Consider the following 142,803-nt stretch of genomic DNA (forward strand, 5'->3'; position numbering starts at 1 on the left):
CACAAAGTTGAGGTGGGAAGTGGGGAGCAGACTGTGTCCACAAGCGAGAGACCAGTGCAGGAGCCAGGGGTCAAGAATGGCCACGTGCGCAGTGGTTGAGAATCCGCCTGCCAATGCAGGGGACACGGGTTTGAGCCCTGGTCCGGGAAGATCCCACATGCCACGGAGCAACTAAGCCCGTGCGCCACAACTACTGAGCCTGCGCTCTAGAGCCCGTGAGCCACAACTGCTGAGCCCACGTGCCACAACTACTGAAGCCCGCGCACCTAGAGCCCATGCTCCACAGCAAGAGAAGTCATCGCAAGGAGAAGCCCGCGCACTGCAACGAAGAGTAGCCCCCGCTCGCCACAACTAGAGAAAGCCCACACGCAGCAACGAAGACCCAACATGGGCGAAAAAAAAAAAAAAAAAAAAGAATGGCCACGTGTGGTGAAGGTGAAGGCCGAGGCCTGTGGGAGCCTGGTGGGTGCCCTGGCCGATGGTGAGCTCAGCTGTCCTCATCCCCTGCCCCTTTAGTTGGTGGGACTGCCCCAAACAGTGGGCAGGCCCAGTGGGGCTGGACAAACAGGCTGTACAGGTAGTCCCCAAGAACGAGCTGCTGGGGCACGTCTGGCTGGAATGAGAAACTGCCTCGGTAGGCAATGCAGTCTGATTATGATGCACAAAAGGTAAAGTATATTAACTCCTCATTGCATTGCAAAGTGTTTTGTACGCCAAAAAACAAGACCAACAAAAAACGTGCAAATTCAGGTCCTGGGGAAACCGTGATAAAGGAGGTCCTTGGTGAGAGAAGGTTTATAACCTGCAGACCAGTTGGGGAGCATTAACATTCTGGGGGAGCCAGGGGTGCGTACAGAGGGCCAGGAGGTGTTCCCACAGAGGGACTCCCAGCTATCGTCCTTTCCCCGCTCCCTGCTGGGCAGGTTCCGTGGGGGACCTGGATTCTAGTCCTGATTCGATTTGCTGTGTGGCTTTGACCAAGTCTCTGCATCACTCTAGGCCTGAGAAGGGACCCTGCCCTGCTTCACCCTGGCAGCCCCCTTCCTGCAGGTGACCGGAAGCTCCTGCAGACTAAAGGGCACGTCCAGCCCACCAGGCTTAGGGCCACACACACATATAGTTGTGCAGGTGTGCACACGCAATGCACAGACATGCACACATGGTGGATTTTCTAGCCCCAAGCAGCCCTGGGCACAGCCCCAGTATCAGAATAAAATGCACCTCATCTGACCCCCACTAGGACTCTTTATTCCCAGAAAAAGAGGACTCCGTGAGGCCAGTCCACTTCGCAGCTGTGTGACCTTGGATTGAGCAGCTGACTTTTCTGAGCCTCACTTCTCTCCTCCATAAAATGGAGATTCCGGGTCGCCACCCCAGTACAGCCCACGGGCAGGAACACAGGCATCCTCCTTGCCCTCTTCCTGGACCATCTGCTTCTCCATTTCAGGTGCTCTCCCAGGGCTGGGCTGTGGGGGGGCGTGGGGGGTGGTGGGGAGTGCAAGGATGTTCCCAGCTTGGGTTTCACTTCCTTTCTGCTCTTGAGGTTGCCAGCTCCCCAGGGGGCAACCGGTGTGCTAGCAAGGAGGTGGTCCAGGGCCTTCCATGTCTGCTGACCTGGCCAGCAGGGATTTTTCCACTCCTGTGGCTCCTGCAGCGAGAGAAGAACCCTGGGACCCCATGTTGCCACTTCTGTTACGAGGATTTGTAGCCTCACGTTTTTTCCCCAGAGGGAGGATTGTGGAATTTGGGGGTTGAGGGAGCAGAACAGTAGAGTGGGAGGAAGTCTCAGGGTCACTTAATCCATCTCCTTGGTTCATAATTGGGGAAACTGAGGCCCAGGCAGGAAAGGGCTTGTCTCAAGTCAAACAGTAAATCAGTGGTGGTGTGGGCCAGAAGCTGTGTCTGCTGACTCCCCGCCAGGGCTTGGGGCCACACAGCCTCTGCCGGACAAATAAGGCCTCCGCCCTGGCCTCGCTGAGCTCTCAGGGTGGGCTGAGGGCTGCCTCTTCCTGGGCAGGGAGGCCCCTCCCCTCCCTGGGCCACTGTTTCCCTGTCTGTGATACCTCAGTGGCCCAGCCTGGACTGTGGGGGGAAGAGGGGTGCAGGCTGCCCTAGGGCAGGGGCAGGGAGAGGCCACAAGAGTCCTGAGCCAGAGGCAAAGGGAGAAGATGGGGCCATGTGAGGCTGCTTCCCTAGCCTGGTCCTGCTGCCCAGGGCGGGCAGAAGAGAACCCTGCCAGCTCGCTGCCTTGGACCTGCTCTAAAACATAGTAGGTGGCAGTGGGGACCAGGACAGCCCCTAGCCCAGGCTCTGGGTGCCTGTGGCCTCCTCGTCTCCACCTCCTTCCTGTTCTGCTCTGCTTCTGGCCCCAGTGGCTGGCCCTTTCTGGGCTCCCGAGGCCAGGTTGGCCCAAGGATGGATCAAACCACCCTCAAATCCCTAACAGGGGTGTGGAGGTGGGTGTTACATGTGGTCACTCCTCTGAAGAGCCAGTGTAGGTCAGAGGTGATGCTGTTCTAGGATGGGGTCCAGAGCAGAGTGGTCGTGCCCTGGGAGGATGGCCAGAGGGGCCAGGACTTTGTATATCTGACCAACGGTGGACTGAATTGTGTCTCCCTCAACTTCAGCGGTTGAAGTCCTAACCCCTAAGACCTCAGCATGTGACTGTATCTGGAGATAGGGTCTTTAAAGAGGTAATTAAGGTAAAGTGAGGTCACTAGGATGGGCCCTAATCCAGTATGACTGTGTAAGAGGAGGAGATGGGGACACAGATACACACAGAGGGAAGACCATGTGAAGACACAGGGAGAAAACGGCCGTCTGCACACCAAGGAGAGAGGCCTCAGGACAAACAGCCTGCTGGCACCGTAACCTCCATGCCCCAGAATTACGAGATAATACACTTCTGTTGTCTAAGCCCTCGGTCTGTGGAACCCCACTATGGCAGCCCTAGCACACTCATACACTGGCCAAGGACTTTTGTGGTGTTTTTTCTGATGCAAGAGGTCGGCAGGGGTAGTTGGGAGGTGTCAATACTAGGTTTGCACAAACATTTGGATGGTTTGAGGAGACAGCGGGACTGAGACATCACTTTGGAGTCTGATCATTTTTTTTTTTTCTTTTTTTTTGCGGTACGCGGGCCTCTCACTGTTGTGGCCTCTCCCGTTGCGGAGCACAGGCTCTGGACACGCAGGCTCAGCAGCCATGGCTCACGGGCCCAGCCGCTCCGCGGCACGTGGGATCCTCCCGGACCGGGGCACGAACCCGTGTCCCTTGCATCGGCAGGCGGACTCTCAACCACTGCACCACCAGGGAAGCCCCTGATCATTCTTCTTAAAGTGAAATCTCCTCTTCCTCTTCCACTCCTGTCCTGAATAATTGTTTTAAAGCCATTAGATGGGACCAGGCAAGGCAGGCAGCTGCCTTGAGGCGGGGCTGGGCTGCAGTGGCCCCGAGTTGGGTGTTGGAGCCTGCACTGGGTGAGGAAAAGTCTGAGCAGGGGCTCTGGTGGTCCATGCAGGGATGTCGGGACCCAAACAAGGTGAGGACACCTACAGGGCTGGGGCAGCGGGGGCAGTGGGAGACTGGCTACTGATAGGACTGAGCAAGTAAGTCTGTACACAAAGGGCAGCAGGAACCAGGCTTCTCACTGTTATCGAAGGAAGTCATAGGGAACGGGGAAAACTAGAAGGAATCTGTGATTTTGGGTTGTGATTGGAGTTGTTGGTGTAAACTTGTGCTTTTCTGCCTATACAGGTAGAACTAGACATACACAGGGGTCTGAACTCGGCGTCCGCTGAGCAGGCCCACAGGAACGAGTGCGCCCCCGGCTTCGCAGGAGGCACTCAGAGCTCCCCTTTGCCAGCCCTCGGGGCTTGTCAACTCGGTGGTGCTGGCCCCACTGGCCCTGCTACATGCGGCGCTGCTGCCATCTCGTGGTCGCTGTGGGACACTGTCCTGAGCCGGGGTCACCCCTGGAGAAGGGGTTAGGGGGGCTTCCCAAAGCTCCCCACCGCGTGTCAGCAGAGCCCGACCCAGGACCAGCGGGCAGATCCCGCCTCTCTCCCATTGCCGGGATCAAGACACTACGGCCCCACTCAGGGGCAGCAGCTCAGACCCAGGAGAGGGGCACAAGGGCCCTGTTGTTGGAACTGCGGTCTGGGAGGCAGCGAGCACCCTTGAGAGCTGGGAGAGCAACACCGGAGGCTGAGCTGGGGTCTCTGAAATTACCCAGGAGTTGGCGGGGCAGCGCCCCTGGCTGGGGGTCAGATGCAGAGGCCGTTCTGGATGGAGGGGGTACCATCCATGGCAACAGGTTTGGAACATTGCCTTGACAAATGTTGTGGTACTGGTCCTCTCAGTTAACCCTCATAACAACCCTATGAAGGAGCAACTGCTATTAGCGTATTTACAAGTGAGAACGTTGAGGCACAGAGAGGTTAAGTAATTTGCCTAAGGTCACACAGCTCAGAAGGGTAGCATCATGATTTGCTGTTGTAGGACAACTGGACAGGCGGGATGTTGACACTGGGATTGGGGGGTGGGGTCAGCGTCCAGGCTCAGGGGTGGGTCTGGGTGGGGGCGGTCAGGGAAGCCAAGACGGTGCAAAGGGGGTGGAGGCCCTGCTAAGGGGCTTCTAGGCAGCTCTGGTCAGAGCTTCCTCCGGGCTCCAGAGACTGCCTCCCAGTTGGCCCCTCCCTACCCACCTGCCTGCCTCCACTCAGCCTCCTTACACCCCTGGCCAGGTGCCATTTCCGAGGCAGAGGGCCCTGCAGGAGCCACTGGCGCCTGGTTAATCCTGATGCGGGGGCCGCAGCCCAAGGCTCCCGCCTGCAGCTGGTCCTCTTTTACGTGGGGCCGCATGACTTCCCGCTGCTGTGATTGGCCCAAGACCTGTGGCCTCAGACACTGCCTGGTGCCAGGAAACCCAGCCTGGTCAGCACCGGTGGCTCCTGCCGGGGCTCCCTCGCCCAGCCCAGCCCAGCCCAGCCCATCCCCAGACGCCTTCTCTCCGGAGGGGTCCTCAAGATGGAGCCGTCCAGAGCTGCACCCTCCAGGGAAGCCTGGACACCTTCACGGCAGGGCTCTTTGGGCAGGCCTCAGCTCACTAGCCTTGGTTCCTGGTCAGAGGCCCTCTCTGGCCTCCTAGCCCCCGTCACTTGGCATTAGTCTCCCTTTCCTTCATTTCAGAGCAGGTGGCACGTTTGCAGCTTACACCTGTCTATATTGCCCCCTTCCCTCCACGTGACCCATTCACCGGGCCCATTTACCTCTGTATTCTCAGCACCTAGAACCATGCCTGGCGTGCAGCCGGCGCTCCTACCCACACGCAGCAAAGAACAGGTTACTTGCCGACTTTAGCCATTCACAGGCCACGAGCCCCTGGAGCGACCCACTGAGGGTTCCCTGGCTCGCCGTCGCTCACCTGGAGGAGGGGCAAGCAGAGGGGAGAGGCAACGGTGCCGAGAGGAACAGGTCCCGCTCTTCCCTTACTTAGGGTGTGACTGGTCCTGGCATCCCCCGGCCTCAGTTTCCCACTTGTAAGCAGTGGTCAAAAACATCAACCCCGCAGGGATGTTGTGAGGCATGGAAAGGCCCAGGCCAGGTAGGGGCCACAGCAGGTATATGGTGGGGATGGAGGGGAGGACCTGGGAGAGCTGGGGGGCTGCAGGGAAAGGGGAGAGGCCCCCAGTCTCCCAGGGGTTCAGGTCAGGTCCCAGGAGAGATGGCTGGAATGGCCGTGCGAGCAGGTGGGACACCTGTCTGAGCTCAGTGGCACAGTGTGCATGTGTGAGCACAAGCGGCAGCCGTCCAGCCTAGCCAGCGGTGGGGGTGGGTAACCCACCGAGTATCCCCCCAGTCCTCTCGTCTGACCGTCAGGTGCTGCCGGCCTCCTGATACAGGTGCACACTGTGAAAAAGATGGTCACCAAACCCAGGTGCTTTAGGGACCTTCACAGGCTATGTGGAGTCAAGCAGACTTCGGCTACCGGCTCCAGACACCAGTGGTCTGGTGTGTGGTTGCTGGCCGTTGGCCAGAAGCGGCCAGGGAAGGGGCCTCTGGAAGTGACCTGCTGTCATGAGTGCTGACGGGAGGAGGCGGCCGGGCCGGCAAGATAAAGCAGTTTGGGGAGTCGGGCCGAGGTCCCCAGCACCCGGCCACCTCTGCGTGACCTAAAGCAGAAGACGGTGGGGGTGCTGGTGGCCGTGTGACGGCACGGTACACCAAGTTGGGCTTCTTCCCAATTTTGAGTCCCAGCAGCCTGGGCAGGGCTGGCAAGGCTCCACCACCTCGGCACAGGCGTCACTGCTGAGTAACTAGGCAAAGCTGGACCATGTCCAGGAGATGCTTAATACCTCGTGAAAACCACAGCCTTCCCGTTACCTGGGTGAACACAGCGAATTTACGCAGGACGTAGGCGGTAACCTTGAGTTTGGACCAGCTGAGCTCGGTATGACTGACAGGTGAGGGCCCAGGGCGCCTCCATCTCCTGAAAAGCTGTCCGACCAGGCCGATGGCTGGCTACCCAGGGGACAGTGATATGGCTGCTCCCCTTGGGCAGGGGTGGTGGGGAGAGGAAAAAAAGGTGGTTTAGGTTGGGGAAATGGGTCAGATGTCACGTTCAGCCGCCTTTCCTCCAGGCTGGCTCCTCTGCAAAGCTCTGAATCTCAGCCTAGATGATAAGGCCCCTCCTCCCTGCTTAGGGGATGGACAAGCCTGCCTTCCCCTGTACCCGCCTCCCAGCTGCTTCCCTTGCCCCAGCTCCACCTGGAGGGCTGGCTGAGCCTGGTCTCCTGCGTGCACGGCTCCAGGCCATGCCTCAGAACGCACGTGCACCCCGCCCACTGCTGATGGGAGCTGGGGGCTGCTCAGAGACCCGGGTGAGCCCCACTCCAGCTGCCCAGGCCCCCGGGACCCAGGCATTCAGACTTCTGCTGTCCTTCATGGGCTGACCTTTCAGGCAGATCAACTGTTCCAGCCCCCTTCCCTCCCACCACCGAGTGCTGGGCCAGGGGGCACCAATGTGCCTCAAGCAGTGACTCGCGGGGAGCCTGGTGTGAAGATCCCAGACCAGAAAAGGTGGTACCCTGAGACCTGGGGCGGCTGAACTGCCACGGAGATAAGAACTGACACCTGCGCCTGAGCTGTGTGCCCAGGCATCCACACTGAGCCTCAATGTTGTCATCTGAAAAATGGGGACGACGCACTGATGTGTGAGGAGGTGCCCAGCACCTCATAAACAGCTGCACCTGGGGCGGCTCACATGACCCACTGAGTCGCAGACCCAGTCTCTGTAAAACAAGATGCAACTCTGCTCCGCCCAGGGTTGTGGAGACGATTCCACGAGCCCACGCATAGCCTGGAACAGCGCCTGGCACCTAGGCCTCAGACGGGATGGCCGTATTGTCCCTGCAGGCTCACTGCCCCACCATGCCCACACCTGCTCCGTCTCTGTGACCACAGTGCTACTGCTGCTGGGCAGGAGCTGGCCTGAGCGGGGACGGCAGTGTGAGGTGCTGAGGATGCAGACGCGTCGCTCGTGGAGAGCAATGGGGCCACTTGGCAGGCAATGCGTGGCTGGAGCCTGTGCTGGTGTGAGCCGTGGCTGGGTGCCCAGGCCTGCTCCTGCACCCACCTCGCCTGCAGATGCCCATTCCACGGGCGGCCCCCAGCCCAGCCCAGCCCAAAGGAGTCCCTGCCTCTGGTGAGGCCAAGAAGTCACCTCCTCCTGGAGACCGAACACTGCTGGCAGGATACTTGTCTACTTTTAATTGGGGATACAAAAGGCACCTCTCCCAGTACAAGAGGATCAACCAACAGGTGCGGGGGCCCAGGGCCTGGTGGAGCCCTGCGTGGGAGGAACAGAGGAAGGATGGAGGGCAAGGAAGTGGAGGTCGTGGGGCCCACAGGTGCCGCAGGCATCCCTGGAAGCCTCCCCTGGTGGCCTGGGCCTGGTGAGGTCTCCCCCAACCACGTGCAGCTTCATATCTGGACAGTGTGCGCTCAGCAGAGGGCCACACACCCTGCCCTCAACAGCTGGCCAAAGCCTTCGGGCTCCAAAGCAGGGCCTGGGGAATGGACCTGAGGCTGCGACAGAAACTTCTGCTGTCTCCAGCCCATGGCCAGGCCTCGACTGTCAGTGTGGGCTCGGAAGAGGGCTCCTCTGGGCATGGGTCCAGGGAGCGGCAAGGGGACTCACGCTGGGGCAACCAAGCAGCCGGCCTTGTCTGTTCCGGGGCCTCTGGGTCCTCAGCAAACTCGCAGTGGTCAGTTGGGGTGGGAGGGGAGGCAGGGGTGTCCAGGGTTCCGAAGTGCAACTGACCTGCTCCCCCAATTCATCTGGCTGCCCCCCATACCCCCAGGCAGCACGGCCCCAACCTCAAGGGGGAGAGAAGGGCATACAGCCACCCCCAAAGCAGCCGTTAACACTGAAGGAGAGACAGGTTCCCGCCGCGGGGTGTGGGAGCAGTGGGGGCTCGGGCTGCAGGGTGCCAGACCCCACACTCATAAGGCAAACAGCATGTCGTCATCTTTCTCCTGGGTCTTCTTTCGAGGGGCACTGCCAGGCGGGGGACCCGGGGTCCCCTCAGCTGAGGGGCTGGAGAGGTTGGGCAAACGGTCGGCCACTTTGGCTCGTTCTTCCAGGAACTTGTCAAATTCTGGAGGAACGAGAGGGAGGCTGCAGGTGGGCTCGGAGGCTGGAGCGGGGCAGGGGTGGGCAGGGCCAAGGGCTACTACCTTCACTGGTGACGCCCTTGGGCTCCTCCGCGTGGTTCCCCTGAGAAAGCAGAAGGTGAGGTTAGCTGCGGGCACTGTGGAGCGGGCTGGGGCTCAGGCTGCTGACTCTGAGGGGTCCAGACCTTGGCTCCAGCCCTGCCTGAGCCACAGGCCTTGGCCCGAGCCACTGGACTTCTCTGAGCCTTGCTTTTCCGCTTGGTGACACTCACAGGGCTGTCGGGAAGCTATAACAGAGGACTACTCGCAGAGGGCCAGGTGCAGGGTAGGGTGCCCGGTAGGCCTCTGACAATCGCTAGTCCCTTCTTCGCAGTGTCTAGAGGGGTGGGCAGACTCGCCCAGTGGTGGAAAGGCTGACACCCAAGCCTGAGGCCACGCATGCTCACGCTGGGGGCTGGGGAGCGGATAAGCCTTCACCCACCAGATGAAACGGATGGACCTTCTCCTGACCTTGGGCAGAAACATGGTCTTGGCCACTTGCAGAAGGTGGCCTCTGGGCCTGGAAGTGCCCAGGCACTTGGTCCTTGGTGCCAAGAATTGAGGGGAGTGGCGGCAGATGCTGGGGAAGGGGCCCGGACGGGGGGCCAGGGCTGACTGCCCCCTGCCGCTCACAGGGGGCAGTGGGGCTCTGGAGACTGCCGCCCCCCACCGCGGGCGTGGCACCCCTCGCCGCTGTCTATCAGCCTCCCGACCTGCACGAGGGGGCTGCCGAGCTCAGTGCTCCCATGGTCCCGGCTGCCCTCGGCCCAGCTGTCCTGCCCACAGTGGGACCTCGATCGGCAGCAGGCTCGGGGAAGGTTAGGCCCCAGAGGCTGCGAGGGGTGCGGGGCCGGGCCCTCCTCCAAAGGGACCAGCCGGGGGAGCGGCAGGGGAGGGGACACTAGCCGCGCTAACGCCCTCTCCTCACCAGTCGCTCATCCTGACCCCACCCCCTGTCACCTCCTCATGAGACAACGGGAGCCCCGGGGCAGGTGGGCAAGGAGGGGGCCAAGGAGGGGGCCGGACTTACCACGTCCGTGGACAGCCACTGCTCGATGTCCTCCATGAGGCAGGCCTGGGTGACGGGGATCTGGAGGGAAGGCCAGGGGGTGAGGCAGGAGGGCAGCGCGCCTCGCCGGTCTGGGGCCCACCGGCCGCGGCCTGGGGCAGTCGCCCACCCCTGGGACTCCTCCCTCATGCGGTGGGGCCAGTCGGACCTGCCCTGCGTCCCCGTCCCCGGCAGTCCCTCCAGGATGGCTCCTGCCCAGCTGTCTGGGACCCCGAGTTCTGCCCGCTGTGCCAGGCTGTGGGCAAGGGGGAGGCGGGGCCAGCAGGCTGAGCAGGGGATGGGGAAGGGCTCCTGACAGCTGGAGCAGGGCCACGAGGAGAGAACGGACCCCCAGCTCCTACAGGCCAAGGGTGCGGGCTTGGTGCGCAGGCCCAGGGCCGGGACCAAGCACAGGTGCTCAGGGGCATCTGACACAAGAATATTCACAGCCCAGGGAGTGGCCAGCCAGCAAGGCTGGGGCACGGGGCACGACTGCAGGCTGTCCCCCTACACCTCCACAGACTCAGCGTTTGGGGTGGAAGGGGGCAGAGGTGGGCCGGGACAGAGGGAGGGGCTGAGACCACCAGACGAGGCCGGGCCGGTGGATCCCGAGGGGCTGCGGCTATGCACAGGGACATGGCACTGTGGCTCCACCACACAGGCTCCTGCACAGGGGCGGGGGGCTGAGCACTGGACTGGGGCAGGGCTGGGGCCTGGGGGCTTCCCACGCGAAATCCGTCTACAGCGGGAGAATCCAGCTGGAGGTTAGGGTCACAGACTCTGGGATCGGAGAGCCCAGAGGCTGGCCGGACCCCTGCGACTCGGCGCAGGTTACTCAGCTCCTCTGACCCTCACTTCACTCATCGTTAGAGAGGATGACAGTACCTACCGTCCAGGTCCAGATCGCTGTGAGGATTAAACGAGACGAGGGAGCTAAAGAGCTTAGCACAGCGCCCGGCACAGTGTAGGTGCTCGGGGAGATGCGCTTACCACTTAGCTACTTTGGGAAACAGAGGGAGAGCGAGTCTTTCTCCAACCAAAGACAGGTCGGTCCCCAAGCCCCGTCCTCAGCACCGAGGGCGCCAGGCGGCAGCAGGAGCACCCAGAGAAGAGGCAGGAGCTGACTTCCCAGCAGCAGCAGCAGCAGTGACTTCTCTGGGCTGCCCACCTCAGCTCCCTCTGCAGGCACTCGGCCCAAGCCCAGGAGAGCCCCGGTCGCCTCCTGGCTGCCACAGGGGCTGCCTGGGCCCTGCTTCCAAGGCAGCACCGAGGGGGCCGTGGAAGCGAGAGCAGAGGGAGCGGGACAGTGCTGGGCGGGCGCCGCAGGCCCTTGGCTGCCCACCCTGCTCTCCTCTTGTTCTGACGGACAGTACCGCCTGGGTGGGCCCCCTGCGAGTGTGCCCAGCCCCTGCTCTCCGGGCCTGGTCTCACCATCCAGTCACTGAGGTTCTTCTCACTGCCGCCTCCCATCTGGGTGGGAGAGGGTCACGCTGAGGGCGGCGGGGAGGCCAGGGCCGGGGCCACCGGTGCGCTGGGGCCTCCTCCAGCAGGGGCCTGCTACCGCCTCAGGAGCCTCTGTGCGCGTGCGCGTGCGTGCGTGCGCGCGCGCCCATGCTTGTGCTGGGCTGGTGGGCGGTAAAAGGGGACAGGAAGCAGCAGAGGGCGTCTCCCTGTGGGGACTCTGGAGTCCTGGACGTGCAGGGCAAAGCTTCTCCCCTACTTTTCACCCCAAGGGTCCCTGGGGGTGGGGAGCTGAGCAATCCTGGGATGGTGGAGTAGGCAGCCATTAGCCCCCCACTGGTTCTCAGGGGATTCTGATGGGCATCCAGGGTTAGGAACATTGCTCCACCTGGTCCCCTCATGTTTACTGACAGGCAAAGAGGAGATCCCTAGGGCCCCAGAGCAGACTGACGGTGGAGGAAGCCTCGGGTCCTGGTTCCCAGCCCATCACCCTGTGACTGCCTTCCCTGCCTGAACAGACCCAGCCCGGGGCCTGTCACATGCCATCCAGCATCCCCACCTCCCAGGACTTATTAACCCCGGGGGGCAGCCACTGGCTGCCCCCAGAGTTGGCACTTGATTCCATTCTGTACATTGCTGCCTGGGATCATGTTCTGACAACCGACAGGGAGAAAGCCTTACCCCCCAAGCCAGACGTAAGCACCTCGGAGATGTTTATGACCTGGTTTTAAGGAAGTCATACCCTGATTTGGTGGAAGTCACTTAAATCTCTCAAGTCATCAGAGATGAACGAGCAGAACTTAACCAGTGCCTGCTTTTCTGCAGGCAGTGGTGTGTGTGTGTTTCTGCCCCATGGCCGTCTGCCGGGTGGGGCAACAGTCAGGAGACCTGCATCTAAGTGCTCCTCACGCCCTTGCGTTGCCGTGTGCCCCTGGGCAAGTGACACCCGTCCTGGGCTGTTTGGTCAGCCTCCGCCCATGGGAGGTCAGGTGGCGTGGGAGGGAAGGGCTTCCCCCTGATTCATATGGAGTCCTGGAGCCAGAATGATGGCCCCTGGGAAAGGAAGGCTGAGCAGCAGGGGAGCACCTCTGCTCTTTAGAGCTCCGCAGGCCATCTGGGGTTCTCGTTACCAGCACTGGCTTCCAAGCTGGACAGACCAACAGCTGTGAGATCATGGGCAAATGACCTCAATTCTAAGCCGTGGTGTTCTCCTCCGTGAGTGGGAAAAACCACACTGCAGTGATGTGAAGGTTAAAAGCTTCATTGCGTGCCAGGCACTGTGCTAAGGGTGTGACATCTGTGGTCTCACTTAACCCCCCTCTGTAATTAACCCCTCATGTGTGAAAGGGGATACCTTTAGGGTTTGTGTGATGACTCACTCAGTAAGCTGGGGACGCAGAGTGCTTAGCACAGGGCACAGGCTCAACAAATGACTGCTTACAAAGAAAAATGGTGGGAGGCTCTGAGACTGGGGCGTGAACGCGCTCTGCACGGCAGCAGGTCCACAAGGCACACAGGAGGCATCTGAGTCCTCGCCGGTCCCACCTCCACAGTGTTCCAGGTCTTGCCCTGTCTGACTTGGGAATGACTCCCGGGATGCTGGGGATGCCTCTGGGGAGTCGCTGGGGATCCCTCCTGCACCCCCTGCCCCGCGCCCCACTCCAGAAGACTGGGCTGCTTCCACGGCCTCCTGACCGCTCTCCCAGCTTCCAGGCTGGGTCCTTCTAAAACGGAAGCCAGATAAACGTTCCCCTCTGCTCAAGACTGCTCAGGGCTCCCACCTCACGTGGCATAAACCCAGTCCTCCCAGTTGCCCCTCGGGCTCCGAGCACCCAGTCCCACCTCGGCCTCTGAGGCCCTACGCTGTCACCAACCCTCTCCTCTGCCACGCTGTTCACTGCCCCTGCATCTCCAGCTCCCAGGTCCTGCACTTTCTAACCACCTCCCAAGGAGCTACTCGGCCCACTTACCGGGACAGAAATTCTCTCTTCCCTAAAGGCATCCAGAAACAAATTCAAAGGTGTGAGAACTGTACTTGGAGCTCTTGCGAGGGGGAGGGGTCGCCCACAGAGCCTGCTCAGTGTTGGCATGTGGCTGTCACTCCACAGAGCCCAGAAGTTAAATGGAACAAAAATGGCACCCTTGGATGCCTCCCTGTGGTCTTAGGGTCTGTTCTCCCGTCCACCTCTGTCCACACTCCTGCAGGTAACAGGTCTCTGGAGGGGCAGTGAGGCCGAATACTGACTCAGCTCCCATCTGCCCTCTCAGGCTGCCTATTATAAACCACCGTGGGCATCGCTGGGCAAGCATCCCCTGGCCCTCCTTCTGGACAGGCCCCAGGGGGGCGGCAGGGCCCCTCTGCTTACCGCTCCGGTGCTCTGCTGCCGGGCATCCAGGGCTCCAGCCAGGCCATCTGTTGCTTGAGGGGCTTCGTATTTTACCCTGAAACACAGAGGCCACCATGGCCATTACGTGCCGCCCTTGCCTTACCAGGCATGCCAGCTGACGTGAGGGCAGAGGCGGCTGAGTGGGGATGAGCTGGACTCACAACCCGTGTGGACTTGGGACGTGCCTGGGCAGGGGCGGCTCAGACCCCAGGAAGGGCGCCAACTCTGCAGGCCTGCCTGAGGATGGTAGGAAGGGTCTCATTTCCTGCCTTTGGGAACCGGGATCAGACGTGTGACCCGCATGACAAGCAGAGCAAGGCTGGAGAGGGGAGGGAAGGTGTTGGGGGCCAAAGACCAAGACCACCAACCTCCTGTGACCAGATCTGGATGAGAAATAGCGTCACTGACCCCACAGCCATAGAGAATTTGCATCTAGACCCTTTTCCGAGCTGCTCCCATTCCATAATTGTAGAAATCATGGTTCTGTGCAAGGCTGCATTTGAATGGGGGAATCCCATTCTGCAGCTGGAAACAAACGTGCAGACGGCGGGTGAGGAGGATTCTGAATGTCCTGTGGGGGAGGCCGGCCGGCGGGTACTGGGAGGACATCAGAGCTGACACCACAGCTTCCGGGCGGAGGAGGACGGGGAAGGAGGTGTCTGCGGCGTCTGAGGTGAGGTTCCAGGGGGAGCGAGAGAATAAACCAGGAGTGGGAGGAAAACTTGTGCTAACGAGGGGGCTGGGTGTCTCTCTGACTGCTACAGAGGGGACATCCAGGGGAGGCTTCGGGGACTCAGCCCTGGCACTGGGAAAGAGCAGGTATCCTCGCCCTGAGCTGCTGGCGGAGAGGAGGTGAGACCGCGTCAGTCACTGAGGCACAGATGAGGGCACGGAATTCCAGCCTCAACGGGAAAGCCGCTACGGATAGAGATGAGGGCTCTTCTTCCAGGTGGGGCGGGTGGGGGAGCATCTCACGCTCTGCTGGAGCCAGGGCTGGTCCAGCTCGAGGCTTCAGGAGCCAAGACCATAGCACATGTGACTCTCGTAGCGCCAACCTGCCCTCCTGGGGACTGGGTAGACTGGCACTTAAACAGGCCTCTCGAGTAAAAGCCCCGAATTCTCAGGCAGCCTCTCTGAAGAGCGGCCGTCCGCTCCTCCCACAGGACCTGGAGGCAGCCAGGAGACTGTGCTCATCAGTGAGCTCACCCCCCGCCCCACGACTGGCACCCATGCAAGTGGGCTGCGGCCAAGCCAAAGGCTGGGCGGCGGGCGGGGCACCCAGCCCTTCTGGAGGGCAGCTTAGCACCCCTGGCTAATTGGGGCAACAAGAGCTGGCGAGGAGGAGGAGATGCCAAAGCCTGAGCAGCACATCCTGACCCGGGGAGGCCCGCTGACTCTGGGGTGGGAGTGGCCGTGCACCTAAGATGCAGTGGGTGCGCTGGGGGGAAAGGCAGGGATGAGGCATGTCCAGCCCCAGGAACGTACAGAAAACGACAATGCCCTTCATTCAAAAGAACCGTGTGTTCCTTCCTAATTACTCCCCACCACCTCGGCTTTTCTGTCTCTCTCCTGCTCTCATACGGCCCCCAAGGCCAAAGCCTGGCCATCCCTGGGGGCCGTGCCTCCAGTGGTGGGGCCCACACGACGCACACGGGACTGCCGGCCCTGTGCCCGGCGCAGGAGGGAGGAGGGCCACCCCTCAGGTGGTCTTGGTGAGGCTGGGGGGCAGGGGCTGGACCCGGGGCCACTTGGGGTGACACTTGTCAGTGCCTGAAGAAGACACAGCGGCACTGGGGAGCAAGTGAGCGTGGAAGACGTTGAGGAAGAGAGCACCCTTGGGCTTCCCTGGTGGCTCAGCGGTTAAGAATCCGCCTGCCAATCAGGGGACACGGGTTCGAGCCCTGGTCCGGGAAGATCCCACATGCCACAGAGCGACTAAGCCCGTGAGCCACAACTACTGAGCCTGAGTGCCACAACTACTGAAGCCCACGTGCCTAGAGCCCGTGCTCTGCAACAAGAGAAACCACCGCAATGAGAAGCCTGGGCACCGCAACAAAGAGTAGCCCCTGCTTGCCACTTAGCCTGCACACAGCAACAAAGACCCAACGTAGCCAAAAATAAAAATAAATAAATTTATTAAAAAAAAAAGAGAGCACCCTTGCTTCTGGCCAAACCTGGCTAAGGCGACCCTAACTCTGCTCACCCAGATGTCCCCATGGCTCTACTTGGCACCCTGAGTGGAAGAGCCTGGTCAGCTGGTGAGGCTGTGATTGTGCCAGCTGTGGTCGGCACAGGCCAGAGGGAGGCATGGGCCAGACACTCGGCGGGCAGAAGAGGTCTTGGAGGGTTCAAGAGCCCCAGGGTACAGGGCAAGGTGGGGAGTCCAAAGGCCAGCCAGGTGACCAGGGCTAGAAGACCCAGCTGATGCATCAGAGAGGGACGGCCAGGCAGGCTGGCAAAGCAAAGAGGAGGCTCGGGCACACTCCCATCCTGCAGGGCGCTTTCTGCTGGGGTGGAAACCCCTCCCCAGGGAGGGCCTGCAGGAGGACCCATGACCTGAGACGGTACGTGCTGCCCTCGCAGTACGTCTTCCTTGGCCCCAGCGTCTCACGTTCTCCCCTGTCTCTGACCCTTTGCACGTACTGTTCCATGGCCTGAAGTGGCCGCCTTGACCTCCCCACTGTGTGGTCCAGTCCTGAGTGCCCTCTGCAGAGCTGCACGCACCTCCTCCGAGTCCACAGTGCTGGGTACACCCCTCTAGGATGGCACCTGGCACTGCACAGCAGCGGTCCGCATGCATGTCACTCCCCCCGTGAGACTGCGGGCCCCAGAGGGCAAGCTCGGGGCGCGCTTTTCTCTGTTCTTCAGGACCCCGCTCCCCAGAGGAGTGACGGTGCAGCAGCAAACCTCAGCCAGGTTGGGGCTCTCAGGTAGCCTGCTCTTCAGGCTGCAAGTCCCACCAGACTCATTAGCCTGCAGCAACACAGCAGCCTCAGTGTGCCCCTAACTCCAAGGCGACTGTGAACCACACTGGTCCTGGAGCACCTGGGCTTGGGAGTATAGGCTCTGCCCCAGACTAGAGGTGCGGCTCACAGCGCAGGGCTGGATAGGCTAGTGGGCAGGGCTGCAAGCAGCCTGTCAGGTTCTACCGGGATTGGCCAGGGTGGAGAGGGGATCCCTGGGCCCTCTGGAGGCCCATCAACAGTACCCCAAGACACCAGAATGACCACTAGGGAGCTGGGGAGTCCGCTGGGAAGGTCCCTTAATCCAGAGCTTTCCTTGGCTGTACATCCTGGTTGCCCTGGGGTTATAACCAAAGGGCTGACAACAACCTCAAGCAAACTACTTCCAGCCTGTATGGAGCCGGTCCTGGGAAGCTGGTCCTGGTGGACACTCGGCCGTGTGCCTCGGCTGCTGAAAGCATCTCCCTGATGGAGATTGACAGTCCCAGGGAAGGACAGAAGCCCAGCTCCAGTGCAGAGCAGGCAGACTTGGGTGGGGTAGCAGGATTTCTCTGGCTGGCTACGGAACAGCAGAAATGACTGGACCAGCCCCCGAGGGCTTGGTACACAGCCTACAATGCAGCAGAGAGCCGGGTTGGGCTGCAGGCATTGTGTTCTGGAACCGGATGGCCCTGGGTTCCCAACCTAGTGCCTCCAAACGCTAGCTGCCTGACTTGGGCAAGTGACCCAGCCCCTCAGTGTCTCGGTTTCCTCATCTGAGCAGATCATGCAAGATCCTGGCACCTAGCTGGTCATCAACCTACGGGCATTCCTCCCCCCATCCATCCCTGCCTGTAGGGCACAGGGTTCCCCGGACCTCGCAGGATTGGCTCGGGGGAAAGAACTCTGCTATCCTGAGGGGGTGCAGGCAGGGGCTGGTGTGCCCACCAACAAACTGGGCTCAGGGACCTGGAGAGAGGCCCTCCCCTGATAGGGGACGACCCAGACTGCAGGGACCCAGGGCGGGGCCTGGCCACTCACTCTTTGCGTTGGTCAGCCAGCGAGCTGCCCCGTGTCAGCGCAAACATGTCAAACTCATCTTCCAGGCGGCCAGAGGTCTCCAGAGACTGCAGGCCAGCCCTCACGCTGCTGGAGCCCAGGTCTGTGGGGACATAAAGGCCACGTGAAGGGTCTGCCTGGCTGTCCTTGGACACTGAGCCGTGGCTGAGCTGCTCCCTGCCAGGCCCAGGTCGGTTCTGGAGAAGCAGCGTGGCCTGGAGTGGTGGCGGGGTCGGGGGACGGACGGACGGGGCAGGCCACCTGCTGGCTGAGGGACCAGGGGCAAGTCACTTCCTCTCTCTCAATTACTTCCAAAGGCTTGGCATGAAGCAGGCAGCCAATAACGCTAATCATAGTGACGAGAGTGGCGATGGCTAACGCTTACCAGGAGTGCACTCTGGGCCTGGCCCTGGTCTAAGCCCGCTCTGTGCAGAAGCTTATCCAGGCCTCACGATGACCTGTGAGCAGGGCCCATTCCTGCCCCTGTTACAGAGGAGGAAAAGGGCCCAGGATGTCCAAGTGACATGCCCAGGTTCACCAGATGATTCAGGCCAGGGAGAATTCAAGGTGTTAATGGGAAATCACACAACAGTGGGATTTCTGAGATCTGAGGGGGCTCAGGAGTTGTGGGACTGCAAGGGAGGGTCCCCTGTGTTTTGTCCTGGCCGCTCAGCCTTGCAGGAAGATTCAGCACTGGACCCTGGCGAGGAGGGGCCTGGGCCAAGATTCTGCTGTTGGCACTCCAGCTGCAACTGTGTAATGGGACGGCACCCTCAGAGCTGCAGGGGTGTCCGCAGTATGTAAGGTACCCTCAGCCCAGAAACCCGCACGCTGCACTTACTCATTCCCGCCAGCTGGGACGAGAGGCTGCTGGTGGCTGCAGGGTCAGGGCCCATGTCGATCAGGTCAGCGGCTGCCTCGGCCTCGCTTGGGGCCTGGGGGCAGGGGAGAGGCCACCATCATCCTCCCAACCTGACCGGCAGCCTCATTCCCTTCTGTCCTGAAGCACTGGCGCCTTCATTCTTTGCCTGAGGACCTGTCACCGGCAATAACCACCTCCACCCCCTCACCCCCACCCCCCACCCCCCACCCTGTCCCTGCAGCAGTGATTGGGAGTCAGGGAGTCTTTCTTCCTCCCCTTGGCCTATCTAGCTCAGCTGGAGGCCTGGGAGGCTCAGAAGACCCTGGGGCATCAGCTGGTGGCAGAATGTTATTTACCCTAATGGCACAGTGACATAAAAACTGAGAAGGGGCCCTCTTGGAGATTCTGGCTAAGAAGGCACATCCCACGCAGGATACCTGGGGAGGGAAATGGGCCCAGCCCTCCTTCTTCCCATTATCACGGAGAAGCAGCCTCTTACCTTGGCGGTCTGGCCTGTCCGGAAGCGTTCAAACCTATGAGACAGAAAAGACCTAAGTCAAGGAGAAGGACTGGGTGGCCCCTTAGCACAGCCAGGCCAGAGCTTTTCCCACTGCAGGTCTCAAAACCGACAGAGTGGGTCACAAACAGGGTGATGACACGGCCTGGTTCACCCTGGACGGATCCAGTTTATGCCTGCTGCCCCAGGGAAGTATTAGCAGGGCCCCTTTTTCACTTGGAAGTGTCCCAATTAGATTATCAATTATCTGGTCACCTTAGTCACCATTAGCATTAAATAAACAACAGGCATAGACTAAAGCAGAAAAGGAAATGGGGGTGCGTGCACACAGCAAAGGTAAGTACTGTTTTTTGGAACTTGTTCGGTAACATACATTTGCGTGTGCACATGTGTGTGTGTGTGTATGTCTCTAAAGCGGTGTAAGGAAGACACACCTCTTACACTGCTTTATGGAGCCACTTAAAACTGCCCTAGACAGGTCAAGGGGCTGGTGGGTAGACTGAGGACTTCTGGGATCTGTTCCTGACCTGGCCCTGGCCCTCACTGTGTGACCCTGGGTAAATCACCTCACTTCTGAACTTCAGTCTCCTGTCTGTTAATAAGCGGGTGACAGTGGAACCTGCCTCGCAGGTGTGAGGATCAAGTGAACCACCAAACAAATGTAAGGTCTGATGAATAGGTGTCAGAGGGGTCCCAGTCACCCTTAGATCGGGCCCTTGGGCCACCTCACGGCCCACACGGCAAATGGCAGGGGCTCTTAGTCCCACCAGGTCAGCGAGCAGGAGAGGCCGGGCAGCCGTGGCCTGCCAGGCCCCGCCCCCTCACCTGATTCAGAATCACTCAGCAAGTGTTTGCTGATGGATAGAAACACGAAATGAACCAGGGGCTGGAGGCGGCTGGCATAACTGGTACCCTGTGCCAGATAGCCCGACCACCGAGTGCTTTATAGGCATAACCGCACGGGCCCTCAGTTATCTACAAGGAATCATGAGCTCCGTTTTACAGATTCAGAGGCAGCATGGGGGACATCATTTCTGCAGGCCCAGCACTTCTCCCCGCCTTTGTAACAGCACCTAAGTGCTCCTCTGGGGAGCTGCTCCCCCCCTTTCCTGTGATCCCGGCGGGACTGTGGTCAAGGGGGCCTGTCCCCTCCCACATCTGCATCCCACAAGGACGCTGAGCCAATCAGAGTTTCTCTTGGGGAGCTGACTCTTGGACAGAATGGTACAAGGTGGGCAAGAGTTTGGAGCCCATGTATTCATGATGACACTCTGGGGTCATGGTCCAGGAGTTTCTGCCCCGGAGGCCCCTGAACTGCCCTGGCATTTGTCCTTCCTGCCCCACTGGGAGGCCTGACTTTTATTCTTCTTTGGATTCTGAAAGCTATCCATTCAATAAAGGCCGTTCTCCTAATGACTTCTTTTTCTGCTTAAGTTAGAAAGCTTAGGCTGTGATCCTGGATGCAGGGACGCAGGCGGCAGGAAAGGAGCTGTGGGGTGGAGGGCGGGCACTCCTGCTACGCTGGATGAAGACAGCTGAGGGCACGTGTGCTGGGCAGCTGACCTGGTGTTTGAGAGGGAGATGAGAAGTCGGAGGGTGTGAACAGGGGAGAAGGGAAGGAAGAAGGCGGGGCGGCTGGCCCGAGGCGGGGCAGACAGCGGGGCTACCGTTCGTGGCGCAGGAAGACGTTGTTGAGGTTGTCGTTGACGATCAGTAGCTCCTCGGTCAGCTGCTCGTTGGCGACGCGGGGGATGAGCTCCAGGACCCGCTGCTGCATGGCCCGGCACGTCCGGTTGAGCTCCTGCCGGGGGAGGAAGTGAGACAACCACAGCTGCTGGACCCGGAGCGAGGCCGTCTCTACCGGACGCCCGGCCCTGAGCGCACCTTGGAGGCGGAGAGGTTTCCAGACTGGACTTCAGGTTGCACAGAACGGCTTTTGGGGTTCTACGGACGAGCACTGGCGTCTCATTTCTAAGTGTTTAGCACACAGGAGACGACCAATGTGGGAGCCGTGTTGTGGGTTTAACCTGGCTGTGCGGCCCTCAGGATGAAGTTCCTGCCCTCACCTCCCCTTCGCGGAAAATCAAGACTGCGAGGTGGCTGGTGAAACACCTGCCACTTCTCTGGGTGCACTGAGGTTTTTTGTGACCAAAGCATAAAAAATAAACTGGATGATTCAACTATTATCCCGACTCTGAATGTTTGCCTCATTACTCTACTTTCTTTTTTTTTTCTTTTTTTTTTTTTTTGCGGTACGCGGGCCTCTCACTGTTGTGGCCTCTCCCGTTGCAGAGCACAGGCTCCAGACGCGCAGGCTCCGCGGCCATGGCTCACGGGCCCAGCCGCTCCGCGGCATGTGGGATCTTCCTGGACCAGGGCACGAACCCGCGTCCCCTGCATCGGCAGGTGGACTCTCAACCACTGTGCCACCAGGGAAGCCCTCTAATTTCTTTTTTAATGCTTTTTATTTTGGAATAATGTTAAATTTAAAGAAAAGTTGCCAAGATAAGACAGCACAGGGGTTCTTCACCCAGCCTCTCCTTAGTTTGGCACTTGTCAAAACTATGACATTAATGTGGGTACAATGCTGTTAACTAACTACAGACTTTATTCAGGTTTTACCAGTTTTTCCACTAACGTCCTTTTTTTCTCTGTTCCCACATTGCATTTAGTCACCACGTCACCAACTGACTTTTAATCAGTTAGCGTTATGTATTTAAACTTGTTTGGGAAAAAGAAAAAAAATTAGAAGCCGAAGCATTTACAGGCTTTTTATTTGTAGGACGGAGTGTTTCCGTCCTCAGGTGCCTGCCATCAGGTGGAGAGGGGCCCGGGTCACAGTCCTGAGGTCCCAACAGATGGTCGGGCACTGCTGACTGTGGCCACGCGCCAGCACGTTTCTCCTGGCATCATGAAGACCACTGATTTTGGTTCTTTTCAGACCCTGCTGCCCCTGCCTCCCCCCAGGTCAGACCCTCTCCCGGGATTTCCTCTCTCGCCTGAGCGTGGGGCAGGGCAGGCCCAGGGGACTTCCAACATCCTGCGGGCCTCCCCTCTCCTCCCCCCATGACCAAGCACACTGCAGCTTTGTCCCTACTTCCTTTCCTGCCCCTCTCAAGAGCAGAAGAGCAGCTGGTGGAGCCAGGGGCCTGGGTTCATACCCCGGCTCTGCTGCTGACCAGCCCTGTGACCCCGGGGGCGTCCCATGACCTCTCTTTGCCTCAGTTTGCTGACCTGGGATGTGAGGATAACAAGAGTACCTACCTCATGGCGGGGAGGGTGAGGATTAAGTGAGTGAATGTATATCACGTGTCCACATCAGAGCCTGGCACACAGGACATGCTCAGTGTGCATCAGCTGTCCCTGTGTCACCCCTGCCTGCCAGCCAGCCTTCTGAGTCCCCAGAATCACTCATACCGCAAGGCCTTGGCTTGGGACACCCAAAATTAACTGCGCTACAGCAATCCTGCCACTTCCCAACTCACTCAAGCTTCTGTCATTTATTCTTTTTATTAAAAAAAAATTTCTTTTTTGGTTTATTTATTTTTGGCTGTGTTGGGTCTTCGTTGCTGCACCGAGGGCTTTCTCTAGTTGTGGCAAGCGGGGCCTTCTCTTGTTGCGGAGCACGGGCTCTAAGCACGCGGGCTTCAGTAGTTGTGGCACTTGGGCTCTAGAGCACAGGCTCAGTAGTTGCGGCGCACAGGCCTAGCTGCTCTGCGGCATGTGGGATCTTCCTGGACCAGGGATTGAACCCATGTCCCCTTCACTGGCAGGCAGACTCCTATCCACTGCGCCACCAGGGAAGCCCTGTCATTTATTCTTCATATTCGTGTGTTCACTCAACTGTGAGACTCCGACTTCACTCCCCTCCACCCTGCCCCCTGCTCCCACCATAAGGTAAGGACCCCGGAGCAAGAACACTGTGTCCGCTTGGTCGGGCCCAGGGACAGTCTCGCCTTCCAGGAATGTGAGGCCCAGCAGGAACGACACAAAACGAGACGATCATACCAAGCCGTCTGTCCCCTCACAGGTTCAGGTGACTCCTGGGCCGCGGGGGTCCCTAGTTTTCTTGGCGTGTCTAGGACTGACCTCTGTGGGGAGGGTGCCTTTCCCCACAAACCCCCTCACTCGAGTGGGGCCCCAGCTGGGGGTGGCACCCTGGGGATATCACGTGACATACGGGAGCCCCAGCCTGCAGATCCCAGCCTGCTAAGTTTCATATTCTGAAAGGTGGACACCTCACCTTCCAGCTTTTCCTCAAGACCACTGATGGGGAGCTATTTGGAACCAGGCCACAGGGAGGGTGTTTTACGTGCAAAGCCTTATTTAGTACTTAGGTCAAACTTGTACCACAAAAGCAAAGTTACCGATGAGGAAACTGAGACAAGAGGGGCTATTCTGTTCAAACCACCAAGTGGTAGAGCCCCGAGTTCCAATCTGATGGAGCCCGAAGTCCCTGGCTTTATCATCTCCCATTGTGACCGAGGGGCTCAGAGTCCGCCACGGAAAGCACCGTGGCGGTGGCGGGGCCGGGAGGCTGAACCGGGCGGCTGCTGCTCACCTGTAGCAGCTCCAGGTCTGCCGGCTCCGCCTGGGTGGGCACGAGCTCCGTCAGCATCTCCGACATCACCCTCACGTTCCCACTCACCATCTCCAGCTCACTGCGCAGCTTCCCGATCTGGAACACACGGTCGGCCCCGCTGACAGAGGCCGGGGTCTGGAGCCTCTGCCACTCCTGGGACACAGCCTGGCACTACCAGCCCGACCTGCCGGCACCCTCTCAAGGCTCCCGGGCCACAGCCCTGCACCAAGAGGCCCATGGTAGGCTCGCCCTCCCCACCGCTGACCCCCTTATAGAGATGTTAGCAACTGTTACAGGGCGCCCAGTGCAGGGAGAGGCCAGGAGGAAAGAAGCTGAGGGCGGAGGCGGCCCTGAGTGTGGCTGGAGGGCTCTGGCATCTCCTGGGTGCTTGGCGCCTAACAAGGCCCTGGAGGGGGGCTCCCCTGAGGGGAGAGGAGGGAGGCCTCCCTCCTAGGAGGACCCGGTTCTGTCTTGCTCCTGGTCCGCTTTGGTGCCCCAGACTCTTCCGAGGATGAGACCCAGTGCCGCCCCCCACCCTGAGTGTGAAGCTCAGACTGAGCACTCGTTAAAGGGACGTGAGCAGGTTTTCAGCGATCAGAGGGGTCCCAGTCTTGGCTTGGGGAATAGCTGTAAATCGAGTCGCACAGCCTCTGCACTCAGGTGAGGTGGTGAAAGGCCCCTGCTGCGGCGTCTCATGTGGCGGGCTCTGCGGGGCGTTTCCTGTCCTCATGGACAACGTGGACACTGTGAAGGTCCAGGAAGGGACCAGTGTGGACGTTCCCAAACCTGATCTGGTTGATGAACCCTTTGATCATGGGTTACCTCACAGGTCTAGGACTGAGCAGCCTACACTTTGGGAAATGCTGCTGCATTCCCAGTTGGCTGACCCAGCTGATTTCAGAATCAGTGTCACCGTATAAATTCACGGCGCCTGCCTGTGAGGGCAGCTACCATTCTGATCACCTCTAAGGCCCAAGCACTATATTAATGTATGTTGCTACTTAACCTTGACCATAGTCTCATGAGGAAGGTATCACTGCCCAACCCTTACAGATGAAGAAGTGGGAGTGCAGACACAGGCCCACTACTACGGTTTGCCAGCAGCTTCCAGACCCGTAAAACGTTTGGTACATTTGGCCTGTTTAACAAACGCTCCTGGCAGAAGCAAGGGAAAAACAACTGATCACAAACCCAGCGTGTCCAGGTCAGATGGGACCTAATTACAAGGAGTCTGGGAGTTACATCAGTGCTGCCTGAAAGCCTTAACGTGTCCCAGGAGACGGAAGGGGACTCTGAAATTAAACAGACTACTCGGTCTTGTTTAGCAAGAACCTTCTTCCACTGGACATAATCAGAGTCTAGTCCACACAGGTGCCAGACTTCAGGCAAATTGGTTAAAATTATAACCAGGTTAGATCAGTTTTGGATCACAGGGTGATTTTACCACTTTTATGCACTTTTAATTATTGGGCCTGTTAGGAAAACTTTTCTAGTAATGTTATTTGTAACTCTGGGGGTTGATTTCATAACTTGCTATAAGTACAGAGGTTTCTCTTTAAATAGGTTTGGGTATGAAAGGCTGTTGTTAAGTTTATTTGTTTGTTAAGACCAAACGATACCGTAGAAGTTTGTAAAACACCTCAAAAGTGGGCACCCCCAGTGTGCAGGCCTCGAGCAACTCTGCTATCCACAACTAAAATGACCGCGCACCAAGGAATGCTGGTCACGGCTGTGGACGTTCCTTGTAGGGCAGCAGCTAAGGCCGCCACAAACTGCTCGAGGCCAATGCGCAGGGCACTGACCTCACTGGCAGGAGGGAGGGGCTGAGGGGCAGGCGGCCTGGTCTGAGGAAGGCAGTCCTGCAAAGCTACTCACGGGGCCCCAGAAAACGAGGCCCAGGCCCGGCCTCCAGGATCTTACACTATGCCTCAAACCTTCTTCTTGGGGCTTGGTGGGAAGCATCACGGTGCAAGGCAAGGGTTTAAATTTTTTTCTATACAGATGTTTTAGAACCGTTTTTAGCAAGAACCTCTGTCCAAATGAAATCTTACGTTGAGACCCCGAGCAAACCCCAGCAAGGAAGTGGAGCTGCTGCGGCCGAAGGGCTGCTTGCTGGGTGCTTCCTCTCCCTAGAGCTGCCCGCAGGGCTCCACGGAGGGCACAGTTTGGAGAAGGGCCCAGGTGCAGGACAGAGCCTGCCTGGAGTCAGATTTGCGCTTGAATCCCAGCTCTGTCTCTGCTGAACTATGTGGCTCTGGGCAAGTGAACTGATCTGAGTCTCATCTCCCAACAGGAAGGATGACACATGCCCTGTGGGGCTGCCCTGAGGACTGGGCAGAGTAATTTCCACACTGACAGGGGCCCGCCCTGACTTGTGGGGAGGGGGAGGCCCACGTCCTGACCTGTGTGGCTACGGCCCAGGCTTGTTTACCTGCTCAGCGGTTGGCGTTATGGGTGTGTCACTGGGGAGTAGGGCCAAGGTGGGCAGCGGGGTGGTGTGCTGACCGGAGTCTCCTTGATGACTGGCATCAGTGCCCACAGAAGAATTCTGTCCTGACGGTGTCTCTGAGTTGAACACGGTCTAGAAGGCAACAAGCTGAATCAGTGAGGCCGGCAGGTCAGGGCCACCGGGAAGCAGCACCCCCTCTGGGGGTGACTCCCGCCGCCCCTGCCCGCCACTCCTCACCCTCTGGGGCGTGTGGATGGGGGACAGCATGTCCAGGTCGGTCATGGGGAACTCCAGGCCCTTCCTCCGCAGGTCCTCGTAGACAGCGACCACACCTGTCAAGTCGGGCGAGCTGCGGAACGCGTCAGCCCAGGACTGAGAGGGGACAAGGGGACACGGCCGGTAACCACTGCTCACCGGCTCCCCTGCGAGCCTGCCTGCTGGCCCCCAGGGAGCAGAAATTCCCTCCTGGACTCTCTGGTCCTTTGGCGGCATCACCTGGACAGCCCGCCCCACAGCAAGGCCCTCAGCCAACAAGGCTCCCCCCGACCCCCGGCTCAGAGGTCCCGTCAGCAGAGGAGCAAGACGGACCCAAGAGAACAGACGAGAGAGTAGCACTGGCGGGGGCACCTTCCTCCCGGCCTGCCCGCGGCCGCCCGTGCTCACCTGGATGAGGGTGAGCACCTTGTCGTGCACGATGGTGGGCGGGTTGTTCTTGGGCAGGATGGTCCTCACCAGCACGCCCTCCACGAAGTCCTGGCTGGCCACCAGCACGTGGAAGCGGTGCCCGCAGTTCTTGACGCAGGTTTCCAAGACCTGGAGGCCGTGTGGTGCCCGTGAGCACCCAGCAGAGGAGCGGGAGCACCCGGGTCCCCGCCCTCACACCCCACCCATGTCCCAGTGGGGAGGCCCAGCAGAGGATGCAGCTCCCTGAAGTGAGACCCAGACATGGAGGAGCGGGGATGACACCAGATTTGGCAGCTGGTTGGCTGGGGTGGGGAGCGGGACTTGGGTGGGCAGAGGGCCAAGTGCTGGCTGAAGGCCCCTGGCTGAGTGGCTCTGGTGCCCACAGAACCCTGTCCCGAGGCCGTCTCTGAGCTGAGCACAGTCTAGAGGGGAGGTGGCTCTCCAGGTGTAAACCAGAGAACTTTCAATCAAATGGTGACTTCGCGGCCTGGGACAAAGGTGCCCAACTTCCGTCCCCACTCCTGTCCCCGCTCCTGTCTCTCTATTCCCGGGCAGGAGCTGCCTCTGATCTTCAGTTGAGCAGACGGATCCAGATGTAAGTGCTGCCATGGGGGAGGCGGAGACAGAGTAATCCCGTCCCCACTCCCCAGCCAAGCCCACCCTGACTGCCAGGCTGCCCACTCCTGCCTGCCCCGCCCTGCTGTGAGCAAGGACTGTCCTCAGCCTCTGGCATCTGCTTTATGTTCATTTTTCAGGGCCAATTAGGCCAAGTGTCAACTGGAACCCAACTTGGGTACTGCCCCCCAGAGGCCTGGGTGCACGAGCTTCTGTGTCACCGGCAGGTCCTCTGCCCACGCGTCCCACGACGGGCCCTTGAGGGATGTGAGCCTCAGTGTGTCTTCTCCCTGCACCGGTAGGTTAGAGAGAACTTTTCCAAATAGCCTCTCTTGCCACTCCTCGTTGGCCAGCGGTGTAGACAGAACAGTGCTTTGCCCACAGCCCTTGAAAGAGGAGCCCCAGGGTGGCTGGGAGTCCTGCTGGGCCCCCAGGGCACTGTGGTCCCGCCGTGGATGGAGGGACGGGGCACTCACCGTGAGAGCCAACATCACCTCGTGGAAGTTCTTATTCCCCACGATTCTCTTCTTCACTGCTCGGAAGGCATCTTTGGGGCTGGGCAGAAGGACAAGAGGAAGGATGGGCTGAGGCATGGAACCTCCTTATCCAACAGTGGAGGCTGCGCGCCTAACATCAGGAGGCACTGGAAGACGGAACGGCTCTTATGTACCCGTCTCCCTCGGCCCCGCCCTGTTTTGTGTGCCCAGGTTCTAATCACATCAGAATCTTCCTGTCCCACCAAAATCCTCAATAGATGACGACTGCTTGGCAGGGATTCTCAGTGTGCAGGCTCTGGACACCCTGCACTAGAATCCCTTAGTGGGGAGGTGTGAGTGCTTGTTAAACATGCGGAACCCCAGACCCGACCCTAGACCCCCTGAAGCAAGCTCTCAGGGAAGCTGCATGCCCACCGTGCCCCTGGGGCTTTATATGCAGTAGTGAAGGTTAAGCACCATAAGCTGCAGGCACAGAGGTCTTGGGCCCCATCCTGGCCAGCTCCTCTACCCACCCCTGTTTCCACCCAGGCCTTATCATGCACCAGATGTGCCCACACCAGGCTGGGTGCTGGGACGCACTGGTGAATAAGACCCCTCGGCCCTGCTTCAAGGATCACATGTTCCAGGGAGACCCACCTAAGGGAGGGAAGCAAGCAGGTCTCGAGGTAAGAGCGAGTGTGAGTGTGTGAGGGTGGGTGGGTGGGTGGGTGCCCAGGAGGTGGCGCCACAGCTGAGCGTGAAGGATGGGATGCAGCCAGCTGCGGGGCGAAGGGCACGCGGTTCGTGGAGGCAGGAGCCTGGACCAGGGCCCGGGCGGGCGGGCGGGCGGGGAGGAGATGTAAGGAGGCCGCTGAGCGTTGGGGGGACGTGGAGGAAGGGGCTGGGGAGGCTGCGCGGTCACGGTGGGGAAGGGGAGCCGGCGGCGGCCTGCTCTCCCCACCCCATCGGTAACTCCACTGACGCCCCCAGGCCTGCCGCCTGCATCCTTGCCGCTCAGCCCTGTACAGGGGAAACCCACGTTGCCTGGACTGTCCTGGCCTAGGAGTCTTCGTGGCCCCACCAACTTCCGCATCTACCGGGTAGAAGCCCAACTAAAATCTGCTTCGCCCATGGCGCCTTCCCAGTCCTCCATCTCCTGGGTGCATGGACCCCGGGACTGCCCGGCTAGAGAGGACGCCCCCTAGAGGCCAGGAGTGGCTTCCTCCTCTGACACTTTGCCTCCCCAGAGCCCAGCATGCTACAGGAGCTCAAGCAACACTTCTTAGGCAGGGGAGGGCCTGTCCTGCTGTCTGCTGGGCATCTGTCAGACTGTCAGTGCCAAATCCATCAAAGGCAAGTCGACAGAGTCGGGAACCCTGACATGACATGGGCCCCCCCACAGGAGTGAAGGCGGCAGGCAAGGCTTTCTGGAAGGGACCTGCGTGGGGGTGGCTGTAACGGAGATGACACGAGGGGTGAAGGGCCATGGCCCCTGATGGGGTGGGACCTGGCCCCTGAAGTGTGAGGGTGCTTTTCAACCCAATGCCCTGGGGCAGCCCCTCGCCCTCTGGGCTCCATCTCAGGGGAAGGTGGCTTCTATTCCTGGCTTGGCCACTCCCCTGTGGCCACGTCAGCTCTCTAAAGGGACTTGTTTCCACTCCTTACAGAGTGACCCAGAAGTTCTGGCCTGTGTGCCACTACTGTGGGCCTACCGTGTGTCTAGTACTCTGCCAGGAGCACAGCACAAAGCGGGTGGCACGGAGGCCACACACAACCCAAGGCGGGAGTGGACAAGAGACTAAAGCTTAGATGACAAGCTCCGTGAGGTCAAGGGTCACGTCTGCCTTGCTCACTGCTGGGTCCCCTGAGCCTCATGCAGAGCCTGGAACCCAGGAGGTGCTCAAATCAATAGCACCTGAACAAGTCTGACCCCAGTTCTGCCGCCATTTACAAGGGAGATGGGGACTTGCTTCTCCAAGGACAAAGCAGTGACTTTCAGCCCCGACATTCAAGAAGAGGCTCCGTGAGGTTTTCTGCCTCAGTCTTCTCTCTTGGTGGCCCTGCCGCCTGCCCACCACTCTCACCCCTGACACTTATGAGTCCAGATGCAGGAGGGCGTGTCCCCTCCCAGCGCCTCGGCAAGCCCATGGCACACGGCTGGGGAGCTGGAAGGTTCTGGTAGCCCCCGTGCAGTCCTAATTGGCCTTGACCATGTGCTGCAGACTCCCACAGCCTCCTCAGGCTCTGAGCTGGGTGCTCCCTCCACACACAAAGCGCCACGTGGTGAGAGGAACCCTCGTAGGGCAAATGGACCATCCCAGTGAAAAATGGGGAGAGAACTGAGACCTGCTCCAACGGCTGAGCCTGTTTTTCTGGAACAGAGGCTTCATCTGGCGCTTCCTGCTGGCTGTGGTCATCACACCCCTCGCAACCCTTCCCTGGTTTCTCCTGAGAAGGACAGTGACCCTGCATCCATCCCCTCTCTGCTCCCCTCAGGGCCTTGGGCAGATTGCTGGAAGGATCGAAGAGCTCTGTCTCTGAGACAAAGACCCAGAGAGGTAAAGTGATTTGCCCAAGGTCACACCGCTGGTCAGTGATGCCGGTCAGAGCCAAGGAGCCAGGACCACGGTGCTTGTCCCACACCACGTCTCTGGCTGGGCTGCCTGACCCCAAGCAGGATGCCGGGACCGGAGCACCAGAAATGCTCGGCCAAGGCTAACTTTGACCAGCCTCTCGGTTCCACTGCACATTTACTCCCCTCCCTGTGCCCGCAACCCTCCCTGCTGATCTCAGATCTTAAGGAAATGAGTCTGTTCTTGCTCACTGGGGAAGCTAGGAGTCCCTGCTGCACAGTGTAGCCCACGGCATGCAGATGGGGCTTCGGGCTTCCTCCTAATTCTAAGAGCCGCCAGCTGGCCTTGTCCTAGGAAGATGCTGTCCAGGTGACGTCCTAGGAAGGGCCAGTCGACTGCACTGCTGCTGCTGGGTGGGCCGCACACCCGATATCTCTGGGCTTCTCATCCATTTGATGAGAAAGTCAGACTAGATCGTGGTTCTGAAACGTTTAAGACGCGTTGTTGTGGCCACCCCGCCGGCGTCCCGCCTCTTCCCGGGGGTCCTCACCCTTCCTCGGTCTCATTGATGATGTCGCAGATCTCCATGTTGAGTGCCCAGTTCTCGCTCTGCAGGGAGCCATCTGTAGCTTTCTCTGAGGACAAGAAACCACAGGTCACACAGGTGTGTGGGGTTCCCAGATGGACATACTCAGCGGGAGTGGGGAGGACAATGGATGCTTTCTGGGCACCTGAGATGGGCCAGGCACCATATAAACGGTGTCACCTTCATTGCCCCATTTCGTCACTTAATTGTTATAGTAGCCACGCGAGGCTGGGGAGGAAGCCATGGCTGAGTCTACCAGATGGGTGAGCGGGACAGGGATTCAGGGGGCCTGGCCTCAGAGCGCTTGTTTTTGACATGACAATATAGAGACAGGGTTTTGTTTTAGATTTGTAAATAAATGTTCCCTATTGACCCTTTTATTATCTTTTGACTTGGAAACCATTCACAAGGTTCAAAACGTAAAAAGCGCCAAAGAGGCATGGAATGGAGAGTAAATCTACCGGCCTCCCCTGCCCCCAGCTCCCTCTTCCTGGAGGCCCCTAGTTTCCTCTCAAATCTCCCAGAGATATTCTTTACCTCCAAAGCCAAGGACACAGGGTTTTAAATCCCGACTCTGTTACCAATAGAAGGCCTGGCCGTGGTCTTCCTCTACAAGCTAACTTGTCTGTAGATGGGTAGAAGCGCCCCGGGGTGTCTGATGATGCAAACCAGGCATATGCATGGTACTTGGTGCAAAACAGGTACTCAGTGGGTGATGGGTCTTTTTTATTTTTTTTCAATTGAGGTGAAAGTCACACAACATAAAATTAACCATTTTAAAGTGAACAGTTCAGTGGCATTTAGTACATTCACAATGTTGTGCAACCATCCTGTCTATCTGGTTCTTGGGGTGAGGTCTCCAGGCCAGGAGTCACTACGAGATTGTCCAGGCCTGTCGAGGCCACAGTCGGTGGCCCTTTGCTGTAAGATCTGCTCAGTGCTGGGACCCGGCTGCCTTTCACGTGCTCTAGTGTGAGAGCAGGTGGGTGAACAGTGAACACAGGAACAGAACATACTATAGGACGCTCAAAAACGTTCTTTAAAATCGAAGTGCTGGGGCTTCCCTGGTGGCGCAGTGGTTAAGAACCTGTCTGCCAATTCAGGGGACACGGGTTCGAGCCCTGGTCCGGGAAGATCCCACATGCCGCAGAGCAACTAAGCATGTGCGCCACAACTATTGAGCCTGCACTCCACAGCTCACAAGCCACAACCCCTGAAGCCCGGGCGCCTTGTTTCTCTGCAACAAGAGAAGCCACCGCAATGAGAAGCCCGTGCACCGCAACGAAGAGTAGTCCCTGCTCACCGCAACTAGAGAAAGCCCGCGCACAGCAACAAGGACCCAACGCAGCCAAAAAAAAAAAAAACAAAAAATAAAAACTGAAGTGCTGTCCTTGCGTTCACATCACCCACTTTCCCTGCCCTCTCCATCTTCTAGATTCCATCCTCATGCAGACCTGACTTTAAAACGAGTTCCAATTGGACACAAGATGGCGTACTAGGAGGACGCAGAATCCGTGTCTCCTCACAACTAGGGCACTTACCAGGCACTGGTGGGGGACCACGGACACCGAAGAGGACGGGAGGAACCCCCAGCGACTGGCTTGCGGGATCTTGGTTCCCAGGCCGGAGGCTGGGCCCGAGCTCCTGTGGTGGGAGCTCCGAGTCCAAACTGCTGGACTAACAGAGAACCTCAGACCCCAGGGAACATCAATTGGAGTGAGGCCTCCCAGAGGCCCTCATCTCAGCACCAAGACATATAACTGCCTGCAAACTCCAGTGCTGGACGTCTCAGGCCAAACAACCAGTAAGACAGGAATACAGCACCACCCATCAAAAACAAAAAAAAAGAAATGACAAAAAAATTTTTACAGATGAAGGAGCAAGGTAAAAACCTACAAGACCAAATAAATGAAGATGAAATATGCAACCTACCTGAAAAAGAATTCACAATAATAAGATGATCCAAAATCTCGGAAACAGAATGGAGAAAATACAAGAAACGTTTAACAAGGATCTAGAAGAACTAAAGAGCAAACAAACAGTGATGAACGACACAATTACTGAAATTAAAAATACTCTAGAAGGAATCAATAACAGAATAACTGAGACAGAAGAACGGATAAGTGAGCTGGAAGGTAAAATGGTGGAAATAACTGCCAGGGAGCAGAATAAAGAAAAAAGAATGAAAAGAATTGAGGACAGTCTCAGAGACCTCTGGGACAAACATTAAATGCACCAACATTTGAATTATAGGGGTCCCAGAAGAAGAAGAGAAAAAGAAAGGGCCTGAGAAAATATTTGAAGAGATTATAGTCAAAAACTTCCCTAACATGGGAAAGGAAATAGTCAATCAAGTCCAGGAAGCACAGAGAGTACCACACAGGATAAACCCAAAGAGAAACACGCTGAGACACATATTAATCAAACTATCAAAAATTAAATACAAACAAAAAAATATTAAAAGCATCAAGGGAAAAACAACAAATAACATACAAGGGAATCCCCATAAGGTTAACAGCTGATCTTTCAGCAGAAACTCTGCAAGCCAGAAGGGAGTGGCAGGACATACTTAAAGCAATGAAAGGGAAAACTTACAACCAAGATTACTCTACCCAGCAAGGATCTCATTCAGATTCAACGGAGAAATTAAAACCTTTACAGACAAGCAAAAGCTAAGAGAATTCAGCACCACCAAACCAGCTCTACAACAAATGCTAAAGGAACTTCTCTAGGCAGGAAACACAAGAGAAGGAAAAGACCTACAAAAACAAACCCCAAACAATTAAGAAAATGGTAACAGGAACATACATATCGATAATTACCTTAAATGTAAATGGATTAAATGCTCCAACCAAAACACACAGACTGGCTGAACGGATACAAAAACAAGACCCATACCTATGCTGTCTACAAGAGACCCACTTCAGACCTAGGGACACCTACAGACTGAAAGTGAGGGGATGGAAAAAGATATTCCATGCAAATGGAAATCAAAAGAAAGCTGGAGTAGCAATTCTCATATCAGACAAAATAGACTTTAAAATAACGACTATTACAAGAGACAAAGAAGGACACTACATAATGATCAAGGGATCAATCCAAGAAGAAGATATAACAATTGTAAATATTTATGCACCTAACATAGGAGCACCTCAATACATAGGGTAAATGCTAACAGCCATAAAAGGGGAAGCTGATAGTAACACACTCATAGTAGGGGACTTTAACACCCCACTTTCACCAATGGACAGATCATCCAAAATGAAAATAAATAAGGAAATACAAGCTTTAAATGATACATTAAATAAGACGGACTTAACTGATATTTATAGGACTTTCCATGCAAAAAATACACTTTCTTCTCAAGTGCTCATGGAACATTCTCCAGGATAGATCATACCTTGGGTCACAAATCAAGCCTTGGTAAATTTAAAAAATTGAAATCATATCAAGTACCTTTTCTGACCACAACGCTATGAGACTAGATATCAATTACAGGAAAAAAATTGTAAAAAATACAAACACATGGAGGCTAAACAATATGCTACTAAGTAACCAATAGATTGCTGAAGAAATCAAAGAGGAAATAAAAAAATACCTAGAAACAGATGGCAATGAAAACATGACGACCCAAAACCTATGGGATGCAGCAAAATCAGTTCTAAGAGGACATTTATAGCACTGCAATTCTACCTCAAGAAACAAGAAACAACTCAAATAACCTAACCTTACACCTAGAGCAATTAGAGAAAGAAGAACAAAAAACCCCCAAAGTTAGCAGAAGGAAAGAAATCATAAAGATCAGAGCAGAAATAAATGAAAAAGAAATGAAGGAAACAATAGCAAAGATCAATAAAACTAAAAGCCGTTCTTTGAGAAAATAAACAAAATTGATCAACCATTGGCCAAACTCATCAAGAAAAAAAGGGAGAAGACTCACATCAACAGAATTAGAAATGAAAAAGGAGAAGTAACAACTGACCCTGCAGAAATACAAAGGATCATGAGAGATTACTACAAGCAACTCTATGCCAATAAAATGGACAACCTGGAAGAAATGGACAAATTCTTAGAAAAGCACAACCTTCCGAGACTGAACCAGGAAGAAATAGAAAATATAAATAGACCAATCACAAGCACTGAAATTGCAACTGTGATTAAAAATCTTCCAACAAACAAAAGCCCAGGACCAGATGGCTTCACAGGCGAATTTTATCAAACATTTAGAGAATACCTAACACCTATCCTTCTCAAACTCTTCCAAAATATAGCAGAGAAGGAACACTCCCAAACCATTCTACGAGGCCACCATCACCCTGATACCAAAACCAGACAAGGATGTCACAAAGAAAGAAAACTACAGGCCAATATCTCTGATGAACATAGATGCAAAAATCCTCAACAAAATACTAGCAAACAGAATCCAACAGCACATTAAAAGGATCGTACACCATGATCAAGTGGGGTTTATCCCAGGAATGCAAGGATTCTTCAATATATGCAAATCAATCAATGTGATAAACCATATTAACAAATTGAAGGAGAAAAACCATACAATAATCTCAATAGATGCAGAAAAAGCTTTTGACAAAATTCAACACCCATTTATGATAAAAACTCTCCAGAAAGTAGGCATAGAAGGAGCCTATCTCAACATAATAAAGGCCATATATGACAAATCCACAGCCAATAAATATCGTTCTCAATGGTGAAAAACTGAAAGTATTTCCTCTAAGATCAGGAACAAGACAAGGTTGCCCACTCTCACCACTATTATTCAACATAGTTTTGGAAGTTTTAGCCACGGCAGTCAGAGAAGAAAAAGAAATAAAAGGTATCCAAATCGGAAAAGAAGAAGTAAAACGGTCACTGTTTGCAGATGACATAATACTATACATAGAGAATCCTAAAGATGCTACCAGAAAACTACTAGAGCTAATCAACGAATTCGGTAGAGTAGCAGGATACAAAATTAATGCATAGAAATCTCTTGCATTCCTATACACTAATGATGAAAAATCTGAAAGAGAAATTAAGGAAACACTCCCATTTACCATTGCAACAAAAAGAATAAACTACCTAGGAATAAACCTACCTAAGGAGACAAAGGACCTGTATGCAGAAAACTATAAGACACTGATGAAAGAAACTAAAGATGATACAAACAGATGGAGAGATATACTATGTTCTTGGATTGGAAGAATCAACATTGTGAAAATGACTCTACTACCCAAAGCAATCTACAGATTCAATGCAATCCCTATCAAACTACCAATGGCATTTTTCACAGAACTAGAATAAAAAATTGCACAATTTGTATGGAAACACAAAAGACCCCGAATAGCCAAAACAATCTTGAGAAAGAAAAATGGAGCTGTAGGAAACAGGCTCCGGACTTAAGACTATAATACAAAGCAGTAATCAGTAATCAAGACAGTATGGTACTGGCACAAAAACAGAAAGATAGATCAATGGAAGAGGATAGAAAGCCCAGAGATAAACCCACGCACATATGGTCACCTTATCTTTGATGAAGGAGGCAAGAATATACAATGGAGAAGAGACAGCCTCTTCAATAAGTGGTGCTGGGAAAACTGGACAGCTACAAGTAAAAGAATGAAATTAGAACACTTCCTAACACCATACACAGAAATAAACTCAAAATGGATTAAAGACCTAAATGGAAGGCCAGACACTATAAAACTCTTAGAGGAAAACATAGGAAAAACACTCTATGACATAAATCACAGCAAGATCCTTTTTGACCCACCACCTAGAGGAATGGAAATAAAAACAAAAATAAACAAATGGGACCTAATGAAACTTAAAAGCTTTTGCACAGCAAAGGAAACCATAAAAAAGACGAAAAGACAACCCTCAGAATGGGAGAAAATATTTGCAAACGAAGCAACTGACAAAGGATTAACCTCCAAAACATACAAGCAGCTCATGCAGCTCAATATCAAAAAAACAAATAATCCAACCCAAAAATGCGCAGAAGACCTAAATAGACATTTCTCCAAAGAAGATATACAGATTGCCCACATACACATGAAAGAATGCTCAACATCACTAATCATTAGAGAAATGCAAATCAAAACTACAATGAGGTATCATCTCACACCAATCAGAATGGTCATCATCAAAATATCTACAAACAATAAATGCTGGCGAGGGTGCGGAGAAAAGGGAACCCTCTTGCACTGTCGGAGGGAATGTAAATTGATATAGCCACTATGGAGAACAGTATGGAGGTTCCTTAAAAAACTAAAAATAGAACTACCATATGACCAAACAATCCCACTACTGGGCATATACCCTGAGAAAACCATAATTCAAAGAGTCATGTACCACAGTGTTCACTGCAGCATTGTTTACAATAGCCAGGACATGGAAGCATCCTAAGTGCCCATCGACAGATGAATGGATAAAGAAGATGTGGCACATATATACAATGGAATATTACTCAGCCATAAAAAGAAAGGTAATTGAAATCTTGTAGTGAGGTGGATGGACCTAGAGTCTGTCATACAGAGTAAAGTAAGTCAGAAAGAGAAAAACAAATACCATATGCTAACACATATATATGGAATCTAAAAAAAAAAAATTGGTTCTGATGAACCTAGGGGCAGGACAGGAATAAAGACACAGACGTAGAGAATGGACTTGAGGACACGGGGAGGGGGGAAGGGTAAGCTGGGATGGAGTGAGAGAGTGGCATGGACATATATCCACTACCAAATGTAAAATAAATGGCTTGTGGGAAGCAGCCGCAGAGCACAGGGAGATCAGCTCGGTGCTTTGTAGACCACCTAGAGGGGTGGGATAGGGAGGGCGGGAGGGAGACGCAAGAGGGAGGGGATATGGGGATATACGTATGCATATAGCTGATTCACTTTGTTATACAGCAGAAACTAACACAACACTGTAAAGCAAGTATACTCCAAAAAAGATGTTAAAAAAAAAAAAAAAAAGAAAAAGACCAAGTTCCAGCAGAGTGTGCAGAGACAACTCCATGCTCTGCTTGTCTCAGGCAAGATCCTGCCCCGCACGTTACTCCTGTGGGTCTGTCAGGCCCACGCACGAGTTTTTAACCATCGGCTGGATCAGCGTTTAGGGCAGTAGCCAAGTTCCCCCATCACGGCTGTGTCTTTGGCTTCAGAGCCTGGCTCCAGGCTCAGAGCCCTCACACCCGCGGCCTCAGTGCACCCGTGGGCATAGCTCTGTGGGCTGTCTCCCAGGAGCCCCAATGGGCCGGGCACACGGAGCTCTATTCCACGCGATGGTGCAAGGGAGGCTCTCTCACCACCCTGCTCTCGGGTGAGACCCCTCACGCGTCCGCCGCACAGCTACTGATGTAGCAGGCCTGCTCTAGGCACTGGGGATGCAGTGTGGACAGCTGGACACGGTCCCTGCCCTGTGGTGCCCAGAGAAGCCGCACTCCGAGCCAGGCCCGTCAGGATAGGGGGCAGACTCTGTGTGACTGGGCAGGGCCCTCTTCCAGCTGGGCAGGCAGCCCCATCCTGTGGGCAGAGCCTGGGCTGGGCTGGCACAGTCAGCTCCCTAGAACGATGGCTTCCATGATCTTGGTTTTGAAATTGGCCTGACTTCAGTTCCACCCTGGGTCCCCCTTGGGTCCTGCGGGCTGGATGGATGGCAGGGTGGCCCAGGACACATGCCAGGCAGCTGAGGCATCCAGGTATGGACCCAGCAGCAGGGTGGGTTGCTTTGCTCCTGGGTTAGGGCTGCGACAGGGGATGAGAAAGGGTGCCCTTTAAATGGGTGAAAGATGGACTGGCTCATCCCACAACTATGTCCTGGGTGTGGCTTCTTTGGGCCACACTCCCACCCCTGGGACTCACACACATACTGAACCACATAAGAAGAACCAAAGAGAGCTGGACAAGTGCCTCCAGAGCGGGGGGCTGGGCCCTACTTTGGAGGGTCTGGGGGATGGTGGCTGATCAACCATGCAGAACTGCTCCTCCTTTGGAAGCCACGTCTCAGTGACCTCCTGGCCCGGGGGATTCGCCAACCTGACTCCCGACCGCCTCTAACGGGCCCCTGAGTCCTGCCAGTTCCACCCCCTGAGGCTCTCTCCATCCCAGCCTTCCCTTCCCGCCCTGCCCTCGGCCACTGCCCCAGCTGGGCCACCGCCCTGCCCTCGTCAGCCACGGCCTCGGCTCCTCCTGCCTCCTTGCCCCCATGCATCCTCCATGCTGACCCAGAGTGAACCTTCTGGAGCTTGAAAGTGACTGTGTCCCTCCCATGCCCCTTCAAAGGCTCCCTTGCCCCCAGCTGGGCCCTTCCACAACGGGAATATTTTAACTTCCCAAGGTAGATGCTAGGTAACACCAAGCATTTGTTAGCTGTTAGCTGTTTATGTAAAGAAGGTGATTCAACCCTCACACCTACAGGGTGTACACTATTGTCCTTGTCCAACTAATGAGGAACCTGAGGCCAAGAGAGGTCACACATGGTGGAAAGGGAGGATGGCTGCTGATGCCACTGCCCCCGCCTCCCATCAGGAGTCAGGGAGCTCTGCTTTTCCAGAAGGCTCCGCCTGGACCACTCAGGCCATCTGCCCCCTCCCCCACTAGCAGCCCTCTCAGTGGTTCCTCCATTGGATCCCCTATGACCTCTCCCAGTGACCGCTGAAAACGATGGGCACCTCCCTTCTCCTGCAGGAGAGAGGGCGGGGTTTCAGAAGGGATTATGATCATTTTGGAACGGCAAGTGGGCTGCTCAGGGGGCAGCTGGGACATTTATGAGTAAGAGGCAAGCCATCCCAAGGAACCAAGGTGGATGCATCAGGACCCCTGGAGCACGAGTCTGATGCTAACCTGAGCACAGGTGCCAAGTTCTTTAGTCCTGAGTGCCAGTCGTGGGCAGAGCTATTAACAGGATGGAGTTTTTTGGAGGGAGTGGGGGGAAAGGGGGAGCTTCAGTCAGTCTAAATAGGTAGGGGGGCGGGTGGAGAGGAAGAGGAGGAAGAGGCAAAAGAGAGACAAGAGCCATCTGAGCAATTCCAGAAGAGAGGTGTACCCAGACCCCTCCCCTCAGATCTGGGGAGAAGTCTAAGACTTCCTTAATAAACATGTCCAAGGGGCAGGCATGCTCCATTAAGGGCAGAACTTTAAACCCACAGGAATCTGGGGATATGTGTTTTATTTTTGGTTTTAACCACAAAAGTAACTCAGCTGGCTATTTTAAGAAGGGGGAATAAAAACACTGACAATAGTTACCAGTTCTAAGACAGCCCGCTGACCTGCCCAGCTCTGGGCTGTTGGCAGTAACCTACGGAGGCCCTGCCCTTGTCCCCAGCTCCTGAGGAAGCTGGGCCCTGCAAACCACCTGCTGTTGTCGGGGGCTGGCGGGCGGTGGATGGGGTCCGCCGGATGTCTTTGTGTCTGCTCTGTCCTCTCCACGTGGGGCTGGTGCCCGCACAGCCGGGCTGGGCGGTGGCACAGCTTTGGAGTGGGATGAGCCTGGCCCCACCTCTGAACTCGGAGACCACGGGCAAGGTTCCGAGCCTCGGAGTCTCAGTTTCCTCATCTGTGAAACCCGAAGAAGACTGACTGCCTCCCTCACAGGTGTTGGGACTCCTCAGTCAGACAATGTACGTATGGTGTCAGCTAAAGGGCAGCAACAGGTCGCTGCTAAGTCCCATGACTGTGACTTGGACCGAGAGCAGCAAAGAGTGGCCACCAGACACTCTCCAGCTCTGGGGCCCTGGTGTCAGCCCGCGCATCCTCGGGGGCACCCTGGGTATCTGGCGAGCCTGCCCTCTCGGCCATGGGGGAAGCCCTGCTTTGCAGGAAGCCATTTCTGCGGCGATCAGGGGACCCGTCATCAGCACTGTGGATGCGAGTCACACTGACCACCTCCTGCCAGGTCAGCCTGAGGGCAACAGCCTAGAGCCTTCTCCCCACCACCCTGCGTGTTCACTCACCGGGGTTCTAGCTGAGGGTTCCAGCTGCTCAATGCCTCCATCATCACGGCCACGGCCCTGGCTCAGGCACTGTCTCCCACCCAGACCTGGACCGTCACCTCCACACTCTCCTCTTCCAACATAAATCCAACCAGTGTTTTTCTCTGTCTAAGTGTCATCCATGGCCCCCCACTGCCTGAGGGTCAAAAACCGGACCTTTTCAGGGGCTGAGAGGGACAGCCGGGGCTGAGCTCAGCCCTGATCCACTGTGTTGTTCTCCCTCCCTTTGAGGGCCTTGTTCTTTCAGGCGTTGGGGCTTCTGCCTGGGATGCCCGGCTCCCCTTCAGGCCGGCACTGGTTCACAGGTGATGACGAGCCCACCCCGCACCGGCCCACCACACTGACTCGCTGGGCTGTCACCACACACCAAACACGGGGCTCTGCACTTCACAGCAGCTCCGCCGGCCGTCACCACAGCCCCTAAGGCAGAGGATGGGTACACTGAGGGGCACAGAGAGGCCAGTGGCTTGCCCATGTTCACACAGCTTGTACGTTGCAGGGCAGAGGTTTGAACCCAAAGAGGTCTGGTTCCCAAATCTGTACCCTTAACCACTAGGTTATGTGCCTCTCGAACATACTCAGCATGTGTCACGCAGGCCCCGGGAGCCATCAGAGAGCAAAACCAACCAGGTCCCGCCCTTGGGAAGCCTACAGTCTGGTGGGCGGCCACGAGTGACATTACAGAGGGCAAAAATGCCCTGACGGAAAAGAGCAGGCGCTGAGACAGTGGAGGGGCTGAGATTCAGGCATGCCGATGGGGACAGCTTTTAAGGCCCTACCCCAGTGTCGGCCCCACAGTGTCACCTCCAACAGGGCAAACGTGCCAGGCCTCATCCCGCACTGCGGCAGTAACACCGTGGACAACAGCGACCAAATGACCGGCCTTCGCTGCGTGTCAGCCTGTGCAGGACGCGGCGCGGACCTCTTGTCACTGCCCTACAGCCCCCACCACGTGTGGGCACAGCTGATGCCCACACCTGGCAGTGGAGTACGGGGATGCAGAGCCGGGCCCGGGGGCCTCTGGACCCGTGTGCTCTCCCTCTGCTCTGCCCCCGCCTGCCTCGGCTGGACCCTGAGCTCCGGGGACATCTCTGTGTCACCGGGGCCTACCCTCTGGTGAGAAGGAGGGCAGAGGGTCGGCCAACGTCTGCCAAGGAGTGGCCGAGCCTTCAGACCCCCTCGCCGCCCCAGTTCAGTGCTGAGCACCCGTCCCCACCCCGTCCCGGGGAACATTCCTCATGTTTCACTGACCCTAAGCTCCCTTGTCTACTCTTCTTTTTTTTTGGCCACACCACATGGCTTGCATGATCTTAGTTGCCTGACCAGGGATCGAACCGGGGCCCTGGCAGTGAAAGTGTGGAGTCCTAACCACTGGACCGCCAGGGAATTCCCCCCTTGTCCACTCTTGAGCCTCTCTGATATTGGGATGTTTCTTACAAACGATGACCTGTCAGAGCTCAGTTGGTAGATTTTTCTTTCTAGATTCAATCAAATATGGTTTGTAAATAGTAAGGAACTGTCTTAAAGGTCAAGGCCGATAGCAGCCCTAGTCCCACCTTGACTATGACCAGGTCTAGGGCAGGGCTCACCCACCAGGGGGATAGGGACAGAATGGGAGTTAGCTGACCGTGATCAAGCAAGCAGTGACACGGTGCGTCAGCTCTACCCAGAGCTCCCATGGGGGCCCTCTTTCGAGATCCTTCTCCCATGACTGGCACCCTTGCCAAGGTGCCCACAGCCGTTTTGTTTTTAGTCCACATTCATGGAATGTCATCTTTCCAGTGTAACGGCCACCTACTAACGTCACTCAAAGGAACCATGGTGAACCTCTGAGGAGATTTCCGTCTAGTTTTTACTGTTTTCAGGCTTTAAAAAACACATCTGTATCATTTTTTTTTTAAAGTGTGTAATGGTATTGTGATCATGGCTTGTTTGTTGGTTTCTAAATGGGAATCCTATTCCATACCCTTAAGAGACACGCTGAAATATTTATGAATGAAATGATATGCTGTTTGGAATCTGCTGTAAGTAGTACCCACCCCTTTGTTCGCCTCCGCTCACCCCCCCCCCACCAGCTGCCTCCATCCCTTGCCCAGTGCCCCTTTATCCCATCTGCCCCCCAGCTGCCTTCTAGATGCCCTCTTCCCGCCCATCTATTCTCCATCCTACGACACGCTCTGAGCAGCTACTGTTTGTCCAGCCCTGTGCCAGGTGCTAGAGAGGCAAAGAGGGAGAAGAGAATCCCTGCCCTTAGGGAGGCCCTACAGCGGTCAGGGAGAACAGCTGGACGGGCGTGTTCAGTGCAAAATGACAGGTGATGTGACTGAGGTCAGTCTGGGGCGCTGGGGGAGCCAGGAGCAGGGGGTCAGCACCTCAGGGGAACCGGGAAGGCTCCGGTGAGGAGGTGCCGACTGAGCTGAGCACAGAGCACAAGCTGCCAGGCTGGGGAAGGTGAGGAGGGACGTTCCTGGTAGAGGAAGAGCACGTGCTGAATGAATGAATCCGTGATGAAACGTCAGGGACGGCGGGAAGAAGAGCAGAGACTAGGGGCTTGAGGGTCAGTCTGAAGGACCTGAGGGAGGGAGAAAAGGCCGTGCTGAGACCGGGAAAGATCCAGGAGCCCAAGGGAGGCTGAGGGTCAGGAGGGAGCAAGGCAGCCGGAGGAGAAAGGCAATGATGCCAATGGCTTGGCAGACCAGTCCTCAAAGCCAGACAGAGGGAATCGGGCACAGACACCCCCTAGCCTGCCCCCCAGCCACTCCTTCCTCTTCCCCACCCAAAGCAGCAACCCCTCTCCCCTTTGCCAGAGCCCGGTCCAGGAGTGGGTGAGCTACCCAGTCCGGATCCCTGGGGAGTACAGGGTGTCGGCGGGGCCTTGTCGGGGAGGGGAGAGCCTTGTCCACCCCCCACCCCTCGGGTCTCCTCCTGTCCTCTCTTCTGGGAGCCAGCATGGGAGCACGGCGCCTGGAGCTTGGGCCGAGGAGGTGACACGCTCCGGACACAAAGCCAACGTATTCAGGACAGAGAAAGAAAGAGCCTGGGTGTTGCAATACATCGCGGATCTGTCAGACCAATCCTGGAACTGCCGACCTTCCAACTTCTGGCCAGGTAAGCCCAGTGCGTGGGGCCGGCTCGGCTGTGTCTCTCTGTCACAGCCGAGGTACCCCGAAGCCTGGTGGCAGGCTGCGGCGTGCAGACCGGCCTTCTCCCCGCTTCCTCCTCCCATCGTCTGGGCCTTCTGCCCGCTGCTCCCTGAGGGGCCTGCCCTGACCCCCAGAGGGCCTTCCCCTCCACGCTGGGCCAACGGCATTCTGCGCACACCACAACTACAAGCTCTGCTTAGTGTTACAGTAACCCTATAGCATTTACTTCTTTGTTTCTACGTCTCTCTCATTAGGCTGTGAGCTCAAGGATGGAGTTTACAGCTTGTGAGTCATTGAATTCTCTACACCACACAGGATGACCGGGCCTGTGAAAAACCTGCAGGATGTGTTTGATGAATGACTGAATGAAGGATGAGGCCATATTCACCACGACCATAAGCCCTTAGAGCACCTTAATTTAAATGAAGTACTCCCACTTTGGCCCTCATTGATCCCTTAGTAGCGGTTGTGCAGAAATCCTAATCTTTCTTCAGCTCAGCAGTCCTGTGAATATTTTTAAAAAGCACCATGTCCCTCCTTCATCTGACCTCCACGTTACCATCCTCAGTTCCTGTGACCACTCCATTGTGGAAGTGACTTCTAGAGCCTTCACCATTCCCACTGATCCCCCTGGGACACTGCCCAGCTGTGCTGTCCTCCTGGAAACAGTGTGGGAACCCATTCACCTACCCACGTGGGATATGGTATTTGTGTTAATTCACCCTGTGACTACACTGGATGTTTATCAACTCTACTGCATGGAACTGACTCCTGCAGAGCTTGTTGCTGTGAAAGACACTCTCCACTGGCCCACATTCTTGAGCTTTTCTAGTCTCCCTTGCAGCCAGAAGAGGCCCTGTGTTCTGGCCACGGAGATGTGAGTGGAATTTTCTTCCCAGTGGCTCCTGGGGAAGGTTTTCCTCTCCTGATAACAGAGGCAGCACCACAGGGTGCCTTCACCTGTGCTCTCTGTTACATGGGGGCTAGCAGGAGGAGGAAACCAATATGCTGAAGGTTGGGGTGGTGGGTGGAGAAATACAGAAAGAACCATTGGGAACAAACTCATCCTAGATGGACCCTGAACCCAGACGTTTTCACTCTAAAGGAGACCCGCCAGGTCCCTTTCCATTCTAAGGGGAAGCAATGAGGTGGGGAAGTTAGGAGAGTGGGATCTGGACACAGACAAATCCCAGTACAAGTCCTGACTGGAGCACTCACTAGCTGTGTGTCCCTGAGTGAATTCCTTAACCTCTCTGTGCCCTCGTTCCTCCCCTGCAAAATAGGGATAACGAAAGCACTCACCTTCCAGCGTTAGGTGAGGGGGAAATGAGAGAATGCACTTCACGTGCTTTGCATCCCACCTAGCACAACAGCCAACACCAAAACAAACATTACCAACGACAAAAATATCAGCCTAAAAGTCACTGTTTGAAAATTTCAAGCATGCCCATAAAATAGATTTTTAAATCACATACATGCAGAAGCCCTTCATTTTTCCCCAGCCAGCAAACTGTCCTGAAGCCTATTTTCCAAACGAATAGCTCTTTCCAGACCTAGCATGGAAAGTTCCATCAGTCTCCTAAGTTGCTGAGCCATCCTTCCTCAAAGCCCTGGCTGCCCCTCCCTTGCCATTTTGTAACCACAGGCCACAAAAGGAACTCTAAATACTTTACAGAGGCATAACTTTGGCAACCCACAATTTTAAAGCTGATATAACTAACTATAGTACCTAACTGAAGAAAATTTCAGTTAGATGAAGGACGGCTTTTAAAAAACTATCTAGGTAAGAAGGAGCAAGGCCATGAAAGTAGAGAGGCTTGAAGGGGCTGGTCAAGGTGTCTATGACATTCTTTTTTTGTTCCCCCAACTCACGAATGTAAAAGATGTTACTGACAAATGTGTGTATGTAGGTATGTATGTACCTATCAAGAGATTTAAGGAATTGCTTGTGCTATTGTGGAGGCCTGGCAAGTTCAAAATCTGCCGGGTAGACCAGCAGGCTGAAGACCCAGAGGACAGATTCAGCTTAAGTCCAAAGGTCGTCTGCTGGCAGAATTCCCCCTTCTTGGGAGGCCAGTCTTTCTTCTATTCAACGGACTGGATGAGGCACACACACACTACGGAGAGTAATCTGCTTTTCTCAAAGTCTGACTTAAATGTTAATTTCATCTAAAAAATACCTTCATATAAACATCTAGATTAACGTTTGGCTAAGTATCTGGGTACCATGGCCTGGCCAAGTTGATACATGAAGTTAACCACCCCAAGGGTTTATCCTGCATCAATACATCAAGTTCCACTGGAACAGGGGACACCTCTGTCCATCCTTCAATTCTCCTGGTCTCAGCCTGTGTGGCCTCGCTGGCTCCCTCCTTCCTTTCTCTACCTCCCCCTCAGGAGCAAAGCCCAGTTCCTCCCCATGGGTCTTGCACAGGTGCTTGGCTCTCTGTGGCATTTTTGGTGCTTTATCAATTGTCAAGTTTCCCACCTCCGTGGGGGAACAAGCCCCCCCGGAGGTTTTCTCACTTGCCTGCGGGATATTGGCTGGGAAGGGGAGGAGCTGGCACTTGAACCCAGATCTTCTGATGCAGGGTCTAAGCTCTGACCCTATTCAGACTGCTTACGTCCCAGGGGTCAAAACGTGCCACCTGGGAATATGCTAGGTGGGCTCATGGGCAAACGTAAAGACATTTTTAGAGTTACCTATTTACTTGAATGTCGAGTAGAAGGGAAAAAACACAAACTAGCTTATCAAAGTCATGATTTCAGGATATAATTACACAGGATAAGGTCAAATTTAAAAAGGTGGGTGAACAAAAGGAAAACACTCTGAAAATGAAACTAAAGGTGGTAGACGAAGGGCAGGAGTCTGGAGAGTGCTAGCCTAGACCGAGGCCTCCTTGGTGAGAAGGTAAAGAGTTAACTTGTCCTGAATCCTCCTGCTTCTCATGGGGCGATGGTCCCAGGCTAATTAGAAGATACTGAGGGTTTTTGTTTTTTTCTAAAACCAGAAGGACGGAACTCCAGGACTTTACTCTTATTTCTTTGAGCTCAGGGAGGGAACAAAACCTATTCACCAGTTCCATCTGTGGGGTCAGGCAAAGGCTTTAATTCCCAAGTGAGAACCGGCTCCACCCCACAGCCTGAAACCTGACCTGTCTGTGGCTGTGGCTGCCACCCAGCTTGCGACTGCTCATTCCCAGCGACACCAAGACCAGACAGAGGCTGTGCTGGAGCCAGGGCCCTGGGTGGGCACCTGGGCTCTGCCTCCAACTTAGACTACATCCCAGCCATGATGACAATACCGGGTAAAAAATCACAACAGCTAATAATTACGGACAATTACTGTCTGGCGGGCACCGGGCCAAATGCTTCACAACATGACAATACCACGATCTCCCAACACAGCAACGCAGCAATCCCAATTGATACGTGCTATTATTATCCTTATTTTTTAGTCAGGAAATTGGAGAACAGAGAGGTTAAGTAACTTGCTCCAGGTGACAAAGCAGGTGAAGGATAAACCAGGACTCAGACCACCTGGCCTGACTCAGGAGCACATCCTGGATGCCTTACTATGTACCATGCCGCGGACACAAAGCCCTTTCTAGACATTAGTCCCTGTTGTCCTTAAGACAGAAATTTTGGGTTCTAACCTGGCGCCAGCACTTATGGATCAAGGAGTTGGAGCTTCAAGATGCAAGGGCTCCCCACGGCACAGAGTGGGAAGCGGTAGAGATTCTGACTCAGGGGGTCCAGGGCTGGAGCATCCTCAAACATCTCTGACGGGGTGCTCTGGGACCCCAGTTTGAAGAACAAAGAACTTAACCATTCTGCCTCTGGCTAAGAGGTCAGCAAACTATAAACCCACGTGCCAAATGCAGTCTGCTTTTGCATGGCCCACAAGCTAAGGATGGTCTTTACATTTTTAAATGGTTGAAAAAAATCCAAAGAAGAATAGAATTTCATGGCACGTGAAAATTACATGAAACTCACATTTCAGTGTCCATAAATAAAGTTTGCTTGGAACACAGTCATGCCCTTTCATTGACTTATTGTCTGTCTGCTGTCGTGCTCTGATGGCAGAGTTGAGCAGTTTGCAGCAGAGGCCATGTGGACCATAAAATCCAAAATATTCACTATCTGGCCCTTTACAGAAAAAGTCTGCAAATCCTGGCCTAGTCTACCCTGCCAGCCATGCAGCATCCTCCTTACAGCCTCCCTCCCCTCCAACCTCTGCCTTCATACCTCCAGGGTTGGGGAGCTCACTCCCAAACAAGGCAGCCAGGCCCACTGTGAAAGGTGCTGGCACTGAGCTCCTCTGGTAACCGGACACTCTGCCCTCTAAGCCTGTGCAGTCGGTTCTGTCGCCCCCTCTGCAATGCCCATCCGTGTGCTTCTTTCCTCTAGCATCAGTCCTTCCCTGTCCTCATCGTCCCCTCAGCTGTTCAATTCTCTGGGAAACAGAGGGAGAATGGTGGCATCTCTGTGTTACAGGTAAGGGAGGCGGTGGAGAAGGAGTGTGACATAGTCAGCAGTGGAATTGCAGCTGGACCCAGGTCTCCCGCCGCCCAGCCTGGTGTCCCCTTGACAACCTTGCTTGAGTGTCCAGTTTGGTTTCCACTCATCACTCCCAAAATGGCAGCCCCGAGGGCCCGAGGTGTTCTCTTCCTGCTAATGCCTATGGTCTCTTACCTATGATGCCTTCTGGTGGCCCCCCTGGCTTGGCCTTCGTGGAACTAAGGGTGGCTCTCCCCGACCTTTCACCTCTCCCATCCATCCCAGGACTCAGTCTTCGGCTCTGGGCTCTCTGCCTGGTCCACCTTGCTCTCCCCACCCGCTACCAGGGGCTGGTCCCCAGGCACTGCCCGTGTTTATCATCTCTGCTGCTTGCAGCTTGCTCTCCCGAGTCACCTGCATCTCTAGTTCAAAGTGCCAGGGCTGAGCTGACAGCCTGAAGTGGAATATGGGGTTACTGGGTTGCCTTCTGACGTCTCTCTATAAGACACAGCCAGTAAGGGCTGTCCTCAGAGAATACCTGGGAAGGGTTTTTAAATCCTTGGAAGAAGAGGGCTGTGTCAACACCAGCTAGTACTCATCTGACGTCTCTCTATAAGACACAGCCAGTAAGGGCTGTCCTCAGAGAATACCTGGGAAGGGTTTTTAAATCCTTGGAAGAAGAGGGCTGTGTCAACACCAGCTAGTACTCATCTGACGTCTCTCTATAAGACACAGCCAGTAAGGGCTGTCCTCAGAGAATACCTGGGAAGGGTTTTTAAATCCTTGGAAGAAGAGGGCTGTGTCAACACCAGCTAGTACTCATCTGACGTCTCTCTATAAGACACAGCCAGTAAGGGCTGTCCTCAGAGAATACCTGGGAAGGGTTTTTAAATCCTTGGAAGAAGAGGGCTGTGTCAACACCAGCTAGTACTCAGCTATCTGTGATCCTTTCAGCCCCAGGTTGCTGCCCACGGGGAAACGGGAAGCTCTCCTGATAGATAAGGGTGTGTGGACAAAAAATGTCACCCGCCATTTCAGTAAACAAAGGCAGCTGTGGTCATCAAGCCGCTGGCCACTGCACACCCTCCCCTCACCAAAGGTGCACCTGAGTGGAATTCAGGATGGAGAAAAACAGGATATTGGCACTAGATACTGAAGATGCATGTCAAAGGACTGATTTCAATAAGCCCAGACTCTTCCATCTTCCCACACAGAGGAAAGCCCTAAAATCATTAACTTGAGATGTCTGTTTTTTGTGATTAAAATAATCTTTTGATGTTTGACTACTTTTTTTTTTCCCCCAGCAAAATCTCCTGTATATCTTGGCTCCTCCGTCACCTCTTTGGAACAGCCCCTCAGAGCTACCTGAGAGGCTGCCTCGCAGGCTGTGATCCTCAGTAAGGTCTCCAGATAAAACATAATTCTCAACTTTTAGGTTGTGCGTATTTTTCTTTAGTGGACAGGTGAGTGACCTGGAAACGTGCACAGGTCCAGGTGTGCGTTGCAATCAGAAAAGCTAGTCTGTGGGTCAAACAATAACTGGATGTTGGAGGGCTGGGATGCTGCATATTCCAAACAGGTGTTCATCAGCCAGAGGCAGTGTGGTGAGGGTACGAGAGAGGACCTGGGCTTTGCAGCCAGAGACTCTACTGAGCTGTGAAACCTTGGGAAGTGACACCTGCCTTCAGACTTACCTTTAGTGACATGGGAAAAAATAGCAAAACCCTGCAGGGTTGAAACTGAGTCCCCCTAAAACCGACTTCCTCTGCCGAGTTCCTGATTAAGCTCTCCATCCAAAACTACTCCCTTTCTTGTCCCACACCTGTTCCTCTCAAGATGGATGAATATCAAAGAAAAGGGGGCTTTGAAACTGAGCGGGACCCTGTGGGGTCCTTCTGGGCACAAAAGCTTTTCCGTGTCCCCTATTTCTTGTTTGTGGGAAAAAGGCTTCAGCCTCCTAAATCTCCCCGAGTGCCGAAGTGCAGATTCAAACAGTTACTAATTAGGGAAGGGAGGGAAGGCAGAAACAAAGGAAAGGCAGTCAAGAAACAATGGTGCAGCGATAAAGCAGAGTCCCAGCTCCTCCTCGAGGGATTTACTTAACAATCTGATACAAATCTCTGAGTTCTTCCTTAACAATCTGATACAAATCTCTGAGTTCTTCCGCTGGACCTGGGGGTCCCACCCAGGGGGAGGATGGTGACTTCGGGCCTGCACAAGCAGACCCCAGACTGGAGGGAACCAGAAGGCTGATGCCTGAGATTCCTGGAACACCATCATGTCACCTCCCCACCAACCAATCAGAGGAAAGTTACAAACCCTGCACTCCCCCCCACCCCGCAACCAGTTTTGCCTTTAAAAACTCCTCCCTGAAAACCATCAGGGAGTTTGGGTCTTTTGAGCACGAGCAGCCCATTCTCCTTGCTTGGCCCTTGCAATAAACCTTTCACTGCTCCAAACTGTTTGGTTTGTTTAGCCTCACTGTGCATTGGGCACACGCACTTGGGTTCGACAACAGGGTCGTGATACCAGCGTGGCACCTGGCATTTGCTCACGAACTGTTACTTTCCTTTTCTCCTTTCTTTCCTCCTACTATGTGCCAGGCACCATGCTAAGAGCCAAGGGTCTGGATCAGTAAGGTACAGCACCTGCCCTCAGGAAGTCCAGGCTAGCCGGGGAGACACATGCACAACTACTAACAGAATGGGACAGCGCTTTATTAGTGTGACGACGGTGAAAATAATAAAAATGATGATGATGTCTCCCCAGCACTGACAATGTGCCAGGCCCTCTCCACGGAGCAGCTCACTCCACTCTCACAACCGTCCTGAGAGGTGGATGCTGGTATAACCCCCATCCCCCCAGGAAAGAGCAGAGGCTCAGAGCCCAAAGGCAGACAGTGAGAGAGCCTGCAGAGCTAGGGCGATGGGAGGGCACAAAAGCAACGGCTGGATCTGAAGGCGTCACAGAAAGCCTCAGGGAGGAGGTGACGATGCCCGGGGCTTTGAAGGATGCACCGGGAGCAGGCAGAGGGAGCAGCAAGCACAAAGGGGTGTGGGTGGGTGGCTGGGGACTTTGTGAGTTGAGAGACACTCACCCCTGATTAACACCGTCAGGACCCACTGTGCTCAGGGCTGCCAACTGGACAGGGCTCTACTCTCAACAGAGAGATGGAGTTTGCAGGCTTGAGAAGAGATTATTTCACCCCTGCAGTTTACAGAAATGCAAGCAGCTAATACTAGGTCATTAGTAATAGTAATCACAGCCGGGTTTCCCTGGTGGCGCAGTGGTTGAGAGTCTGCCTGCCGATGCAGGAGACGCGGGTTCGTGCCCTGGTCCAGGAAGATCCCACATGCCGCTGAGCGGCTGGGCCCGTGAGCCATGGCCGCTGAGCCTGCGCGTCCGGAGCCTGTGCTCCGCAACGGGAGAGGCCACAGCAGTGAGAGGCCCGCGTACCACAAAAAAAAAAAAAAAAAAAAAAAAAATAGTAATCACAGCTGATCAGGGCTGTTGCCGTCTCTTTATCAAAAAAAGAAAAAAGAAAAGAAAAAAGGAATACTGAGGGTATTAACTCAAATGACAGACATTCTTCATTTAATCCTACTTTTAGAGCTTCTTCAGCTTTGGTTCAGATATCAGGGGCTCAGGGCAGTTCATCTCAGCTTTCCTATCGCTTCACTGGGGTCCTTGGGTGAGTCCTAGTCTCCACCTCCCCTCTCTGGGCCTCAGTCTCCTGTATAAAATGAAGGGGATGGGCTAGAACAGAGGGTTTTAATGTGTGGTTTCCAATCCAGTGGCCACCTCAGACCTATAGGGTCACAAACTCTGGGGATGGGGCCCAGCCTTCGATGCTTTAACAAGTCTTCCAAGGGATTCTGATGAGAGCCCTGGGTCACAAGAGCCCCAGGGTAAGGATCATTCCCGTAGTAAAACTTGCTCTGTGCTCTAAGGTATTAAGGGTTAGTAACTCTTTGGACTAAGTTATCTCTTGCCCAAGATAGGCAACCTTTCAGGGTAAGAAAAGAAACTGTTTTCTTTGACCATCTAAAGCTCAGAGTCCAGATGAGCTTTTCTAGAGAGGCTCAAGCACATGTGGCTGACTGGGAAGGCCAGAATTTTTGGGGGCGGGGGAGGGGTAGGAAGTCTCAAACTGGGCACGTGAGGAAAGCAGTGGTATCTGCAGCTAGAGAAATAAAGATGAGAGACAAGCTGCCTTCTCTTTTCAGCTCCAAAACAATGACTCACCTGTGCGCGTGTGCGTGTGCGCGCGCGTGTGTGCGTGTGTGTGCGTGTGTGTAGTAGGTGGGGCAGGGCGGTGGTCCTGAGAGGTGCAGCTTCCCCTCTCTTGTCCAGGAGCTTCCTGGTGTGTAAATTCTCTACTGACAGCCTCCTCTTGAAGACATTTCATTACAAAACCTCAGAAGAGCCACAAATGGCCATGGGGGCGATTTCAACAGAGCTGGGTCAACAGACTTAAGCGAGGTTTGGCTTCCAAGACAGTAAGAATGGAAAGAATATCTTGTCTAAAAGATCCAATTTTCCCAGTTTGAACTTAAGGCTAAAAACCATCAAAAAGTTGGAGAGAGTTTCACAGTACCGCCCTGGGCTTGTTCATGTAAGGAGGCACACCCAGACTGCCCTGGAGAGGTGTTAGCGGTTTGGGCCATGGCCTGTGGGTCCTCTCTGCATTTGTGGGCAGAAATGAGTGCCTATGAGACCAACTGTCCAGCCATTTTCAGGAATTCCGGACCCTCACTTGGCGGTGTCTCAGTAACAATAATAAATATTACCACTTTCTTTCTTTTCTTTTTTTTTTTTTTTTTTTGCAGTACGCGGGCCTCTCACTGTTGTGGCCCCTCCCGTTGAGGAGCACAGGCTCCGGACGCGCAGGCTCAGCGGCCATGGCTCACGGGCCCAGCCGCTCCGCTGCATGTGGGATCTTCCCGGACCGGGGCACGAACCAGTGTCCCCTGCATCGGCAGACGGACTCTCAACCACTGCGCCACCAGGGAAGCCCACCACTTTCTCTTATATAGCATCGGCCACGTGCCAGGCACTAAGTCCTTTACATTTATTAACGAGTTTAACCTACACAACAACCCCACGGAGGTAGGGATCATTATTATCCCCTAATCACAGGTGAGGAAGCCTCCCTACAGAGGCAACGTCACAGAACTAATAAGTCTCCCGTCAATAGGGGGCGAGAGATTCAGGAGACCTGGGCTCTGAGTGAGCCAGTGTCTCGGCCACAGGGCTTGGCCGTCCCTTCTACTGAGAAATGAGGGAGACCGAATCAGGTGGTTTCTAAGATCACTTCCAGCTCAGAGTCTGCGACTCCATGCGGTCCATTTGATGCCGGTTGGTGAGCGCGGCCAAGGCCGGCACGTCCTGAGGCTTTGGCCTGGCTTCCTCATGGAGCGGGTTCCTCAGCGTCTAGCCCCGGCCTGGGGGAGGCAGGGCTCCCTGTCCCCCTCCCCGCAAGACGCCCACCCAGCCGCCAAGCCTGGTCCTGGAGAATGGACTTCCAGCCCTTCTCAGGTATCCGTGTTCGCAGCGCCGAGTGAGCCAGGAATGAGACGGCAAGGGCCCAGGCGGCGCGACCTGCGCTGGGGAGGCGACGAGAGAAACATTCGAGGGGCCCATGGACTGCAAACCCACGCAGTCCCTTTAATCCCCCAAACTTTCTCCCTGGATTAGCGACCCTAGCAGCCGCACATTGGCTGAGTCGCAGCCGCCCGGACCCGCCTTCTCTCTTTATCTATTGGTTGCTGTAGGCATCCATCACAAGCCGAGGCTTCTTAGTGGGCCGCGGCTTTTGTCAATCAAAGCAGGCGGGAGGCTGGGCGGGGCCAGGTCAGGGAGAGACACTCCAGCCTCGTTCCTCTCCCTGCCTCCCTCAGGTGTGTAATTGGGGACCTGGAGGCACGCCTGGGGGCCGGTGCCGGGCGCGGAACCCTGCGCTGGGGCTGGGCCGGGCCCCGGGGACTTACCGATGCGCTGTCCCACCGGAGAGCTGAACGGGTTCCCCAGGAGAAAGTCCATCGCCACTGCTGCCGCTGCCGCTGCCGCTGCCACTGCCACTGCCACCAAGCCGGGGAATCAGCTGACAGCAACCACCAGCGCCGGACCCGTCACGTGACGCGCCGGACGGTCCTCGAGGAGGCGCGGCTGGGGCGGGGCGGAGGGAGTCTGGAGCCGGCCGCAGGCCCCGCCCCTGACGTGGAGGGTCGGCGCCTCGAGGCGGAGGGCAATGACCTCACTGCGGTTTACTCGGCGTCGGTGCACGTCACGCACGACTTCGGGCGGCTGCGGGCCTGGGGCGCTTGGGTCTAAGCCACGCCTTTCACGTCTTTTTAAGGATTTAGGGGCGTTGTGTTTGATCTCTACACACCCAGAAAACCCAGTCTCAGACCAGGGAAATGACTTGGGTAAGGTTACCCAGCAAGCTGAGACTCCAGCTCTCGCTCTTAGTTTTAGCCTCTAGGACCTCACTATGACTACACACCCACTGCTGGGTTTGACAGCCTCTCTGGCTTGTTGTCTCCCTGCCCAGAGAAGACTCTTCCTATTTGAAATCGAGGTCTCCCGGCTGCAAAATGTATCCTCTTTGCAGCCCGAATTCCCTTGCCTCAAAATAGGAGGGAAGGGCCGAGGGTTTTGCGACACCTTGACACTGAGACCCAACTCAGTGAATTGCAGCTAGGGACGGGCTAGAGCCCAGGGTGGCAGAAAGCACACAGATGTCACGAGTGGGTCCTGGGACCCATCTCAGCCATTCATTTACTGTGTGATTCAAACAGCGGGTTTCCATTTTCTCTGGATTCTGGAATTAGGTCAAGGACCTTTCTTTTTTTAGGTCACTGGCTCCTTTGAGAAAGTGTAGAAAGCAGCGGAGCCTTTCTGAAGAAAAAAGGCAGAGATACAATTTGACCTCAGGGAGTTTCTGGGGTCCCTGAGGTGCAGCAGTGGACCCGAAGCTAAGAATTAAGAATCTCAAAGGCTCTTCCCAGCTTTGTAATTCTAATATCTTCTTCAACCTTCTCGTGTGCTGTTTCAGCTATGTCATCTACTCATTAGATACCAATAGTAGATCTATTGGTTATTTTTTTTTTTTTTTGCTTCTAATGACATGCACTCCAAAAGATACAATAACCACTGCTTTGGTAGTTTGGGTTACTGCAGGATGCTTCAATATTTTGGGGGCATATCTGTGAATTTTAAATTTGAAAGGCTAGTAAACTGCAGAAATTTAGGACGATAGAAAACCTGAATTAGAACTTAATCACTTCCGTTAATCTGAGCAGTCATAGGGGCTGACATCTTTACCATACAACATAAAAGCTTTATGGAAGTCATGTACTTCTGTGCTTTGAAGTGTTTTAATAATGCCCATACCCCCAGTAGTCTAGGTGCTCTTTGAGGGCTGGGATGCTATGTCCCTTTCTCTCACTGTTGTCCAGCACAATGACTAACGCATGAAAATCTAAATCAATCTACCTTTCTGTAACGGTATTTGGACTATAAGGGGGGATGTACACTTTTAAGATGATCTTCATGTCAGGTACCTTCCATGTTTTTCTTCATTTAAACATATTGCTTGGTTGTATGGAATATATTTAGCATTATTTTCCATTGGATTCTTCCATTAACAGCCTTTAACATCCCCATGTTGGGTGGTGATTTAACCAGAAGTTCTTGCCTTCTTGCACCACTCTGGTTTAAAGTGATTATGGCAGATCTTGGCTTTCTGCCAAGAATAAAACAGCCATAAGTTTTATCCTTCATGGTAAGAAACCATATACCCCCAAACAGGGACTGAAATCATAGCTGTATGCAAACAGAAAGCTATTTAGCTATTATATTAGAAATGGAAGTGTGTGGATTTTGTCAATACAATAGATAGGAATGTAAATTGCAAACATTAAGTGTAGTACAGAACTAATTAAAACTATGTGTTCAAAGTGTTTCCTAACAGGAACAAACTCATTTAGTAAAAAGTCTGTTTTAATTTAATTTTTCCTTTTAAGTGTTTTAGCAATATCAATATCAAAATGCCAGACACAAGAGGGAGGAGATATGGGGATATATGTATATGTATAGCTGATTCCCTTTGTTATAAAGCAGAAACTAACACACCATTGTAAAGCAATTATACTCCGATAAAGATGTTAAAAATAAAAAAAATAAAAAAAATCAAATGCCTTCCTAAGGATAAAAATGTTTAAGTCCTTTAAAATTGACATATCGCATAAATGTAACATAATTATATCCTTTAAGTAATTTTAGACAAAAAAATCAAGATACTTTGCCTCCAAAGCTTAAAGACAACAGGATGACAAGAAAAGTGAGGTCTGCATAGTAAAATCCAGCTAGGACAAAAGGACATTTGAACAATGAAAAGGTCTGACAGTTTTCCTACAATCACATTTGCTCAGGACTGCAGATAATGGAGAAGGATTCTGATGAATTACCTACACAATTTAACTTTGAAAGTGGCCTGGGGTTGAAGAGAGCCTCAGCTTTGGGGTCAGCTGTACCAGTGTGTTTATTCTGGCTTTGCCATTTACGTAACTGTATAAACTCAGGAAGAGTACTTTTCTGCATCTGTCTCCTCATTTGTAAAGGGGGATAATATTCATAAGGCCTTGGGGAGGATTAAGTGCAATAAAATTGCCAATCACTCTAGTCATTCAGTAATATAGCGGTCTCTTTTTTGCTGCCTCTCCATAAGAAGTGAGCCTCGGGCTTCCCTGGTGGCGCAGTGGTTGAGAGTCTGCCTGCCGATGCAGGGGATACGGGTTCGTGCCCCGGTCTGGGAGGATCCCACATGCCGCGGAGCGGCTGGGCCCGTGAGCCATGGCCGCTGGGCCTGCGCATCCGGAGCCTGTGCTCCGCAACGGGAGAGGCCACAACAGTGAGAGGCCCGCATACCGTAAAAAGAAAAAAAAAAAAAAAAAAAAAGAAGTGAGCCTTTCAACCAACCAATCATAGTATTTTGCTATTTACAACTGTTAACAACCTTGTGTTTGAATTGAAATTTTTACTTTGAAACGTCTAATCTCATATATTGAATGTTCACAATACTACTAAACTTCATGTCAGGCGGGCTGGCTTGCTTCAAGGCTTGGAGACAGGGAAGTGACATTAACACTATTTTACAGATTAGACTGCAGATGCCTATAAAGATTAAGTGACCTATCCAGTCCAACATCACTCAGTAAGGACAGTACTGAAACACATGGTTTAGCACAAGATTTGGATGTGATTCTTATACAAGACTGATATGTATTTCTTGAGTTAGGCCAACAATGTAATGTACAGACAATTTCATTTGCCAATGAGTAGAGCTACGCTTATCAGAGCCACTGGCTTTGCAGTTTGCAAGAGAGAAGATGAGAGTCTGCACGTAAAAGTTCCTAGAAACAGAGCAAGATGTTTGTTAGGAAGATGGCTGTGATCAGAAACTTGACCTCTATTCCAAATGGATTTTTTTTTAAAGAAAATTATGGTAGGATATAGTGTGAAAGACAGGTTTAAAACTCCATAGCAACTTTCGTTAGCAACAGGGAAAAGATAGCTGACACTGGACTACAAATATTAAAAATGTGATTTTTAATAATATAAGTACAAAATTTTATTTCTTTATACAACTGTAATGGGATTTGGATCAAACAGCTAGAATTTATTTAAAAAACAAAATAAAACAATGATATAAAAACTGCAAGAAGGTCTGAATCCAAAGTTTTTCCTCTAATAGTACCAAATACCACAAGGAACAGATTATACAAATGTGTACAAATTTTAAATACAAATACAATAGGTTTGGATTTTAAAGGAAAACAAACAAACAAAAAGCAGGTCCTCGTCAGGACTTCATTAATGTGTACAAATGACAATGGTAGGATTGACTTCTTTCTGTACTAATCCACGTCTCCGAGGCCCTTCCTTGATACCCTGTGTCAAACAGAAAACTGACATGGGTACAGAGGAGGCGTGGGATAGGTGCTAACACACAAAATTAAACCAGGATTTCTGCTCTTTGTGATTTTGGTTCCCAAGCATTCCTGTTTCCTTCTGTTTCCCAGTTAAATTTCAAAACTGCTCTGAGGTGAGAAAGGCATTCAGCAGCCAGAATACCTTTAAGAAACACAGCCCCTGGGCTTCCCTGGTGGCGCAGTGGTTGAGAGTCCACCTGCCGATGCAGGGGACACGGGTTTGTGCCCTGGTCCAGGAAGATCCCACATGCCGTGGAGCGGCTGGGCCCGCGAGCCGTGGCCGCTGAGCCTGCGCATCCGGAGCCTGTGCTCCGCAACGGGAGGGGCCACAACAGTGAGAGGCCCGCGTATCGCAAAAAAAAAAAAAAAAAAAGAAACACAGCCCTGTGACCACACTGGTGGGTAAAAAGGAAAGAATTAAGTAGGATGCAGCAGAATTAAATAGGCCGGCGGCACTGTCCTCAAAGATCTACTGTGACGCTGATGCTGCAGTGCTCTGTCCAGGCCAAGGGAAGAAAGCAGTCACCTCAGAGCCTGGTTTTGACATGGACTCTCAAACCGAATTTAAAAACAACGCTGAAGTGCTCAACTGTTTTCTTTGGAACTGGGAAGCAAAAGCCTGGTTCTTTGGAAATAAGGGCAGCTGGGAATGGTAACATTCCTTTTTATTTACTTTCTTGACATTATTCATTTGTAAAGAACTAGAATCCCAACATAATGACTCCTTTTTGAGGCACGATACCTTCAAGTGTAGATGATTTGGAGTTTGCAGAGGAGACCAGAGGAAGGAAGGGAGGCAGAAATGACAAATCTGTGTCTTCCACATGCTGTTGCTGGTGGAGGCTCTTGTTTTTAAATTATATATACAGAAATTTACAGGATAAATTAAAATCTAAGAGAGCTTAAAGAGTTAAATACACATAATTAAAACACACATTCACACACGCACATAAATAACCCTACATGAGAACAGAGTACTTTTTTCGCAATTCGCTTATGTGTGGAATGCAGAACGCTGTGTATCTGCCCAGCAGGGGAGCCAATGAGATGAACCCAGGAATCAGCCTGGGCAAAGCTCACCGTCCACACCCGCCAAGCAGCTAAGCAGCAGAACTGTGAGCTAAGCTGACGCGGCCAATGGAAGATACCAGCTCTTAGCCAATGGAAGATACCAGCTCTTAGCTCTGCAGACCAAATGCTCTGGGTCAGCTCACAACACAGGCCATTCAACTGGTGGCACTGACAGCTTTACCCTCTCCAGGGCTCACAAATCTCCTTGGCTCCGGCTGAGGCTGCCAATGGTACCAATGACTACAATAAGTTTTGCGACACGGACACTGGTAGAGCAGGAATTGGAATGAACCCCCTACTAAGTTCACTTAAGCCATCGCAATAACTTTCAGATGGGAACGATGTTATCACTTCCCACCTAGGTCACTTCAGTTGAAAAGCTTTGTACTTTCAGTTAACTGACATCTTCCCATAATCTTTCCCATTACATTTCAGACTGTAAGACAGGTAAGGCAAATGGTCAGTGATGGGTCTGGAGGTACAATTGAGTTTGGAAAAAAATCACATTTTAGCTGACCTTAAAGCGATGCACTTGGCATCCGGAACAAGCCCCCAGCCCCCAAGTTACACTGATTTTTAAGGCAGATTTATCCACCACAGTAGAAGAAAGAATCCCAAGCCCATATTCATGCCAAGGTTTCCTCTTGGCTAAACCTTTGCCATTTCACAAAATTATTAAAAGCAAAGTAGTTACAGTCCTATGTATATATTTTACATTTTATATATATATATATATATATATATATATGCATATATATAAAAATTTAAAACCTACACCCAGATGCCAGTGAAGGGATCTGGAACAGTCACATATACACAAGCCAGCAGCAGGCAGGATAAGGTTTCTGTCCCAGGAGTCTTTGCTGTCACAGTCCAGGCATGATGTAAGCAATGTTGTCTAGTGTGTTTGACTGCAAAACAAAGGAAAAAGGTTCAGCTGAAGAGTATTTTACCTTAGTTCCCTGAGACATATTTCTTTGTTCAAGGGACAAAGATGAGAAAGAAAATCTAGAGTTAGAGAAAACAGGGAGAGAGAAGATGTCACGCCGTTGTCTGTTATGCTGGGAGCTTTTCTGCTGACTTCTCCCATTAATCCTAGTAAAATAGAGGCAGGAGGCTCCTGTACTTTCTTTGTCTCTGGAAGAGCAAATAGGCAACACAGGAGGTGCAGTACCTTAAGGGCTACAACGCTTCTCTCCAAGGAGAGAAATCTTAGGAAATGGCGTGTTTGCTATTTCACTGAAAGCCTGGCATGCATTCAACACTCAGTGTCATGTTCCATGGGCCGACAGCCTATGGCAACGCTATATCCAGGAAGCTTTATGGGCTTGTGCTTGATAGGGCTCATTAAGGCAGGGCCTCTCTGGCTCCCAAGGGGTCTGGCCCCCCAAATCCCAGGAAACAAGGAAACTCACCAAGACCTGTTTGGGACAGCCATTCAACTCAGGTAGTTGTGTGGTCAGACACGCCAAGGGGCCAAGCGCACAGATGATGGAATCCAGAAGCACGGACAAACTGCCGGACACAGCAACCATGCCCTGAAAAGGAGAGCGTGACAGGTGAGGACTGCAGCTTGAATCACACTCCTGAGGCTCTCTCCAGGTTCTGGGTGAGTTCCTTGCACGGTTCTTTAAGTCCTGGGCGGTTCTATGAAACTTGTGGCAGAAATGGAAGGTCTCTGCTTTGATAGGAATACATTCCCAGGTTTCCTTTCTATATTCCTAATCCACTGTACCCTCTGTGAGACCTTAGGTTAGTCACTTAGGAACGGTAGGAAAAAACCCCAAAAAACCTATACTGAAAAATCGTAAAAAATGCCTCATCTATTCTGGAGACCTGCTGGGAAGATGATTTGTGGAGATCATGTATGCAAAAGTATTTTTCTTATGAACTCCACAAATATAGCTCAAATGTGATAACCATGAGAATTCTACACATTAACATTTAACACAAGCACACACACACTTCTCCACGTATGTGGCTTTTTTGATAGTGGATGATACCACTTTTCTGTTCTTTTTAAAATTTAACTTATAAAATGCATATTGTTTATATCTCTGTGATTCAAAGACATAACAAATAAGATTGCTTGCTACAAATAATGCTGCCCAGCTCTTGTATAATCTGCTTCAACCAGAAGTACTGTGAGGATATGTCACCTAGGAAGGCAGCACAGAAGCGTCCTTCAGAGAATGAGCTCTGGGCTCGAGATGCGGGGTCGAGAACCTGGCTATATCCCACTCACCGAGAGGGGCAAGCGGCTTTCTATGCTGTGCCTGAAAAACACAGTACTGAAAGCATCTGTAGCACGGAGCGGATTAAGTGAGACAACAGATATCAAGTACCTGGGGTGGTGCCTGGCACCTGGAAGTGCTCAGAAAGTTATCAATAATGATTACTACTATTACCAACATCTTCATCTCCAAAACTGCCTTTCTGGCTGCCTGCTAGGGCTTTCATTTTGGATATTTCTCAATCTCAACATACGGTAAAGAGAAATAACCTGCCCTTCCTCCTAGCATCCCTTCCTCTGCTAAAATCACCACCATTCACACATCTGCCCAGTCTCAAGGCCTTGCCACTGTTGACTTTTCTTTCCCTTCATTCTCCTTGTCCAATGTCTCCCCCCACTTCCAAGGCAGGCAGCAAAGTGTTAAAAGCATGGACCCTGAGGTCATGCCACCAAACTCAAGGCTCTGTTTCAGCACTTATGGGCTAAACTCTAGAGAAATTTCCTTAACTTAAGTCTGTTTTTCCTTCTCTAAAATAAGGGAACACAAATTTTGTTTCACAAAGTTGCAGTGTGAATTAAAGGAAAGGATGCATGTACAGCATTCTGAACCAAAGCTGCCTGAGTGAGCATTCAATGGAAGACAGCAATTAGTAATATTATTCCATACTTTTGCCCTACAGTTAATGATAACTAATATTTTATGTCTGACTCTCCCAATAAGCAACCTGAGAGCAGGAACCAAGTCATACTCGTTTTTATATCCTTCCAATAACTACTGGGGTTCTGCACAGAGCAAGCTCTCAATAAATACTTGTTAAATTAAATTCAAATCTTTGTCATGTCTAGTCTAGATTATTGTTATAACTTTTCCCTAATTCTGGTCTCTTTTCACTCCCAATCTAAAATAGAAGATATTCTCAGTGAAAACCAAATGAGAGCTCTGATCATTCCTCCCTACTCAAAAAATTCCGGTAGTTCCTGAGCAGTCACTTCCCTCTGTCGTTTGGACTATGCCCTTAATATTCAGCCTTCCTCTACCTTATGCATTGGATGTTCTAGTTTTTCATCATTTTAGCAATAAACCCCTTTGGAAATAATAAAACGTTAAATGGAACCCCAATATATAAAACAGCTAAAAGATCTGGTTAAAGTGGGAATGGGGGGTCTAGAGCCCCACTGGGTCTCTTTTGACCCATCTCTGGAGAAAACTCCAGGGCCGAGAAGCAGATGTTCTCTTGGTTTACGATGTCTCTCTCCAACATCTCCGTGATACCAAGTCCTGCTTATCCTTCCAGGTCCCGCTGGAACCCCACATCCCCTTCACAGAGCCTCTCCTGACCCCCTAACTCTCTGCTCTCGAGCGCTGCTGTAACTGCTTCAGGTGGCACAAAGCCACAGAATGAGAGCAGGCTGAGAAGTGGGGCAAGCTGCGCTTGGTCACAGCGAGTTGTGTAAACCTGTAATAACGGTCACTTAATTTCATTAGGTTTCAGGTAATCAATCTTTAAATGAGCAAACTGTATAAATCAGTGTTCCTTAAAGTGTAGTACATTTACTAATTTCAGGTGGTGTAGAGGTGAACATTAATTATTTGATATACATCCATTTTGAGGTACATTAGAAAAAAGATTAGAGTATCTCACTTGTGATAACGAGGACATGATTGTGAAAGCATGGATAAATTTATTTAAATAAAATATAAATAACTCAGGAGCTTGGGGTGAACATACACACACTACTATATATGACAGATAACCAACAAGGACCTACTGTATAGCACAGGGAACTCTACTCAATTTTCTGGGATAACCTATATGAGAAACGAATCTAAAAAAGAATGAATATACGTTTATGTGTAACTGAATCACTCTGCTGTGCACCTAAAACTAACACAACATTGTAAATCAACTATACCCCAATAAAATTAAAATTAAAAAAATACAAAGTAAATAACAGTATAAAGTGGTATGTGGAAATGGCAAAATTGTTAAGATATACACAAATGATTAGAGTCTGGGAAAAAGTGGAGTATAGGGGGAATGGGGAATTACTGCTGATGTATATGGGGTCTCTTTCGGGGGTAATGAAAATGATCTGGAATAGACAGTAGTAATGGAGCCACAAATCTGTGAATATATTAAAAGCCACTGAATTCTACATTTTAAAAGGGTAAACTTTATGGTATGTGAATTATATCGTAATAAGACTGTTCCTTATGTTAAAAAAAAAGGGGACTAGAGATTCTGCAACATTCTTTCCCTTTTCTGGTCAATATGTACATGTACCTCTCCCACAGCAACTGCTCACAGAAGCTGGCTTGTTTTATTTGCTAATTATTTATCTATTCTATCTTTCCAATTAGACTGTAAGTTTCCTGAGGATACAAAATCATCATAATTTCTACTCCCCCCAGTTTTTGGAATAATGCCTAAGTACTCAACAAGTATTTGTTAAACTCAATGGAAACGTCAGGGAAAATCTGGAATATGGAAGGTGAAAAAAAATCATTTAAAATTTTAACTTTTTAGGAAACATAAGAATGTCTAAATATGAAAAATAAATAAGGATCCCAGAATATTTTATTCTGGAAATATCTATATCCATTCAATTATCTGGGCCTACAAGAAAACAGCTGTTTTGACACCTACTAAATTTTGAGAAACTAGCCAAAGAACTTAGACAAAGCTTCATCTCTTGCGGCCTTTGGCATTTTATTTGTTGAATAATAATTCAACTTCCACATAAAAGCAATTGAGTAGTTTTATATCCCTACACTGATTTCTCAGCTTAGAGATGGCTTTAGTAATTCAGACTGATTTCTTTGCTGAAATGTCCTACTAGGACCCAGTGGAAAATTGAAATACTACACTACTTACTGAGTTAGCCAGGGAGAAATATGATTAGAAATTGAATATGGTAATAGAAATGGAACATGACAGCTTTGCAGGTTAAGTGATTTTGAAATTGAAGCTTAAAAGGACACAGATCTCCTTAGGGTACATAGCACTGTATGATTCAAGTGCAGAGTAATGAAGAGCTTGAGAACCTCAATCTCCCAGTTGCTACCTACTTTCAAAGCAGTAGAGGAACACTTAATCCCCTTTACAATCTAATCTGTCTATTAAAAACCTTGCTGGAAATGCATAGAAAAATCCAAACTCTCTTAGAAATAAAAATGATCAAAGCTTCTATGGGATTTGTACTCATTTTTCCCATTGTCTTTTTAAAAAATAAAAATGAGTTACAGGATTATATGTCAATTGTATCTCTGTAAAACTGGGGAAAAAAAAGTTACAGGGTAGTCTAATTTCCTTTTGTGCCATTGTTTCAATAGGACGGTATTAGTGTAGGGCTTCCCTGGTGGCGCAGTGGTTGAGAATCCGCCTGCTAATGCAGGGGACACGGGTTCGAGCCCTGGTCTGGGAGGATCCCACATGCCGCGGAGCAACTAGGCCCGTGAGCCACAACTACTGAGCCTGCGCGTCTGGAGCCTGTGCTCCTGCACCAAGAGAGGCCGCAATAGTGAGAGGCCTGCGCACCGCGATGAAGAGTGGCCCCCACTTGCCACAACTAGAGAAAGCCCTCGCACAGAAACGAAGACCCAACACAGCAAAAATAAATAAATTAATTAATAAACTCCTACCAACAACATCTTAAAAAAAAGGACGGTATTAGTGTAAACTTTGAGAGCCAGTAGGTAGATTCCAAATCTCTAGATGTTTCTATTACCATCTCTTTTTTTTTTTTTTGCGGTATGCAGGCCTCTCACCGTTGTGGCCTCTCCCATTGCGGAGCACAGGCTCTGGATGCGCAGGCTCAGCGGCCATGGCTCACGGGCCTAGCTGCTCTGCGGTATGTGGGATCTTCCCGGACCAGGGCACAAACCCGCGTCCCCTGCATCGGCAGGCGGACTCTCAACCACAGCACCACCAGGGAAGCCCCACCATCTCTCTTCTTTATCACCGTATCCTGAGCACCTGGCATAACCCAGCATACAGTCGTTGCTCAATGAATGTATGTGGAATGAGTAAGTGGATTCAAATTATATAAGCAACTGGAGTCATGCTGCTGGCAGTGCCCTCACCTCGGTTTCCTGCAGGCGGTGTCCAATGAGGCTCAGGGACTCTCCCAACAGCTGGAGATGAGCAGCCACGTCGATGGGCTCTGTCTCAGGGGCTTTGGCTGGCGAGGCGGGTAACAGCATGGTGGTGGGTGGGGATTTCTTTTGGGGTGACAGTACTCCTGCAGAGGAAGCTGAGAACAGAGACGAAATAGAGAGAGAAAGCTTGCCAATGTTCTTCCAGATTTTCCCTTTTTATGAGCTCTACCAGGCATTAACAAAATTATGGACTGTGGGCCAAATCTGGCTCATGACTTGTTTTTGTATTGGCCTGTGAACTAAGAATGATTTTAGATTTTTAAATGGTTGTTGTAGAAAAAACAAAGAGGAATACATGACAGAGAATGCATATGGCCCTCAGGCTTAAAATATTTACTCTCAGGGACTTCCTTGGTGGCACAGCAGTTAAGACTCCAAGTTCTTGCAGGGGGCCCGGGTTCAATCCCTGGTCAGGAAACTAGATCCCACATGCAGGCCACAACTAAGAGTTTGCATGCCGCGACTAAGGAGCCCAAGAGCTGCAACTAAGACCCAGCGCAACCGAATAAATAAATAAATAAAATATTAAATAAAAAACAAAAAACAAAATATTTACTCTCTGGCCCTTTACAGGAAAGCTTGCTGACTTCTGACTTAACATTTTCTAAATTTTTTGGCAACCCTTAATATTCAGTAATAATATCTGGATATCAAGATCTTCTTCTAATATAGGCTATTCTCCCCATTTCTTAGTGAGGAAGCAAAATTCACAGTGCTCTAGGGAAAAGAATGAAAGAGGAGAGATCACTACCTTTCACTTTCATGGAACCTTCTGAGCTGGATGCTTTTCTTTTCACAGTTGTAGCTTCTGCTTTGTTCTGTTTGTGTTGCAGATACTGAGCTTTTTGCTTCCAAATCTGCAATCAGATCAGGGCAAATAAATTTAAAAGGGCAAAAAAGTAAAAGGGAAAGCAGTCATGGAAGAGGAGAATGAAGAAAAGAAAGGGAACAGTGGAGGGGAGCAGACAGAGAGTTAATGTTAACTTTTAAGCTGGAGGGTCAGTGAACAGGCTTCAGATAGCGGTGACGGTAGTATCTTAGGAGAGGGCCACGAACACCCCCCAGTGCTAATGGTCACACTGCAGCGTTGATTCTGCGATCACTCTAAGGTTGAAATGTAAAATCATAGAGGAAACATCTGGCTCATCCTAATGTCCATGTGGTTTAAACCTTTCTTCTAACCTGCAGGTTGGAAACACCAATACTAGGATAACAATGACTCGGAAAACAGAAACTAAAGATAATCGACCTGGGTGAAAAATATATGTTGTTTTCACCCAGATGAGCTGTACCTTAAAAAAGCAAGATGGTAATTCTAATGCCTAGACTACCTTCATATCATCTAATTGGAAAGTGACTGTGATTCACATATGACTATTTATCATTGTCTTATTAGCTTTTTGACAGGAAGGTTTATTATTTGGTAATGGTTGATGAGGATGATGACCCGGAACCTACTTACCTAGTAAACATTGTCCCATGTTTTTATTATTTGCTGTGACTATCAGGTGGACCACTTTCCTCAGTTCTCAGACCACAGCTGACTAGTAGGTGTGTGTGGTCAAGGCCTCTGACTTTAGATTCTCTTTTAACACGACTCATTGCCCAAGTTACGTCATCTTTTGGCTCAGTATCAGGTTGTTGGGAAAAAATTAAGATGAGGTTAGAAGACAGCCGCCCTGCAGCTAAATCCTCATGTAGAGTGAACTGGCACCAACTACTGTATTGTCCTCTGCTAAGCCATTTTCCACTGATTTGTAATTTTTTTTTTCTATGTTCAGTGTTGTTTGGGATGGTGTGTAGGAGGATTGCACATTTTGGAAGGCATAAAGCAATGAAAACTGTGTCCGTAATAAACTGTACTTACCAGTTTGTCCTTCTCTGGCAATTGCTTCCACACCTCAGCCAGTTTTTTGCTCAGTTCCCCAAAATCTAGCATAAAAGAGTAAAAAAAAAAATAAAAAACAGAAACAACCCAAAACAGTAAAGGTTTAACCATAAACAAAACAGACGACTGATAGGAGCAAAAACTAGGAAAAGGGTCTTGAAGATCAGATTTAAATAGCACAAGAGTCTTTCAGAAAACCAAACCAAACCCCATCACTTTCCTTGATTCTCTTCTGGAAGGAAGGGGCTGTTTTGGTGGCCGTGAGACAGGCTCAAATTCTCACATGTCTACTCTCTAAGGATTTATTCCTTAAGCATCTTTCTGGTGTCTTTTAATTTGATCCCACGGAACAGGGCTTATCTACTTAAGTTAGAGAAAATATGTTATGGAGAATTTGACTAATTAAGAGATGTTAGAGTTTTACCGAATTTCTGAGAGCTCAGAGACAAAAAGAATTTCCCTAGAGCAGTTCGGAAGCAATCTTCCAGACGTGTAATGCTGTGCTTCCTTCCACATGTAGAGCGAGGTCGTGCTTTATAAAGCACATCTGTGTCTTTCACGGTGCTTCAGTGTGCCTCACAACAACCCTGGTGAGCAGGTTGGGAAGCTAGTTCACACATTGGGCAACTGAAATGTGCGGAGGGTACGTGACTTGTCTAAGGCCTGAGGTATAGTGTGCTTCTCACCTCACTAACTTCCATATAGAGACAAATATGAACAATATAATATGTCATCTCACTCCGACTCTATACTGAGGGCAGTTTAAGGAAAAGGTCAACTGTAGAATCTTGGAAAGAAACAACTGCGTATTTATGTACTGTGCTTTATGGACGGGGTGAACTAAGACAAAATCTACAGTGACTTGCACAACTGAGGAAAGAAATGAGATTTGTGTTCTTTTCATACTACGGGAATAAGTTTGCCTGCTGACTGGATTAACTGCACTGCTTCAGGGACACAGATGGAAAGTAAAAGCACTAAAGATGAGAAATGTTCTTACCTATGCCTGGATGGTCAGCCACAATGGTTACACGATACTCCTTACAGAACACCTGGTAGGCTGACATGTTCTTCTTTTTTGGCTAGTACCACATAAAAATAGAACAGGGTAAGACTTAATTAGAACACAGGTTGAGCAACCTTGCATCTGTGGGAACAAAACAAAAAAGATACCTGCACATTTTCATCAAGAGTGCTAAATTACTAACCAGCTTTCCTAAACACGGTAATTAATTTTTAATCCATGTTACTTATGACGCAGAGATGAGTATCAGTATTACTTTAGAAGGTAAAAACCACATGCTAAATTAATTTTAGATTTTTCAGGTTGGTGCAGCTACCTGATAATTACTTGTAAAGCTCTTCATCTTTCCTACAAATGTTACATATTTCGGTTAGAGTTAAGTGCTAAGAAAATCTTTACCTCTCCTGGGGTGTCAAGTTTTCATTTTCTTTGAAAATAAGAATCACATAATTTCCCTTTGCTTTGGGGCCAGAAAATCAAGAGCTAAATTTATGTTCATATTGTTCCTCTGGTTTTGATTTCTAATCTTAAAATTTTCCTGATCCTGCTTTGACTGTCACTTGTAGTTTATCATTATTTTATTATTCACATTCTTGTGGTCCAAGGTGAGAAGTAAATAAATAACTGAAGACAATTCTTTGGTCCTTAACATAAGACGAACCTCTTTCACTTCAACAAACTGCTTTGTACCCCCTGAAATATGTTTATTCTTCACTTATGACAATTCCAAAAGCAATGCATGATTTTTGAGAAACAAAAACGAAATGAGCTTTTAAAACCAGTTCAGTGAGGGATATATAAAACAAAAGATACTATATATTACTATGCATCCCATTTTACAATTATCCATAGACTCAGGAGAAAAAAGTTTTCCTACCTGAAAAGGTGCATTAGATACCACCTGTTCAAATCTCTCATTTTGAGGATGAGAAAGGAAACTTAGAAAAATAGTGACTTCCCTGGGTCCTGCAGCTATGCCAGTTATAACACGAGAATGGCTACAACCTAGCCTCACCTCCAGGGCTATGCATTATGGGCCAAAGAAAAAAAAATATGTTGTAACAGAAAAAATTACTTTTCAAAAGAAAAGATTATCCCTTTGTAACCGTTATCTAATAAACTGAGATGTCTTCAGTCTGGCTTTCCTTACAACCTCATCTGTAAGTATCAAAACATGATGATCAGTCCTCCATCGCCTCCCAAGATAGTCCTTTCTGGTCCTGCAGTTATAAAGACATGAACAGTTGGCTGGTGCTTTAAAAGCTACTGGAAACTTGTTTGCCTCAAGAATCTGATTTTACAACCAAAACAAACCAACAAACAACACAGTCCTGTCTTGTGACTTCAGAGTTGCACCTTGTTTTTAAATGAAGCCTGATAACACTTTATTCACCTTAGTTCTTTTTAAAAAAAATTTATTTATTTAATTTATTTATCTTTGGTTGCATTGGGTCTTCGTTGCTGCGCACAGGCTTTCTCTAGTTGTGGCGAGCGGGGGCTACTCTTCATTGCGGTGCGCGGGCTTCTCATTGCGGTGGCTTCTCTTGCTGCGGAGCACGGGCTCAAGGCGTACAGGCTTCAGTAGTTGTGGCACGTGGGCTCAGTACTTGTGGCTCGCGGGCCCTAGCGCGCAGGCTCAGTAGTTGTGGTGCACGGGCTTAGCTGCTGCACGGGCTTAGCTGCTCCACGGCATGTGGGATCTTCTTGGAACAGGGCTTGAACCCGTGTCCCCTGAACTGGCAGGCAGATTCTTAACCACTGCATCACCAGGGAAGCCCTCACCTTAGTTCTTAATGTTGTTTTCATAAAACAACTATCCTCAAAGGCCAAAACTAGCCAAAACTTATGACAGTAAAAAAGCTGTGTGATGGCTCAGACTTTAATTCCAAAAGGAATTCTGAAACCATTTTTGAAGAATGGAAACAACCCTGAAACGTCTTCCAAAGTAAACTGCTTTGAATGAGATAGCACTTCTTTGGCTACAAAAATTATGCCATGTTTGTTATAAATTTAGCTTCAAAAATTTTAGACTAATCTTTTAAAAACAGCTTATTCATAGGCCTGACATTTGGCCATAAAATAAAACTTGCAAGGAGTTTTAACAATGTTTTCTCAAACATGATATAAGACTATGAAAAGTCAATGCTCCCTATTCCACAAGGCTATCTACAGCTATAATATAAAATTGAAACTACCTTTACAAAATTAATCACAACTCTTACCCAATGTTAGATCCAAATCCACATAGTGAAGAAAGGGGTTTGTCTCATAACTCTTATAAAGGACTTTATTCAATTATGTAGAAAATATACCAGCATTTATTGAGTATCTGTACTGGGTACAGTGAGTAGTTAAGAGGATGAACTTTTGGAGCCCAGATCTTATTCTAAGGCAGTCAAGCAGCATAAAATAGTGGAAAACATATGAAATGTAAAGTTTAAAGGCCCACCATTTTTTCTCACCATTTTAGCTTCACCTTATACTAATTATTTGATCCTGAATAAAATGCATGAGAAGTGGATTGCTCTCTGACATGTGATATTTAAAAATATATATATATCTTGTTATTTACTTATTTGGTTGCGTCGGGTCTTAGTTGCAGTACGCGGGATCTTCACTGCTATGTGCGGGATCCTCGTGGCGGCATGCGGGATCTTTTAGTGGTGGCATGCGGGATCTTTAATGGTGGCATGCAGGATCTTTAGCTGCGGCATGTGGGGATCTAGTTCCCTGACCAGGGATCAAACCCAGACACCGTGCATTGGGAATGCGGAGTCTTAGCCACTGGACCACCAGGGAAGTCCCCTGACATGTGATATTAAAAGTATTTCAATGGCAAAGAAGGAAAAACAGAGCCTAAAGAGAAGGAGACTGCAAAGGAAAGAGAAAAAAAGTAACCCACCAAAGTATTCTGCCATTCATTTCTTAATAAATATTTACTGAGCATCCACTATGTGCCAGACATTGGGAATACAGCCAAGAACCAGACACATAACCTAACAGAAAAGACAGGTAAATATGTCATAATAAAATACGACAATATTATAGGGAAACTACTGGGTGTTACAGGAACATGTATTAGGAGCACCTCACAAATTAGGAAATCGAAGAAAGCCTCTGGAGGAAGTGACGTTAAATGTACATTGGAAAGCTGGTTGGAATTAGCCAGGTGAAGAGTGGTTACGGGTGTTCTAGGCTCTTAGAGTGGTAACACTCACCAGAGAGAGAAATAGGAGATGATCTCAGAGAAGCAGGGAGTGCTTAGAGACGGATGCCTTGTAACCTGTATTAAAGAGTATGGACTCCACCGGAAAGAAGTGATGCAACTATGTTAAGCAGGAAGTCACATGGTCAGGTTGCACGTTAGGACCATGGAGAATGGACTGGAACAGAGCAACAGCGGAGGCAGGAAGCCCGATGGGGGTTGGGGGGCTGCTGCAGGAGTGCCCGAGAGGGATGATGAAGGCCTACAGACAAGGCACTGGGGTTGGAGAAAGGCAGATACGTTGAAAGGGAGGGAGAAGTGACAGGATTTATCAGAGATAATGTGAAAAAATGGAAAGAGCCTGGGCTTTTGGAGGCCGACAGAGCTAGGTTAGAATCCTGACCATACTATTTACTGGTTACACAAACTGCTTCATTTCCCTGAGCTTTAGTTTCCCTGTCAGTAAAACTTGGATAATACCATTCCCAGAGGTGGGAATTAATCAGCGTTTGGCGCTTCAGTAGGTACTCAGTCAAGTTACTTCTGTGGTAGGCAGAATTCCAAGATGGCGCTCAGGATTTCGGCCTCCTGGTGGACACACCCCGTAAAATGCCCTCCCCTTGACTGTGGGCAGGACTGGTGAATACGATGGGGCATCACTCCCGTGATCATATTATGTTATATGGCAGAAGGGAATTTGCAGATGTAATTAAGGTCCCTAAGTGAGCTGAATCTGAGTGAATCCAAAGGGAGATTATCCTGAGTGGGCCTGACCTTATCCAGTGAGCCCTTAAAAGAGGTGAGACCCAACAGGAGACACTCTCCTGTTGTTGGCCTTGAACTTGAAGACAACAAGTTGCCATGAGTTTTACAATTGCAAGGACCTGAATGCTGTCAACAACCTGGAAGAGGACCTCTAGCCTCAGCTAAGGACCCAGTTCTAGCCGACACCTGGATTCAGCCTTGTGAGAGATGAGCAGAGAACCCAGTGGAGCCCTATCTGGACTTCTGATCTACAGAATTGTGAGCTAATGGACGGATATTGTTTTAAACTGCTCAATTTGTGGTAACTTGTTAGGCCATGATAGGAAAGTTCCTTTCTATTCTCTCTGTATTTGTCAAAATAGAAGTTGTAGCATCCAAAAAGCGAATACAAGATTTTTAAAAAATAGAAATTCTGGTGAGGGAGGATAGAGTGAAATCTTCTGACCTAAATCAGACAAAGAAAATAGCAGCAAGGCCTTTACTTTAAACTTTAAACTTTCATTTCAGTAGTAAAGTATTCTTCTGGTGAAGTTAGTCATGTTCAGAGATGCTACACAAGTGAGTTCTGGGTGCTGCATCCCCTTTATTAATTGAGTAGCAGCCTCATATCCCCAAATGCTCTAAGTGATCTAATCCTTTCAAATCCCCCTTTACTGGGCCCAAGATAAAATGAGGTTGCATTACAAAGAAAGGCATGAGTTCATATAAGTTCTGTTTGGCTGTGAGAGAGAGACGGAGAGAGGGAGATATGGATTGATTAGTCTGTGTGATTCTGCTCTAAGAACCCATTCCTTGGAGTGTGTGTGACAGCATGAGATCTGCTTTCCCCAGATAGTTCCTGTATGTCTCCCTCAGTGTGTGTAACTCGCTACCCAAGTGTAATTCTGATGTTTGGAGCTGACATAGTTTAAAAAATAAAATTATGGCTCTTTAACATATACCAATGACTTCACCTGGTGAAGAGAGTAAAATCCAGGTGCACTAGGCTGACACTCTGTTGGACTGAGCAACTGCTGGCCTTCATTGTGGATCCTTCCTAAGGGATTTTCAAGGGAAACTCTGACAATTTTCACCTTATGTGCTGACCTTAGAACCTAATCATTGTGCTCTAAGATGCAACTCAGGCCTGTGGATCCAAAGTTTGGAATTTGAACTTAAGGGTTAAATTTTTTCCAGGGAACAGACATTTTTCTACATTAATAGTTAGAAATAACACAAATAATGGATGATCTCGAGACATCAAAATATTTCCAAGTGACTCTAAATGCAAGGCTAGTAACTGCACCCTAGACTTTCTAGTGCAAGAAAACAGTATGGCCAGTGAATCACAGTAGTTACATCTAGAATAATATGGGCTCTCCTTTAACAAAATGTTAATATTTTAAAAACTTGGATACTTTATTACTAGCAAATGACTAGCAACAAATCCACTTAAGTGTGACTCACAAAGTTGTAATTTTTACAGCCAGAACCTCTTTTTAAATGTTTGAGGATACGTGTCACAATATCAAGACCTTCTAAGAGCAACTTTTTTTTTTTTTTTTTTTTTGCAGTATGTGGGCCTCTCACCGTTGTGGCCTCTCCCGTTGCGGAGCACAGGCTCCGGACGTGCAGGCTCAGCGGCCATGGCTCACGGGCCCAGCCGCTCCACGGCACGTGGGATCTTCCCGGACCGGGGCACGAACCCGTGTCCCCTGCATTGGCAGGCGGACTCTCAACCACTGCGCCACCAAGGAAGCCCTAAGAGCAACTTCTTAATGCCCTGTTTAAAGCAGTCACGCTGAATTCTTTGAGATCATAGAACTCTTTGAGAAACTCTGATAGAAATCCCTCTTCAAGGCCATCTATGAACCTATAGCTTAGGTTTAAGAACCTATTTTAAAGGATAAAACATCTGGGAATTCAGGCAAAACATCATTTATGAATCTTCAAAATAAAACCTGGCTTTCTTCTGCTGATGACAGGAACCCAGTCTCTTCACTGATGTCAATACTGTGCAGGAGACACCGTTACCAAGGCTTCACCTATAGAGACTCATTTAACCCGCCCAGCAACCTGACGAGGTAAGTTCCATCATTCCTGCCATTTTAAAGATGAGAAACAGATCCAGAGTCATTTACCCAGGAGTGGCAGGGCCACCGTCTGATGCTCTTCTGGACTAACTTGACTCAGATCCCTAAATGTGATCTGGCTAAAGGAAAGGGTGACAGAGAAGTAAAGGTTTCACACCAAAGCTTTTATTTTAACCTTTCTGAATGGGGATCTATTTCTGCTCTCTCTCATAATACACCACTGAATATAATTTAAACATTCTTTCTGGGTCCTGTAATCAGAAAAATCTGGGTTCAAATTCCTGTGCTGCCACTAAACAGGTGTGCATCCTGGGGCAGGTTATTTCACTTTGAGCTTATTCCTGTGAAATGGACAGGATGATACCTACATCTCATTGGGTTCCTGTGAAAATTCACCAATATACCATAGATAAAAAACTTAGTGCAGTGCTTAGAACAACTCAGTAAGTATAGCTATTATTATTATATATATTTTTTGGCGGTACGCGGGCCTCTCACTTTTGTGGCCTCTCCCGTTGCGGAGCACAGGCTCCAGACATGCAGGCTCAGCGGCCATGGCTCACCGGCCCAGCTGCTCCACGGCATGTGGGATCTTCTCGGACCGGGGCACGAACCCGTGTCCCCTGCATCGGCAGGCAGACTCTCAACCACTGCGCCACCAGGGAAGCCCTCTTATTATTGTAATTTACTAACGCCCCCCTCCTGCCTTCCACATGGTTACTTTTAACCTTCTGCTGGCTAGACCTCCTGTGGTTCTCTGAACATCCTATGCCCTCTTGGGCCTGCACATGCATTTCCACTCCCTGACTGGAATACCTATTTGGCCTTAAGTTTCGGTTCAGGGCTGCCTCCCCCGAAAGCTTCTTGGACACCCACAGGCTTTCCCTGGCACTCTGCACCCACCTCTGCTGAGATTCAACACTCTGAACGCTTTCCAACCCCTTACTACACCCGGAGCTCTTTGAGAGCTAACACTGTACCTGATTCAGTGCCTGGCACAATGTAAGTGCAGAATAAATATGTACTGAATGCATAACAAAGTCTCAGAATTGTGTGTGAAAAGGTCAGTACGCACATTCGTGTTATCTTGTCTGCTTTTCACAACACCCTCGTAGGTGAAGTTCTACGAAGAAAACAAGAGTCAGAGTGGTCCCCTGACTCCCCTCCAGCTGATGTTCCTTTCCCCAGTGCCCACGACATGCTCCAAGGAGCTGTAGGAAACTTGCTCTATAACATCTGCTTTTGGTCCTTAGAGACCCTCTTTTCTTTCTGGTTCTTAACTGCTTTCCAAATAGGTGATAGCTACAGAGTTTGCTTCCTAAAAGGTGGATGTTAATATTAAAAAGCAAAAGAAAACATAAACAACCATATAAGCAGAGCCCCTTTGCTTAGTCGAATATGCGAAATGAGTGGTTGAAAAAAAAACTTTTAAAAAGATGTTTTCAAGTACATTTTATGCTTCCGAAGAACGTGGGATGAAAGCAACAGTCGCTGTTAACAGCAGCTACTGACTGAGCCCTGCCCTGTGCCAAGCGTGCTACATGTACACCTAATTTAATCTAAGTAACCCCATTTCACAAGTGAGCAGAGAAGTGAGGAAGCAATCTCAAGAGAACAAGGCTAGTAAGTAGCAGCAAGAACAGGAACCAAGTCTGCTGAACTCGAGTCCAAGCTTTCAGCCCCTTCATTTCAACATCTGTATGCCTCCACAGGACAAATCTCAGACACCAGTGCACCATGTCAGTCTCCCTTACCCTAGAACCTACTTTTAGCTTTGTCAAAGATTGGTAGTGGCACCGGGTAACCATTTCTTAAGTTTTAGAAAGGCATGTGCTACAGTGGAAAGAGTACAGCCTTGGGGTTAAAGAACCTATTTTAAAATTCTGGCTCCATGTCTTTTCTTCTCAGCCTCCTCCTCTGTGAAAGGGGGCTAACAATACCTGTCAGTCAAGACCCCTATGTGTGCAAAAATGCCTCAGAGAGCCTGGCACACAGCAGGCTCTCAGAGATGGTACCTCCTGATCTGTACCACTTATCGCTACTGTTACTGAGCTTCAGTCTTACCAGAGGGAGAATTTATGTAACACCATGACAAGTCTAGTTATCTCTCAGAATTTAACTTTTTTTAAAATTTATTTATTTTGGCTGTGTTGGGTCTTCGTTTCTGTGCAAGGGCTTTCTCTAGTTGTGGCGAGCAGGGGCCACTCTTCATCACGGTGCGCGGGCCTCTCACTCTCGCGGCCTCTCTTGTTGAGGAGCACAGGCTCCAGACGCGCAGGCTCAGCAGTTGTGGCTCACGGGCCCAGCTGCTCCACGGCATGTGGGATTCTCCCAGACCAGGGCTCGAACCCGTGTCCCCTGCACTAGCAGGCAGACTCTCAACCACTGCGCCACCAGGGAAGCCCTATCTCTCAGAATTTAGTTTATTAGTAGATCAACAGTAATGTCCGAGTGTGCCAGGCACTAGGCCACTGGGCCAGGCTTCGTTTGCTTAGAGGAAATGAGAACATTCTGGAAACATACAGGTAAGTGAAGGCATTCCTCTGAAGTGGCAACATCACAGATTTTAGTTTGAGTGGTAGTGAATGGGCTTTTACTGATTTAGTAAAACCAAAAGTAAGGCATTTCTGAAATGTGACCATATCCTGCTCCTCCAATATAAACCAAAAGATCCCCACTCCAACGGGATGGTCTTAAAGGGGAAACGATGCATCAAGTTATCACCATATGATTTCTCTCTCTTCCTGGAAAGCACGATTCAACAACAAAGAAACAAACAGGCAAACAGAAAAGCTAAAAAAACACTCCCTAAATGAAACTCCACACTGAAAGTGTCACCATGCACAAGGGAGATAGTCCAATCTCCCTTCTTTGTATCAGTCAAAATTCTCCAGCAAGAGTCCCCCCCTGCTGCCTTCGCTTCTCACTCTCGTGTGGACTCTGCCAACATGGCTTCCATTCTCCCCACTACACCTGAACTCCTGTCTTCTCAAGCATGAGACCAATCTTCTTGAAACTGTCTTCCTCCCTCTGCGATGCTAAGCCCTCTCGGTGTCTCCTCCAGCACCACGGCCCCTCTTCCCTGTCCAGTAACCTCGTGTGTGTGCTACACGATTCCACTCTGGGCTGTATGACCTCCCATCCACTCACACGTTTCATTTACTGCCTGTGAACACCCAACTTGTAACCCTGGTTTCAGGTGGTCCACTGAACTCTAGGTCTCCCATTTCCACGGCTCCCTGGAAAGTCTACTGAGATGATGGCTGTAAAAACTAACATGTGTTGAATGTTATTTAGCTAATGTGCCGAACACTGTGCAAAGCCAAGGTTCCCAAACTTTGTTGGTTCATGGTTCCTGTGTGGGTCTTCATGTGGTACGTGCTTTCTATCACAGCATTCACTGAAGGGAATGGAACATAAAAAGACGTTGAAACTGTGAATTACTTTGTGCCAGTAGTTCACAAGGTACCTGACAGATGGCAAGTGTGACTGCTTCTCCTGAAATTTTAATGCTGAAAAAATCTAGTGGTGCCACTGTGAGTCTGCTGGGGCGCCCCAGAGGGCCTTGGCACACCGAGGCCCTGAACACCTTTCCATGTATTACCTCACTGAACCCTTAACAACCCTACCAGGTAGGTCTATCATCATCCCCACTTGTAGATGGAGAAGTCATGCAACTTGTCCAGCATCGCATAGCTTCGGAGTGGTAGAGCCAGGAATGGAGCCCAAGGGGTCTGGCTCCATAGCCACACTCTTAACCACTTAGCTATGCTGAATCTCTCGATGCTTATATCTTGGAATCTAAACCTAACTTTTCTGCTTCTCCCAAACCAGCCATTCTCTTGCTTCTCTATTTTCATTGCAGTCTTGGTCACAGATTCTAGGGTAGAAAGGGCACACAGAGGCCTCCTGCATTTCCACCAGGGGGCTCTCTGTGTGTGCTCACTGCAGGCCGAGGGAACGCTATTCCTGAAACCTTCCTTTCTATCTCTAGGTGGACTTTCAGATACTATTTTATTTTTTATTTTTTGGCCGCACTGCTAGGGTTGCAGGATCTTAGTTCCCCAGCCAGGGATTGAACCCGTGCCCGTTGCAGTGGAAGCGCAGAGTCCTAACCACTGGACTGCCAGGGAATTCCCTCAGATGGTTCTTGTTTTATACTGAAACAAAACCCAGGCTTTAAAAAATTTCTTTCTTTCTTTATTTTTTTGGAAAGGATTTTTTTTAAAGCTCCATGGAAATTTTCATGCACAGGTCAGGTTTAAAAAACATGGTGTATGTCCCATAAATAATCTGTTGGCTAAATAAATGATTACATTCAAAGTATCAGGTTTCCGGTTTGGACAGTCACAGTCCAGTACTGATTCACAGTAAGATTTTTTGCTATAAACTGAAATTCACTTTTCACTAGCAACTGCTAGCTGCATGGGGGAATTATAAATAAGTCCCTACCCTTGAGGAGATGATAATTTTAGCTTGCGAGGCATCCAGGTTCAAAACTTTAAGGGACATTTATATACTCATTTATGTTTCTGGCTCCCCAGAGCCAAGCCCAGCCGCCAGATCTTGTCAGTTTTTTCTTCAGAGTCTTTCTTGAATCTGTCTCTTCAATTTTATTTCTATCAGGCTTTCATTACTGACCTCCGACTATAATGACCTCCTGGGTGATCTGCCACAAGTCTCTCCTCGCTCTAAGTCACCAGGTATAGCTTCATCATTTTATTCTTAAATTATCATGTACAGCGTATTTAAACTCTGCTCATAACCCCAAAGTGCCCATGGCCAAATCCCTTACTTTGGCATTCAAGATTCTTCACCATTTGCTTACAACCTACCTTTTCGATGCTATGTTTTATCCACATGTTCATTCGACATGTGTCACAAAATGCTTACCAAGGACACTGAGGAGTTGAAGGTAATAACATCAAGGTGGCTAAGCGTCCCTAAGGAGCTAAAACGCCCTCAAGGAGTCTTCAGTAGGGGAAATCGAATATATACAAAGACGAATCCAATATAAGGAAGACAACAAGTGCAGTAAGTTCCCATAGCAAGGGTGTTATGGGAATTCAGAAGTTAATTATAACTGGAGAGTCAGGATGTCTTAGAGGAGGTGGCATTTGATTGCATTTTGAAGGGAAGGCAGGGCTTCAATATGTGAAGGAGAAAAAACAAGGGGAAGAAGGTCACTGCAAACTACCATCTAAGGAGCGGAGCTAAGACGGTACGGAACAAGTCGGGTTCCCACACAGTACACGCAAAGCAGACTAATAGGAGGTAAGGCTGAAAAGGGAAGTTTTGGGCTAAATCACAATTATGAATGCTTGGTCAAGGGTTTGGACTTTGATATTTATTCATTCACGAAGTATTTACTGACTTTCTACGATGGGCCAGACTGTGGGTTATGTACCGGGGACAGAGTAGACAGCAAGACAGACATGATCCCGGTCCTCCTGGAGCTTTTGGGTCTAACATAAAGGCAGTAAGGATCCACTGAGGATGTTGAACAGACAACTGTCATCATCAAAGTGGTCCTTAAGTTCATTCCGGCATCAGAGTAAGATGAATTGCATGGGGGAGGGGGCCATTTATTACTACATTAAGTAGTAATGTACTTAATGAGAGGGATGAGGGAGGGATGAGGCAGTGGTGATAGAGGGCATAAGGGTGTGGAAGTTATTAAAGAGGAAGAGTATCAGGCTCAACAGCTGAGTGGAAATAGTGGAGGGTGTGGGCAGGGAAGAGGGAAATGTAAAAGTGAACCATAAGGTTGGAGAAAAATCAGAACAGTGGTTGGTTTTAGGTGTGGGGATTGACTGAAAAAGGGTATGAGAAACATCACTGGGTATCTGTGATGAGGGTAATATCTGTATCTTGATAGAGGTTTGGACACAGAGGTGTGTGAACTTATCAAAACTCATCAGGTGGTATACTTAACATCTGTGCATTTTACCATATGTGAATTTTACCTAAAAAAAGCCCAGAAAACAAGTATTGAGCTGAAGTTAATGATATGCAAGCTGAAGTGTTTGGGGGTGTGTATATGATACCTACAACTTACTTTAAGATACATTAACAAAGATAAGATGGACTGATGGATGGATGGATGGATGATAAAGCAAACAGCAAAATGTTAACTGAAGAATCTCAATGGGTGGCATATGGTATTCACTGTACAATTCCTTCAATGCTTTTTGTTTGAAAAATTTCATAATGAAGTACTGAGAAAAATAATCAGCATATAGTTTTTAGTTTGGATTGACTGGTAGGACATGCGGACTACAGAAGGAGATGGAGGAGGAGATGCATGTTTAAGGGTCTGGATGATAAGCTCCATTAGTGACACATGGCTCTGAGGTAGCCTAGGCATCCAGGAAGAAATATTTATCACACAGTTGGAAGCATAGGACTAGAGTTCAGCTGAGTTCAGCTGTTTTACTATGTTGCTTCCTAAACATCTCTCTGCCTCCATGTGTTCCCTTCTGCTGACAACCTTTTTCTTCTTTAGAGCTTTCTCTGACCACCCTGCCCTCCTCACATTTAGCACTGTAAGATGAGTTTATGGCATTATCATGTATCACTAGAATGGAAGTTCTTGGAATAAATAGTCTCTTATACAGGATATGTGCTATTTCATGAAACAATTTTGGAATAAACAATGAATAAAACCCACCCTAGTATTGGACTGTTCAGTTCTTGACGCTCACACTGATTCTTAGCTCAGAAGGTACAGTTAAAAAAAAAAAAGGTACAGCCTTCTCTGATCTGTATACTTGCTTAAAAGGCACTCCTACTAGTGGAGGAAATCACTTGTGCCTCAATTATAGACTGAAATGAAATCGCCAATCCCATACTCTTAATATATTTGCTTTTCTCTTTCTTAGCTGCCTTTCTTTCAGATTTTACCTGACATTTAACTTTGCAGAGCAAAGGAAGAGAATGGTTGTCCTTAGGCGGCAAAACTATGACTTTTTTTCTTTCTACTATTCTGAATTTCTAAATTGCTAGAAAAATAATATATTACTTTGGTAATCTGGGGAAAAAGTTTATCTTTTAAAGGAAACCTGTAATGACACGGTCATCAGCCCCTGTACTGTAGTACAACTGCTAGAAAATTTCTTGAGTTGTGAGAAAGAAATCAAACCAAGGTGGCTGATTTCTCATTCCCGTCTCCTCAACAACAGTGAGCTCACTGAGGTCAAGAGCTGTGTCCTCCTGCCCCTCTTTCCACCTCTTAACTCCTATGGTAGCACTGGGCTTGGCACACAGGAAGCACTCAATGGTGAGAGCACACACCTTTGACACTAAAAAGAATACCAGAAAGTAGCCAACGCCAGTTAGTGGGAAACCGTTAGCTTATTTTGTTAATTGGTCATCATTCTATTTTTTTTTTCATCATTCTAATTTTGAAAATCTATTTTTCACAATGAACTCACAGAATGAATACGTTTTTATATCTCTCAACTGCCTCAGCCAGACAGCGCTGCTGAGTGAAAGAAACTGGGTTTGGCTCCTTCTGTGAATTTTAAGGGCCAGTTAGAATAAGCCTCTGTATTTCTAAACCTATGCTTGGCACGGTGGGAGAACAACTCTATCAAGAAAACCCATGAATAATTAAGGTCGCTCCTATTTTTGTACCATTGGTAATACTTTCTACTTTATATCATTCCAGCAGGTTTACCTCGCTACATTCCCAGTGGTTCATCTGCTTAATTCCAAGTCCACTTACTACTGTCAAGGAAAAACCTGCTTCACCTCTTACCCCGCATCATACTTTAAAAAATGCCTTACCTTTTCTCCTCTGTCCCTCTCTCTGTCCTTCTCCTCTCTCTTCTTTTTTTTCTCACTGTGCCCATCTGTGTGGAGGCCAGGAAGCGGCGGAGGAGGGGCGGCTGCTCCAGTGTACGGGATGCTGGCAGGAGGGCCGGGCGGCGCTGGGACCTCTCCCACTGCTGCAGCGGGAAGTCCTGAACTTCTCTTGGACTTGGAGTGTCGCTTCTCTTTATGCTTCTCCTTGTCCTTCTTCTTCTTGCTCTTCTTTGACTTCTTTTTCTTCTTGATTTCCCGGTAAGAATCATCGATCACTAACTCCCCAGCCTCTAGCTCCCCGCCAGAGGAGGAGTCTGATTCTACTAGAATAGGTTCAAGCCCTGAAAGATCAAGGTTACCACTGTGGGATTCTGGGAACTGGGAGGCATCAGACCCACAGCCTTCAGGGCCAGGAGATGAACGTGAGTCTGAGGATGACTTGTGTTTCTTCCGGGCTGTTTTCAGAAAGCTCTGTAACTCATGTCCTAGGAGTAAAGCACCTTGCTCATCCCGAGCTGACTTCTTAGAGGACTTTTTCACAGACGTTTGTTGAGAGGGGTACTGAAAAGACTCCTCATCAACTGAGCTGCTTCCCTTCTCCTTTGGTGAGAGAATAAGTTTCATCTTTAACCCATCAGGCTCACGAAGGGTCAGCGTCTCTGTGTTCACATAGAGCGGCTTCATTTTTTTGGATTTGTGGGAACCACCATCCTCCAGGGACAGCTCCCCACTGCTTCCGCTGACTTTCTTCCTGTGGTGTTCCTTTTTACTCTCTGAATGGCTTGAAGAACTGGAGGACTTTTCTCCTGTCTTTTTGGAAGGCTTGGTGCCTGTTGCCAGAGGGGAAGTGATCGCTTTCAACAGGTCCATAGCTGTATCAGCAGATTGCGGGCTAGACTTTTTCTTTTTCTTCTGTGACGACTCCAAAGACGAAATATCTAGAAATAATCAAGAGAAGTAATTGTCCATTTGACAAAGCAACTTCCAGCAAGTTTCCTCTCTCACCAGAAACACCCAACTAAGATGAGGAAGAGGCTAACAGGAATGACTGGAAGGGAGGCCCTTCAACTGATTCCAAACATTCAGAGATGATGCTCATGTGCTTCTTGGCTTGGTAGATTCTGCCTCTGACCCTGGAGACAGTTCTTGCCACTCAAGTTGTTTATCTTCACTGAGTCTTCACAAGCAACCAAAGAGAGCATACCCAGAAGAATGGACCATAGCTGCAGGATTACGAGTAGTTACAATTTAGATTACACTGAAGACAAGGCATCATTTGTTCCTGTGTTCAGGACAAATCCATTCTAGGAAAGAGTTAGTCTTGTCAGCTATGTGCATAATATAGCTACGAAAAACTGGTCTTGTGAGTGGATACGCGCTGGATTGAGAAGTAACCCACAGGTGCAGGCCAGAGGGCCCAGGACTACATATGGCAAAAGGGATGCTAGACAGCAATGGGCACAAGATAAGTGGATGATTGAGGGGAGAAGGAACCTGGTACCTGGTGTATCACAAATGAAGACTGTTCTTCTATGCTGAATCCTCCAAAATACCAGCCCTCCACCTCTCTCCTCCTTCACACTGGTTTATCGGCACTCAGAACAAGAACCACTGTCCTGTTAAATAGGCCACTGAGTCAGCAACATCTGGATCCCTTTCCCCTACCCCGACTCCAAGAACCAGTGATGTGTTTCTCCCGCCTGGTGCCCCTTCCCATCCTTACCTCCATAGTAGTAATCATCAGAGGAGTGCTTCCTCTTTTTCTTGTGCGTGTCCGTCCCCAAGAAGTAAAGTTCACTATCCTAGAATTAGAGGGGAAGAAGAGTTGAGCAATGGATAAGATGATGAGGCAACGGCAGTTTGGAACCAATGTTGTTTTCTGATGATTTGACTTTGGAAAATAAAGTAAAACACAGGAAATAGTGAAAATAGATGTGAATGATGTTTATTTTTCTTTTTAAGTGTTTTTCAAAGAAACCTCTTTCTTCAAATACTAGGAAACATGATACGAAATAGTTTAAAACTTTCCTAATTCAAATGTTTAGAATTTACCTTTAACTTCTTCTTGGAAGAATTCCTGACCTGAGCAGCGATTTCTTCCTCTTCCCTTAAAAAATCTTTGTAAGAACGTTTCTTTTCTCGTTGGCTTCGGCCAGCAGCTAGCCCTATGTCCTCAAAGCTGTGATCACCATCAAAGCAATCTGAGAAGCACAGGTTCATTTGGGAAAGGAAATGAGAAAGTCAAGTAAGTCACAACCAAATCGCCACATATGAAATGCAATAGTCCCTTCACTTCCAAATTAGAATCATGTTATTTGGTAAGTCCACTGGAACACAGGGCTAGATCCAAGGGGACAAGAATATGTCTTGATGACTTGGCTGCAAATACAGGAATCAAACATGAAGAAACAATGCTTCCACGCTATGCAAAGGCCCAAGGTGCATCCTTAGACATGGTTTCTTAGTTGTGATTTGGCAGGTGGACACAGACTTGCAGAGGTAAGGCTGAAAATAAGGATTCATGTGCTGTGCTGCTCTGTGGGTGTCCACTGTGTGATTCCTATCCTCAGACTCCTGCACACTGGAGCTGGCAAGGACCACGAGTGCTGCAGGGGATCACCCCAATAGACTACAGAGACTTATGGTTCAGACTCTTGTGTTGGAACCCTGTCCTGGTTTTCGTTTCCATGGGCCCAGTCTGGGGATGACGTGGAGTTTTACTAGTGCTCTGGATCATCACTTGGGAGTCCAGGCTGTGATGGCCAGTCCTGGTCTCTATGTCCATGGGCTGCAAGGATTGAAGAGGACACCCCCTTTGGAATGCTTCTCAGGTTAAGGGGTCATACCTTCTTTCTTCACGGAGTCATCATAAGCCATGGCGGTCCTGCCGGGCCTTTGAGAATGGGTCCCTGTGTCCAGGCTCCTTCCCGTCTACAGGACCAGGTCTGAGAAACAAAGAAGGAAAACCCTCCTGTAATGCGAAATCACTGTGGAGCAGCAACCTTCCAGACGGAAATGCGTAGTGATCCAAGGGCAGACTGGAAGGGCAGCAAGGAATAAAGGAGTGTCTTGTCACCGCCTCTTTCTGTTTGTAAATATACTAGGGATGAAGCTGTAGGAAGTGCATTAGGCTTAATTTGATTCGATTCATGAATTAAAGCTGTTGTTTGGGGAAGTATATAAAACATCTCCCATATAAAAAAAATACTTCAAGATTAATGAGAACCTCTGACATGCCAGCAGGTCTGACAACGCTGACACAGGGTGAAAACCGACATTAAGTCAGAGGGGTGGGTTCAGTTACGGGTACAAAATGCACAGATAAAGCAGGGTGCAGAGGAAGACAGGTTGTACCATGCATTCGAGACCACAGAGTCCTACCATTTCAATCGGGGAAAGGCTCGAACCGATTGTATTGCAATTTAAACAGAACTGATGAGAACGTGATAGTGATATTAAAGGTCTTGAGAGCATAATTCTTTGGTGTGCATTTTGTTGGGCTCCCTGAATGTGCTCAAAATCAGAGAAGTGTAAAAGTAGGCACGCTTCTTATATTAGTTGCCCACAGAACAGCTTTCAACGCTATCAAGCCTTTCTTAAAGGCTATAGGTGAAAATAAGGAGGAATTGTCATCTGTCCACTGGTGATGAAATTTTTATCATTATTAAGATTTTCACTGATTTGAAGAACTACTAAAATTTAAATGTTCTAAGTATTGTCTTAAATTTGTTAAAATTACTTTATTATTATTATTATTTTTTGCAGTACGCGGGCCTCTCACTGTCGCGGCCTCTCCCGTTGCGGAGCACAGGCTCCGGACGCGCAGGCTCAGCGGCCATGGCTCACGGGCCCAGCCGCTCCGTGGCATGTGGGATCCTCCCGGACCAGGGCACGAACCCGTGTCCCCTGCATTGGCAGGCGGACTCTCAACCACTGCACCACCAGGGAGGCCCTAAAATTACTTTTTTGGCATTCAAGTTTATATGTCCATTTTGACTTTGAAGATGACAAGCCATAAACTGCACTCGAAGGTAAAGTTCTTCAAATAATTTTAGGACAGGCAATGTCACAATTCCCACAGGAAAAGTTTTTGCAGGAAATCTAAAAATTATATACTAAATATATTGAAAATGTCCTCATTCAGTTAGTGAAATGCTTAAAAGTTGATCTGACTGGTTATTTACTTAAATTTTATTTTACCTTCATCACTATAGTGGGGTTTAGAAATGCTGAAGAACACTTCAATGAGACATTGCCAGTCCCTTCAGGAAGGTATGGGTAATAGTGAAGTATGTAACTTTGGGGAAAGAAAAGATGAATTAACAAGGGGAACTTTCATGAGAGTTACATTTAAAATAAACCAAAAGAAAAAACACCTACTTGCACAAGTCAGATAAGATACAATGCACAGATAATGCCTAAGTTGAAAACAGAAAGAGAAGTATTACCAAGAATGATTTACAAGTCAGATTCAGAAACATAAAAAAGCATTTCTCCACTTCCCTAAGAAGTGGAATAAAGAATGAACTTGGTCAAGGTAAGAGTGAAGAAATGAACTGGGTTATTTTACAGGTAATTGGAGAACTATTTACTCAAAGGGCTTTTCACAGGAAATGAAGGGGATATGAGGTCAGGTCTCATGTAGAAACTAGGAGGAGGCAAGATACTTAATATAGCCAGTTTTTCATGTTCCAGCATTAGGCATTAAACTTTCTCAAATAGAAATTACTGTCATCCCCTGTCCACCCAAGTGGTGTAACTCCACAAGGGGTTAGGGGAGGGGGATCATCATAGGGAATTATATCCATTCATTTAAAAATAGTATATCCACTCACTGGCACTAAAGTAGTGAGCTTATTAGAAGAGTATATGGATCCCATTAATCTTCATAGGTCGATAATGCCAAGAAATACCACATCTTGAGACCTCAGCTTAAATGTTTTCCATGATAAATGGAGTTTGGCAAAGAACGTTTGAGAAATAATGGGCAAAAAATCTTAAATATTCAACATCATCAATGTGTCCACCAATCTGCTGTCAACAACAAAATGCTCTTCTGTATGAAGCAAAGGCAGGTCCTGAGACTTATAACCAGGCCTTCCCTTTGGTAACATCAAAACTAACATAAAACAGAGCTGAACAACGAACAGTCAGAATAGGAGTTAAGTACCTCTGAAGACAGTATGAGAAAGAAAACAATGATGTCACTGGACTGTGAAAAAGTGCTCATGGTCTCATAGCTGACTGCTTTGAAAAACAACCAGTGGATGAAAAAATTGTAAAAGGGAACAGAAAATTAGGAGCTGATCCTCAGAGGCACAGAGCAGCACAGAAAACATGTGCTGGTTGTTAGCATTATGTATTAGAATTAGGCCTGCTACTATTTAATTTTTACAAAGACATGGAAGAGCACTTTATAAATTACAAGATTAAATAACCGATAGTAAAAAATGAACAGGGCCTGAAGGCAAGTCTAATTCAATAACGAACTGGGACAGCCAAGAGCTTAAAAAACTAAATTTAGACACAATGGACTATCTCACTCACAGCCTGGGCAGATCGATAGACCCTGAACTTCTGGGTTCTTTAAAATCAGTATATTATTGCAGCCCAGAGGTTAGTTTTGGTTGCTGACTCATAGAAGAAAGATGAAACCAGATAAAGAAGTCTCAAGCAACAGTGCGGAAGAAAGGCAGAGTTAGGGCAACATTTATATAAGATCAGACGACTCCTGAGATATTCTTTCCAGGTCTTGAATATTATCCACGATAAATTCAGAGTCCAGGGTTAGGCACCAGATTGTCAGGATTAATGAAAATGAAAAATATTAGGTTTGATATTCACGTTAGAAAACAGAAGCCATAATTACATTAAATGTTGGCAAATGTAAAACAGGTGTTAAAGCTCATTCTCCCGAATTCCACAAATTTTGGAGTTTACAGAATCCAATGTTGTCAACTTCAAGAGGCAGGGATAATTTTACAATTATGTCCCTCTCACTGGGCTAACAAATGACAGCAGAAGTAAAAGTTCATTACTTAACGCTGTTTAATGGAAGTAAGAAATATGCCATCATAAAAAATGTGTACTTTTGAAAGGTGCAAATTATCAAACGGCTCTTGTGGGACTTTTCTTCAGGAGATGGAAAAGGAGGGGCAGAGCTGCTCTTCCACTTGTAGGTAAGTACATGCGTGATGTTCAGGCTTTGCTTTTAGAATTATCAAAGGAATCAGGGAAAAACTGCAAATCACCAGACACAGTACTTTGTTATTTTGAAGGTCCAAATTACAAATAGTGGAAAAAAAAAGTTTCAGAAGGTAATTTTTTGAGGTCATCTGAGCCCCAGCAATCACTAACAAGCCTCTTCATCCCAAGATGTAAGTGTGTATTGAAAAAGACAACGTAAGCCTCGGAAACGGGGCAGTAAGCAAAATCCTGAGACCCAGGTCCAGTCCAGGAGGACAGCCTTGCTCAAGATTCCGTGTTCTCTTCTTCCAGCACTTCTTTCAGGAACTCAAATTGCCAGTGCAGGAAAAGGCAGATGCACATCCAGCTGTTGCCAGTTTCTGAATTGTTGTCGTTGTTGTTACTTCTAGGATAGGAGCAGGGGATGTTTTCTCATTTTCGTCGAGATCTCCTCCAATCTCAGAACCCAGCGACTCCGAATTCTTGCCACTCCCTTCTCCACGAACCTACCTATGCAGCACTCACAGCCCCTGCCAGCTCTGGGAACTGCAGAGATCCCGACAGCCTGGGATGGGGACTGAATCCTCTCACTGTAGTGCAATTGAGCGGAACCACGACGACCTCACAGAGCGGCTGACAACACACATTCCCAAAAAACCAGCGGTACAAATTTTGACAAGCCTTGTCCAATCAACGGGCTCTACTTTGGATTCAGTTTTTAAATTTATTCTGCTATGGGGGAATACAGTCAGCCCCCAGCTTAGCCATCAGGAAGCAGGGAGATAAATGGTTCTCTTCTGCCCGATAGAAAATAAAGTGAAATCTACAAGTACCAACTTTGGGGGGAAATGGGCCTGGATGGAGAAAAGCCCACTCGGAAGGTACGTTCAAACTGGGTCGCACGCAGAGTACACACCACACTGGGTTATTGCTACAAAGAGCCCCAAGGACCACCGTCTTTGTGGTCCCCACGGCAAACCAACAGGATTCTCCCGGCAGTTCTGCAGCAACAGCTAGTTCAATAAAGCTGTGCGAAGAGGAAAAGAAGAAAGCTCCTTGCATCCTCTCCTGCCAGCCGCGGCCCCGGCCCTCCCGTCACCCGGCCCCCTAGCCCCTTGACAGCCCAGGGACCCTGCGTCCCGGGTCCTGAGCCAGGCGGCCCCGACTCGGGTTCCCGCGTCCCGGCGGCTCCCGGCGCCCCCGAGGGCGGAGACTGCCGGGCAGGGGGAGGGGCGGCCTCGGCCCGCGGGCCCCCGGGGCGGCCGCACGCCCCCTCCCGGCCCGCACTTTCCCGCCTTCCCCATTTGAACAGCTCCCGCCCGTCTTCCTCCTTCGACCCGCTCCAGCCCCTTCCCGGGGGCGGACTGCGGCCGCTACTCCAGTCCCCGGCTCGGCCCCTGGGCTAGGCCGCGACGGGCCCCGGGCGCCCTCAGGGCGGTGTCGCGGTCCGAGGCGGCGGGTGGTGGCAGGGCGGGGCCACTGCCGCCTGGGGGTGGGGGCCCAGCTCGGCCTCGTGGGGGCTCCGCTCGCCGCTACCTTCACTAGGCTCGCTCGGATCCCGCCTCAGCGCCGCCGACCGCCGCCATCTTGGAGAAGGAGAGAAAAGCGCGAGCGGCCAGGGAGCCTCAGTCGAGCCCAGAGCGCAGACTCCGCTTGGGAAGGGGAATCCCGTTGGTGCAAGAGCGCCGAGCGCATCGAATGAGACGCTGGGCTTGCTGAGCTCCGGAGCTGTCCTGTAGTGAGAATTTGCTCTGTGCCGCGCTTGGGCTAGAAGCTTTACGAACACGACAGCGTTTGATTCTCACCGCATCCCTTGAGGTAGGTTTTGTCACATTTTATAGGTGAGAAACAGACTCAGAGGGAGGGGTTAAATGATTTGCCCAAGGATACGCAGGTAGTTGGAATGGGAGATAGATACTACTCCCAAGTCTTCTGATTCTCAATGAAGTGCTTTTTCCAAAAGACTTTGCTATTTCCTTCAAGATATTTTTATACAGTAATTCCTGTCTTTGCAAAACCTAGACCATGCAGATTAATAGCAGTGGTGCCTGTCTGGAATTTAGCGTCTACATTTGGGTGTTTGGCATATTTAGGGTGAGGTGGCAGAATATATCTTTATAACAATGCACTGTAAAATAATTTGCATGGCACATCATCTGCATTTCTCCCCATAAATTATTTGCATTTATTTTTTATTTATTTTATTATTTATTTATTTATTTTTTGCGGTACGCGGGCCTCTCACTGTTGTGGCCTCTCCCGTTGCGGAGCACAGGCTCTGGACGCGCAAGCTCAGCGGCCATGGCTCACGGGCCTAGCTGCTGCTCGGCATGTGGGGTCTTCTCGGACCGGGGCACGAACCCGTCTCCCCTGCATCAGCAGGCGGACTCTCAACCACTGAGCCACCAGGGAAGCCGAAATTATTTGCATTTAAAAGTTAGAAACAGTCTTCAGAGAAATGAAGAGATGCTACACACAGGAGAGAAAATTTTTTTCTGTTTTGCTCTGGAAAATTTAGACCAATGGGTAGAAGTTACAGTGTGCAGATCTTGGTTCAATATGAAGACGAATTAATTTTTCCAGAGCAGTTCAATTACGTTGGCCTACTTTTTAAGGTAGTGAGCTCCCTGTCACCAGAGGAGTCCAAGCAGAAGCTACTGTCCTAGTTTCTGTAGAGCAGAGAGGTTACAGATATAGAATGGCTTCTAGAGTTGTGAAACCCATGAGACCCTATGCAAAATTATGTGTTTGTGCACATGTGTATTTTTCTGGGGTTTTGATCCCATCAAAGATTAAGAACGTCTTAACTAGTGGGCTTTCCATTTCCAGAATTGGACAGATGATATAGTAATTGAAGATGATACAGTTATTCTGCTCACTTTACATACTTACAAATTGAGACCAAGAGGAGCAAGGTGATTTGTCTCGGCCCACACTGTCAGTGATCAGATTAGGATTAGAAACCAGGTTATTGGACTCTTGGTTCAGTGATGTTTTCACCATATTATGCTCTCTTGAGACAGAGTTGTTGAATAAATTCCCAAAAGGTAAACGCAAATAATAAAAAACTAGCATCATGACCTTCTCCTCAGCCCCTATCCTGCTCACCAAAAAGACTGGCAATGAGTTTCACCAAAAGGTATGGGATGGCCCTTCTGGAACACCTTGCCTGACATTAGGCTTCTCAGCTAGGTATTTAAGAGCTTCAAGAATGTATTTCCCTCTTGTTCTTTAGTACTGGTCAGGATGTTCTTAGTTGTACGTGACAGAAACCCAATTCAAAATAGTTTACCAGAAAAGGAGAATTTATTGGCTGGCATTATTGAAATGCCCAGTACCTTCAGGTGTGGTTGGATCCAGGGAGGGGCTCAAATTTGTCTCTTGACATCTCTCTTTGGTGCTTTCTTCTGAGTTGGCTTTATTCTTAGGCTCCAGGTGGTGACTGCGATAGCTCCAGGCTTTATTGTCTTTATTGCTAGCAATGTCCTTGGAGAGGAAGTTTCTTTTTCCCATTTGTTTTGGTAGATATCATGGGATTGACTCTTCTTTCCTGAATTGGATCATGTGTCCAAACAGAAAGCAATTAGTATGAACAAAGGTGTGGAGTATGCTGATTGGCTAAATTAGGTCACATCCTTACCCCAAAAATAGGTCAGGCAGAACCTCAAGGAAAGTCAGAGGTTATTGTCAGAAGGGTAAATGGGTGCTAGGTAGGCAAAAACCAGAGCTGTTCGCCTAACTGTACTACTGGCTTGGACCTGAATGCCTCTTGAGTCACATTTGTCCCATTCCTTCTTTTATCCCACCTGAGGATGGGCATATCAAGTTATTGCTCACCTTCACCCCCTGTAGACTGGAAGTTGGATCGCTCCTCTGTCTGCTCTCTCTGTTAACTTGGTCTTAGCCTTACATCACTGCATGTGCATTCATTCATTCATTCAACAAATATTTATTGAAAACACAGCATGTGTCAGGCACTGTCCTAGATGATGGGCATAGAACAGGGAACAAAACTGAGAGTCTTTGACCCCTTAGAGCTTATATTCTAGTTGGCTTGGAGGGCAGAACATAAAAAAATAGGTACCATGTTAGATGATGATTAAAGATAGAGAAAAGTACCTGGAAGAGATACCAGGATGGGGTGGAGGTGGTAAGGATTGTTATTTAAAACAGTGATCAGGAGAAGCTTCTCTGATGAGTTGTACACTGGAGGCCATCTCAACCAGAAGTAGGTCAGTGTGGGAGCCCGGAGGTCATAGATCCTGGAATGGATGCTGATGGAAAAAGATTCTCTATTGAATATCCGATCATGATTCTTTCGTTTCTGAAACTTGGAGAGGGAGAAAGGAGGACCTGCTTGGTAGCCTGAGTTGGAGAGGGACTTGATCATGGTGGGCTTTGTGAGTGATAATGCCTTGTCCCATGATGAGTGGAGTATGGCATTTAAGATATGTGAAGATTGGGCACTCCTGGGGCTGGTGCTGTTCTCTGGTCCACCTGACCCAAGTAAAACTGTCCAGTGCATGGCAGTAGCAGGTGGTGGCCCAACAAGTTGTGCTTCATTTGGACATTTTCTTCTTCAGACCACTTTTCTGTGCTTTGCCCTTTTCAGCTGGGTTTTAATTGGCTTATTTGTGCTAGGCCTGACGGGCAATGCGGTGATGCGGTGTACATTAGTCAGGGCCCTTTTGGGAGTGACTTCTGGGAGTGATGGGACCTAATTAAAACTACCTTACGAGGCAACAGTTTTTAGGATATGACACCAAAAGTACAAACAACAAAAGGAAAAATTGGTAAGTGGGACTACATCAAGTGAAAAAGTCTCTGCACAGGAAAAGAAATAATCAACAAAATGAAAAGGCAATCAATGGAATGGGTGAAAATATTTGCAAATCATATATCTGATAAGGGGTTAATATCCAAAATATATAAAGAGCCCATGCAACTCAATAGCAAAACCCCAAACAATCCAATTAAAAACTAGGCAGAGGACCTGCATAGACATTTTCCTAAAGAAGACATACAGATGGCCAAAGGGTACACGAAAAGGTGCTCAACATCAGTACTTATTATGGAAATAGAAATCAAAACCACAATGAGAAACCATATTCTGTTAGAATGGCATCATCAAAATGACAAGAAATAACAGGTGTTGGTGAGGATGTAGAGAAAAGGGAACCCTTGTGCACTGTTGGTGGAAATGTAAGTTAGTACAGCCATGGTGGAAAACAGTATGAAATTTGTTAAAAAAATTAAAAATAGAACTACCATATATGATCCAGGAATCTCTCTTCTGGGTATTTATCCAAAGAAAGTGAAAAAGGATATCGAAGAGATAGTTGTACTGCCATGCTCATTGCAACATTATTCATAATAGCCAAGACATAGAGACAACCTAAGTGTCCATCAATGGATGAGTGGATAAAGAAGTTGTGGTACATGTATACAATGGATTATTATTCAGTCATGAGAAAGAAGGAAATTCTGTCATTTGTGACAGCATGGATGGACCTTAAGGATATTATACTAAATGAAATGTCAGACAGAGAAAGACAAATACTGTATGATATCACTTATAGTGGAATCTGAAAAAGCCAAACTTACAGAAAAGGAGAGTAAAGTGGTGTTTACCAGAGGCTCTGGGGTATGGGAAAAGGGAAGGTATTGATCAAAGGGTATAAACTTTCAGTTGTAAGATGAATAAATTCTGGAGACCTAGTGTACAGAATGGTGACTATAGTTAATAATAAGGTACTGTGTACTTGAAGTTTGCTAACAGAGTAGATTTCAAGTATACTCACTGCACATACATACAAATGATAACTATGGGAGGTGATGGATATATTAATTAGTTTGATCATTTCACAATGTATACATATACCAAAACATGTTGTACACCTTAAATTATAAAATTTTTTATTTGTCAAAAACAAAAGAGTCACAAACCTACAACTGTATATAGAGTTGTTTGTAGTATTTCCTTATTATTGTTTTGGTGTCTGCAGGGTCTGTAGTGATATCTCCTGTTTCAGTCCTGATAATGGTAATCTCTGTTCTCTTTCTCTCCCTCTCTACCCCCTTGTGCTCTCTCTCTGTAAATTTACTGATTTTTGTCTCATTGATTTTCTCTGTTGTTTTCCTGTTTTCAATTTTGTTGGTTTCTGCCCTTAACTTTATTATTTCCTTCTTTCTGTTGCTTTGGGCTTAATTTTTTCTTCCTTTCTAGGATCATTAGGTAGAAGCTTCAGTTATCAGTTTGAGATATTCCTCTTTTTTTTTTAGTTTTTAAAAAATTTATTTAAAAATGAAGTAACATTGATTTATAACATTATATAAGTTTGATGTGTACAGCATTTATATTTCTACTTCTGTATACCCTACAACATGCTCACCACCAAAAATTTATTTTCCATTCATCACAATACAGTTGATCCACTTTATGCATTTCACCCTCCCCCCACTCCTTCCTCTTTGGTAACCACTACTCTGTTCCCTGTATCTATGTGTTTGTTTTTGTTTGGCTTGGTTTGCTCATTTATTTTGTTTTTGTTTGTTTATTAGTTTTTTATATTCCAGTATGAGTGAAATCATGGTGTTTGTCTTTCTCTATCTGGCTTATTTCACTTAGTGTAATACCCTCAAGGTTCATGTGTGTGTTGTCCCAAATGACAAGATTTCATATTTTTTATGGCTGTGTATTATTCCATTGTGTGTGTGTGTGTATATATATATATATATGCCACATCTTCTTTATCCATTCATCTGTTGATGGGCACTTTGGTTGTTTCCATATCTTGGCTATTGTAAATAATGCCATGATGAACATGGGGGTGTAGATATCTTTTTGGATTAGTGTTTTTGTATTCTTTGCATAAATACCCAGAAGTGGAATTGCTGGATCATATGGTAGTTCTATTCCTAATTTTTTAAGGAACCTGCATACTGTTCTCCATAGTGGTTGTACCAATTTATATCCCACCAACAGTGTAAGAGGGTTCCCTTTTCTCCACATCCTTGCCAACACTTGTTATTTCTTGCCTTTTTGATAACAGCCATCCTAACAGGTGTGAGGTGATATCTCACTGTGTTTTTTTTTGTTGTTGTTGGTACGCGGGCCTTTCACTGTTGTGGCCTCTCCCGTTGTGGAGCACAGGCTCCAGATGTGCAGGCTCAGTGGCCATGGCTCACGGGCCCAGCCGCTCCGTGGCATGTGGGATCTTCCCGGACCGGGGCACGAACCCGTGTCCCCTGCATCGGCAGGCGGACTCCCAACCACTGTGCCACCAGGGAAGCCCCTCACTGTGGTTTTGACTTTCATTTCTCTGATGATTAGTGATGTTAAACATCTTTTAATGTACCTGTTGGCAGTCTGTATGTCTTCTTTGGAAAGATGCCTATTCAGCTTCTCTGCCCACTTTTAAACTGGGTTGTATGTTTTTTTTTTTTTTGCTGTTGAGTTGTATGAGTTCTTTATATATTTGAGATATTAACCTCTTATTGGATATATCATTTGCAAATATCTTCCCCCATTTGGTTGGTTGTCTTTTCATTTTATTGATGGTTTCCTTTGCTGTACAGAAGCTTTTTAGTTTGATGTAATCTTTTTGCTTTTGTTTTCCTTGCCTGAGGAGACAATCTAGAAGATACTGCTGAGACCAATGTCAAAGAGCATACTGCCTATGTTTTCTTCTCAGAGATTTATGGTTTCAGGTCTTATATTCAATTCTTTAACCCATTTTGAAATAATTTGTGTATGGTGTGAGATAGTGGTCTATTTTCATGTTTTTACACATGGCCGTCCAGTTTTCCCAGCATCATTTATTTAATTTATGTAAATTTATTTATTTATTTATTTTTGGCTGCATTGGGTCTTTGTTGCTGCTTGCAGGCTTTCTCTAGTTGTGGTGAGCAGGGGCTACTCTTTGTTGTGGTGTGTGGGCTTCTCATTGCAGTGGCTTCTCTTGTTGCAGAGCATGGGCTCTAGACATGCGGGCTTCAGTAGTTGTGGCACACAGGCTCATTAGTTGTGGTGCATGGGCTTAGTTGCTCCGTGGCATGTGGGATCTTCCTGGACCAGGGATCAAACCCATGTCCCCAGGATTGGCAAACGGATTCTTAACCACTGGGCCACCAGGGAAGTCCCACTCTGTGTCTTTTGATTGATGAATTCAATCCATTTACATTTAAGGCGATTATGGATATATTAGGATTTGGTACTGCATCTTTAAAAATTAATTAATTAATTTTATTTCTATTTTTGGCTGCGTTGGGTCTTTATTGTGGTGTGCAGGCTTCTCATTGCGGTGGCTTCTTTTGTTGTGGAGCACGGGCTCTAGGAGCACAGGCTTCAGTAGCTGTGGCTCACGGGCTCTAGAGCACAGGCTCGGTAGTTGTGGTGTACAGGCTTAGTTGCTCCGTGGCATGTGGGATCTTCCCGGACCAGGGATTGAACCCGTGTCTCCTACATTGGCAGGCGGATTCTTAACCACTGCGCCACCAGGGAAGTCCCGATACTGCCATTTTATTTTTTGTTTTCTGATTGCTCTATATGTCTATTGTTTCTTTTCCTTGGATTTCTGGCTGCCATTTTGGTTTGGTGGTTTTCTATATTTTCTGAATTTCCTTTTTAAAAAAATATTGTGTTTCTATGCTCCATGTTTATGTTTTGTGGTTACTCGGAGGCTTGTATAAAATGCCTCAAAGATAAAGTAGTCCTTTTTCTGTTGCTTGCATCTTATCTTCGTTTAGTTTTATGTATTCTATCCTTTACCTCTTACCCTTTTATGTTGCTTTTGTCTTAAGTTATCCCTTTTTATGTTGTGAGTTTGTTACCAAACTGAGATAGCTGTAGTTATTTTTCTGGCTTCTTTTTTTCTCCCTTTAACCTTTATACTGTAATAGAGCATGTAAAAACCTATAAAATCTGATAGAGAGTTGCAGTTTTCTGCTTCTGTCTGCTTATGACCTCGTTCAATGTTTTGTGTATTTTGGCTGCTTTTTTTCTGGTAGAAAGCTCCTTTCAACATCTCTTATAAGGCAGGTCTAGTGTTGATGAACTCCCTCAGTTTTTGTTTGTCTGGGAAGGTCTTTATTTCTTGTTCATATATGAATGATTACTTTGCTGTGTAGAATTTTTTTTTTTTTTTTTTTTTTTTTTTTTTTGTGGTACACGGGCCTCTCACTGTTGTGGCCTCTCCCGTTGTGGAGCACAGGCTCCGGACGCGCAGGCTCAGCGGCCATGGCTCATGGGCCTAGCCACTCTGCAGCATGTGGGATCTTCCTGGACCGGGGCATGAACCTGTGTCCCCTGCATCGGCAGGCGGACTGTCAATCACTGTGCCACCAGGGAAGCCCCGCTGTATAGAATTTAAAAAAAAATGTTGGTCACACTGCACAGCTTGTGGGATCTCAGTTCTCTGACCAGGGATTGAACCCAGGCCACGGCAGTGAAAGTGCTGAATCCTAACCACTAGACCACCAGACAACTCCCCTAGAATATTCTTGGGTGACAATTTTTAATCTTTCAGTATTTTGAGAATGTCATTTTACTCCCTCTTGGCCTGTAGGGTTTCTGTTAAGAAATCTGCTGATAGCTTAATTGGAGTTCCTTTGTAGATGACCATTCTTTTCCCCCTAGCTGCCTTTAAAATTCTTTCTTTGTCATTGACTTTTGGCAATTTTAATATTATGTGTCTTGGAGAAGGTCTTTTTGCATTAAGGTAATTAGGTGTTCTCTTAGCTTCATGGACTTATATATCCAGTTCCTTCCCTAGGTTTGGGAAGTTCTCAGCTATTATTTCTTTAAATAATCTGTCTGCTCCCTTTTCCTTCTCTTCTTCTGGGATCCTCATTATTCTAATGCAGCCCTTCCTAAAAGAGTTGAATAGCTCTTGTAGGGTTTCCTCATTTTAAAAATGTCTTGTTTACCTTTTCTCTTGTATCATTTTTAGATTTCTGTCTTTGAGCTCACTAATTCTTTTTTCCATGTAGTCTGCTGTATTTCCAATGCTTTTTAATGCATTCTTTGTCTCGTTTACTGTGTCCATCAGCTCCAGAATTTCTGTTTGGTTCTTTTTTAGAATTTCAGTCTCTTTGGTAAAATATCCTTTCGGTTCATTAATTTTATTCATGAGCTCATTAAACTGCCTTCCTGTGTTTTCTTGCACCTTGTTGAGTTTCTCCATGACAGCTGTTTTGAATTCTCTATCCATTAGATTGCAATATTTGGTGACTTTAAGTTTGGCTTCTGGAGAATTGTCCCTTTCTTTTTGTGTAGTGTTACTGTGGCTCTTCATGTTGTTTGATGAATTATTCCTCTGCTGATATTAAAAGACAGGTTAGGTGTTTGATTCCTTTCTTTTGTTTTCTGGTGGGTGGCACTGTCATACACATTTTTGGTTTCTCTTGCCTGAGCTGCCCCTGGTAAAATTGGAGCGTGGTACTTTCCAGCCTCCACTGGCTCTGTAAGAGGTGTGACTGTGTGCCTTTGTTGTGGCTTCTTGTGCCACCTGGGTGTTTGCTGCCTTGCTTCTGCCAGAGCCTCTGTCATCACCAGGATGGTGGGCTCTTCCCTTGCATCTGGGACCCCCTGAGTCACAGGCTGTGCTGCTGTGGAGGGAGGGGCGTGATTCAGGGGGAGAAGCCAGGGTCGTGCAGGTGCCTCTACCTTGTCCATTGTTGTTGGGTTCATGAATTCTGCCACTGTGAATGGAGGGAGGTGGGGGCTGGGATCACGGGTGCCTCAGCAGCTGGAGGGATGGGGTCCCAGGCCTCACTGCTGCTGCTGCCCAGTTAGCAGTGGCTGTGGGCACTGGTGTGGTTGGGTGACTGGAGTCATGTGTGCTGCCTTCCTTGCTGTCACTGTATTCTCTGAAGCTGTGGGCTCTGCTGCCTGGTCAGAGGGCTAGGATTGCAGGAACCATGGCTGCTGTTCCCTTCTCTGTGTGTTACAGCCCACCCACCTTTAGACGTGCAAATGTGTGAAATTCTTCGGCGACCTTTGGGCAGAGGCACCTTTGTTGAGTTGTGGATTTTTTTTTACTGGCTATAGATTGACGGGGAGAGACAAGGGTAGATTTTTCACTCTGCCATGTTTCTGATGTCACCCACATTCCTCTTTTCTAATGTGTGCATTTAATGCTATACGTTTCCCTCTTGTCCCTGCTTTAGCTGTGTCCCATGATTTTCATATGTTTTATATTCATTCAGTGGTATTTGTCTATTTCTTTGGAACTTCCTCTTTAACTTAAGGATTATTAAAAGTGTATTGCTTAGTTTTCAAGCACGTGGAAATTTTTCTGTATCTTTGTTTCTAGTTTGATTCCACAATGGTCCATGGATGCACTCTATATTATTTTATTACCTTGATTGTGGTGATTGTCTCATTGGTGTTTATATATGTCAAAACTTCATCTAATATCATACTTTAAATATGTTCAGTTTAATACATGTCAATTATATTTCAATAAAGATGTCAAAAGTATCAGAAAATAAGAGACTTAGGTAAAATTTCTAGAGATGAAAGCTACAATGTCTGAGATGGAAAATATACTAAATGGGATTTATAGTCAATTAGACACTGAAGAAGAAAAGTTTAATGAACTTTAAGATATAGCTAGAGACACTATGCAAAATGAAACAGAGAAGAGACCCCCCCCCCGCCAAAATGAAGAGTATCAGTGAGCTGTAGGAAAAGATTAAGTTTAATGTAAGTGTAATTTGAGTCCCTGAAGGAGGAGAGAGAGGAGAGAGAGTGGATACAAAAAAACTATTTGAAGAAATATTGGTATAAAATTTTCTGAATTTTCCAAAATCACAAACATAAAGAAAATGACACCGAGGCACATCATTAGCTAATTGCTTAAAACCAGTGATAGAGAGAAAATCTTAAAGGCATAAATAGAAAAAGAAGACATTTTGTGCAGAAAAGACTTAACATTGCAGGCCTAAGACTACTGTCCTTAGAAAATTTGGCCCTTGGCTGGTGTCTGTGAAGTTGGATTTTGGGGTGGGGGGTTTCCACCCTTTCCTAACTGGTAGGAGTGGCGCACTGTGCCTGCCATTTGTGTAAACAATGTGATTTATGATGAACACCTGCTTTCTCTTTGGAAATCTGGAATTTTAGTACATGCTAGGCAGAGTTGGCATGACCAACCCCCCAATATAAGCTTTGAGTATTCAATGGGCTTCTCTGGGTAGGAATATCACACATGTTCCTTCATTTTTCCTGCAGGGGAAGAGTGCACTGTGTGACGACTTATGGGAGAGAGAGCATAAGGAAGTCTGTACATGGGTTCCTCCAGGCTGTTCCTGTGTCTTTTCCCCTTATGTATACTCACTATGTACCCGTACTGTGTATCCTTACTGTGTATCCTTATATGTTGCTATAATTAATCTTAGCCATGAGTACAGCTATATGGTGAATCCTATGAGTCCTTCTAACAGATTTCTGAATATGTGGGTGATCTTTGGGACCCCACACATATTACACAAAAAAGAGCACAGATAAGGATGTCATCAGACTTCTTGTTTGAAACAGTGTAAACCAGAAGACAGTGGAGCACCGTCTGTAATGTCCTGAAAAAGAAGTCAACCTAGGATTCTATACCCAGCAAAAGTATCTTTCAAATGAAGCTATAACTGATATAAAAATGTAAAAAAGAAATAATTTCAGAAGCTAAAAATTTCATTACCAGTGGACCTTCACAAGAATGTTAAAGGAATTTCTCTAGATGGAAGGAATATTATCCCAGATGGAAATCTGGATCTGCATAAAGGAATAAACAGCACTGGGAGTGGTAACTATGTGTGTAAATGTGAAAGCGTTTTTTCTTTGAAATCTCTTTAAGTGAAAATTGGCTTTTAAAAGCAAAAATAGTCACAACAAATTGTGGGTTTTTAAAAACATATGTAAAATAAGATGAATGACAACAGCATCACAAAGGTCAAGAGTGTTAAAAAAGGAAGTAAAGTGTTGAAAGATCCTTGTAATATATATGAAGTGGTAAATATCACTTGAAGACAGACTGAGATAAGTTAAAGATGTATAGTGTAAATCTTGAAGCAATCACAGAAACACTCAAAAGAGTTATAGCTCATAAGCCAAAGAAAGAGATAGAAGGAAATCATAAAAATACTTAATTAGTCCAAAAGAAGGCAGAAAAAGAGAGAAAAGGGAACAAAGTAAAGATGGGAGAAACAGAAAACATGTAGCAAGATGGTAGGTTGAAACCAACCATATCAATAATTGCATTAAAGGAAATGGCCTAAACAATACAAAAATAAAAGAAATTGACAGGTTGGGGGAAAAACCTCCCAACTATATGCTGCTTATAAGAAACCCACCTTAAATACAAAGCACAAGTAAATTGAAAGTAAAATATGGAAAATAATATGGTGCTATAGGCTGAAAGTCCCCCCGCCCCCTCAAATTCATATGTTGAAATCTAATCCCCAATGTGATGGTGTTTGGAGGTAGGACTTTGTGAGTTAATAGGGTCATGAGGATGTAGCCTTCACAGATGGGATTAGTGCCCTTGTAAAAAGAGATGTAGGAGAGCTTTCTTCCTCTTTCTTGTTCTGCTCTCTGCCATGTGAGGATAAAATGAGGAAAAGACCATCTGCAAACCAGAAAGTGGGTTCTTACCAGACACTGGATCTGCCAGCAGCTTGATCTTGGACTTCCAGCCTCCACAACTATGAGAAATAAATGTTTGTTGTTTCAGCCACCCAGTCTGTGGTATTTTGTTACAGCAGCCTAAGACCAGTCTGTGGTATTTTGTTACAGCAGCCTAAGACATTCTAAAGAAAACTGGAATAACTTTTTATAGTAGACAAAGTAGATTTCAGAGTAAAGAATATTATCAGAGAGAAAGGGGGGGTTTATTCGCAATGATAAGTAGGTCAATTTATTAAGAGGACATAACAATCTTAAATGTTTATGGTCCAATAACAGAGCTTCAAAATACATGAAACAAAAGCTGATAGAACTGTAAGGAGAAATAGGCAAATACACAGTTATATCAGAGATTTCGACAACCATCTCTCAATAACCGATAGAATAAATAAACAGAAAATCAGGAATGCCACTAAAGACTTGAGCAGCATGTTAACTGGCCTAATTGACATTAACAGAACATTCCACAACAATACATGCTTTGTAAGGGCACATGGAACATTTACCAAGATCGATAGACTGTACAGTGAGCCCTAAAGAAAGTCTTAATAAATTTAAAAAGGATTCAAGTCACATAAAATATGTTCTCTAACAGCAATGGAATTAAATTAGAAATTAATAACATGAAGATACTTGGAAAATTCTCAAATATCTGGAGATGAAATAATATACTTCTAAATCATGCATAGGTCCAAAAATAAAAGGGAAATTAGAAAGTATTTTGAACTGAATTAGAATGAAAATAAAACATATCCAAATTTGTGAGATGCAGCTAAAGTAGTGCTTAGGGGAAAATTTATAGCACTAAGTACATCTATCAGCAAAAGACAGGTCTCAAACTTTTAAATCAAGGACATCCACTTTCACCTTAAGAAATGAGGGAAAAAAAAATTAAACTCAAAATAAGCAGAAGAGAGGAAGTAATAAAGGGAAGGGCAGAAATCAGTAAAGTGGAAAGCAGAAGAACAATAGAGAAAAGAAATGAGACTGGAAAATGGATTCTAGGCTGGGGAAGAGAAAATACAAACGAGCCTGGAGCAGTCCGTAGTACCAGAAAGTAAGGAGAGTTCTTAACAAAGAGAGAAGGGGGCGAGGGTATGTCAAAGGGACAGATGGATCAGCCTGAAAGCACTCCCAATGGTCAAAGCTGGAGCAAGTCAAGCAACAAACTAAATGACATATTGGATCATAACACAGACTATAAAATAAATATACATGAGTCTGTAATGATATAAATAAATGAATGAATAAATAAATAAATAAGGGAGAAGAGACAAATATGCATTGTAGAAGAATCCCAAATAGTATATGCAGACACCCCTGGCCCCCACCAGGAGGTTGAGCTTAATTCCCACCTCTCCATTTGAGAGTTGGCTAGACTTAGTGACTCAATTCTGAAGAGTAAATTATGGAAAGAGAAGATAGTAAGTGTTGATGTAGAATCCTGACAAATGCTACCTTAACCAAATGATACTACTCACCTCTGATATGCCAGATGAGAAGGACACTTCACCTTGAGGTATTCTTCCCCTAAATCCATTACTCCAGCCAAATCACGAGAAAATACATCAGACACACCCAAATTGAGGGACCTTCTCCAAAATACCTGACCAGTACTCCTCAAGACTGTCAAGGTAATAAAAAACCAGGGAAGGCTGAAAAATAGTCACAGACCAGAAGACAGTAACACAACAAAACACAAAGTGGTATTCCAGAATGGATCCTGGAACAGAAAAAGGACATTAATAGAAAACCTGGAAAATCCAAAGTCTATAGTGTTTTGTTAATAGTAATGTATCAGTGTTGGTTTCTTAGATTTGACAAATATACAACAGTAATGTGAGATAGTAATATAAAGGGGACCTGAAACTGGGTGGGTGGGGGGTGTATGAGAACTTTCTGGACTATCTTTGCAAGTTTTCTGTAAGTCTAAAATTACTCCAATTATTTTATTTTCAAAAGGTCATCCTTTGAGAAGATCAATAAAATGGATAAATCTCTAGCTGGACTGATCAGGGAGAAAAAAGGAGAGAAGGCATCAGAAACCAAGCTGCAAAATGCACACACACAAAATTTTGTCTTTGCTATCCATCTGTGTTGACACATATACATCCAGGTAATTTATTTTCATAGCTGTATAGTATTCTATGGTGGCAGTGTACCAAATTTTATTTATTCATTTCCATCACTAGGGGCATTTATTTATTAATTTATTTTTGGCTGCATTGTGTGGCTTGCGGGATCTTTGTTCCCCGACCAGGGATCGAACCTGGGCCACCTGACAGTGGAAGCGCAGGGAAGGCAGTGGACCACCAGGGAAGTCCCACTAGGGCCAGCTATTTATTTATTTATTTATTTATTTTGGGTTGCATTGGGTCTTCGTTGCTGTGCGCGGGCTCCCTCTAGTAGTGGCGAGTGGGGGCTACTCTTTGTTGTGGTGCGTGGGCTTCTCGTTGTGGTGGCTTCTCGTTGTGGAGCACGGGCTTCAGGCGCGTGGGCTTCAGTAGTTGTGGCATGTGGGCTCAGTAGTTGTGGCTCACGGGCTCTAGAGCGCAGGCTCAGCAGTTGTGGCGCATGGGCTTAGTTGGTCTGCGGCATGTGGGATCTTCTCGGACCAGGGATCGAACCCATGTCCCCTGCATTGGCAGGTGGCTTCTTAACCACTGCGCCACCAGGGAAGTCCCCACACCGAATTTTTTTAAGACTTTTTTGGGAGGGACTTCCCTGGTGGCGCAGTGGTTAAAAGCCACCTGCCAATGCAGGGGACATGGGTTCGATCCCTGGTCCGGGAAGATCCCACATGCCGCAGAGCAACTAAGCCTGTGTGCCCTGGAGCCCAAGCGCTGCAACTACTGAGCCCGCTTGCTACAACTACCGAAGCCTGTGCACCGCAACTACTGAAGCCTGCGCGCCTAGAGGCCGTGCTGCACAACAAGAGAAGCCACCACAATGAGAAGCCCGCGCACCACAAAGAAGAGTAGCGTCCACTCACTGCAACTAGAGAAAGCCCGCATGCAGCAAAGAAGACCCAACGCAGCCAAAAGAAAATACTCCCCCCCCCCCAAAAAAAAAGTCAGTGTGGTGAAGCGTGCACACACATGCATGCACAAGGGCACAAGATTGAGGAACTGGCCCATATTCACGAGGACTAAAAAGATAAAACAGTCGAATGTCATGCATGATCCTGGATTTTCTTTTTGTATAGATTACATGATTGGGACAGTTGGTGAAATCGAAGTAAGGTTCGTGGAGTAGATAATAATATTGCGTTTATGTTAATTGACTGATTTTGATAATTGAACTGTGATTCTATAAGAGCCTGTGCTTGTTTTTTTTGGAAATACGCACTGAAGATTTAGGAGCAAAGGAGCCTCATGTCTGCCATTTACTCCAGATGCTTCAGAAGACAATGCACATGCACTCACATCTATGGAGAGAGGATACAGCACACGTGGTACAGGTGATGCATGGGGAATTTGGGTGGAGGGAACGTGAGAATTCTTTGTGCTATTCTTGCAACTTTTTTTCTAAATCTGAAATTATGTCAAAATATACTTAGAATGAAAAGACAGTGCTCACTTAGGTTCAACCATCTCACACCCTGTCCAATCCCTCATTCACACAGTGGCTTTTTCTAAAGCCTGTGATTGCCTGTGAGACATGGAAATGCTGGGGGTGCTCCGGAGATGAATAAACTCCCACCTGACTCTCCTGGGGGCTGCAGAGTGGTGCATGACGTAGACACACACCCCCTTTCCATCCTGCACAGTGTAACTGGGGTCCTGCATGGTCCTTCTTGGGGGCATAGTGAAGGTGATTTCTTCAGAAGAGTTGATTGAGAAGCAGAAACATGGGTCAGTGTCAATACATTTTCCTTAAAAAATAACGTACACATCAAACTGCCCTTTGTGTAAAGCACTTACATGTGAGTCATCTTATTTAATCCTTAGAACCACCCTCCAAAGTAGACAGTTAATTTAATCGTATACAGATACATCTTATTTATGGGAAAGGAAACTGAAGTTCAGAAGGGTAGTTACTTGCCTCACATCCAACTACAGGTAACTGTACATGCTGATCTCTGAACCTCTAATAATAATGACACAACTCTGGGGTTGGAAGGTGGGGCTGATGAGAAACTTCGGGGAAGCCGATGGCCAAATTGGCCTGCCTGGCTTTGTGCTGTGCGGCGCAGCTGCCTCCGAGCTTTGGGGCTCTCTGAGGCTTTCCTCCGCGTTTCCACTAGAGGGCACTGCTGGCCCAGTTTAGAAGTACTTTCCCTACGACTTAAGTGTGGTCAGAGCAGGAATTGCTATAAAAGCCAAAAAAAGCTTAAGCTTCAGGGTCTCTCACTTGCACAGACCCCTTCTACTTTTGTACCCAATTTTGCATTTATAATTTTGAATTATTTTTCCACAAGAGGCGTCTCCGAATAAGCTTCAGACCCCCCAAATCTGTACTGACCCCTGCTCACGCAAATACTTTGAGAACTAAGGGCTGGGACCTTTTTTTTTTTTTTGGATGTTAGGGGTAGCAGTTTATTAATTAATTAATTTATTTTTGCTGTGTTGGGTCTTCATTTCTGTGCGAGGGCCATCTCCAGTTGTGGCAAGTGGGGGGCCACTCTTCATCGCGGTGCGCGGGCCTCTCACTATCGCGGCCTCTCTTGTTGCGGAGCACAGGCTCCAGATGCGCAGGCTCAGTAGCTGTGGCTCACGGGCCTAGTTGCTCCGCGGCATGTGGGATCCTCCCAGACCAGGGCTCGAACCCGTGTCCCCTGCACCAGCAGGCAGATCCTCAACCACTGCGCCACCAGGGAAGCCCAGGGCTGGGAGCTTTGAAACACTGACACTCGTGAGTAGCACAGAGAATAACTTTCCACGGGACGTGGCTGTCCCCTCTTTTGGACTGTGGACCCCCAGAGAGCTGGACTCTGCCCTTTTTGACCTTGATTCCTGGTCTGTAGCACACAGTAAGCTGTCTACACATGTCTGTTGAGTGAACAAACGAGGCGCAAACATCGGCCAATGTCACTGCTTTTATCCTTTCTTCTTTCTCCTCTTTTGTCTCAGTTGCTCAATTTCCAAGGTGGGGGGAGGTGGTCTAGAATTCATCTGAGGCCCCTCCTGGCCAGAGATTTTCTCTAGATTCTCTCCCTATCCTCTCTCCTTTTTTCTTCTCTGCTGCCTCTCATCTGACTTTTAATTTCTCTATTTCTGCCCCCTCCCACCCCTGCCCCCAGCCTGTGCCTTAACATGGCCAGAGCCCCCTTGGTTCTGCTAACACCCTTGGGGGAGGTCTGGAGTCCTCAGCAGGGTGTGGTTTTCTGGGTTTCTGTGTCTGAGGAGCTAAGGATGACGCTGGGTGGGTAGCGTGGGCAGGGGGATGGGGAGAGGGTCAGCCACCCTTTTCTCAGCACCCACTCAAGCACCAGGAAAGGCTTTGCTCCCTTCCTGCCTGGTCCCCCTCTGCTGCCCCCATTAGCTTCACTTTTCCTCCCACTCTGCCATCCCGGTTTCCAGAGCCACATCAGCCAAGGAAGAGCCAAGGGCTTACATAACAGCCCTCTTTGGTCACTTCTTGGACACCATTTCTGATTTTCCTTCCATTGCTCTGATGGTTCTTTTGCAGTCTCCTTCCTGAGCTTGCCCCTTCAGTTTTGGGGTTTTGCAGGGTTGCATGCTCCTTTTTCTGCCTTCCTCGCGCTGCGTATTCTCCCTTGGTAAGCTCATCCACTCCCCAGGTGTCTGTTGTGTGATGACCCGATGACTCACAAACTCTGCAGCCAAACACGTCCTCTGAACTCCAGACCCATCTCTGCCATGATATTTCCATTGGCACTTCCAACTCAGGCGTCCAAGGTTTTTATCAGCTTTATTGAGGTATAATTTGTATATAATGTGATTGACCATTTCAAGCGTCCATCTGTCAGTTTTGACAGAGGCACACAAGAGCATAAGCTCTACCATGCTCACGATATAGAACATTTCTGTCACCCCCCCCAATTTCCTCATGGCCCCCTTGCCTCCCCCATCTCTGGCCCATGGCGACTACTGATCTGCTTCCTGTCCCTGTATTTTGCCTTTTCTGGAATTTCACAGAAATGGTGTACCACAGAATGTGGTCTTTAGTGCCTGGCTCCTTTCACGTATGGTAATGTCTTTGAGATTCACCCACGTTCTGTCTTGCAGCAGTAGTTTGTTCCTTTTTATGACTGAGTAGTATTCTATTGTATGGATATACCATGATTTGTTTATCCACCTACCAGTCAATGAACGAGGCATCTAAAATTAACCTAAAAGTCAGGCAGAGCTGCCTGGGTTTGAATTTAGACTCCGCTACATATCAGCTGTACGATTCTCAGTAAACTGTGTGGCTTTTATGAGCTTCACGTTTCTCAGCTGTACAATCAGGACAGTAATGCCTTCCTCGTAACGTTGCTGAGCAGATTAACCGAGCTCACCAATGCCAAGCACGGGGCTGTGTATCTGGTACTCAGTAGCATCGCCATATGGATGTATTGGACCTTCTTGACCACGTGGGGGCGCAATACACGCTACCGTCTCCCTCTCATACTGCTGCAGGCGGATCCCACAGCTCTCTGGTTACTTGCAGCTGAGAACTTCAATTCTACATTCTAGTTTGTGCCCTCTTCCCTCCCTGCAGCGCACACTTGACCCGGGGCACCAGGGACCTGCACGGGGCGGGGGATGGGAGGGTTGAGAGCCAAGGGGCCCCCGTGTGGGTTTCACCGAGGGCCCTGAGGCCTCTCCACGGTCCTACCCTCTGGCCATCCTCACCACCCGCCCCCGCGTCGTTGCTGACGGTGGGGCTCACAGCTTCTTTCTCCATCCTCTCTCTCCAATTCTTTTCTTCCCCGTTGAGTTAGAGGGAAAGTTGGAAAGCCTGCGACATTAACACAGACTCAGCCTCCTTCCTGTCAGGCCACCTGGAGCAGGTACTGGGGTGCTCCCCCGCCACCAAAGTGCTCACTCGCTGACTTCTGGGGCAGCCCCTGCATCTCTTTGCCCCAGAGCTTTCTACGGGGGCCTTGGCAGGAGTGGCAGACGGAAGTGTAGGGAATCAACAGCCTAGCAGCAGCCCCCAGCTGATGGCTAATGAGTGTTGGTGAATTAATCCCCATTGTCCCCTTGTCCCTTGATGGGGGATAGCTCTGGGGCTTCTGCTCTTCCCTGACCCCCGTGCTCCCCAGCGGGATTCATCTCCATTGTTCAAGGGGTCCCTTGCTCAATAACCAAACCCTTTTCACTACCCTCATTTCCCCTGCTCTTTCTCACTGCCCTCCTGGTATTTCCTGGGATCATCTCTCAAGTGAACCACTTGTCCTTGTGTCAAGGTCTCATTATGGGGGAACCCAAATGGAGACTGAGCCCTAATCTTTGTAAGTGGTTTTCTTGAGGTTGGCTGGGGGAGGGGAGGGGTATGTGGCAGGAAAGGAAAAGTTGCAGCCCTCTCCCCCTAGTTCAAGGCTCTCTTCTCTAATGCATCCCCTTAAATTTAGATATTAGCTCTTCTGCTAATAGGGGCTGGAGGGGCTCTGGGAGGGGGGATGACTGGGGGGCAGAGGTGCTTCTGTCTGCTCTTAGATCCTCCTGTGTGGCTGTGTCACAGCTGTGTTCAGACGTAAGAGTATTTGGTGTCCTTTGTCCTAAGTTTGGGGGTTTATGTACAACTTCGGGGCAATAGGAGAAAAAACTCAATCATTAGCACAACACACAGTACTTAGGTACAATACTTAGGTATGAGTTTGCTCGGGCTGCCACACAAAATACCATAGACTGGCTGGCTTAAGGAACAGATATTTATTTCGCGGTATTCTGGAGGTTGGAAGTCCAAGGTCAAGGTGCTGGCTGATTGGGTTCCTGGTGAGAACCCTCTCTCTGGCTGGCAGCCTTCTCGTTGTGTCCTCATGTGGTAGGGGGACAGCTCTGGTGTCCCTTCCTCTTCTTATAAGCTCAGTAGTCCCATCACGAGGGTGCTACCCTCATGACCTCATGTAAACTTAATTACCTCCCAAAGGCCCCAACTCCAAATGCCATCATATTAGGGTTCAACATATGAATTTTAGGGGGACCCAATTCAGTTCTTAGCAACTTGTTAAAATGATGAGGATTTACCTCTGTCCACTAGAATGTTTCTATTCCTCTATTCCTTATCTAGGGCAAGACACTCACTCTTCTCATCCTTGATTCCCTCCTCCTCTCATGTCCAGTCAGGTGTCAGGTCTTATCAGTTCTGTCTCCGAAGCATCACCCACATTCCCCCGTCTGTCCCTCTACAGCTTCTCAAGGTCAAGCCCTCATCATTCAGATCAGCTAGGACTGAGTACCGAGAAACTCTGCTGTAGTGGCTTGAAAAGGTAAAGGGTGTGTTGATCATATGCAAAAAGAAGTTTGGGGCAGGCAGGTCAGGATCAGAATGGAAGCCCAAGGATGTCGTCAGAGACCCCGGCTCCTCCTCCTTTTTTTTTTTTTTTTTTTTTTTTTTTTTTTTTTTGCAGTACACGGGCCTCTCACTGTTGTGGCCTCTCCCGTTGCGGAGCACAGGCTCTGGACGCGCAGGCTCAGCGGCCATGGCTCACGGGCCCAGCTGCTCTGTGGCATGTGGGATCTTCCCGGACCAGGGTACGAACCCGCGTCCCCTGCATTGCCAGGTGGACTCCCAACCCTGCGCCACCAGGGAAGCCCTCCTCCTACTTTTTCTCTTCCACCATCCTCAGCGTTGGCATTGGTTCTCATGGTCACAAGATAGCTGCTGCTTCTCTGAGCATCACTTGCACATTCTAGGCCATCACTCCTTTTAATTGAGAGCCTTCGTCTTTTTATTTGGGAAGGGGACCCTTCTCTAGAGTCTTCCATCTACGTCTCAAGAACCATGTCACATGACTCCCACGGGTCTCGGGAATCTGGGGAGGTGAGTATTTCACTTTCCAGGCTCTATAGGAGAGGGAGGCAGGGGAAAGGAGAATGCAAATGGCTTTAGGTAGCCAGTCCTGGCGTTTGCTACATCATCCCTCATCCCAACAGCCTCCTAACTGATCTTTCTGTCTCTGTTCTCACCAGAGTGTTCCCGTTGACAACGTGTCTGTCTTAGGGTCATAAGAAACCATTATATGCAGCAAATCAATTACAGCACAGATGGTAATAATAACACCCGTGACAAATGTCTATTATATGTGTACTGGTGTGTTGAACTTCCAGGGCTTGTGAGGTGTAATTCTAAAAGTCACTTTATTATTGTCTCTCCCTGTCCCTCTAACCCTGGCTTTAGAAGAGTTGTCCCTTCCCTGGTGCTGGAGGAAAATTCTGGTGTCCTCATGGGTCTGCGGGTCAGCTGAGGCAAAAGAAACCCCTGTGGTCGCTTTAAGATACAAAACAGAACCTTTGTTCGGAAATTGGAATGTACAGTCCAATCTATTAGTCAGCACTTCGGTGTGTTTCCAAGGTAAGATGCCTCCCTCCCCCATCCAGCTGGGCCGACTGCAGATAGGGCTCTGGCTTTGGGAAGGGGATGGTCCTTCTCTTTTTCCCACTGAGAGTTCCTATTTCTGGCTCCTCTGGGGTTGTGAAGCATTGGGTAGGAGGATGTGGAGGGTACGAGGAAAAGGGGTCAGGAAAGTTCTTATTTGCCTGGTAGTGTCATCACATGCCTTCCAGATCTTTGGAGTGGTCGGTGAGCTGACCTTCTCTTTCAGGCGCCAGATGGATTTTTCTGGGGATTCCACTGCTGCCCTCAACTCCCATTCAATTCCCCTGGACAATTCTGCCTCATCAGCTCCTGGATTTCCCACAATCCACTCCCACAGACCCTTGCAGTTGTTAGAATCCTCCTGACTTGCAAACCCTGGGTCCTTTCCCAGAGGCAGATCCTGAGACCGACCTTTGTGTCCACGTGGTTTATTAAGGAGATGCTCCCCGGAGAGACCTGTGAGCAAGTCGGGAAAGGAGGACAGGGAAGGGGAAGAAGCCTAGCAGCCGCGCGACCTGAGGCGAAGCCCCAGCATCAGTCTGGTTCCATGGGAAGCTCTGGAGTGGATATTAAACCTCGGAACACTTCCCCACTCGTAGCTTTGGGCTCTGGGCTTTCGTACTGTCACACCAGACAGTCACTGGCTGAGAGCTGTCTTGGGGGTGGGGGGACGGGGTTGGAGATTGGGGGTGGGAGGTGGACTGCAGAGTTGCAAAGTCACCCCAGTAGCCCAAGGGCAGGCTTCCAAAGAGAGTTTACAGGTGTAGCCTTGAGGATCAAAGCACCTAGAAGCTGGGTGATGGGCACACAGGACAGGTAAGAGCCATCTAAGGGAATATGAGCAGGGCACCAGCAATGTCCCCAATACCATCCCTACTAGGCTGGTTTTATTTTATTTCCCAAGCTGGTTTTTCCAGCCATCAGCCCCCTTGTTTATCCTCGTAGCTGAAATCTTCTTGGCATTTCACCTCCCAAACTCCCTTCCTAGAGGCTGAACCCCGTTGCAAGAGGAAAAGCACGTTGTGAGCATCTCTCTGCCTGAGGCCACCCCCTACCCCTTCCCTTCTCCCGACATCCCTCACAGCTCATCACCATCCGTGTAAACTTGGATGTACACTTTGTGTATTTCCGTAACGTTGTCAGCTGCCCATAGAGCATCTAGAATATTTTCGCCCATTTTGGAGTGCTGGTGACTCAACTTATAGCAATTTATTCCACAAAAGCAGACAATAACTCAATTGGCGGGAGGGGGAAAATAACCCTACCAACCCACCACAGTCTGTCCGCGCTGGAAATCAAAATGGTAATGCATGGAATAGATTACTGCAAGTAATAGGCTTGGTTGGCAGACGTGCGAGCTGAGTTAAATGCCTTTTAAGTAAATCTCAGCGTGAGTTATCTGTTCACTCAGACGTGTGTGCATGGAGACGGAGGGAGGCCATGTGGACAGACGGCACATGCTGTAACTTTCATTATCCCACACTGAGGTTCTTTGTTAATAACCACAGTCAAAGGCACTGCGGATTTTCTGATCTCTGTGACAGGTGGCTACCAGTGTGAGGTTGAGGCATTCATTCATTCATTTTTTCATTCATTCCCCAAGCTATTGTGAGGCCCAGGATGCACCAGGCATTGTGCTGGGCATTGGAGTCATAGAGATGCAGAGATGGGTCGACAAGGTCCCAGCCCCTGCTGAGCTCACAGTCTGGTGGGAGGAGACAAAGTGATAAACAGGGCAGGTGATCAGGTGTTCACGTGCTATGAGATTGGGCATGGTCTGGAGCTTGCTCTGGAGAGTGACAAGCTCTGGAGTCAGACTGCCAGGGTTCGAATCTGGGCCCTGCCACTTACTTGGGCAAGGTGCTTACCCTCAGTTTCCTCATCTGCAAAGTGGATAGAAATAGTGCCTATTTGATAAAGTGGATAGAAATAGTGGATGGGAGGAGTAAATGACACATGCATGGCAGAGTGCCTGGTTACACTTGGTGCTTAATAAATGTTTTTTGTTGCTGTCGTGATTACTGACATCTGTACAGGGCCAGCGTAAGGAGGGTTGGGAACGTTTTGTTGGAGAGGGTGATGCTTGTTCAGAGATGTGAGTGGTGCTGGCGCACCTAAGCCAGGAAAGGGACCTAAGTACAGGGAAGTAGGATGAGCAAAGTTCAGAGTGAGGGGCAGGTGACAGGGGCACATTAAGCAGGTGCTGGTATCTGTCTTAGTCTGCTCTGGCTGCCAGAGCAATGGACCACAGACTGGTGGCTTGAACAACGATTATTTTCACACAGGTCTGGAAGCTAGAAGTCAATGATCAAGGTTCTGGCTGATTTGGTTTCTTAATGAGGGCTCTCTTGCTGGCTTGCAGACAGCTGCATTCTTGCTATATCCTCACATGGGCTTTTCTCTGTGCAGGTGTGGGGAGGGGAGAGAGAGAGAGACGTAGAGAGAGAGAGAAAGAGAGGGAGAGGAAGGGCGGGAGGGAGAGAAAGAGAGAGAGGGAGAGATCCTTGGTGTCTCTTCCTTTTCTTATAAAGGACACTAGTCCTATAGGATTAAGGCCCCACCCTTATGACCTAATTTAACCTTAATTACCCCCCTAAAGGCCCCATCTCCAAATACAGTCACATTGGGGGTTAGGGCTTCAACATGTGAATTTTGGAGAACACAAACATTTAGTCCATAACAGAGTCATTGGAAAACTGGATCTGAGAATCATGTTTCCCTATTTATTAGCGGTGTGACCCTGGGATCTATAAAATTAGGCCAATTATAGCTAACTCTTGGGACTTTTGCATGAATTAATTCAGGTAATATTCTGTATTGAAGTGGAAGAAAATGTTGAAGGCTGTGGTTCCTTAGTGGAATGATGGAGCAGCATCTGGCTCCCAGAACAATGCAAGGGCAAGAGTATTTCCCATGCCCACCAGTGGAGAGGTCATCCAATCCAGTGGCCCACTGACCCTCTGGGAAGTCAGAGTGAATCTAACTTCTGTTGCAAATCCATCCGAGAGTTCCTCTCCTGCTGCTTTGGACAACCCATGCTGCATGAGCTACTGGGGCCTTTTGTATCACAAGGTGCTGGACCTGTCACTGCCTATTAAAACCACACACAACAAATCTTCTCATTGGTCCTTTCTCCATTCCTGCCTTCTTCCTTAGCTAGGCCATGAAAAAAACACAAAAAGGAAATTTGGACAATCTAACAAGACCAGACAACAAGTTGACTGTAGATCAGCGAACCTCAGGAATTACTTTTAAGTTTGCTGTATGTCGAGCTAATTCTATGGTGTTCACATTTTGCATAAGACTGGCATCTCAAAGATATCATTGCCGATTGACTAATGCTATGGTCTCCTATCATGTTAAAAACATCATCACTCATATAAATTGTAGGCCACTTTTTATCTGTTTTCAAGAGGAATCTCATGCAAAGAATGATCAGTCCAGAATCCAAAAGTAGTTGAACAGGCAATTTACTTTTTTATTGCAATCCTCTTGAGAAAGTGACAAAGAGAATTGGCATTAAAAGGCATAACAAAACTTTTTAAAAAAAATTTATTTATTTATGGCTGTGTTGGGTCTTCATTGCTGTGCGAGGGCTTTCTCCAGTTGTGGTGAGCGGGGGCCACTCCTCATTGCGGCGCGCGGGCCTCTCACTGTCGTGGCCTCTCCTGTTGCGGAGCACAGGCTCCAGACGTGCAGGCTCAGTAGTTGTGGCTCACGGGCTTAGTTGCTCCACGGCATGTGGGATCTTCCCAGACCAGGGCACGAACCCGTGTCCCCTGCATTGGCAGGCAGATTCTTAACCCCTGTGCCACCAGGGAAGCACACAAAACTTCTTAATACTCATTTCTCCTTATTTCTTGTACTCTTCATATCTCTCACGTACACAAAGCTTCCCTCACCCCAATCATCCCAACCATAATGTCCCTCTTGCTTTTGTCCCCTCTCACCCACTTCCATTACTATATATTTATTCAATTTTGTGTTCTCTCTTATGTGCCAAGTTCTGAATATAATGGCAAACCAGAGGCACGTGGTTCTTGCTTTCTCATGTTTACATTTTCCCCCCAGCTTTTCCCAGGTCTGTGTCCACCACTCTTATGGTCATCTCTCACCTAGATGACACCAATGGCCTTAATTTCTGTCCCTCTTCCACCCTTGCCCTGTGGATCTGCTGCTCAGACTGCCTGTCTGGGTTCTTGTCCCTGAGGTTCTCGCTTCTTTCCCTCCCTCCCTTCGTTACCCCTCCCTGCCTCCCTCTATCTCCCTTTGTTGAGATATGATTCAGTTTACATTCTTTGATAGAGGATATTTAGTAGCATCTCCAGTCTCCTTAGAAGATCCCTAGAAGCCACTATGTGAAATTTATTTTATTTTATTTTATTTATTTATTTTTTTTTTGCGGTACGCAGGCCTCTCACTGTTGTGGCCTCTCCCGTTGCGGAGCACAGGCTCCGGACGCGCAGGCTCAGCGGCCATGGCTCACGGGCCCAGCCGTTCCGCGGCATGTGGGATCTTCCCGGACCGGGGCACGAACCCGTGTCCCCTGCATCGGCAGGCGGACTCTCAACCACTGCGCCACCAGGGAAGCCCTATGTGAAATTTATAACTGGGAAAGGAGCATTAGGACAAGAAAAACAGCTCTGGTATTTGGAAGGAACTGTAGAGATTATCTGGTCCAATGTCTGGGGGTCTAGGTTGAAAGGACCCCCTCTGCAATATTCTTGGAAATCACCCAGACTTTGCCTTGGCTTATCCAGCATGTCATTTCCAAGGGTAGTTACCTCTCTATGCTGTTCCTGGGAGTAACCCAACACCTGGAACCAAAGGTGCTTGGTAAGTAACTGTTCACTTTTGGATAAATGGGGAACTTCTTCAGAAAATGGGGAACTTGCCTCAAGAAAGTTCTTCTCGATATTGAGCCCAAATCTGCCTTGCTATCCCATGGCCCTGTTGTTCTGAGCGCTACCTGCACAGAATGGTAGCTGCCAACGAAGCTATCCTTTCCAAGATTGATTCGAAGACAATTTCTGCAGCTCCTCTTTAAAAATTGTTTTTGGTGCCTGCTTCTGAGCCATATAAAGGAATTGTGCTTGGTGCTTTGTCTTAATATCAGTGTCCTGGAGTCTTTTCTGTATTGGGATTTGCAACGATCCCGTATTTAGACCAAGGGAGACTCAGATGGTGAGGGAGGCATGGCTGGGTTGCAGAAATCACTTAGTGAGCTGATGCTCTTCCAGGACTCATCTCTACCCGATCAATAGATTGCAATTGGATGTATAGATTTTTTCATTCATTTATTTATTCATTCGATCTCTCATTTATTTGTTCAACAAACATTTGTTTGGCACTTATCGTGTGCCAAGCCCTGTGTTAATCACTGGATACAGAGATGAATGAGAAATCTTATATTCTCAAGAAGCCGTTAGCCTGGTGGGGAAATCGGATATGAAGACAGATAATTCCAATACATTGTGATACATACTATAATAATCATTATAGTGCACAAGGCACAGTGGGAGCTCCAGAGAGGGAGGGTCCATTCTACATAGCAGATGGGGTCAGGGAAGTTCTCACTGAAGATCTGACACTTGAGCTGAATTTTGGAGGTAGACCAGATAGATAGATGGCATTGAGGAAGGTGTTAGAAGAAGCCACCAGGGAAAGGTGCAGAAAATGCAAAAGCTTGTAGGGGGCATGAAGGATCGTGGTCTGTTTGGGGAAATAGGTTGTTTTCGGTTGGCAGGGTGAGAGCATATGTGTAGGAAAGCAGCAGGATGGAGAGGGAGGCAGGGACAGACCTTGGAGGACATCACTCAGAGCCACTTGTGTATTCTCAGCACAGGTCTGCTCAATCTTCTATGTTTAATGTGGAGTTCTTAGCTTTATGGAGGTCATAAAGGGATAGCCAGATTTAAAATAATAATTATAGAAAACTTGAACATACATTTAAAATAATAATTATAGAAAACTTGAACATACTCAAAAGTTGAGATATAGTACAATGACTTCTCATATATTCATCAGTAATTACCGTGTTTTTGTTACATTTGCTCTATCCATTTTCGTTTCCTTTTTCCCTGCTGAAATACTTGAAAGTAAACTTCAGACACTATGGCATTTCATCCCAACGTACTTTATTATGTATTTCTAAAAAAATGGTCATTTTCAGGAATTCCCTGGTGGTCCAGAGGTTAGGACTCTGAGCTTTCACTGCCGGGGCAAGGTTCAATCCCTGGTTGGTGAACTAAGGTCCCGCAAGCCGCGCACCATGGCGATAAAAGGAAAAAAAAAGGTCATTTTCTTATATAGAATCACAGGGCTATTAGCACACCTAATAAAATTAACACTATTTTCTTCATATCATCTAATATATAGTTTATATTCAAAATTTCCCAAGTGCCTTAAAAGTATTTTATAGGAGTTGGGTTGTTTCACTCAGGATCCATGTGAGGTGGGAGGGGAAGATTTTAATCTGAATTCGATCAATAGGTGTATCAATAAGGATGGTGGGCAGGCTGAAGGATGGCTCCAGTAATGCCCACACCCTGGCAGTCCTGCCATGTCTAAATCCTTCTACGTGAGTGGGCAGGACCTGTGACTTTCTTCTACCCAGTGGAATATGGCAAAGGTGCAGACTTCCGTGACGGGATTATGGAAGATGCTGACTTCCGTTATATTTGTGGAATCTCTCTCCTGCTGGCTTTGATGAAGCCAGCGGCTACGTTGTGAGCTGCCCTCTGGGGAAGCCCAGATGACAGGGTGACTTCCAGCCAACAGCTAGCAGGGAACCAAATCCTTTCACAACCAGAGTCCTTTCAGATGAGACCCCAGGCCCAGCAGACACCCTGCCTGCAGCCTCTTAAGGGGCCCTGAAGCATAAGACCCAACTATGCTGTGCCCAGACTCCTGGCCTCCAGAAACTGAGATCATACATACGTGTTGTTTTCAATGGCTAAGTTTGTGGTAATTTTATGCAGCAATAGATAACTAATATAGATGTGTTTGGTTGCTAGTAATAGAAAACCCAACTACCAGTGGCTTAAAGCACAAGGAAATTAATTGTTTGCCTAACAGGAAATTAGGTAGTTACAGGGCTGTTTCAGCAACGGAATGGTGTCATCAGGGACCCGGAGCTTCCTATCTTTCTGCTCTGTCAAGTATTCTTGTGTGTTGGGTAATGTCTTTTATCATGAGGGCAGTATGGTTGCCTCAGCTTTGAGGATCATGCCCTCACGGCAGTGACCAAACAGTAAGGGAGAAGATGTTTCTCTCTTACTAGATAGAAATAGCTTTCCCAGAAGCACCTGGTTGTCTCCTCTGAGTATCTTTTTTTCCAGAACTGGATCGAATGCCCATTCTCAGACCTAATACCTGGCAAAGGGAAATAAGATTGTACAACTAGTTTGGACCAATCAGTCATGGTTTATCTCCTGAGCTGGGCACTTTGTCACCTGAATGAAGTGGACATTTTATTAGCAAGGGAGAAGGGAGGAATGACGCCTAGGCAGGCGATGGTCACTATCTGCCGAAGCAATACTGCACTCCAACAGAGGGATGCGTATGACCTTTTCCACACGTTGAACCTGCACATCAAGCCTCTTCCCTCAGCCTGGCAGGAGCTAGAAGGAACTTTCTCTCGTTCTGGCTGACAGCTGCAGCCAGCACTGTATTTTCTTGTCATGGATCCGAGGATAACAGGCATCCAGTGATCAGGGCTGGGACCTTTTGGAACATGTTTTTTTCTAACTCAAATGAAAAAAAGAATACACATGCATTATAAGACTGTGCATCACAATGTAATGAGTCGCTAGGTGTCAAAATCTGGTTCTGTCATTATCTGCGATGTAAAATTGGGAAATAACCTCGTGACCTTCAGCTGCTTTATCTGAAGTGCCCATTTGATTTTTTTTCTTTCAACATTTCTCCTTCTAAAGCTGGGGTTTCCTAAAGGGCTATATGCAAATTTTTAAAAATATCTTTATTGGAGTATAATTGCTTTACAATGGTGTGTTAGTTTCTGCTTTATAACAAAGTGAATCAGTTATACATATACACATATCCCCATATCTCTTCCCTCTTGCGCCTCCCTCCCTCCCACCCTCCCTATCCCACCCCTCTAGGTGGTCACAAAGCACCGAGCTGATCTCCCTGTGCTATATGCAAATATGTTAACCAGGGGACTCCTAGGGACTTTAATTGGAGCCCATTGCCGAGGGCTTGTATACTCTACATTTGGAAACGGAGGCTTGAGAACTCCCCTCCTGTTACGAGTAATTCTCTCTCCTTTCCTTATTTCCAGGAAGGACAATTCTCATGTTTTGCAGAGCACATCTGGTGTGTGGCTTCATGCCATGGCTCAATCCAGACAGCGGTGACTGTCTCAGTAGGATGGGGTCAGGATGGACTTTTTTTTTTTTTTTTTTTTTTTTTGCAAATTGAATGAAGTTTAACTGGGAATGGGTGGGAATGTCCATTTATTTATTGCAAACGAGCGTGCAAAACCTGACATATTGGAAGGAGCAGAAACTCCTCCAAAATTCTCCCCTGGGGAGGGGCACGGCTCAGGACCCAGCTGGCTGTCGTGTTTAACTAAAGCAGCTGATAAAAGCAGAAGCCTAGTTCTTCTGGAAGCAGATTCCAGCTAAAGTGAAGGATGTAAGGACTGGCACAGCTGCAGGGCTGGGGGTGTGTCCGGGAGACCTGCGTTTCTCAAATGCACAGTAGAGTCATTTGCGAAGTTTATAGAAATCTGGAGGTCCAGACTGAACCCCCATGCCAATTACGTTAGAATCTCTGGGAATAGGATCAGTAGCTTTTATAACTCCAAAGCTGATTCCAATGTACAGCCAAGTTTGAGAACGAGTTATCGTTCTAGACCAGGGGTCCTCAAACTTTTCTGGTAAAGGACCAGATAGTAAATATTTTTGGCTCTGCTGCCCATGTGTTCTCTATTGCAACCACTCAGCTCTGCCGCTGTTGCAAAAACAGCCATAGCCAATGTGTAAATAAGTGAGTGAGGTGGTGTTCTAATAAAACTTTATTTACGGAAACAGGCAGTGAGCTGAGTTTGGCCCATGGGCCCTAGTTTGCTGATCCCTATTCTAGACCCTGAAATGCAGTTTGGGCTGCAAGCATCACCTGGGATCTTGTTGGAAATACAGACTCCCGGGCCCCATTGCAGACCTACTGGATCTGCATCTACATTTAAACAAGATTCTCCAAGTGATTCCTATGCACATTGAAGTTTAAAAAGCAGTAATCTAGACCATTGGTTCTCAAAGTGTGGTCCCTGGATCAGCGCCATTGGCATCCCCTGGGAACTTGTAGAAATGCAAACCCTCAGGCTCCACTCAAGACCTGCTCAGTCAGAAACTCTGATGTACCTTAATGGTTGAGAACTACTGGAACCGACAAGTGGTTCTCAAACATTAGCTTATTCTAGGATATTTAAATAATCTCCAGGCTCAGGCCTCACCTTGGACCAATTAATATCAGAATCTCTGGGATGGAGACCCAGGCATAGGTACTTAAAAAGTAATTCTCCAAGAGATTCCAAGGTGCAAGTGAGTTTGAGAACCAGTGCCGTAGGCAGAATGGGCACATTGAGAGCATGGCCATCGGCTTGGGTGGTGCTTTACTGCAGCAGGCAGTAGAGGGAAGGCCCACCCTGGGAAACAGTTGGGTAACAGATACTGTTGATTGATGAGCCAATAGCTTCCCCTACCTTATTTCCCTGCTCAGAGGAATTATGTGCTTCATTAGATGCTGGGCCCTTACTCAGCCCCAGGGAGGAGATCATGAGTGGTCAAACCGATGAATAGTTCAGGCATAGGTTTGTGAGCCAGGCTTGGCCCAGGGAACTGAGAGGAGGCCTGTTGTCTGTTGTTCTGAAAAGATTTTTAAAAGTACATGATAGGAAACTTCTTTTTTGCTGGATGTGATGTGTGATGCCTGAAAATGCTGTAGCCTTCTTGGGCCCATAAGGCATGATGAAGATTGTAGAGCAGAGAGCAAGCAAGTGCTTGGGTCCTCCAAGGTGTTGAATCACTGAATTTACCAATCCTGGACTTCTTTGGATTTCTTGTCATGTGAGATAATAAATTCCTTATCATCTAAGACACTTTCAGTTGGGTCTTCTATTACCTGTAGCCCAGAGCATCCTAACAAATTTAGGGGAGTAATTACAGATTCACAATGTCAGGACCTCAGAGGTTCGTCCGCAGGTTTAACAAAGCCATCTATGGCAGGGGCAGGGAAACAGAACTGACATTTATTGAGTGCCTATCTTGGGCCAATGACTTTTTCTTCTGTGATCCATGAAATACTCATAAAAATCCTGCAGTGGAGGTTTCTGCCTTCATTTCATAGGTAGGACTTAGAGAGTTTGCAGTATACTTCAAGTTAAATAGTGGAGCCAGGATTCAAATACAGGTTTTTCTAATTTCAAAGTCTATCCATGATCTATAGACATATGGGAACCTACTTTACCTTGTACTAAGACTACGAGATTTTAAACTGGGGCTCTCAGCCTTAGAGAGCGGGGCTGGTAAGCAGGGGCCCCCCAAAAACATTCGTTTACTGGGAACAATGAAGGGAAGTAGTTATCATAAGTGGAATGTAGGCAGGGATCTCTCTTGGAAACAAGGCAAAGCTCTCCTTGCAGAAGTGAGGCACAAGGGAAGCGTCAGGCCAAGAACAGGGTGCTGTACCCTAAAAGAAGACTTGAGGCTACTGTCACCCCTGTGAATCTCCTGAGCATCTTGTTAAAATGCAGATTTGTATTCAGGCGATCTAAGGTGGGGCCTGGGATTCTGCATTTCTAACAAACTCCCAGGTGATGCTGCTGCTGCTGGGCTGGGGACCCCACTTAGAGTGTCAAGTGGTTAAATCCATCCCGCTGAAGCTCAGTCTTCACTCTATCTGACTTGAGTGGGTCTGAGCCCACAGCCAGGGAAAGGTTGCTAAATGGCCTTGGTGGTGGGGAGAGGAGGGCTCTAGGGATGGGGGCCCAGGTGGCACCTGATGTAGGGCTACAGGGTGAATCTAGTGCCACTGTCAAAATGGTTTCTGGAATTCCTGAGAAGAGAATTCAGAGGAGAGATCTTTGGGGAAACTTCCAGAAGCAGCATTTGTCTTGGGGTCAGTGTGATGTGGGGAAACATATATGGGTTTTGAAGTTGTTCATTCATCCCTCTGCCCATCCATCCACCCATGCATTCAAGTTGACGTTCATTTATGCAATAGCCATCTACCAGAACTGTTCTAGGTCTCCTTCTGACTCTGTCCTTTGGCAAAGCACTCTATTTCTCTGATTCTTCATTTCCTCATTTGTAAAATGGGGATGAGCATAACAGTCACCTCACAGGCTTGTTGTAAAGATTGGGTGAGACAATTGAAAGGGAAACTGCTTTTTAGATCATGAAAAGGCACCATGAATATGGAGGAAGGTTGTTTTCTCATTCACCATGTCTTTCTTCATCAGATGCTGCTCCTAGAGGCAGTGCTGGTGTGAGAAGCTCTTTGAACTTCTGACTTGTGACTGGGATTGGGGAGAATGTTACCATGTGATACGGCACATCCTCCTCCCTCCCCAGGCTGCCGAGGGGATTCTGTCTGTGTCGGGTTGGTTCCTGGGCCCTTGTGTAGGGCTGAGAAAATGGGTCAGGGCAGAAACAGTCACTCAGGCTGGCTGGATTGATTAATGTGGGTGGAGAAGGAAATGCGGAAAGATATAGCTCAAAGCCAGAAGAATACACATGAAAGGTGAGAGGAGATGGAAGAAAGATAAGATGGACTGATTGGGGGAAGAGTTTAGGTAAGTTTGGAGAAAGGGAAAAGAGGATTTTGGAGGGTGGTTCATGGGAGATATTGAGAGAGTTGAGGAAAGAGGAGTTGTGAGATGTTTGTTGTACGTTATAAATAGTCTTTCCTTCTTTAGAGGTTATGTGAGACTCTTCAAGTAAGGATTTACCTTGCTTTTCAAAAGAAAAAAACAGAGCATAGAGACTGTTGGTTTGGAATACAATACTGGGTCACATGCAATATTGGGTCTAGGTAGAACCCTAAGACCACTTTTTTTTTTTTTTGTAAAATATTTATTTGGTTGCACCAGGTCTTAGTTGCAGCAGATGGGCTCCTTAGTTGCAGCTCACGGGCTCCTTAGTTGCGGCTCGCCAGCTCCTTAGTTGTGGCATTTGAACTCTTAGTTGCGGCATGCATGGGGGATCTAGTTCCCTGACCAGGGATCGAACCCCAGGCCCCCTGCATTGGGAGTGCGTAGTCTAATCCACTGCGCCACCAGGGAAGTCCCGCCACTTGGTTTTATAGGGATTACATGGAATGAAAGTAATGATGTTACAAATATACATATGCATATACATATACATATACATATATGGAAGGGGGGGAGAGAGGGAGGGGAGGGGGAGGGGGAGAGGGAGAGGGAGAGAGATTGATTGATTGATTTGAGGTTCTGCCAAGGAAAGGAGCTTTCTATATAAAGTAACCATCAGGAAGACACTCTGATACCATGGAAAGAGCATTCTCGACTTGGGTGTCAGACCCACGTGGTAATCACTTCCGGTTTTGCCACCACTTGGAGATGTTTGTGGAGATGTTTGTTTCTTTAGTTCTCAGTTTCCTCCTCTATGAATTGGCAACACTATCTGCCATGCCTATGTTGTGAGGGCTTTGTGAGGGATAAAGTAGAATAAGAGGTAGTAAGGCATTGGGGAACAGTGACGTGTTCTGCCCCTGTGGAAAGCATAATGAAGGAGGAGATTGCATTTAAAATTAAGGCGTCCACGGCAGATGCCCAGCACAGCCTCCGCGATAGTCGTTTCCTTCCCACCTCCTTTCTTCTTAGAGCATCCAGGCTTTGTTCAGGTAATGAGTGCCCAGATACTCCATGGGCCCCTCCCTAGTTGGGAGGTGGAAACTGAATGGTGATTGGTGTAAGCTGAAGACAGTAATCCCATTCTCCTGGCCAGTGGTAGGTTGAGGCATAAACATGTGATGCAAATTGTCCCATGAGGCTGCTGGGGACTTGTGGGAAATTTTCCCTTCATCCTTAAAAAGGGGCAGAGGGTGGACACCTGCTCCTTCCTGACTTTGGACATTGTCACATCAAGATGTGATGCTTTGAGCTGGGACAACTATCTTGCAAGCATGATGGAAAAGCCAGAACCACAGAGAAACCAGCTGGATCCCTTATGTCATGGAGCTGCTGATTTATACACCCCGGAAGCAATTTGCCTCTGCACTTCTTGAGATATAAAATACATTTCTGCAAGCCGCTTTTAGTTAGGCATCCCTTTCTGCACTCATTCTTCATTATTCATTTGTTTGACAGCTATCTGTACATGTCTGACTGTGTATCAGGACCTTCAAGATACTGGGGCTAAGGTGGTGATATCCCTGCCCTCACGGAACTTACTTTCAGATGTGGGAGGTGGAAAATGGACAAATCAGTAAATAAAACATAGAGAATTTCAGATGGGGATGAAGGCTGTGGGGAAAGATAAAGTAGGGAAGGGACTCCCGGAATAGGGTTGGCCTCACCACCTGTAGAACCGAATGAGGATGTGTCCAGAGGCTGAGAGTGCCGGGGGTCCTGGGCTTCTACTGGGGACTGACGCAAATGGACATAAAGGCCATGATGAGAATAGACCTGGGGGGGTCTCCAGACATTTGGCAGTTGTGAGTATTGGGCCAGGGGAGAGGGAGGCAGGGGGGTCTTACTAGGAGCCCACCTTGTTTGGGGGCCCCCTCTTTTTTTTTTAATATATATATTTTCTTGTCCGCACCCTGCGGCATGAGGGATCCTAGTTCCACTACTAGGGATGGAACCCGTGCCTCTGGCATTGGCAGCTCGGAGTCTTAACCACTGGACCACCAGAGAAGTCCCTGGGGGCCCCCTCTTTACTTGGCTGTAGTAAAGGGGATGTGTGGACTGAAGGAAGCGGGGGTGTTGACATGACATGATCTTCTGAGCTTCCTTTTGACTCCTGAAGGCATCCCGATTATGCTGCATCCTCAAAAGTAGTGCCCCCGCCCCCTTCCACCTTGGAACTGAGTATGGCTGGGATGTGGGTCCGCTGTGGGATTTAAGGGGAGGCTGGCATTGCCACCATGTTCGTGGCAGGGGGATCTGCCCACTGCACAGCTATAAATTGTGGTCCGAAGGGTCAGGCTTCCAGAATCCCTCAGACCAGTGTTTTATCTTCCTGGAAGGCATGGCTGTCATGTGATTTGCGTTCTGCTCCTGTAGGGACTGAGGGTCAGAGACAGGGGCTGAGGGGCTGTCTCCCCTCCCGCACCCCATCACTGGCCACCCTGAGCCCCAGGACAGCCGGCTGAGGCGGAGGTTGAGCTGTGGTGTTTGTCAATCTCCTGTCATGACTCAGCTCTTCCAACACCCCCGGCTGCCACAGAAACCCCCAAAGGAGCAACACAGCTAAGGATGCCCGTCCCCCGGCTATTACTAATAATGCAAATTCCAGAATTAGCAGGAATTAGCAAATTCCAGGCCAAGCAGGGTCAGCACTGATTGGCTTTCTGGCAGGGCTTACAAAGGACAGATCCAAAGGTGAGGAGCCTCCCAGGGCCTCTTGCCCCGACACTCCCATACAGCGCTGCACGGAGGCAAGGGCGCGGCTCAGGCTCAGGGCAAGCGCTGTGTTCCCATTCACCCTCCAGCACTTACCAGCTGGTCACTTTAGGTCAATCATGTAATGTCTTGGAGACTCCCTTTTTTCATCTGTAGAGGACGAGGACAATGCATCCCCCATAGGGTTGCCATGGGAATGAGGATAAGCAGGATAACAGATGGGTGGAGGATAAATGTTAGGTTGTGTTAAGAACCTGGGCTGCTCTTTCCAGCTAATAGAGCAGCATCCCCCTGGGGCACTTGGAATGGCACAGGCTCTGTGAGTGACATGTGTTTTTTCTAACAATAAATTGTCAGAACCACACACACACACACAAAAGAACATGGGCTGTAGGTACGAGTCCCTGGGTCTGAACCCGAACTCCTCCACCTCATATAGCTGTGTGAAGTTGGGCAAGGGCATGACTTGGGACCTCACTTTACTCATCTATCGAATAGGTGTGTTAATAACACCTACATTATGGGATTGTTAGGACTTGATGAGATAATGCAGGTGAAGCTCTTAGCATAGTGTCTGGTGCCTAGTAAAGTTTCATTCAATGTTTGACATTAATTTACTATTATTTCAGGTTACATGACTTTCGATTGGAAGACTCTATACTGAGCACACTCAAACCCTTGGGCAGTTAGCAGTTTGAACAAGGAAAGGGAACTCAAGTGTCTTGACTCTCCAGTTCCTTTGATTTCCCCATGGCTGTAATTCCTTTCCTCCTAGACTAGGCTCCAGCACTTAGGGCTACAATTTCAGGGTAGAGTAAGGAGCAGGGGATTACAGCCTTTTGGCTCTTGCTATGTCAGCCCCAGGTGTTTCTGTAGAAGTCATAAACTGACTCACTGTCAGAGCTATAGATCATCTGGTTCAATACTTCCCATTTTACAGGCAAGGAAACTGAGACCATAGTCCCAGATGGTAGAAGAGCCTGATCATCTGACTCCTGGGTCAGTGCTCTTTCCACGACCTTACACTGCTAGCTGATTAACCTGGCACTCATTCCCAACATTTTCTCCCTTGATTAGTCAATCTAGAGTACAGCTAGGTGTTTTAATGTGGTCCTATTTTAGCTAATGAGATATAAGTGGAAATTTGTTGCGGGTGAAGTGAGGCTTCCAAGAAAGCTTTTGCTTTACTGGTAAAAAGGATAGGTAGAATTGTCTTTGCTCTCCTCTGCCTTTCATCCTGCCTGGAATGTGGATGTGATGCCTGGAGCTGTAGCAGCCATTTTATAACCATGAGGGAAAGGCCGAGAGAATTGCAGAGACACTGCCCTGACATCATTGAGCTAATGAGTGGATTCTGGCAGCCCCTTGTTTGTTTGTGTTAGTCAGATATTCTGTTACCAGCAGCAGAAAGCATCTCTAACTGCCTTTCCCCTTGTTGAGCTCATCTTAGAGGTGAAGCACCGAGATCTTCAGACAGGAGGAAGGGCCTGCATGGAGGGTGGGGGCCAAGGAGATGCTGGCTGCTCTTACAGAGCACTAACCCTTGGATCTAGCCATTTTTAGATGTAGCTTTTGGTTCTCACTAGACTGTGGGGTCTCATTCCAGCCTATGACATAGGGCTGAGAGCCCAGTCACCAGTTAATAATATGGGCTGCTGCAGGCTGATGTTTGCAGGCACTCCCTGCCACACAGCGGCCTATGAATACAGAGTATTATTATTATTAACCCTCCCCTGGCCTCCAGGAGCCAATGGAAGTGAACCGTCTTACTTGTTTGAGAGACAGCGAGAGAAAAGTAATTGTGATTTAATTCTTGGCTCCTCTGAAATGTGCCTGTATGCTGCTCAGAGGTGGGAGGGGGAGAGACAGTAAAAAGAGAACACTTCTCACGGGTGGAGGGGAGAAAAATGGCAGCGTGAAGGAGCATCGGTCTCCCTTTAAAGGACCGTTTTCTACGTGACATTTTATAAATTATTTCAAATATAATCTTGAATATAATCAACAGGCACTCTTCTCCCTACCTCCCTGCACTCCACATCTTCCCCCACCAATCTTCGAAGGAAAAGATCTCAGGTAAGCCTGCCCTTCCATGGAATCCTCCAGAATTGCAAAAAGCTGAAATTATGGCTTAAAATGACCTCTTAGCTTAAATGAAGGTAAATCTGTGAAGGTAAATCTCACGGAAAAGAGACAATAAGTTTGGTTTCTGTGGCTCAGAGTGACTCCCCTCCTCACAAATGCGATGAATTACTAATTAATTAATTAATTAAACAGTTGTGTGGTGGGCACTCTGTTTTATGTATCTGGCCCACTCTCTGGGAGCAGAGATTCTGTCTCACTTATTTCCACAAGATACAAGCTGTTTAGTTAGTGATGATGTGATGGATGCTGGTGCCAGACTTCCTGGGTTCCAACCCTGGCTCTGCCACTTAGCTGTGTGATCTTGGGCACATTACTTTACCTCTCTGTGCCTCAGTTTCTTATCTGTAAACTGGGGATGATAATAATACCTACCTCCTGGGGTGGTTGTGAAACTAAGAGAAAGAGTACGTGTAAAGCTCTTAGCTATAGCTCTAATGTGTTAGCAGTCTCACTGTGCCTGGCACATGGCCAGGTGTGGTTAACATGCTGGAAGAATAACTCCAGTAGAATTGGTGGTAGAAAGAACAGCTAACGATTATTGAACCCTTATCCTTACCAAGGCACTTTGTGAAGCTTGTTGCATCCATTATCTTATCTAATTCCCAGGCCAGTGCTGTTCATTCACTTACTCACTCACTCACCATGATTATTGGATGCTGCACTGTGCCAGGCATTGTGTATACAATGGAGAACCCAAGAAACAAGGTCCCTGCTCCAAGCCAGTTACATTAATTTACATTCCCGTGGGGAGACAGACAAGAAGCTAACAAAAATGTCATCTACAGTGAAATGTTATAAAAGGACAGGAGAGATGTTCTGAAGAGATGCCACATAGCCTGGGAAGTAGGGCAGCGTGGGAGGAACTATTTTAGCCAGGGTGGTCGAGGAAGGTCTCTTCAGGGAGCTTAGGAAGTGGGCCATGTTCCTCAATGGATTGGGAGGACTTAGGCAGGCATCAAGCTCTCATGAGACTTTTGTTTTGGTGGGAGAGTCAGATGTGATGTCTGGACCTACAAGCAAGGGTGACAAGAGCTGCCACAGGAAAAATGCAGGGCACTCTGAGGACACTACCTATTCATGTGTCTCTCCTCTACAAGTGACAGTAGCCCCACTCCACTGGATTAATGAAAAGAGGGCCCTGCTGGTTCAGGTAATTTACAGGGTGGGTTAGGTTGGCTTCAGGCATGGCTGAATCCAGGTGTTCTAATGGTGGCTTTAGAACGAAGTCACAGCTTCACTTCTCAGCTTGCCTCTGTGTGGGCTTTGTTCTCCACAGGCTCTCCAAGTGGTGCCCTCAGTCCCTACCCTGATTACCGTGGTCAGGAGGATGGTCAGAGGCCAAGTCATGTGCCCACCCCGCCCACTCCCTGAGGACTGACAGTAGGCTTCTAGAAGGAAACTCAGGCTGGTTTTACAGGAGTTAGTTAGTTAGTTAGTTAGTTAGTTAGTTAGTTCCATCCAGGCAGATGGAACTAACTGGCTGCCACCTAGTCTGGGGGCACAGGGCGGAGCTTCTTGTGGAAGTGATATTCAAACAAGTCCTGCAGCTGAAGAGCGGGGAGAGAGCCAACAGGGTAGGGAAGAGAATCAGACTCTCACGGTTGAAAGGGGTGTAAAGTTAGGGGTCCACTCCAGGACACTTTTGGGGAGTAAAAGCGCTGTTAACCATTGCAGTGGGACAACCGTGGTAACAGGGGCTGCAGTGGGCAAACTGCGACATAGGGCCACCCTACTTAAAGTCATCTTTTTTGAACTTCTTCTGATACTCAGCTCCCCTCCATAACCCTGCTCAGTGCTCCCCAGCCTTGGCTTTCATGCCTTCAGGGCCCGGACTCTCACTACTTCCTGTATAAGCCTGTTTTCTTTTGGTTCAGGTCTGCTTGTTTGTTTTTCTGTCTTTTGCACCCAAATTTATTTCTCTGAAGCATCCGTCCATTGGTCCACGTCCCAGATTCAACACTTTGGAGTGCAACACATTTTTTTAAAATTGAAGAGGAGTTGATTTACAACATTGTGTTAGTTTTAGGTGTATAGCAAAGAGATTTGGTTGTGTTGTACATATCTATAATATATGTATGTGTCTATATTATTTTTTTGATTCTTTTTTCCATTATAGTTTGTTACAAGATATTGAACATAGTTCCCTGTGCTATACAGTAAATCCTTGTTGTTTATCTATTTTGTATATAGTAGTGTGCATCTGCTAATCCCATTTTATCCCTCTCCCCACTTCCCCTTGGGTAACCATAAGTTTGATTTCTATGTCTGTGAGTCTGTTTCTGTTTGGTAAATAAGTTCATTTGTCATATTTTATTTTTTTTTGGCTTTTTAAAAACATCTTTATTGGAGTATAGTTGGTTTACAATGGTGTGTTAGTTTCTGCTTTATAACAAAGTGAATCAGTTATACATATACATGTATCCCCATATCTCCTCCCTCTTGCGTCTCCCTCCCACCCTCCCTATCCCACCCCTCTAGGTGGTCACAAAGCACCGAGCTGATCTCCCTGTGCTCTGCGGCTGCTTCCCACTAGCTATCTATTTTACATTTGGTAGTGTATATATGTCCATGCCACTCTCTCACGTCATCCTGTGTCATATTTTAGATTTACATATAAGTGATATCATATGATATTTGTATTTCTCTCTCTGACTTACTTCACTTAGTATGATAATCTCTAGGTCCATCCATGTTGCTGCAAATGGCATTATTTTATTCTTTTATATGGCTGAGTAATATTCCATTGTGTGTATGTACACACAATGGAATATTTATCCATTCATCTGTCGATGGACTCTTAGGTTGCTTCCATGTCTTAGCTATTGTAAATAGTGCTGCTATGACCATTGGGATGCATGTATCTTTTTTAAAAATTAATTAATTTATTTTATTTATCTTTGGCTTCATTGGGTCTTTGTTGCTGTGTGCAGGCTTTCTCTAGTTGCGGCGAGCAGGGGCTACTCTTCATTGCAGTACGCGGGCTTCTCATTGTGGTGGCTTCTCATTGCGGAGCACGGGCTCTAGGTGCACGGGCTTCGGTAGGTGTGCAACGCAGGCTCAGCAGTTGTGGCTCGCAGGCTCTAGAGTGCAGGCTCAGTAGTTGTGGCGCCTGGGCTTAGTTGCTCCGCGGCATGTGGGATCTTCCTGGACCAGGGCTCGAACCCGTGTCCCCTGCATTGGCAGACGGGTTCTTAACCACTGCGCCACCAGGGAAGCCCGCACGTATCTTTCTGAATTAGAGTTTTCTCTGGAAGACAGCATAACTGTTGAAGTACAGAGCCAGTGTTTGAACTCGCTCCCTGACCCCACTATGCGGCACAGACTCCCAGGCTTTGAATCAGAAGATGTGCATTTGCCTCCCAGCTTTGCACATGCCTGCTGTATACTTGGGCATATTGTTTCACCTCTCCAAGCCTCAGTCCTCTCACCTGTTAAAATGGGTTAACAGCTACAACCTCCAGGAAGATGGCTGTGAGTCTCATGGGTGAAAGGGCTGTTTGCAAAGTTCTATAAAAATCTTCAGCTTCCACCGCTGCCTTCGTGATAGGCCTCAAATGGCTGAGACAGTTGAGAAATCTGTCCCAGTGCCAAGCCTCAACATCTTCACATTGACCGTTGCACGTAATGGACTGATTGGTTCCTGTTGCACTGAAGAAAGAAACCAGCTCCAGTGGGGACTGGCCCCCGGGAGGGTGGGAGCTGGGTCTGGGTGTGTGTCTGAGTCCAAAGGGAAGTGTTTCCAAGAAATTTTTTCTTAACAGCCTGCACACAGACCGGCCATTTCCCTCACCGGCTCTGTGGTCGGAAGGAAATATCAATAACATGACTAATTATGGAAATTGCATAATGCACTATTAGTTAGTAATTATGACTTTGTGAAGCGCCTGTTAATTTTTATGTAAGAACCACTCAGTGTGTGACATGGAAAAATTAGCTTGTCATCCAGCTTTCCTTTCTGGTGGGGGAGAGTGATCTTGAAAGTTTAGGTTAATGATGTGTCGGGGTGAAGGAAGAGGAAGAGAGGGAGGAGGATCAGGGGAGGAAGAGGATGGAAAGGGGGAGGGCAGCAGAGGAGCGTGTGGCAGGACAGGTGATGTCACGCTTGGAGAGATGCAGATGCTCTTATCTGCATGGGACCCAGGAGCCGGCCTCAGAAGGTGACTCATGTCAGATGGGCCTCCCACTTCTACCCCAGAGCCAAAGAGTTTGCATGGGGTGTTGACACATTTTCCTAGTAAGATGGCTTTATCATTTTACAGCCTCCCCGGAGATTCTTGGCATGTCTCATTTTGCTTGAATAAATTATTAATTTGGTTTAATTAGGCTCATCCAGCTGCTGGGAGGCAGGTTGAGCTAATTCGGGATTCCTGTATGGGTCTGCATGCATGCTTGGCTCCATGAAGATGGCGGTTGTGGTGGAAAGCTCTTGGAAGGATGGGGGAGGTAAGGTTTTCTGCAACTCCATCCACTCGTGACTGTTTCTTCTTGGGCATCTGCCAACTGAGAGACAAGTGCTAAGAACCTTTGTCTTTCTTGGGCCACTTGGATCCTTAATTTTGGTGGCAGAGTGGCCTAGGTCAGGAGAGGACATGGTTTAAAAGAGTGGATTCTGTCAAGGTGTCTTCCAGCCTGATGTTCAAGGAGCTTCACAGTCAGGCGTGCATCTACCAAGTTCATTTCCTTGGAGTTACAGACCCTCAAAGACTGCTTCAGCTGACAGGCTTTAGAGCAACACAGCCCTGGGTCCAGAATGTAGCTTTACCCCACATAGCCCTTTGAACTCCGGAAGTTATGGCAACTCTCTGTGGCCTCTATCACACTGAGATAATAATGCCCTGCCCTTGCACCATCACTGTCAACATGAATGGAGATGATAAATGCATGGAAACTTCCTAGGATGGTGTCTGGCCCATTGTATGTGTTCAGTAAATGGTAGCCGTGAAGTTCATGGGAGAAGCAGGACAGAAACGGTTACAGCTACTTTATACATGGGGAAATGAAAATCCACGGATTTGCTTTGGAGAGATGAGACGAAATCCCTATCCATTGTTCTTCCAGCCCCATCAGGGGGTGCTTGCCACCTCTCAAGGTTGACATTGGCTATTTAGCTATTTATGTTTTTCGACAAAAGTTTGTGTTTTCACAGGCTGTGAAAACAATGTGCTTAAGAGCCCTGATTATATTTTAATGGTATTCAAATCCTTCTGACACTTCCCCCCATGTAATAAGCTTTCACGATTTAACTTGTTTTGGGGAGAACAAAATCATCTTCATGCGTTTTGTGATTAATAAACCTGTTTCTAAGCAGCACAGGAATCCATCTCGCCCTTCTCTGAGCCCCGGAGCCCGGGTGCGAGCTCAGACAGCACATCTATGTTGGGTCTTCAGTGGTTCTTTCTGTGTTTGTCTCCCAGGCTAGGCTTCAAGCATCTGGAGGAGATGCTTCTTCCCCCCGGGTTGGGGGCTGCAGACAGCACGCTCTTCCAGGCTAGGAGCTATGTCTCTTATCTCAGGGACCTAGCTTGCTAGCTCAGTGTATGGCACCTGGTGGCCTTTCTAAAACGTCTTGATGGATAAAGACAAGACACTTAACAACAAAGCTGCAGTGGCTGTCATTTAATCATTCCTCGGTGTTCAGAAGGCTCCATAACATCTCAAGGCCATCCATTTAAATCAATCAGCACACATAATAAATATCACCACTGTTGCACTGCTTCTGTGCCCACGTGCCAACTCACATAATCAGAGGATCAGAGACTCCCTTGTTTACAGAGAGGAGACCAAGGGCAGAGGAAGCAAGCAACTCGTGCAAGGTCACCTTTATTTAACTCTTCCCTCTCCATGGCCCCTTTCATTAATTGGTCCGACATTGTTGACTCTTCTGATAATATATATAATATATATGATATATACCATATATATATATATTTAATCCTTTCTCCACCACTTTATGCCAAGATTGCTGCAACCCCTCCTCACTGATCTTCCTGCCTGGGTCTCTTCCATCTCAGGTTGTTTAGCTTCACAGAAAGACAGATTCTCCTGAAAGAGGGTTTGTCTTATTCGACTTCTTAAAAGAACCTACTGTGGCTTTTTCATGCCTACTGCTTGTCTAAGGAAAGAAAATCTATACAAGCTTGCTCAAGAAAAGTGTGTGTGCATGCGGGTTGGGAGGGGTTACAAAATTTGTCCAAGTGCTTAAAAAAGTGCTTGAGACATGGTACTGTATAAGCATTGGTGCTGCTGGTGATATTATTGCTTATTATTGTAGTTGCTGTTAGTTTTGTTATTAATCTCTGGTAGAATCCAAGGGTAACAAATCAGGACCTCATGGGAATTAGAATTGAGACTCAGCAAATATGTTACTTCTTTCAGGAAATGTGCTTGACACCGCTATGCTTTAATTGGATTATCCGAGTGGCCCCAAAACAGTCAAGAACCATTATCCCAGTTCTTATCGATATTGTCTTTGGATCAAGCCACACATCAGGGAGCTGTGTATTTGGACTTTACTCTCTTGGCCCTTGTAGAACTGCTTTCATATAGGCCTTCATTGAAGGGCATTATAAAAAACTAGGGCAAAAACCATGTTCTTGGATTTGTTAAAGAAATATCTAGAAAGTGGTATCCATTACCTTGCATACTTTCCCCTGTATTGGGGACAAATTTCTCTCAGGTCTCTGCACCAGGGAAAGCTGTCATTCTTCTTTTGGTTTGTATTTGATGCTTTGGACATTGGGAATGTTACAATAATGTTCACGTCTCCCTCTTTGCTTTTGCTGCTGGGAATCTCAAGAGTTAACTCTCCAGCTGACCTCCAGCAAGGCTTTATGGATGCATTTTATGTGCTAATCTGACTTCATCTTATATTATTTTCAACATATTTTCCTTTTTCTTTGATTTCATCATAAAAATTCTGTTTTACTATATGCATCTCTATAAGCCACATTGATTCCTTTTGGATATCAAGTAGTATATCAGCGAACAAATGTTCATTCATATCCTTGTCCTACCCCATCCTGACCCCAGAGGGTGCATCAGAACAGAAAACCCCTATAGGCTGCCAGGCAGAACCCATTCCCAGATCCCATATAGTTGAATTTTTAACCCAGTGTTAAAATCTCAGTCTTTTAACTGGAGAATTTAGTCCATTTACATCGATTATGATTTATATATTTAGATTCATTTCTGCTATCCAATTTTGACTTTTTATGCATCTCACTTTTCCTAGCTTTTTTACCTTTCCTTTCCTATTTTCTTTTGGCTTGACTGAGATATTTTAATCCTTATTTCAATTTTACCTCTGTTTGTCTGGAATTTGTACTAAACCTATGTTTCTATTTTTTGTGTTTTCCCTAGAAATATATATGATAATAATATATAATATTATTATATATTTTAATATATTACAACATATATATTGTAATTAAATAAAATATACTAAAGTATAACAGGTAATACTATATATTCTTATATAGATAATATAAGAATATAACATGCACAAATGTAATATATGTTATAGGTAGCATATACATATATATGACAATGTTCTAAAATTAATTAACATCTTTACCTTCCTCCTGAACAAAGCAAGGCTATGAGAATACTTTATTATTATCTGCCTCCAGGCTTATTTGTCATTGTTCAGTATTTTAATTCTTGGTTTTTTTGAACCTCATATATTGGACATTATTGTGAATATTTTATAAAATAAATTTTTGTTTAAATTTATCCACATATTTACCATTTATTTGTTCCTGTTTCTTCTTTCATGGGAAATCTTCTCTGGGATCATTTTCCTTCCTTGTGAAGCACATCCTTTAAAAGTTCCCTTTGTGAGAGTTTGTTGGTTAATAGTCTTTTCTTTCTCTCTCTCTCCCCTACCCTTCCTCCCTCCACAAATGCCTTTATTTCACCTTTATATATAGTTTTCTTCTTGGTGCAGAATTCTAGGTTGATGATTACTTTCAGCACTTCGAAGATGTTAATTCACTTTTTTGTGGCTTCCATTGTTGCTATGAAGTCAGTTGTCAATCTGATTATTCCTTTGTGTGTATTGATAATAGATGCCTTTTCTCTGACTTGTTTTGAGACTTTCTATTTAATCCTTTCACTGCCCAAGTAATATTTATTGATGGCTATTATGTGCTTGGTGCTCCTTCCTTTCGTGGAACCTATATCCTTGGATCTTTGGCATTCTGAAATTTGCCTTTGATGTATCAAGATAGGGATTTCTTTTAAATTTATCTTGCTTGGGGCTTTCTTGGGTTCCTTGACTGTTTAGTTTTGTGTCTTTCATCAGTTCTGGTAAAACCTTAGTCTTTTTCTTTTTATGTCTGCAAATACAGCCTGTTCATCATTCTCTCTACTCTCTCACTTTCAGTTCTAATTAGACATGTGTTGGATATTTCACTCTATTCTTTATTTCTCTTCACTTTTCCTACCTCCATTTCTATCTCATGGACACTTTGAATAACTTCTTTAAATCTATTTTCTGTTTTGCTGATCTTCTCTTTGGCTAGTTCTAATTTATCTCCTGAGTTTTAAATTTTAATTATATTTTTATTTCTATAATTCTATTTTAAACCTATGTCTGGTGATCTTGATTGCTTCTTATTTCTCTGTCATACTTTAAGTTCCCTCTATCATTCCCCTGCACTGATACCACACTGTCCTGGTTACTGTAACTTTATGGTAAACCTTGGAATCATGTAGTGAAAGTCCTTTAACTTTATTTTTCAAGAATTCTCTGGCCCCCTTAGGTCTTTTACATGTTCATCTGTTTTAGAATCAGCTTATCAGTTTCTTCAAAAAAGTCTGCTGGGATTTTAACTAAGATTGCATTGAATGGTACATAAATTTGAAGAGAATGGACACAGTATCTCCCCATTTATTTAGGTCTTTAATTTTTAATAGAGAGGTCTTGAATGTCTTTTGTTAGAGTCATTCTTTGGTAATTAATTTTTAATGCTATTTTTAACTAGGTTGTTTTAAAAAATTTAATCTTTCAATTGTTCCTTTCTGGAAATACAATTAATTTTAATGTACTGGTCTTGTATCCTGTAAACTTGCTAAATTCACCTATTAGTCTTATTGGTGTTTTTGTAGATTCCTTAGAGTTTTCTATATAAACAGTTTTTTTCATTTGGGAATAAATATATCTTTATGTTTTCCTTTACAATATTTGTGCTGTTGTTTCATTTTATCACTTTATTGCACTGGATAGGACTTCCAGTATCATGCTCAATAGAAGTAGTGCGAGCAGACATCTTTGACTTCTTCCAGATCTTAGGGAGCTTCAGTGTTTCACTATTACGTAGGATGTTAGCTATAGATATTTCATAGATGCTCTTTATCGGATTGAGGAAGCTCCTCCTATTTCTAGTTTTCTGAGAATTAAAAAGATCATGAATTGGAATTGAGTTTTGTCAAAGGCGTTTTTTGAATCTTTTGAGATGTGATTTTTATCCTTTATTCTTTTAATGTGGTGAATTGCATTGATTTCTTTTTTTATATTAAATCAAGTCTCGAGTTCTTGGAATAAACACCACTCGACCACGCTGTATTATATATTTTTACTCTCTTGCAGATTCAATTTGCTAATATTTAATACGGGATCTTTGCATCTATGTTCAAAAGAATTATTGGCCTGTAATTTTCTTTTCTTGCTATACCTTTTTTCAGTTTTTGTTATTGAATTTTTGCTGGCCTCATAAAATGAGTTGCAAAGTGTTTCTTCCTTTTTTACTTTCTGAAAGAGTTCGTAACAGATCCTGTGGTGTCCCTATCCACTCCAGATACCACTTTCAGGAATGAAGGGCTCATTTTTCCAGCTTCTGGGAATGGTGCCTGTTGATGAATCAGCCCCAGGAATTGCCCTGAGACATGGAGTTGTCTTGCCTACTCTGCACCCAATGACTAGGTTGATGTAGGACTACAGAGATCTGGACCCCTCCTGTGTTTGGGATGACTTTAAAGAGGCTGAAACCTCTGTTGCAACTCCATCATTGTTCAACTTTTTCTGTTCAATCTTTCTTCCTGTGCTCCATTATAGATGTTGTTCCCAAGAGCATCCCCCAATAAACGACTGGACTAAAACTCTATCACAATGTCTATTTCTTGGGGAGCTCAACCTATGACAGAGTTTATGTAAAGTTGGTTTTATTTATTTCTTAGATGTTACAATTCATTAAGCCATCTTGACCTGGAATTTTCCTTGTGGGACAGTTTTGATTAAGAATTCAATTTCTGGGCTTCCCTGGTGGCGCAGTGGTTGAGAGTCTGCCTGCTGATGCAGGGGACACGGGTTCATGCCCCAGTCCGGGAGGATCCTACATGCCACGGAGCGGCTGGGCCCGTGAGCTGTGGCCGCTGAACCTGCGCGTCCGGAGCCTATGCTCCGCAACGGGAGGGGCCACAACAGTGAGAGGCCCGCGTACCACAAAAAAAAAAAAAAAAAAAAAAAAAGAATTCAATTTCTGGGATTTCCCTGGTGGTCCATGGGTAAGACTCCACGCTCCCAATGCAGGGGGCCCGGGTTCGATCCCTGGCCGGGGAACTAGATCCTTCATGCATGTGGCAACTAAGAGTTCACATGCTGCAACTAAGAGTCTGCATGCTGCAACTAAGAGTCCGCATGCTGCAACTAAGAAGTCTACATGCCACAACAAAGACCCTGCCTGCTGCAATGAAGACCTGGCGCAGCCTAAATAAATAAATAATAAATTTTAAAAAAGAATTCATTTTCTTCAATAGATATGGGGCTCTTCAGACTTTCTAGTCTTCATGTGTTGGTTTCAGTAAGTTGTGTTTTTCAAGGGATTCATCCACTTTATCCTTTGTCCACTTTGCCTAATATTAATATAGGCACACTAGCTTTCTCATGCTTAGTGTTTACATGGTGTGTCTTTTTAAAAATACTTCTAATCTGTCAGTTTCATATTTAAAGTGCTTTTGTTACAAATAGCATGTAGTTAGGTCTTATTTTCTTATTTACTCTGATAATCTTTGGTTTTGTTTTTAAAATTATTTTATTATTTATTTATTAAAAAACTTTTTTTATTGGAATATAGTTGATTTACAATCTCTGGTTTTGAATCAGAATCCTTAGTCCTTTTACATTAATGAAAGTATTGTGTTTCCTTCTTGGTATATGTTTTTATTTTGTCTTATCTTTTTTTTTTTTTTTTTTTTTTGCGGTACGCGGGCCTCTCACTGTTGTGGCCTCTCCTGTTGCGGAGCACAGGCTCTGAACGCGCAGCCTCAGCGGCCATGGCTCACGGGCCCAGCCGCTCCACGGCATGTGGGATCTTCCTGGACCGGGGCACGAACCCGTGTCCCCTGCATCGGCAGGCGGACTCTCAGCCACTGCGCCACCAGGGAAGCCCATGTCTTATCTATTTTTGATCCTCTACTTTCTTGACTTTTTTGGGGGTGAGTTCAGTAATTTTTAGTATTCAGTTTGACCTCTTTGATTATCTTAACTGTGCTTCTTTATGTGTGTTTTTAAAAAGTGATTGTTCTGGGGCTTCCCTGGTGGTCCAGTAGTTGGGACTTTGCCTTCCAATGCACGGGGTGTGGGTTTGATCCCTGGTCAGGGAGCTGGGATCCCATGTGCCTCAGGGCCAAAAAAACCAAAGCATAGAACAGAGGCAGTGTTGTAACAAATGCAATAAAGACTTCAAAAATGGTCCACATTAAAAAAAAAAGTCTTTAAAAAAAAGAAAAAAAAGATTGTTCTACAGATTACAACATGTATCTTTAATTCATCACTGTACTTTCAAATGATATACTAATTCACAATATAAGAACTTTAAAACAATATTTTCCTTTTACTGTCTTCTTGCCTTTTATACTCTTGTTGTTATATAGTTTCCTTCTATACATGTTCTAAACCTCACAATAAATTGCTATTACTTTTGCTTTGAACAGTCTTTTAAAATATATAACACAAAGATAATTTAAATGAGTTACATAAATATTTACCCTCATATTTATCATTCTTATTTCTTCCTTTAGATCCAGGCTTCCATCTGATTTAAGTCCCTGTAAGCCTGAAGAACTTATTTTAGCGCTTCTTATAGTGCAAGTCTGCTGGAGACAAATTCTCTTAGCATTTTTGTCTGCCAAAAATATATTTCTTTCACTTTCATTTTTGAAGGATATTTTCATTGGACATAGACATCTTGGTTGACAGATTTTTTTTTCTTTCCCCACTTTAAAGATGCTGTTTCACTGTTTTCTAGCCACTTTTGTTTGCATTGAGACGTCAGCTGTCATTCTTATTATTGTCCCTTCCATATATGATATGGCCTTTTTATCTTGACACTTTTAAGATTTTAAAAAATCTTTTCAGTGGTTTAACTATGCTGTGCTTAGGTGTGGATTTATTTGTATTTATCCTGTGTGGAGTTCACCATTCTTATTGGATCTCTGGGTCTAAAATAAATTTTTGAATTTTGTGTAGAGATGATGTTTAAAACAAAGTTTAATAAAAGTAAGTTTTGATGAACCCATCACATAAATTTTCTACTCTCCTCAATATAGTAGCAAGAATGCATTATGATTTAAAAGTTTTCTCACCACAGAGGAGATACAAATCTTCTGGATTGAAAAACAGAGAGAAAATATTTAGTGAAGATTGGAGCTTCGTTGTTTACTCCCTAGAAAGAGCTCTGCCTGTCCTTCCTTTCTGAGGAAAAATAAAGGGGAGAGGAAATGACAGAATTTCCCAGTTAATTATGGTATCTGAGAGCAGAGGGAACATGTGCCCCCTTTCCTGCATAAGCACTGGGAAAATGGCAAGACCTCACGATTCTCCTGTGCCCTATTTGGCCTGAGGAATTGAGCAGAAATGGTTCCAGGTGTCTGTCAGGCAGAGCTTACTGGGTCAGTCTCATAAGTTTCTTGGGAAGCAAAGAATGCCTTTTCTGGATTCCACTTGTATTACTGGAGGTCAAGAAAAGCTTCGGTCTTCCCCCAGCGAGTTTCCTGAAGGCCCTGAGTAGAATTTAGCCTGTAGGCTTCACTGTTGGGACAAGGACACACAACAGTGCAGACTCTCTGAAGATGCCATGTGGTTAGATAATAATGTCTGAGGATCAGATTCTGCTCTTTATACCTGTGCTTGGATATTATTTAACTCTTAAGAATATGGGACTACACAGCAGGAAAGTAGACTAGAAACTGAGTGAGGTTTAGGTTCTGCCATCAGAGAAAATGAAGCTTAAGAGAGAAATTAAATGCAGTGACAGCAATATAAAAAGTTTTATTTCTTGCATCTGTGAGCTTTTGGACTGCAGATTCCATCTGCAGTGGTGACTGTTATTATTATTATTGGGGTATCAAGTGCTTCCGCTAGGACATCCCCAGCTCTCCTTGTGTCTGATTATTAAGCAAGTCTCACAAGTTTACCTACTGTATTATGTCATATTATACTCAATACTTAATAGATATCCTGTAAAGATTGAATCACATGGTTGAATTCTTTTGACATATCGAACCAACTAAAGTTGTGCTGGTTTGCCTCCTGGATGCCTAGACCACTTTCTGTTTCAGTGTTTGGTTCTTTGTGGGTTTTTTGGGGGTTTTTTTTGTTTTTTTTTCCTAGTCCACTATTTAGGCAGGAGCCAGTTGGGACAATTTAAGGGGGAAGGGAAAGCTCAGTGGGGAATATCCTAGGTCTTTACAGAGTGCACTTGACTACCTGGAGCACTTTCTTACCTTCTTCCTTAATCGAATCTCAGAGAATCCTGTGTTCTTTATCAGCGCATGCGTCACTCCCATAGTATACCTTTAGTGAATGCATATGCCATTATGTTAGAGTTAAAACCCAGAAAAGTGATTTGGAAACACTTCATGGAAGACCCTGATGCCAAGCTGATGTGTTTGGA

The 142,803-nt window shown here is 48.0% G+C and overlaps 2 protein-coding genes and 1 long non-coding RNA gene across 6 annotated transcripts; 1 reads left to right on the forward strand and 2 right to left on the reverse strand.

The window, feature by feature from the left end:
* Nucleotides 1-7,752: 7,752 nt before the first annotated feature.
* Nucleotides 7,753-54,741, reverse strand: TOM1 (target of myb1 membrane trafficking protein). The gene is made up of 15 exons (XM_060112659.1): nt 54,581-54,741; nt 30,921-31,005; nt 27,798-27,876; nt 26,686-26,835; nt 26,260-26,394; nt 26,005-26,154; nt 23,553-23,669; nt 20,659-20,792; nt 18,974-19,007; nt 18,454-18,547; nt 17,595-17,715; nt 13,591-13,666; nt 9,746-9,805; nt 8,740-8,779; nt 7,753-8,660 (listed from the first exon to the last, which is right to left on the reverse strand). Exons 1-15 carry the CDS (start codon nt 54,630-54,632, stop codon nt 8,506-8,508), a joined length of 1,482 nt encoding a protein of 493 aa, XP_059968642.1. The 5' UTR covers nt 54,633-54,741; the 3' UTR covers nt 7,753-8,505.
* A 3,513-nt stretch (nt 54,742-58,254) lies between these two features.
* On the reverse strand, nt 58,255-90,600 carry HMGXB4 (HMG-box containing 4). Of its 3 annotated transcripts, XM_060113052.1 has the most exons (11): nt 90,531-90,600; nt 85,655-85,753; nt 84,861-85,009; nt 84,532-84,610; nt 82,791-83,746; nt 68,937-69,018; nt 67,916-67,980; nt 66,800-66,905; nt 65,974-66,143; nt 61,072-61,194; nt 58,255-60,567 (listed from the first exon to the last, which is right to left on the reverse strand). In XM_060113052.1, the coding sequence occupies exons 2-11, from the start codon at nt 85,683-85,685 to the stop codon at nt 60,523-60,525; spliced, it is 1,806 nt and encodes a 601-aa protein (XP_059969035.1). In that variant the 5' UTR covers nt 85,686-85,753; nt 90,531-90,600; the 3' UTR covers nt 58,255-60,522. The 3 variants fall into 3 exon arrangements, with proteins under 3 accessions (XP_059969035.1, XP_059969037.1, XP_059969036.1); XM_060113054.1 differs by lacking the exon at nt 85,655-85,753 and having other exon boundaries at nt 90,531-90,585; XM_060113053.1 differs by lacking the exons at nt 84,861-85,009; nt 85,655-85,753; nt 90,531-90,600 and adding an exon at nt 84,310-84,424 and having other exon boundaries at nt 84,532-84,612.
* LOC132498864 (uncharacterized) lies at nt 90,315-112,736 on the forward strand. 2 transcript variants are annotated; one of them, XR_009533806.1, is made up of 6 exons: nt 90,315-90,812; nt 104,632-104,785; nt 106,023-106,129; nt 111,753-111,830; nt 111,961-112,134; nt 112,385-112,736. It is a non-coding gene; the product is annotated as an uncharacterized LOC132498864 (long non-coding RNA). The 2 variants fall into 2 exon arrangements; XR_009533807.1 differs by lacking the exon at nt 90,315-90,812 and adding an exon at nt 101,720-101,799.
* The last annotated feature ends 30,067 nt before the right edge of the window (nt 112,737-142,803 follow it).

Source organism: Mesoplodon densirostris, chromosome 11 (assembly GCF_025265405.1).
Source record: "Mesoplodon densirostris isolate mMesDen1 chromosome 11, mMesDen1 primary haplotype, whole genome shotgun sequence".
Lineage (NCBI taxonomy): Eukaryota > Metazoa > Chordata > Mammalia > Artiodactyla > Ziphiidae > Mesoplodon > Mesoplodon densirostris.

What these genes read in the sequence shown, in the direction of transcription:
- TOM1 (XM_060112659.1), bottom strand. Translation starts at nt 54,632, where the DNA reads ATGGACTTTCTCCTGGGGAACCCGTTCAGCTCTCCGGTGGGACAGCGC. An exon ending in GTCTTCCTGCGCCACGAACG is followed by an intron (nt 19,008 to 20,658) that starts GTAGCCCCGCTG and finishes TCTGTCTCATAG; the next exon opens with GTTTGAACGCTTCCGGACAG. An exon ending in CAAGGGCGTCACCAGTGAAG is followed by an intron (nt 8,661 to 8,739) that starts GTAGTAGCCCTT and finishes TCGTTCCTCCAG; the next exon opens with AATTTGACAAGTTCCTGGAA.
- HMGXB4 (XM_060113052.1), bottom strand. Translation starts at nt 85,685, where the DNA reads ATGGCTTATGATGACTCCGTGAAGAAAGAAG. An exon ending in GGCTGACCATCCAGGCATAG is followed by an intron (nt 67,981 to 68,936) that starts GTAAGAACATTT and finishes CTTTTATGCTAG; the next exon opens with ATTTTGGGGAACTGAGCAAA. An exon ending in AGGTTCCATGAAAGTGAAAG is followed by an intron (nt 66,144 to 66,799) that starts GTAGTGATCTCT and finishes CTCTGTTCTCAG; the next exon opens with CTTCCTCTGCAGGAGTACTG.